The sequence below is a fragment of the Bufo gargarizans genome, chromosome 1 (genome assembly GCF_014858855.1).
Source record: "Bufo gargarizans isolate SCDJY-AF-19 chromosome 1, ASM1485885v1, whole genome shotgun sequence".
Taxonomy (NCBI): Eukaryota; Metazoa; Chordata; class Amphibia; order Anura; family Bufonidae; genus Bufo; species Bufo gargarizans.
Genome location: NC_058080.1, coordinates 682191172 through 682335350, shown reverse-complemented (window position 1 = coordinate 682335350; position 144179 = coordinate 682191172). Strand labels below are relative to the sequence as shown.

The 144179-nt window shown below is 45.8% G+C and overlaps 1 protein-coding gene across 1 annotated transcript; it reads left to right on the top strand.

Moving 5' to 3' along the window:
* The first annotated feature begins 32221 nt into the window (after positions 1-32221).
* Positions 32222-133126, top strand: ZSWIM6 (zinc finger SWIM-type containing 6). Its single transcript, XM_044276165.1, has 14 exons — positions 32222-32786; positions 72344-72700; positions 89998-90146; positions 92387-92537; positions 114414-114593; positions 115106-115282; positions 115465-115611; positions 119388-119534; positions 121525-121785; positions 122788-122923; positions 124078-124235; positions 124943-125106; positions 128160-128241; positions 130333-133126. Exons 1-14 carry the CDS (start codon positions 32249-32251, stop codon positions 131193-131195), a joined length of 3510 nt encoding a protein of 1169 aa, XP_044132100.1. The 5' UTR covers positions 32222-32248; the 3' UTR covers positions 131196-133126.
* Positions 133127-144179: the final 11053 nt, after the last annotated feature.

Genomic DNA, 144179 nt, shown 5'->3' with positions numbered 1-144179 from the left:
CTTAGATTTCTCTACTCTTCTCCCCTCAGATCTCAGCTACTATCTGCCCCAGTTTTATGGTCTATTACTTGACAATGATACTGTGTATTTGAAGAATAGTACATCATATGTTAGCCTGTTCTGAGGTGGAGATGAAATAACTATAGCTCTCAGTGAGATAGTATAAATAAATGAATTCACTATGATGAGACTATTTAATTTATAAGTATGATGTCAGGTGACTCAAGAACTCCACAGCTGAAGACCTGGGAATCCATCAGACTTTTTTGCTTTATGCAACTCAATGACAATTTATAATGTGTTCATCATTTACATCATGGATTTGTGTGCAGGTGTAATTGTAACTTACCTGGACCAGGATAGTTGGGGAAAGTGAACCCTCTATATCAGGAGTGGATTGACGTACAAAGTATATTGGGTGCAGTGCTTGGAGCAATGCTTCTAGGGGAGAATACCTCCATACATACAGATGGAACATGCATTCATGTTTCCCATCACATTTGTAAGAAGTTTGACGGAAGAGAAATTCTGTATGAAATTGATGCGCATACTGCAGTGGGCCACAGGGGAGGCAGAGAGGATAGGAGTGGTTGTAGCAATGATAGAGGTAGTAGTTACTCAGTCTGGTGCACTGCAGTGATGGGAGGGTACACCCTTTCTTCTCTCAGGGCACACTCTGTTTCTGAGGTTCTCTGCCTGCTGATAGCAGAGGTACCCTTGGTGCAGGGGAGGACTGGCAGCCTTAGTCCTGGGGGGCAAATCTAGTCAAGTGGCCCATTTTTAGCCCCGCCCATCATTAAAAGCCCCTCCTACATATAATAGGCCACTCCCAACACACACTTTACAGCTGACATTCTATAGTTGCGGCCTGTCTCTACACATCATACGGAGAGGGGAGGCCGTCCTGGCTGCACTGCCTGCTTATATAACAAGCTACAGCCAGGAAGCTCCTCCGCTCTCCTCCCTACCCTGATCCTGCTCAAGGCCTGTGGTTCCCCCCACCATCTGCCACCCGCCCGTGGCCTGCTGACCCCTTTCGTCATCCTCACCCAGTTCTGAATCCTCCTTCTGCAGATGTCAGGTGGAGGAGCCAGAGCATCTCTTCTCCTACATAGCGCCACATACCTCTTACATCCAGTGATGTCACCTTTGTTGTAGACGTTCTCTTTCCTCATCTTCTCCATTCAGACCAGACCGCCATGATGATTTTTCTGCCATCTCCCTTCTCTGCAGAGATTGAGAAACAGACATTAGTTTCCTGCCACCCCCAATACTATACTGCAGAAACAGTCCCCCTGGAAATACTACTACCACACAGATAGTGCCCCCAATACTGTACCCGCTATGCCCCCAATACTATACTGCAGAAACAGTCCCCCTGGAAATACTACTACCACACAGATAGTGCCCCAATACTGTACTCGCTATGCCCCCAATACTATACTGCAGAAACAGTCCGCCTGGAAATACTACTACCACACAGATAGTGCCCCCAATACTGTGCCCGCTGTGCCCCCAATACTATACTGCAGAAACAGTCCGCCTGGAAATACTACTACCACACAGATAGTGCCCCCTTAAACAATTATTGGCACACAGTGCTCTAAAAAATAACTGCGCCCAGACACTAATAGTATAAAGATAATGTCCCCCAAAAATAATTGTGCTAAGCTGATACTATGCCAGGGTGCCCCCAAAGTAACAGTGCTCCCCAAAATCCCACCAATAGAAATAATTCTCTGCCAGAGCACACTTAGTAGTAATAATGCCCCTATAGTGCCCTAGTAATCATGTTCTTCATAGCCCCTAGTAGTAGTAAAGCTCCCCATAATACCCCCTAGTAGTACTAATTTTCCCTATAATATGACAGTACATGAAATACCCCCGCTTAGTGCCCGCAGTTGAGCTAATGTCCCCAAAATGTATGCCAGTATAAAATACCCCTATATAGTGCCCCAGTAAATGCCCTCATACTGCTCCTCTCCCCCTTCCCCATAGTGTCCCATAATATGCCAGTAAAAAAATGCCCCTTAGTGCCCCCAGCAGATGCCCCTATAGTGCTCCTCTCCCCGACAATGTACCAGTAAAAAATGCCCCCTTAGTGCCACCAAATGCCATAGTGCCCCCCATAATGTTCCAATACAAAAGGCCCCTTTAGAGCCCCCAGTTACCCCCATAGTGCTCCTCTCCCCCATGGTGCCCCCCCATAATGTGCCAGTAAGAAATGCCCCCACAGTGCCAGCTCCTCCAATAGTGCCAGCCCTCCCCCATAGTGCCAGCCCTCCCCCATAGTGCCAGCTCCCCCTATAGTGCCAGCCCCCCCTATAGTCCCCCCATAGTGCCAGCTCCCCCTATAGTGCCCCCCCATAGTGCCAGCTCCCCCTATAGTCCCCCCCATAGTGCCAGCTCCCCCTATAGTGCCCCCCCATAGTGCCAGCTCCCCCTATAGTGCCCCCCCATAGTGCCAGCTCCCCCTATAGTGCCCCCATAGTGCCAGCTCCCCCTATAGTGCCCCCATAGTGCCAGCTCCCCTATAGTGCCAGCTCCCCCTATAGTGCCCCCCATAGTGCCAGCTACCCCTATAGTGCCCACCATAGTGCCAGCTCCCCCTATAGTGCCCCCCATAGTGCCAGCTCCCCCTATAGTGCCCCCCATAGTGCCAGCTCCCCCTATAGTGCCCCCCCATAGTGCCAGCTCCCCCTATAGTGCCCCCATAGTGCCAGCTCCCCCTATAGTGCCCCCCATAGTGCCAGCTCCCCCTATAGTGCCAGCTCCCCCTATAGTGCCCCCCATAGTGCCAGCTACCCCTATAGTGCCCCCCATAGTGCCAGCTCCCCCTATAGTGCCCCCCATAGTGCCAGCTCCCCCTATAGTGCCCCCCATAGTGCCAGCTCCCCCTATAGTGCCCCCCATAGTGCCAGCTCCCCCTATAGTGCCCCCCATAGTGCCAGCTCCCCCTATAGTGCCCCCCATAGTGCCAGATTTCCTCCTCATAGTGCCATATCTCCCCCCCTCATAGTGCCATATCTCCCCCCCATAGTGCCAGATCTCCCCCCCCCATAGTGCCAGATCTCCCCCCCCATAGTGCCAGATCTCCCCCCCCCATAGTGCCAGCCCCCCGCAAAGAAGAAAAAAAAAAAATACTTACCTCCATCAGCAGCGATGCCGGCCTGTGTCCCTGCTGTGTGTGTGTGCTGCCGGCTCAGGCGTCGCGATGATAATGACGTCATCGCGCTGCCTGAGCCGGCCTCTGATAGGCTGCAGGCATTAGTGCCTGCAGCCTATCAGAAGAACAGGGGAGGGACACGCCTCTCCCTCCCCTGCCCCACAGCACGGCCGCAATGACATCCAGGGCCGCGCCGCCTGTGGTGATCGGCGGTGCGGCCCTGAAGAATAAAAAAAAAATGTTTTTTTTTTTTAGACCGGCGGCCCAGCGGCCGTTTATTTAGGGCGGCCTGGGGGGCAATTGCCTCCCTGCCCCCCGGCCCAGCCCGCCCCTGCCTTGGTGTAAGCAGGTTTTCGGGTGCAAGACAGGAATTCTGTATGTTTTGGAGAGGTCTCAAACCACGATGGTGAGGCCACAGTTTGGCAACAGTTTAACAGGTCACAGGTCATATCTCACTTGTTACAGTATTGACAAAGACTGTGCATAGGGGGGGAGGGGGGTGCAGCTGACATAGAGATGCCCTCTGAGTCCCTTTTACAGATAACTTGTGCAATCTTCTCAACTCAGTCAAAGGGGTGCAATTCCTCTCTCTCTATGCATTTTCGAAGTATGCTTTGCATGGGCAGTTTTTATAACAGATGGCCTATCTGTGTTTTAAGTATGGCAGGGTATGTGAAATTTCTAATCCCATCAAACTGCAGTGAAGTCAATAGCCATAAATGTCTGCATTCTTTTTTTGTGGCTTGTATTTTCCAGAATTCTCCCTCTCTAATGGCCGCACTACAATCTGGAATATCTGTTCTCCTTTCCTCTCAGAGGCTGGTACTTGACTCAAGTCTTCACAGTCTACTGTATCTCAGTCTGCTGCTGTCTCTTCACTCAGGCACACTCTCTACTATTGCTAGCTGCTCTTGGGCTTCCTCCTTGCAGCTCACCCTGCTCTCTCACTCATAGCCTGCTTACAACTGAACTCACTTCCTGGCAGCCGGGGGATGGGGGGGACAGTATCTAAAGCCCCTACTAGACTGTACAATAATCTGTAAACTTTTTGGGAACAAGAGTTCATAGGAACGCTCGGTCCCAATTACTGGCTGGTATAATCGAGCAGTCGATGAACAAGCAGACGCTCATTCATTAGCTGATGGCCATTTTTCCTCAGGATAAAAGATACCTGACTGTAGCCAACACATCCCACATTCAGTTTGCGTCGGCCTGTGTAATCAGGAACGCTTCCTGACAATTGGCTGCTCCTCGGCAGGTGTAAATGCAGCTTAAGCCATTGCCAGACAACACTGGTATCAGCTTATCTCCTTGAGGCCTCATGCACATGACCGTATGTATTTTGCGGTCTGCAAAAAACGGTTCCGCAAAAAATACGGATGACGTCCGTGTGCATTCCGTATTTTGGGGAACGGAACAGCTGGCCCATAATAGAACAGTCCTACCCTTGTCCGTAATGGAACGGAAATACGGACATATGGAAATGAAATGCACACAGAGTAACTTAGTTTTTTTTTGAGGACCCTTTAAATGAATGGTTCCATATACGGTCAGCAAAAAGAACGGAACGGACACGGGTAAAGAAAATACGTTCGTGTGCATGAGGCCTGAGAAGAAAGAATGGGGCATGTTGAAATTCAACAAATACAACTCTTCTTTCGGGAAACCACTATTTACTCATTAGATGCTTGATAGGTTCTGTTAATCTAAGGCTACTGTCACACTAGCGTTTTGGCTTTCCGTTTGTGAGATCCGTTCAGGGCTCTCACCAGCGGTCCAAAACGGATCAGTTTTGCCCTAATGCATTCTGAGTGGAAAAGGATCCGCTCAGAATACATCAGTTTGCCTCCAATCAGTCACCATTCCGCTCTGGAGGCGGACACCAAAACGCTGCCTGCAGCGTTTTTTTGTCTGGGATGTGGTGCAGAGAAACACTGTTCCGTCCTGGCACACAATGTAAGTCAATAGGGAGGGATCCGTTTTCTCCGAAACAATAGAAAAAAAATCCGTCCCCCGTTGACTTTCAATGGTCTTCATGACGGATCCGTCATGGCTATAGAAAACATAATACAACCGTATCCGTTCATGACGGATGCATGCGGTTGTTGTATTATGGTAACGGAAGCGTTTTTGCAGATCCATGATGGATCCTCAAAAAACTCTAATGTGAAAGTAGCCTAATGTGTATGGCCATCCTAACGCCTCTTTCACACGGGCGTCCCGAATTTGCTCCGGATGCGTCGCGTGTGCATTGCGGGAAAACCGCGCGAGTAGGCATGCAATTGCAGTGAGTTTTGAGTGCGATTGCGTTCCGATGTTCAGTTTTTTCCGCGTGAGTGCAATGCGTTTTGCATGCGCGTGAGAAAAAACTGAATGTGGTACCCAGACCCGAACCCGGACTTTTTCACTGAAGTTCGGGTTTGGGTTAGGTGTTCTGTTCATTTTTTTTATTTTCGCTTATAACATGGTTATAAGGGAAAATAATAGCATTCTGAATACAGAATGCTTACTAAAATGTGGATTGAGGGGTTAAAAAACAAAAAAACATAAACTCACCTCATCCAATTGATCGCGCAGCTGGCATTGTCTTCTTGCTTCATCTTTTAGGACCTGCAAAAGGACCTTTGATGACGTAATCACGCTCACTATGTGGTGAGCGCAGTGATGTCAGCGCAGGTCCTGCTGAATGAAAATAGAAATCTTCTATCTTTATTCAGCAGGACCTGCGCTGACGTCACCGCGCTCACCACATAGCGAGCGCAGTTACGTCATCAAAGGTCATTTTGCAGGTCCTGAAAGAAAAATAAAGAAGACAATGCCAGCTGCACGATCAATTGGATGAGGTGAGTTTATTTTTTTATTTTTTAACCCCTCAATCCACATTTTAGTAAGCATTCTGTATTAAGAATGCTATTATTTTCCCTTATAACCATGTTATAAGGGAAAATAATACAGTGAATACACTTTATAGGGGTCCGGGGTTGTTCATAGGAAGCTCGTTAGCAATTATCTGGTGGTGTATAGATGCCGCAGATTACCCGATGAATGAGCGAACCGTTCATTCTTCAGGTAATATTATCATTGGCGCGGTCGTTTGTCGTCAGCAGATCCTGCCGTATCAGGCTCTGCTGCTGGCAAACAATGATTCTGTATGAGGACGATCGATAGCATCAGCGATCGCTCCTTCCCGTACTGTGGAGGAGATCTCTGCAGGTAAATGCAGCAAGCATTTCCTTCCCGCCAATCGTCTGCTAAACTGTCCTGTGTAAAGAGGCCTTCAGGAAAAGCCAGGACTTGCATGAATAATGTCAACAAATACACCAGTCCTGCGTTCATGGTGCAAATTGTTATATACTAATGTCTAATGTGTTTCAAATACATTATGCCATTTCTGACAACTCGCACAGTTATGAATCCTATGGCCTATTCTTGGTTAATGCTTCCTTTTTGTTTTTAGAATTGCTTCTTTAGTTTATAGCTGGTTTTGCTTCTTACACGGCTCATGATATTCCTGGCTGTCCTTGGATGCACTCTGCACCAGTGGCACAGTATCATGTCAGGTCAGGTTGTCACAAGGAGATGTTACAACACGGTAGGAAATCCTCTTGTGCAATCTTAATATATTGTAACATGCCAGAGAATCTGACAATCTTTGAACAACCCTGCTATTAAATGATAGCCGTTGGCCAAGCGAACATTTGGCTGGCATGTATCTTAAAGGGATTTTCTGGGAGTTAATACTGATAACCTAGCAATATCTGATGGGTGGGGGTCCGGTAAACACTACCTCCCCCCCCCCCCCCCTCTGATCAGCAGTTTGGTGTAGTAGTAGCTCCAGGACCAGAAATAGGCACTTGAACTAGACAGCTCCACCTACTTTTTAGTGGTTAGAGAGAGTTACTGCAGCACTGGGTGCTGAGGTGCAGTATGCCAGCAGGGTCAATACACAGTAGACGGAGCCTTCTGCTTCCAGCTCCATCCACTATTTAGTTTCTCGCTGCTCCTACATCAGTATCTACATGCTGGAAACCCCTTAAAGGGAGTCTGTCACCACATTTTAGCATGTTAGACCGTTAAAATAGGGTTATGTGATCCAGCCAGAACATAAAAACGGTACCTTTGTGGTAGAAAACGGACTTTTCAATTTGCAGAAAACGAACTTATAAGATTATCTTCTGAGCCCTCTCAAGTGCCCAGGGCGGTCTCTCAATCCTCGGAGCCCAGGCAGGCACCTCCTAAACGGCTGATAACTCCGCCCTCCGTGCGCCTCTGCCCGCCCGTTTACTCCCCTCCCCTGTCCCTTTCCACTGCGGCTGTGCGTTACAAATCGTAGCGGGCGCATGCGCAATGCGATGCCCGCTCCTGGCAGGGCATCGCAATACCTATTGCGCATGCGCCGGCTAATCCTGCAGATTTCGCGCCGTTTAGCCGGCGCATGCGCAATAGGTATTGCGATGCCCTGCCAGGAGCGGGCATCGCATTGCGCATGCGCCCGCTACGATTTGTAACGCACAGCCGCAGTGGAAAGGGACAGGGGAGGGGAGTAAACGGGCGGGCAGAGGCGCACGGAGGGCGGAGTTATCAGCCGTTTAGGAGGTGCCTGCCTGGGCTCCGAGGATTGAGAGACCGCCCTGGGCACTTGAGAGGGCTCAGAAGATAATCTTATAAGTTCGTTTTCTGCAAATTGAAAAGTCCGTTTTCTACCACAAAGGTACCGTTTTTATGTTCTGGCTGGATCACATAACCCTATTTTAACGGTCTAACATGCTAAAATGTGGTGACAGACTCCCTTTAAATCGCCTATGATGTCTCACCCTGCATACTTTCTTCCTTTTCCTTCATATTTTCATACTGACGATGAGTCTGCAGGATCAAATTTCTGAGTACCATAGATTGGCAATTAGGGGGTATTATCTCTCCTTAGGGAGAGAGCGCCTTAGGCTACTTTCACACTTGCACTAGCAGGATCCGGCAAGGGAACATCCTCCCGGATCCGCACTAACGCTAGCCCATGTGTGCCGCAGGATGTCCGCTCTGGCCCCATTCACTATACTGGGGACGGGGGGAGGTCTGGGCGCAGAACGGCAAACATGCAGAGAGGCAGCAGGACAAAAACTGCAACATGCTAGTGCAAGTGTGAAAGTAGCCTTAATTGGCATGAGGAGACATCTACGGTACCCCGCACCTTTAACAGTGACCTCCACAGCGGCCTGCCCCCTTAACAGTAACATCCACAGCACCCTCCACTTTAACAGTGACCTCCTTAGCAGCCACCCCTTTATTAGTGACCTCCACAGTACCCCCTCTTGTTAACAGTGATTTCCACAATAACCCACCCCCTTAACAGTGACCTCTACAGAGCTCTGTTTCCTTAAAATGTGACCTCCACAACACCCTTCCCCCTTAACAGTGACCTCTACACCACCCCGCCCCTTAACACTAACCTCCATAGCAGACCATCCCCTTAACTATGACCTCCACAGTTCCCTTTGTCCTTAAAGGGAACCTGTCACTATTTTCAAGCTCTGACTCATCTCAGGTTAATTTGCATATGTATCAAATCGTTTTTTTCGACACAATAAAAGCACACAGAGCTATGGGGACTGGGTATTGCGGATGTACTAGCGGTCATCTAGCAACCCATGTCCTCAGCTCTATACCCAAAATCCAGGTGACAGGTTCCCTTTAACAGAGACCTCCACAGTGCCCGCCCCTTTAACACTTTAACAGTGACCTCCACAGCATCCCGCCGCCTTATCAGTGACCTCAACAGAAGCCCGCCCTTTTAACAGTGACCTCAACAGCATCCCGCCCTTTAACAGTGACCTCCACAGCAGCCTGCCCCTTTAACAGTGACCTCCACAGAGGCTGCCCCTTCATTAGTGACCTCCACCAGGGGCCGTCGTTAGGTCAAAACATTCAGGGCTTGATCCCCGGATGTTTTGACCAGTGCCCTGAATGTTATGCTGGCAGCAGTGGCGTAACTACCAGGGAAGCGGCTGCTTCGGGGCCCGGGCTGTCAAGGGGTCCGGCGCCCGGCAGCCTGACACCAAGTGTCTTGATTATCTAATGCAGTTTTTCGTGCCAGCGCAGTCATTTCCACACAATCTCCTGCACAGCCTGGAGCCTGACTCCGCCCACTCATGTGACTGATCATATGCTCCTGACATCATGACAGGTCCTTTTGCCCACTAGGAACTATCATCTCCTGAGGTAGGACATGTGAATAGAGCATTTCTAGGTGCATGTTTTGGCTGTATTCTGCCCTGTACTGTACCCCCTATACTGCACTGTGTGTGCCTCTTGCCCTGTACTGTACCCCCATTCTGCACTGTGTATACCCCCTGCCCTGTACTGTACCCCCTATGCTATATTTTGCCCCCTGCCCGGTGCCCCCCATGCTGTATTCTGCCCCCTGCCCTATGCTGCACTGTGTGTGTGGCTCCTGACCTATACTGTGCCCCTTATGCTGCACTGTGTGTGCCTCCTGAAATGTACTGTATGTTATGTTATGTTACTAAGTCCTTGTTTAGCGCTCTAGAGGAACTCAATCCGATCGAAGCGCTTGTCGACGGCTATATTGGTGGGCCCCTACATCATGCTACACAAAAAGCCAGGTCTTAACCAACTTTCTAAATTCCAGGTAATTTGATGTTCTAATGTGTTCTGGGAGGGAGTTCCAGATCTTGGGGGCCAATACTGAGAAACGTCTGTCCCCCCCTTGTCTTGAGGCGGGTTCTTGGCACCGACAGAAGGGAGGCTGAGGTGGATCTCAGTTCTCTAGGAGGATGGTGACGTGTTATCTTTTTTTGCAGGTAGATGGGACCTGTTTTGTAGAGAGCTTTGTGTGTTAAGCAGCACAGCTTAAACTGCACTCTCTCTTTCACTGGGAGGCAGTGGAGTTCCCTGCGTGCTTTTGTGACAGAATCTGTCCAGTCTAGTTTCTTGATGAGCCGGATGGCTCTGTACCCACTGTACCCACTATAATGCACTGTGTGTGCCCCCTGCCTGTTACTGTACCCCCTATAATGTACTGTGTCCCCTATTCTGCACTGTGTGTGCCCCCTGCCCTGTATTGTGCCCGCTATGCTGTACTGTCCCCCCTGCCCTTTAGTGTGTCCCCTATGCTGCATTGTACCCCCTATGCTGCACTGTGCACCCCCCCCTTGCCCTGTACTGTACCCCCTATACTATATTGTGTCCCGTACATTGCAGCCTCCCTTCTCTGTCTCTAGTGCTTGCCACTTGGCACTATCATGGCACACTAAGGCCGGTTTCACATCACGTTTTGCCATTCGTCTAATGCAGGAGTAGGCAACCTACGGCACTCAAGCTGTTGTGAAATTACAACTCCCAGCATGCATTATTGCTCTGCTCTTCTCATAACTCCCATAGAAATTAATGGAACATGCTGGGAATTGTGGTTTTACAACAGCTGGAGTGCCGAAGGTTGCTGACCCCTGGTAATGTATACCTAAAATGTATATGTTAACAGGTGACTCAGACTGACACCATAAAAAAAATGATACGTTAATGTATACGTTTTTTTTTTAACAGACTTTGCAGGATACGCTTTTGTATCTCATTTTCCAACGTAAACATCAAACGGATGGCAAAAATGTGATGTGAACTCTCCCTTACATATGCACATATAGGATGCCAGGATAGTCATGGAGGGGGGGCCCCCCATACAAAATTTTGCTGTGGGGCCCAGCCAGTTCTAGCTACGCCCATGGCTGGCAGGGCCGGCCGCTCTGACTCTCCTGCGCTGCGCAGCCCTGCCATCCTGATCCGTATCCTGCAGTAACTGAACTTTAAAACAGCGCTCATGATCTCATTACTATCTTACACACTTCCACAGTGAGTGAGCGCCACCCGCACTGCCTGTTACTGGAGCTGAGTGTGTAAGATAGTAATGATATGAGCGCTGATTTAAAGTTCAGTTACTGCAGGATACGGATTACTGAGGGGATGATCTGTAGGGTTGCCCAGACGTCTAGGCCCTTCACAGTAGTTATTAACCCCTTTCAGCAGTCCTCTATTCACTGAAGGGGGGACCGCTGAAAGGGGTTAATAACTACTGTTAAACGTAAAAACTGATTTTTACCTTCATTTTTTCAATCCCTGTCGGCTGCGGAGTGGGCCTAACCAGATTGGGGGTGTAGTTTAGCGGGATCTGGTGGGACACCCTACCTGCCCCCTGAACTGTCACCTCCACAGTACTCCACTCCCTTAACAGTGTCATCCACAGCACCCTGCCCCTTTAAAGCTGACCTACAGCTGTGAAGAAAAATGGCTGGGTTGTTATGGAAACCTGGTGTAAAACTGCGTGTATGTGGAGACTAAGGACTTGTGAGTTTCTATTGGCTGATAAGGAACATGTGACCCTGCGTATGTGTCATGGTCTTACCTTCTCACTGTTCTCCTTCGTTTGACATGTGCTGGCGGCCATCTTGGTTTCTGGGTTTCTTGTAGCCTCCCACCCTGTGGCTCCTCCTTCCCACTGGGAGGAGCTGGATGCCTAGCTCATATATATAGAAGGTCTGTGGCTTCAGTTCCTTGCTTGGTCCTCCTGTGTGCACATGCTTCAAAGACTGCTGCTGCTTCTGGTTCCTGATCCTGGCCTCGTCTGACTACCCCGTTGGTTCCCGATCCTGGCTTCGTCTGACTACCCCGTTGGTTCCTGATCCTGGCTACGTCTGACTACCCTCCTGGTTCCTGACCTCCGTCTACGCAAGACCCTGCTTCAGTTTAGCCATCCGTTTGGACTTTAGCTACGGCTTGATTTTCAATAAAGCCTTCTTATTCCACCTATCTCTGTTGTACGTCTGGTTCATGGTTCCATGACATTAGGACCAAGCCATGAATTCTGACGGTACAGGGCCATCCTCGCTACCTACGCTGGTTGCCAGACTTGATCAGCAGGATCACCTGTTGGGTCGGTTCGCTGTGGCGTTACAAACCCTGCTTGAACGCACGGCTCATTTAGCTTCCGTTGCCGATGGGTCGGTTGTCGCTCCTGGGCCCGCTCCTACTGCCGCTCCGGTTGTTGCGCCAGAGTCTACCCCGACACCTGTTGCTGCACCTGCGGTGTTTCGGGGTATGACCGGTTCTGCCCCCCTTCCACAGCGCTTTGGGGGAGAGCCAACTCAGTGCCGAGGTTTCCTTAACCAGGTGGCCATTTATTTCGAGTTGCTGCCACATGCCTTTCCTACTGAGAGATCAAAGGTGGGCTTCTTGATCTCGCTGCTCTCGGACAAGGCCTTGGCCTGGGCCAGCCCTTTATGGGAGAACAACAATCCGGTGGTTGCCGAGTTTTCCGGTTTTGTTGCTTCTCTTCGGAAGGTATTCGATGTGCCGGCTCGTGCTGCCTCTGCTGCGAAGCTCCTTATGTCCATCAGACAGGGTTCACGATCCGTAGCTGAATACGCCATTGAGTTTCGTACCCTGGCAGCAGAGGTGGGCTGGAATAATGAGGCTCTGGTCGCTGCTTTCTCTCATGGTCTCTCGGATGCCTTGAAGGATGAGATTGCAGCCAAGGACCTACCAGTGGAGCTCGAGTCCCTTATTTCTTTCCTGATTTTGATTGACACCAGACTCAGGGAGAGACCTTCCTTTAAGGAGAGCCTGCGGAGGCCTTCTAACAGATTGGCGCCTACGTTTGCTGTCCCACCCGTGCCTCCCTCTCCTCCCACGCCTCCTGGGGATGACTGGTCTGGGGGTCAACCCATGCAGCTGGGGGTTGCTCGCCTGTCCGAGGGGGAGAGGGTACTCCGGAGACGCGAGGGCCGATGCATGTACTGTGGTCTCGGTGGGCATTTTCGGTTGGCATGCCCGAACCGTCCGGGAAACGCTCGCACCTGAGATCCTGTCGGGGGCAGATCTTGGGTGGAGTCTCCTCGTCCCCGGTTTCCCGTGTTGACAAACCACTGATTACTGTTGTCCTCTCCTGGGTCGGGGGCTCGGTGACGACCCAGGCGTTGGTGGACTCTGGTGCTGGTGGCTTGTTCATTGATAGTGTGTTCGCCGCCGCCAATTCCATTCCTCTGCAGCCTCGAGGTTCCCCACTGGCTCTTGAGGCGATAGACGGCAGACCCCTTCTGCCGCCACACGTGACTCAGGAGACCCTTCCAGTGGGGATGGCCATTGGTGCCGTTCACAGAGAGTCGGTCTGTCTCCAGGTTATTTCGTCTCCACACTACTCGGTGGTCTTGGGGTACCCCTGGCTCCAGAAACATAATCCGACTTTCGATTGGAGATCGGCCGAGATCCTCTCGTGGTCACCGCAGTGTGGGGCTAGTTGCATCCATGGGCCTGTCAAGTTGCTGTGTACTTCCTCGGACTCTCTGTTGCCTCCTGAATACGAGGAGTACCGGGATGTATTCGATAAGGTGCGTGCGGTTGCCCTACCTCCGCACCGCCCATACGATTGTGCCATAGAGTTACAATCTGGTGCCGTTCCTCCTCGTGGCAAAGTCTATCCACTGTCGGTAGCGGAGAATGAGGCCATGGAGGAGTACGTGAGGGAGGCGCTTTCACGCGGACACATTCGCAAATCCTCGTCCCCGGCAGGGGCTGGATTTTTCTTTGTGAAAAAGAAGGGCGGTGAGTTGAGGCCTTGCATCGACTACAGGGGTCTCAATCGCATCACGATCAAGAACGCTTACCCGATACCCTTGATTTCCGAGCTGTTCGATCGCCTCAAAGGGGCCACGGTCTTTACCAAACTCGACCTGAGGGCGGCATATAACCTGGTAAGGATCAAGGCGGGCGATGAGTGGAAGACCGCGTTTAACACCAGGACCGGTCATTATGAATCCTTGGTTATGCCCTTTGGGTTGTGCAATGCGCCCGCAGTCTTCCAGGAATTCATCAACGATGTTTTCCGTGACCTGTTGCAGCAGTGTGTGGTGGTCTATTTGGATGACATCTTGGTATATTCTGCATCCATGGAGGCCCACATTCTGGATGTCAGACGAGTGTTGCAACGCTTACGAGAGAACAAGCTGTTCGGTAAGCTTGAGAAATGCGAATTTCACCGATCCCAGGTAACCTTCTTAGGTTACATCATTTCCGCTGAGGGGTTCTCCATGGATCCTGAGAAGGTTTCGGCTGTCTTACAGTGGCCCCAGCCCAGTGGGCTTCGTGCCCTGCAGCGCTTTTTGGGCTTCGCCAATTATTATCGGAAGTTCATCAGGGACTTTTCCATGCTAGCCAAGCCTCTCACGGATCTGACCAGGAAGGGCAGTAATCCTCAGGTCTGGCCGCTCGAGGCCATCCGAGCTTTTGAGGCTCTAAAGTCCGCCTTTGTGTCGGCTCCGATTCTGTTGCATCCCAACCCTGGGTTGCCTTTTGTCCTCGAGGTGGACGCGTCTGAGACGGGAGTAGGCGCCCTCCTGTCTCAGCGTAGAACACCAGAGGGTCCTCTGCTTCCTTGTGGGTTTTACTCCCGGAAACTGTCTTCCGCGGAGTGCAACTATCAGATTGGTGACAGGGAGTTATTGGCCATCGTGCAGGCCCTTAAAGAATGGAGGCACTTGCTCGAGGGCTCGGTGGTTCCGGTTCTCATCCTGACGGACCACAAGAATCTGACCTACCTCTCTGAGGCCAAGAGATTGACACCACGTCAGGCCAGATGGGCTCTGTTCTTGTCACGTTTTAATTACGTGGTCTCCTACCTACCCGGCTCCAAGAACATCAGAGCGGATGCCTTATCACGGCAGTACTCCGAGCTGTCCGGGGAGGAGTCGATTCCGACTACGGTCATACCCCCGAATCAGATCCTGGCTGCTATCCGCACCAGCCTGACCTCTCCTCTGGGTGAGCAGATTTTGGCGGCTCAATCTGGTGCTCCCTCTGGGAGACCCAACGGCAGATGTTTTGTGCCTGAGGAGTTGCGCACTCGGTTGTTGCGAACCTACCATAACTCCAAGGCCGCGGGGCACCCTGGAAAGAATCAGCTGTCCTGGGCGGTTTCACGTCTGTTCTGGTGGCCTTCTCTACGTTCCGACATCGCCGCATATGTAGCGGCATGCTCCGTTTGTGCCCAGAGTAAGTCCCCTCGGCACCTTCCGTTGGGCCTTTTGCAACCCATAGCCACCGGGGAGCGTCCATGGTCACACCTGGGGATGGATTTCATTGTGGACCTTCCTGCATCCCGAGGCCATACGGTCATTCTCATGATTGTGGATCGGTTTTCCAAAATGTGCCACTGTGTTCCTCTCAAGAAGTTACCCTCTGCACAAGAGTTGGCCTCGATTTTTGCCAGGGAGGTCTTTCCGGTTGCACGGTTTGCCCAAGGAGATTGTGTCGGATCGGGGGAGTCAGTTTGTGTCCAGGTTCTGGCGCGCCTTTTGCTCCCAGTTGGGGATTCATCTCTCTTTCTCCTCGGCCTACCACCCTCAGTCCAATGGGGCCGCAGAACGATCCAATCAGGCCTTGGAGCAATTCCTTCGTTGCTATGTCTCCGATCACCAAGACAATTGGGTTGACCTCCTGCCTTGGGCTGAGTTTGCCAGGAACACGGCGGTGAACTCTTCCTCTGGGACGTCTCCCTTCATGGCCAATTATGGGTTCCAACCTGCCGTGTTACCGGAGGTATTCTCTCCCCAGGATACTCCGGCTGTGGAGGATCACCTTTCCGTCCTACGTACTTCTTGGGTACAGATCCAGAGGTCACTTGAGGTCTCTGCGCAACGCCAGAGACTCCAGGCTAATCGCAGACGAGCGCCCGCTCCTTCCTACCAGGTCGGAGACCGTGTATGGTTGTCCACCCGCAACCTCAACCTTCGAGTGCCCACTCCCAAGCTGGCGCCTCGCTTTGTTGGTCCCTTCCGAGTGCTTCACAGGGTAAACCCGGTAGCCTATGCCCTTGCGCTTCCTCCTGGCATGCGGATCTCCAACGTGTTTCATGTCTCCCTGTTGAAGCCATTGGTGTGTAATCGTTTCACTTCCTCGGTTCCTCGGCCCCGTCCGGTCCAAGTGGGCAATCGTGAGGAATATGAGGTGAGCAATATCCTGGACTCACGCCTGGTCCGCGGTCGGTTGCAGTTTTTGGTCCATTGGCGTGGTTATGGTCCAGAGGAGCGTTCCTGGGTTCCCTCCACAGATGTCCATGCTCCTGCGTTGCTCCGAGCCTTCCACGCACGCTTCCCTCTGAAACCGTTCCTTACTCCGCGGAGGAGGGGCCCTTGAGGGGGAGGTACTGTCATGGTCTTACCTTCTCACTGTTCTCCTTCGTTTGACATGTGCTGGCGGCCATCTTGGTTTCTGGGTTTCTTGTAGCCTCCCACCCTGTGGCTCCTCCTTCCCACTGGGAGGAGCTGGATGCCTAGCTCATATATATAGAAGGTCTGTGGCTTCAGTTCCTTGCTTGGTCCTCCTGTGTGCACATGCTTCAAAGACTGCTGCTGCTTCTGGTTCCTGATCCTGGCCTCGTCTGACTACCCCGTTGGTTCCCGATCCTGGCTTCGTCTGACTACCCCGTTGGTTCCTGATCCTGGCTACGTCTGACTACCCTCCTGGTTCCTGACCTCCGTCTACGCAAGACCCTGCTTCAGTTTAGCCATCCGTTTGGACTTTAGCTACGGCTTGATTTTCAATAAAGCCTTCTTATTCCACCTATCTCTGTTGTACGTCTGGTTCATGGTTCCATGACAGTATGGCAGTTGGGATATGAAGAGAAAGACCTGCAGGCTTCTATTGGCTAATGTAGGTCATGTGATGTGCCATATTTGCATTTTTTTTTTTTTTTTTATATCTCAAGAACGGTACGTGCTAGAGAGCTGAGACCCCCACAAGACTTCTTTCCAGGTAGCAAGTGATGTGTATACCAAGTTTCGTTGAAATCAATGGTTGCGTTTTTGAGTGATCACAGAACATACATACATACATATATACGTCCTTTTTTATATATTGTGGAGTTTCGCTCTGGTAGACAGGATTAGCAGACGCAGTATAGAGGCAACAACAAGTTCTTTGCATCAAACAGTTCAGTGTTTTATTCACACTTTAGGCACGTGACAAAGCAAAAAAGTCACCTTGCGGTGTTGGTGGTAATTCACACCATGTGGCATTTCTGCCTCAACGAGTCCTTGACATAGCAGCAGCACCAACCTATTTTCAGACCGAATAGGTAGCAAGCCTTAATCCAGACACAAGGCACCCAGATCTCAACACAGAGACCTGGCTTCTGAGCCCAGCTGCTTATTTAAGGACAGCCAAAACATGGACCGGCACTTAAAATCCGGTCCGATATTTGACCTCACCTGGCTGTAAATGAGCCCAGCAGCACATGCTGGGAGGAAAATACCTGTTTTCTGAGACCAAACCTCTCACTGTGTCACATACCCCCCCACCCCCCACCTTAGTTCAACCCTGAGGGGGTATACAGATGCCAGTGTACCCGGGACAGGGCATCCGTGTTTTCCTGTAACCGGCCTGCCCTGTGTTCCGCCGAAAAGTTTTGTAGTGAGAGAAACCTAAAAAACCTAGGTCTGAGCAGGTAGTGTAGCTGGCCAGCTAAGGCCTCTTTCACACTTGCGTTGTCCGGATCCGGCGTGTACTCCACTTGCCGGATTTACACGCCGGATCCGGAATAACGCAAGTGTACTGAAAGCATTTGAAGACGGATCCGTCTTCAAAATGCTTTCAGTGTTACTATGACACCCAGGACGCTATTAAAGTCCTGGTTGCCATAGTAGGAGCGGGGAGCGGGGGAGCGGTATACTTACAGTCCGTGCGGCTCCCGGGGCGCTCCAGAATGACGTCAGAGCGCCCCATGCGCATGGATCATGTGATCCATGCGATCACGTGATCCATGCGCTTGGGGCGCCCTGACGTCACTCTGGAGCGCCCCGGGAGCCGCACGGATGGTAAGTATGCTGCTCCCCGCTCCCCACTACACTTTACCATGGCTGCCAGGACTTTAGCGTCCCGGCAGCCATGGTAACCATTGAGAAAAAGCTAAACGTCGCATCCGGCAATGCGCCGAAACGACGTTTAGCTTAAGGCCGGATCCGGATGAATGCCTTTCAATGGGCATTCATTCCGGATCCGGCCTTGCGGCAAGTGTTCCGGATTTTTGGCCGGAGCAAAAAGCGCAGCATGCTGCGCTATTTGCTGCGGCCAAAAAACGTTCCGTACCGGAACGGAAGACATCCTGATGCATCCTGAAGGACGGACTGTCCATTCAGAATGCATTAGGATAATCCTGATCAGTATTCTTCCGGCATAGAGCCCCGACGACGGAACTCTATGCCGGAAGACAAGAACGCAAGTGTGAAAGAGCCCTAAGACCTGTCCTAGGTTGCTAACATAGCTTACATGCTTATACAGCTAGACCTGCCAATAACCTTAATACAGTTCCTGTGTTTGTGTTAAAGACAAAAGCAGAGTTAGGCTACTTTCACACTAGCGTTCGTCGGTCCGCTCGTGAGCTCCGTTTGAAGGGGCTCACGAGCGGACCCGAACGCAGCCGTCCAGCCCTGATGCAGTCTGAATGGAGCGGATCCGCTCAGACTGCATCAGTCTGGCGGCGTTCAGCCTCCGCTCCGCTCGCCTCCGCACGGACAGGCGGACAGCTGAAAGCTGCTTGCAGCGTTCGGGTGTCCGCCTGGCCGTGCGGAGGCGTGCGGATCCGTCCAGACTTACAATGTAAGTCAATGGGGACGGATCCGTTTGAAGATGCCACAATATGGCTCAATCTTCAGGCGGATCCGTCCCCCATTGACTTTACATTGAAAGTCTGGACGGATCCGTACGAGGCTATTTTCACACTTGGCTGTTATATGCTAAAATAATGCAGACGGATCCGTTCTGAACGGAGCCTCCGTCTGCATTATTATGATCGGATCCGTTCAGAACGGATCCGATCGAACGCTAGTGTGAAAGTAGCCTTATTTACAGTGACTTCATGTTTGGATGTCATATAATTGTTTTATATATTGTGTTCACAGAAGCAGAAAAGATAATATGCCTTTTAAGATTCATTATTTGGATGTGAGGTAAGCGCTCAAAAGACAAGGGGGCACTGCCTCCGATTGGAGAGGAAAAAGTTCAGTCTTCGGAAGCGTCAAAGCTTCTTTACTGTAAGAACTGTGAATCTGTGGAAAAGACTTCCTCAGGACGTGGTCACAGCAGGAACAGTAGAATTCTTAAAAGTTAAAAACATTAATGCTTATGAAAACGTGTAGAAATCTGAGTCTCAATTCCTTTTGGGATTTGCATCCCCACCTATCCTTTGGTTGAACTTGATGGACGCATGTCTTTTTTCGCCCCTTTTAACTATATGTATATGTAACTATATATATGTGACCCGGGCATTTCTGTCCTTGGCCTGGCTCATCCGCTTGAGAGGGGAGTGGTCAGTCACCAGGCGGAATTTTCTCCCCAATAAATAGCGGAGAGATTCTAGTGCCCACTTGATAGCCAGGCACTCTCTCTCCACTATTCTATTCCTGGTCTCGGCTGGGGTGAGCTTACGGCTGAGGAAGACAACGGAATATTCCTCCCCGTTGACTTCCTGAGACAGTACAGCACCGAGGCCTACTTCGGAGGCCTCGGTCTGTACTATAAATTTCCTTTTGAAGTCAGGCGTCACCAAAACCAGGGACCTGCACAGGGGTCGACTTTAAAGCAGAGAAAGCCTCTTTCGCCTGATCATCCCAGCGAACCATCGTTGACTTGTTTTCTTTAAATGGACCGCGCTGCACCAGGACAGAGCTGAAAAGTCCTCCCTTCCAGATCTCACAGGAATTTCCTGGACATGGGTAAGCAGTCAGTTCACTCGAATTCACCTCTCCTCCAGGCAACCTTATGAGAAATCAAGGTGCCGCCAATAGTGAAGTACAATCACAAGAGGTTTTAACTGCAAGGTTTTTATTATACTCACAAGATGGATAAGGTAACAAGCAGTGTACACAAATCATTCACCCGACCTGGGTTTCACATTAGGAAGCTTCGTCAGGGGTACCCGGTATGGTTTTAATCGGACTTTTGCCTGAGGCTCAGTGACAATGTCATGCTGGATTATGGAAGTGCGTCCAGGGAGGTCCGAGAACACACCTGTGTTCCGACTAACAAACTCCCTGACCTCCTGAGTCTGTTTAGAGAAGAGGCTGTCAGCAATTTTTACTGTGGCAGCCGCCTCTCTTGCATCAGACAGAGGGGCCAGTACCTCTTCTCCTAGAAAACACTGGCCGCTGTCTTCTGTACAGGTTTCCTGATCTTTCCACAGTTTTAGTAAATCCACATGGTAAACCTGCTTCGGCTTTCGCCGCCCTGGCTGGTGTACCTTGTAGTTTACATCTCCAATTTTCTTGAGTACCTCGTAGGGCCCCTGCCACCTAGCCAGGAACTTACTGTCTACGGTCAGCACCAGAACTAAAACCCGATCACCTGGGTTCCTTGGTCAGTCCAAGTGGCATAGTCTATAATGACTAAGATGTGTTGATGCGAGTAATGTCTCAAGGCCTATTTAAAGGGCCAACATTGACTTATAGGATAGCTGCCTTACATCTGGTGGCATCAGAGGCAAAGCTTGTTAAGAGCTAATTTGCATACCTTATTTCATAGATCTGCAAGGCATTGTTATATCAGATAGAACTTCCTATGACTACTTCAGTATGCATGTAACTGCATGTATTCAAATGGTGGTAACCAGGACAGAAGAGGAGATGGTTGCCAGTCAACACAAAGTACCATAGATTTCATGTCATTGCATAAATAGGCATATTTAGCTGGAACTTGGGAAACCCACACAGCAAATTTGCAGGAGCTTTAATTTTGACCGTACTGGCTCACACCTATCTTACCAGATACAGTAACTCAGAAAGAGCCGAGTATAATATTAGCATGGTTCTTAAGCATGGATATCTTACAGGGGTATATTTATGTAAGCTGCTTTTATTTTAGGGAGGGGGGATACTATTTAAAAACCTTTGTGTGTCTGTCCTTATCTGGTTCTGTGCATCCTTCCTTGGCTTAAACTTTTCTTGCTTCTTGGACAGGAAATCTGGGAATTCTAGAAAGCCTCTGAGACCTGACCATAGAGTCTTTAGCACACAAAAGCTTGAATTTCCTTACCAGTTTCAAGGAGACTGAACATAGCTTTATTACTGACTATCCTCCATTTTCCATGCTTGATCTCATGTAACATGTGAACTTTTAAATGTTGTATTTTATCTTATGAAAGTATGACATTCAGCAATGCCCATGCAGAGTCAGCATTAGGGTTGATTCACCCACATCATTTTATACCACAGACAAAAACACTTCAAAAGTTGCTGCGGACTTTAATGCAGATTTGCTGCTATTTCATCATTTGCAAAGCAAGTCCATGGGCAAATCTGTATCCAAATCTGCAGGTGAGACAGTCACACTTGCCAGTGGTATAAGATTACGCCATGTGTAAATCTACACTAAGAGCTAGGAAGCAACATCTGCTGAGCTTTGGAACTTGGTCGCATCATACAGGGAGTGCAGAATTATTAGGCAAGTTGTATTTTTGAGGATTCATTTTATTATTGAACAACAACCATGTTCTCAATGAACCCAAAAAACTCATTATTATCAAAGCTGAATATTTTTGGAAGCAGTTTTTAGTTTGTTTTTAGTTTTAGCTATTTTAGGGGGATATCTGTGTGTGCAGGTGACTATTACTGTGCATAATTGTTAGGCAACTTAACAAAAAACAAATATATACCCATTACAATTATTTATTTTTATCAGTGAAACCAATATAACATCTCAACATTCACAAATATACATTTCTGACATACAAAAACAAATCAGTGACCAATATAGCCACCTTTCTTTGCAAGGACACTCAAAAGCCTGCCATCCATGGATTCTGTCAGTGTTTTGATCTGTTCAACATCAACATTGCGTGCAGCAGCAACCACAGCCTCCCAGACACTGTTCAGAGAGGTGTACTGTTTTCCCTCCTTGTAAATCTCACATTTGATGATGGACCACAGGTTCTCAATGGGGTTCAGATCAGGTGAACAAGGAGGCCATGTCATTAGATTTTCTTCTTTTATACCCTTTCTTGCCAGCCACGCTGTGGAGTACTTGGACGCGTGTGATGGAGCATTGTCCTGCATGAAAATCATGTTTTTCTTGAAGGATGCAGACTTCTTCCTGTACCACTGCTTGAAGAAGGTGTCTTCCAGAAACTGGCAGTAGGACTGGGAGTTGAGCTTGACTTCATCCTCAACCCGAAAAGGCCCCACAAGCTCATCTTTGATGATACCAGCCCAAACCAGTACTCCACCTCCACCTTGCTGGCGTCTGAGTCGGACTGGAGCTCTCTGCCCTTTACCAATCCAGCCACGGGCCCATCCATCTGGCCCATCAAGACTCACTCTCATTTCATCAGTCCATAAAACCTTAGAAAAATCAGTCTTGAGATATTTCTTGGCCCAGTCTTGACGTTTCAGCTTGTGTGTCTTGTTCAGTGGTGGTCGTCTTTCAGCCTTTCTTACCTTGGCCATGTCTCTGAGTATTGCACACCTTGTCCTTTTGGGCACTCCAGTGATGTTGCAGCTCTAAAATATGGCCAAACTGGTGGCAAGTGGCATCTTGGCAGCTGCACGCTTGACTTTTCTCAGTTCATGGGCAGTTATTTTGCGCCTTGATTTTTCCACACGCTTCTTGCGACCCTGTTGACTATTTTGAATGAAACGCTTGATTGTTCAATGATCACGCTTCAGAAGCTTTGCAATTTTAAGAGTGCTGCATCCCTCTGCAAGATATCTCACTATTTTTGACTTTTCTGAGCCTGTCAAGTCCTTCTTTTGACCCATTTTGCCAAAGGAAAGGAAGTTGCCTAATAATTATGCACACCTGATATAGGGTGTTGATGTCATTAGACCACACCCCTTCTCATTACAGAGATGCACATCACCTAATATGCTTAATTGGTAGTAGGCTTTCGAGCCTATACAGCTTGGAGTAAGACAACATGCATAAAGAGGATGATGTGGTCAAAATACTCATTTGCCTAATAATTCTGCACTCCCTGTATGATGTTGCAGAAAGTTAACTTGCATGGATTAGGTCAGCAATCCATGTAAAATAGCTCTTGAGGAGCACCGTTTCTCCTTGTAGAGACATTAGGTCTTTGGACCCTTTTACACTGACGAAGGAGCAGGTCAATTGGCCCTGAATGTTCATACCAGTACTTGTTCCTAATAATTAGCCTGTGTAAATGTGCTGCTGATCACCTGACAAAAGGGCTAAATGCTTGCTTGTCCCATGATTGCATCTTTCATACAGCACGTAAAATCTGTATTTTTCAGAAACACACCACCTTCTGTCAATAGGGATGTGCTAGTGACAACACGCCAAGTAAATGGGGGATGAGTGATGGCAAAAGCAATCATTTATACCCTTTTCACTTAGCATCGGGCCATGTGAAAAGCACTTGTAGATAATTGGTGCTTGTTATTTGACCAGCATCAGTTTGCGTATAAGGACCCTTACTGGCCATGACGCCTGGGAAGAGGTCCGCAAATATGCTCGCCTCCAAAAGGAATAAATATGTATAATAGCTCCTACATTTATGCTGCCAAAGTCAACATAAGTCAATGTCCGACACATTAAAAAGCTTTGAAACATGATAAGGAATTCTGGCCAAACCAGAGTCTCATCCAAAAGGAAGAAACACCAATCTGTACACTGCTGTTTGAGGTTCATGCACCTCCTTAGTACAGAGCAGAGTAGGGGGGTACTGCTTCTCCTTGCAGTGATGCTATCTGGCATAAGGAGTCTTACACGCAATGGACTTTAGGAAACATTATGCAAAGTAGCTCTCCTTCAGAAGGATGAAACCCAAGTCTGTAAGGCCAGCTCTACATGCCTACCCTTGTAAGTCCAGGCCAGTACAGAGCCGTGAAACATTACTAGGGATTTTAGCCCTCCAAATGCAAAAGACGCCAAACTGAATACATGCAAATTGATGGTTGTGTGACATTGTCATTGATTTCACACATGACTTCAGCGTTATCACATCCAACAATGAATGGGTTACTGACTGTCCTGGTGCATGGACTCTTATTTGCCATAGTTTTGCTATGATCCTCCCAACAATCAGTGGACATATTGCTGTCTTTTTTCCCAGAAAAGCTGTGAGAAGATGATAACTTGCCAATCTATGCCGCTCCTTCATTCTCCCTGTTGGTCACAGATGCTGCTCTGCTCCCCTAACCTCTTGCTGCACTGCGGTCCCACTGGAGTTCCTTTCCTGGGAAGGCCACCGGAATGGTCCTCCACTCAGACTGCCTCTTGGTGGTTGTTTTTCCTCTGGATAGGTAATCAGTATCTGATTGCGGCACTACTGCAAGGGCTGGTGCCTTCTCAAACAGCTGATCAGCTTGGGTCCCGGGTGTCGGACTTCCACTGATCAGATACTGATGACCTATCCAGAGGAAAACCAACCATGAGGCATATCTCAGAAGACCCTTTTAAGGGAGAACAGATTAAATGTGGTTTGCAAAGTGCATTTTTTTTAAAAAAGACTTCCATAATCTCTGATCATGATGGATCCTGAGAAGTTCACTGCAGTTTTAGACCCTGTCCTACAGCCTGTGGGCTATATAATAGTTTCTGGGCTTCACCAATTAATATCAGCAGTTTATTGTGCACATTTGCACCTTTAGGCCCCTTTCACAAGAGCTAGTTTTCCGCGTGGGTGCAATGCGTGACGTGAATGCATAGCACCCGCACTGAATCCTGACCCATTCATTTCAAGGGGTCTGTGTACATGAGCTTTTTTTTTGTTTTTTTTTCACGCATCAGTTCTGTGTTGTGTGAAAAACGCAGCATGTTCTGTATTCAGCGTTTTTCACGCAGCCCTGGCCCCATAGAAGTGAATGGGGCTACAGGGAAAAACGCATTGCGTCCGGAAGCAAGTGCGGATGCAATGCGTTTTTCACTGATGGTTGGTAAGAGATGTTGTTTGTAAACCTTCAGTTTTTTATCACGTGCGTGAAAAACGCATCAAAACACATTGCACTTGCACGGAAAAAACTGAATGCAATTGCAGACAAAACTGACTGAACTTGCTTGCAAAATAGTGCGAGTTTCACTGAACGCATCCAGAGCCAGTCCGTCATGCTCGTGTGAAAGGGGCCTTACTGCACCAATTTCTGCTGTAATCTTAAACCACGATATTGCACCATCCTGATGTAACAAAGCAGTTCTTCCTGGAGGTGGATGTATCTTCTGTCAGAGCTGGAGCTGTCTTGACACAGAGGGATCCTTCCGGGAAGATTGTCCCCTGTGGATTTTTTTCTAAATCCTTCCCCCAGCAGAACGGAACTTCTCTATTGGGGACAAGGAACTGCTTGATATCAAGATGGCTTTGGAGGATTGGCAACATCTCTTTTGTCATCCTGGTGTTATCTACGCTGACCACAAGAATAACAAAGTGCCCAGCGATTTAATTCTCATCAGGCACAATGGTCTTTATTGTTCGCCCGATTTGACTTTGTTTTGCATTTCTGTCCTGTGGAGTAGAATGTTAAAGCGGATGTCCTGTCTCACTTCTTTGACCCCATTAATTGACGGGAGATGCCTCAGCACATTGTGGATCCTGCCCAAATTATCACAATGGAGTTAGTCCTGGTTAAGAACATTCCTAAGGGAAAAACATGAGTTCCTCTAGCCAGAAGAAGAAAAATGTATACCTTACATAAGTTTTGCCTGCATAACACCTTGAGGCTAATTTCTGGATATTATTGGGGGGCCAACCCTTTCCCAGGATGTTCAGGATTTTGTTGCTTCCTGCGCTAGGTGTGCGCAGACTAAGTCCACCACACAGAAGCCTGCAGATCTGTTCCTTTGCTTGCCAGTACCTGATGCCCAGTGCCAACATATTGGGACAGACTTCCTTCTTCTTCTGGACACACCTTAATAAGGATAGTTGTTGACCATTTTTCCAAAATGGCACACTTTATTCACTTGTCTGGTCTTCCCTGTGCGATGCAGCTGGCCAACCTGTTTGTTAAGCACATCTTCTGGCTACACGGCTTAACTCAGCATATTGTTTCGGACAGAGGAGTGCAGTCCAAAATTTTGGAAATCTTTATGCAGGCTGTTGAGTGTTAATTTGGATTTCTCCTCCACTTACCATCCCCAATCAAATAAACAGGTTGAGAGAACTAATCAAATTTAGAACTACCGTGACATTTTGTCTCCTCGAATCAAGACGACTAAGTGTCCTTGCTTTCTTGGGTGGAGTTCTGCCACAACAACCTCTTATGTAAATCTACTGGCAAGTTGCCATTTTTTATTGTGTATGATTAACAACCACGTATTACCCTTCCCAGTAGTGTGACCTGTGTTGTGACAGCCACAGATGCCACTATCAGGAATTTCTTCCAGATTTGGTGGGAGTCTAAAGTTTCTCTGACCCAAGCATTAGCTCCTGTGAAGAGATCGGATGATAAAAGATGAAGAGGTCCTCTCTCCTGGCGACAGGGTCTCGTTGTCCTCCAAAAATATTCTGCTAAAGGTACAATACTATAAATTTGCCCCTTGTTTCTTGGGTCACTTTGAATTACTGAGTCAAATCCACCCTGTTATACGCTCCTACTGCCACCATCTCTCTGCTTCACTAACTCCTTCTATTTATCTCACCTCAGACCTCTGTTGTTGAATCACTACTCTGGATCTTCTGTCTCTACTCATCACTGCTCTGGATCTTCTGTCTCTACTCCTGCTCCTGAGGAGGGGTTTGAAGTGAAGAGCATCTTGGATGTGTGAAAGTTGGAAAGAGAACATACTATTTGCTGGACTGGAAGGGTTTTGGTCCGGAGAAGAGATCTTTGGAACCTCCTTAAAACGTTAATGCACCTGCTGTTCTGAAGACGCTTTTGCAACGGTCCAGACCCAAGAATGGGCGGCGTGGGGGATACTGTTATCGCAGCATCCCATGTCTGTCGCTCCTCCACTCTCCCCAGCAGGCACAGGTGCTGCACTGCTCACCTGTCCTCTTTCTGTACAATGCTCTGGTCCTGCTGACAACCTTCTCCCATACAGTGGGCCAGCTGCTAGAATGCTCCTCCACTCTATACAGGCTGCAGTCTGCCGCTTAGTGGTTGGATGTCTTTTGCCCGTAAGGTGTGCGTGTGCTTGCTCTTGGGTTCCTAAAGGGTCAGCATGTGCACAACCTAGTTTTCCCTAGCCTATTACAGACCTTCCTAAGGTATATAAGGCATTCTCCCATATTGGAGGGTGCCTGAGCAATAGGTTCTACTCAGTAGTTTCCTCAGTAGTGTCACAGTCTCTTGTTCTTTTCCCATGTATTGTCTTCTGCCCGTGTTCTAGACTTTGACCCTCCACTACCTGACCTCTGCTTGCTCTCCATGCTGATCCGGAGATGCCTGCCCTGACTTTGGACTGTTTTCTGTACTTTCATAAACTCTGCCTGCCCTGACCTTGGCCTGTTTCTGGCTCTGATTTTCCTGTCCCTTTGGTGTTACACATTGGTGTCACTTGACCTCCAAGTGTCAACTGTCTACCTAACAGAGACTACTCCAAGAGGTAGTAGCCTGTTGGTTTCGCTGCAGTGAAGTCCAGATCCCTGTATAAGGGTTTAAGTGTGAAAACCAGATAACTGCCAGGATAATCCCCTTTTGGCGTAACCAGCTGATATACTCCCATCAGAATCAAGGCCTTCTTTATATACTCAGATGGAACTTTAATCTGAGAATATTTCTTTGTAACTACTGGAGCGCTCCAGTGAACAACTTTATCCAGATCTCGCCGGACATAGTCTTTGATACTCTGACTGCCGCATACCAGGTCACGCGATACTCTGTTGGAGTCCCGGACTGGAGGTACGTCACGAACCACGTGGGACGCAGCACACACTGTGATACAGACGGCCAAACCAGCAACACGCTATAGACCGCACCATCCCAGCGTCCACCACAGCACGCCATAGACCACATTGCTCTGGCGCCGAATACAATAAACCTTTAAACGTGGGATTATCTGCAGCATACACGTGAGTGACTGCTTGTTTTCACTCCAGCCGGCTCAAGGTAAGATTTGATACAATTCTCTTACCTGGAGTATCATATCTCAGTAACTACCATATACCGCCACTTAGGAGCCAACATATTTGTGCTGAATCCTTTGCACAAGCCACACACCTATTGGACTTTACATTTGCATGGGATCGTTTTGGACTTTTTAATGTGATTGAAAGGACAACTACTTTTATCTATCTATAAGATACCAATCACATTATACGAACTAACAAAGGTATCATTACATGCCAGTGCTGCTATCCATTAATTTTTAGCGTATATATGCTTTTATTGTATTGTGTATTTTATTGTATTATATTATGTTTATGAATTAAATTGTGATCACTTATATTTTATTATACCATTCACTGTATTTATTCCATATCACCACACATACAGAGTGCCAGTCCAATTTAATATATCCATTTTAATCCTAGCCAAATATGTTTGGCTGACACAGTGGTTTAACATCCACAGACTAACATAAAGTTTATATTTCACACTGCTGCTCCTGTCCAAACTGGATCTTTAGCATAATACAGTGGTACTCGACCTGCGGTACGTGTACACCTTGTTGTCAACAGGATGAGGGGGTATGCAGGACTACCAGCAATGTTTCCTTGTTGATTGCTAGGGCCTTTCAATATTTGAATGTATCGCCATCCTCAGGACCATAATACAGTTGAATGCTGCGGCAGGGCATGGGAGCGATGTCTCCCTGTCCCACCCTTCACTTTGATAGGCTTCATGCCTAGTGCCTGTAGTCTATCAGAGGCCAGCGCAGGTGGTGCGATGATGTCATTGTTGTCGCGCCACCTCAGCCGGGCCACAAAGAGCTCAGGATCTATGCCTGAAAAGGCCTATGTCCTGCACCGCATCTCTGACAGCGGCATTGAGGTATTTTTGTTATTTTCCTTTGGCAGCATGCTGTTAGGCAACATGAGGGAGGGGGCATTGTAATAACTGGGGACAATGGTTCTACTGGGGGCATTACATTTTTGTCTACTGGCACATATTATAAGGGGCACTCTGGGAGAGAATTATTACTGTTAGTGGGACTGTTGGGAGCTCTACTACTGTTGGGGCACCCTGGCACAGTATCAGTTTAGCATAATTATATTGGAGGCATTGTTACTGTCAAGGGCAGTATTTGCTAGGTGCAATTATTTTTGAGGGCACTGTGTGTCAATAATTATTGATGGAGGCACTTTCTGTGTGCTACTATTAGGCTAGGTCTACACGACGACATTTGTCGCGCGACATTTTGTTGCACTAATGTCGCGCAACAATTTTTATAATAGCAGTCTATGGTGTCGCACTGCGACATGCTGCGACTGCGACGCGACAGTCGCAGAAAATCCATTCAAGTTGGATTTTTCTGCGACTGTTGCGTCGCAGTCGCAGCATGTCGCATGTTGCAGTGCGACACCACAGACTGCCATTATAAAAACTGTCGCGCGACAATAGTGCAAAATGTTGCGCGACAAATGTTGCGCCCTTTTTGTCGCGCAACAAATGTCGTTGTGTAGACCTAGCCTTAGTTTAAGGGGGACTATCTGATTCTGCTGTATAGTATCGGGGAGCACAGCGGGCACAGTATTGGGGGGGGGGGGGTCACAGAATAGTTTGTTCAAAATGTGGGAGGATGATGGAAAAGTAGGATCCTGTGAGGTCAAACTGACAAACTCTGCAGGGACAAGACATGACTGAGAGAGGTCATCATGGTGGTCTGGTCTAAATGGAGACGATGAGGAAAGAGAACATCTATATCAGGAGAGACGTCACTGGATGTAAGAGGTATGGGGCACTGTATTCTCCTGTATGTTTGCTAGTGCAGAATGTCATTTAAGAAGTAATAGTCATCTATCATGGGTCCTAATGTGGTGACAGGAAGATTAGTACTGCATGCTGCGCTATTCTTTCTGTAAAATCTGAAGGAAATGCTGAAAGAGGCAACACCAACTGGCAACAGCCAGCAGTACCTTTACTGGAAGCTGCTGACAATTCATTCATAAACTTCTAGTAGGAATAACAGAGGGATGGCACAACCCAGAGCAATAAGAATAGATGCTCCAGAATGGTTATTACATGAGGAATGCGAGTAGTCACTAAAACGGTGTGAAAAGGTTGGGAACCACATGATACGGGTCACACAGTAAGGCCTCGTGCACACGACCGTATGTATTTTGCAGTCCGCAAAAAAATGATCTGCAAAAATTACGGATGACGTCCGTGTGCATTCGGAACGGAACAGCTGGCCCCTAATAGAACAGTAATGCGGACAATAATAGGACATGTTCTATTTTTTTGCTGAACGGAAATATGGACATACGGAAACGGAATGCACACGGAGTAACTTCAGTTTTTTTTTGGGGGGGGGGGGACCCGTTGAAATGAATGGTTCTTTATACTGTCCGCAAAAAAAACCCGGAACGGACATGGATAGAAAATACGTTTGTGTGCAAGCAGGGCCGGTGCAAGGATTTTTGCCAACACAAGCGAAGCTACATTTTGGCGCCCCCCACGCTTCTCCTCTCTGTGGTCCTGGTATCTTCTCTCTGCTTCAGACAATGGCTGGTTTAAGGACCATATTTTTCGCCCTCTAAGGCACACCTAGGTTTTAGAGGAGGATAATAAGAAAAAAATATTTTCCATTACACCTCAGGTCAGATCAGCAATAAGACCCCAATGTTAATCAGACCTCAGCTCACAGCCCCAATCAGACCCCAAATGTTAATCAGACCTCAGATCAGAACCCCATGTCAGACATCATCCCCCAGCCATCAGCCCCCAATGTCAGCCATCAGACCCCCATGTCACATTTCTCCCCCTCCATGTCACATTTTTCCGCCCTCTCCAGGGTGCGCCCTAAGGCGGCCGCTTGGTCTGCCTTATGGTAGCACCGGCCCTGTGTGCAAGAGACCTAATAGTGATACGGACTATGTTACTATCACTAGAGGAGGAACATCGAATACATTTCTGACTGATGGAAAGGTTTCTGTCAGAAATGACGTTTCCTCGCACTGTCACCATAAACCAGTATGACAAACTGGTCTCCTGCATCGGGCTGCAGTATGGGATGTGTTTTCCAGTTTGCTCCTCCGTGAGAGCTCGCCCAGTGTCACCTCTGACCACGTTGCATCATTTTTGTGTGCATTTTACATTACACGACAGGAAAACATTTATTACATAAACTGGACGGTATTTTGGGGGGACTTACAGCACATGGTAACTATCTGCCACAGTTACATGGTAGACACTGCTCACAGTGCAGATACTAGGCCTACCAAAGAACACCGTAACGTGGGCTCCTGCGGCACTTCAGGGGTAATGGCAGCCCCCGGCACGCACGGGGTTAAGCAGCGGCGGTCCTGACGGGGGGGTGTGGACCGCGCGCACTCCTCCCTGTGTCAGCGCACTCTCACACACTTCCTGACTCTGCCACATTTCTTTTGTTTTGAAAGGGGCCGTGACGTCACCCGCCGCCTCCAACACTGGGGCTCCTCGCCAGCCGAGGTCACAAGGTTCAGCCGGCCACACCCCAATCCCCCTCGGCCACGCCCACCTCTCCTTCCACATCCTCCTCATTTTCCCGTCAGGAGGTGCGATATCCCGGTCACGTCCGACATCAAAGGCCACGGAGAACTTCAAAGGACAGCCAGCCGACCCTCCTCCCCCATTACAGCGCCCGCCCTATGCCACGCCCACCACCGCTCTGATTCCCATACTTACCAGCCTTCACTCCTCTATTTATGTTTCCAAAGGGGGTTGATTTAAATAGCCACGCCCATTCTCAATGACGTCACGATGTTAGCTTTATTTTCAATTCTTGGTCGCTTACGTGCGCTGGCCTGGTGAAGGCGTGCCAAGTGTGAGAAAGGGGCGTGATTAGTATGTGAAGTGGGCGGGGCGTGCGCTCGTGAGGCGTGGCCTGCGCCTAGGAGGCGTGTTTTGTGCGCCGCTGTGTGAATGCCGAACTCGCCCTTCCTCCCCCCAGTTTATAACGTGCGGCCACTTCCGCTGGCTGCTCAGAAGCGGTGCGATCATGGCGGAGCGCGGTCAGCAGCCTCCCGCAAAACGGCTCTGCTGCAGACCAGGCTTCGGCTCGGCTTGCAGGCCGGGCCAGCGGGCGGCAGGTGGAGGGGCCCAGTGCGGGGCTAGCGGCTCGGCTCATGGTCTGTCCGGGAAGACACAGAACCCGGAATCGCTCCTGGACATCGCGGCCCGCAAGGTGGCAGAGAAGTGGCCCTTCCAGAGGGTGGAGGAGCGCTTCGAGAGGATCCCCGAGCCCGTGCAGCGCCGCATCGTCTACTGGTCCTTCCCCCGCAGCGAGAGGGAGATCTGCATGTACTCGTCCTTTAACACGGGGGGAGAGGACGGGGCCGCCCCCGGGGGGGTGAACACTGCCCCGGGGGGCACCGCGGCCACGGGGGCGGCCTCAGTAGCGGCTACGGCGGCTGTAGCTGCGGTGGCAGCGGCGGTGGCAGGCGCTGGAGGAGAGAGCAGCGACGAGAACAGACTCCCCTTCCGCCGGGGCATCGCTCTTCTGGAGGGCGGCTGCGTGGACAATGTCCTGCAAGTGGGTGAGTCCCGGCCGCCGGTGCTGTCCTGTGCCCCCCGGCCTCCGCTCACTACCGGGGAGGCGGAGAACAAAGGCAGGAATTTAAAGGGCAGCAGCAGCACAAGGAGGGGGTCTGACTGCAGGCACACAATGCGCTGCATACCCAAGTGCCTGCCGCCTGTGCGGGGGGCGCCACCGGGGCTTCCTTTGTTGTGGCCTCTCCTGTCACTGCCGGGTACAGCCTGGCGCTGGCAGCATGTGGGCATGTCAGTGCTGTGTGTGCCAGCCTAGGTACAGGCTGGTATCTGTGTGCTGTGCAGAGCCTGGTGTGTATCTGTGCCAGTCCTGGTATATAGGCATGGGTATTATCTGGGCACAGCCTGGTATATATCAAAGGAGAAATCCACCGCACACCAATTTATTTTCTTTTTCAGAAGGTTCTTTTAATCCTTAAGGGAAGCTCCTCCGGAGCACACATGTCCGACTGAGGCCACCGATCCCTTGATAAAGGTCGTTACCCGGCCGAAACGTTGGCGTTTCTGTTATGCCCGGTTACACCGACACTTTGGATGGAACAAAATGATGTAAAATAAAACGTTATGTATTAAAAGCGTCTTCTGAAAAAGAGAGAAATTGGTGTGCCGTGGGTTTCTCCTTTGAAATAGATTGACATGCGTCCTCTACGAGCACCCACTGCCAAGCTGGTATATAGACATGGGTACCTGTGCCAGTCCTGGGTAGAGCTTGGTATTGGTATATTGACATATCTGAGTACATGTACCAGTCCTGGGCATAGCCTGGTGTATGTGGCAGTCTTATGCATGGTTTGATTTGTTTGTGTCATTCTGTTGTATACTATGTGCCAGTCCTGGGCATATACTGGCATGTATGGCTCTATGGCAGTCCTATGCATAGGGTGGCATGTCATTCTGGTATTTATGGCTCTGTATTCCAGTCCTGGGCATAGCCTGTTATATGTGGCAGTCGTATGCATAGGGTGGCATGTGCCAGTCCTGGGCATAGTATATGGGTGTATGTCAGTCCCAGGGACCAGCGGGCACGCTTTATACATATAGCTGGCTCTTGTCACGTTCTTCCCGTCACTTTGTCTCCTTCCTTCCACCCCCCCCCCCTGCTCCATTGTTCCCTGTTATCAGCCATTTCGGAGGTGACTGACAGGAAATTCAGAAATCCTTCCTCCGGCCGTCTCCAGAGACGCTGACAGACATCTATGCGGACGCCGGCGCGGTCCCTTTAACTAGAGGTTGTCTTCTCCTTGTCTCAGGACTGTTCCTCACTAATTGCCCGGAGGTGTCTTCTAAGATTTGGGTGTCTGGGAGAAGAGAGGTCACGCCCCCCAGTGGGCTGTGCTGCCTTGACAGGATTGTGTGTGAAAGGCCCAGGGAGAGGGGGTGGCGAGGGCCGGATCGCACACCCCTGGGCTGTGCTGCATTGTGCCAGCCGAGCTGGGAATGGAGCTGTTTCTTGTCAGGACAAGGGAGTGGAGTGAAAACAATACCCACCTTTCATGTCCGCCCCCTCCTCCTCCTCGCTTTTATCCCCTTATTTGTATTGTTCCTGACCATAGCGTCTTTTATTACTGGCACAGCTTTTAGGGACCACTTTGCCCAGGTGTAGCTGTGCCCGCACCCGTTTTGTGTATGTGGGCACGGCTGGCGCTGGTCATTTTGTGCGATATAATGTTGACCTGACGCCTCAGCCCCTGGTGGCGCATCTCAAATAGGCTTCTTCTGGTTCCTTCTCGTTTTCGTGTTTGTGTCTTCTCAGTCTTCTGTCACCCCCTCGAAAGGAAGCCGAACAAAGGCGGCCATTCTCCTGCCTTTCAGTGCTTGTTAAATAGAGGAGACTTGACAAAGCTGGGCAGGCTGCAGATTTAAAGCTACAGTACCTATTTTTATTTTTTTGCAGGCTGGAGTATTTTCCTTCTGAGAAAACGAGCACAATAGCAATTGTATGACCAGTTGTGACGTTGACTTGCGCCACCCTCTGTATCTACCCTAGGTCTTTACTGTCTGTTGCCTGCCTGATGTCCTCCATGTGTCGGCACAATCTGGGCCGGCTGCCCTTTTCATCTGCCTAGAGGGCCTTCGTTGCTGCTCTTACATTTCTTTGGTGTGTTTTTCCCCTCTCTCCTCCTCTGGCACATTCTTGTAGTCGTGAGCTGTAGTTGTGGTTTCTGTCAGGAACCCACCTCTTTAGCTGGCATTGAAGAGGAGTTTTTGTCTGTGCTTGACTCTGCACGCAGGCGGTGGGGGGGATGACGGCCCAGCGCACAAGGAGGGGGTTTTGGCTGATTGCTTTTTAAGCCAGGAATTCATTGTAAAAATAAAGCCAAGGGGCAATACATAAAAAAAAAAATAAATAAATTGCATTCTCTCGTACAAGCCAAGGCTCTGCTCGCCGTCGGCGGTGGAGGAGAGGGCCCTTTGTGGAGACTACACACGGCAGACAGGGAATGGGCCCATGACCGGGGACAAGGGCGCTTGGTGTGCTTCTGGTGACACTTGGGCCTTGTGTCCCATACATAGAGACATAAAAGATGTATGCACAGATGTAGCAGTGCTCACCATGGGTTTCTCTTACTACATTATCTTGGCTAGTGATGTAATGTGGGACATGAGAGGATCTGTCTCCTCTCCTGACTTGTCTGTTTGAGTAACGACTTGCATTGTTGTACCATTCCTTTATTATTCCTACTAGAGGTTATGAATGAATTGCTAGCAGTTTGCAACGAAGGTCCAGATGGGGGTGTGTCCCTGCACTGTCTGACACTATCCAATCAGTGCTTCCAGTGTCCCTGTGCTGGGACACACCCCAACTGGTAGCACCCATCTGGACCTTCATTGCAATCCAACATTCTATCGGATTTCCCAGCGCGGCTGACCCATGGAGGTGATCATACTTACCTGGTCCCTGCCGCTGGGTCGATCTCCCATCACTCTCTGGCTGTGTCTGTCTCCTTGGTGTTCTGGTATCAAAAACCTGCTGGAGCGGTGACCTGCTCCTCATGACAAATGGTCACATGACGCAAGGGGAGCAGGTCACGTGACCCGCCAAGGGGATGAAGACACGGCCGGGGAGAGACGGAGACTGTTCCAGAAGCCAGGTAAGTATGATCACTACTGTGGGTCGGCCACTGGGAGGTCTGATAGAATGTTGGAGAACCCCTTTCGTAACTTCTAGTAGGAATAATAAAGGAATGGCACAACATGATGGGGATAGGTGCTCCAGAAATATTAGATGGCAGTTGCAAGAAGTTACTAAAACGGACATGTCGGAGATGACAGCTCCTTTTTAAACGCAGGCTCAGCTCTGCTAGGTTTGCATGTAGCTCAGTTAATGGCATCAGTGACCGTCCCCCTTTAAATCGCCATCAGTATTGCAGTTACAAGCATCGTGTGAGGACCGCCTGCGTCTATGGCAAATCTATTATCCATGCGCGTTCTCCGTTCATTGCTGGTTTTATTTGAGACTGTTTGTAAGCGACAGACTTGTTTGCTTAAAGGGTGGCTCTGCATCGTAGATTAGGTCCCCGGGACGGTTATCCGGGGGATCGCTGTGGCTATATACAGGGCCGGTGCAAGGATTTTTGCCAACACAAGCGAAGCTACATTTTGGCGCCCCCCTCCCCCCACGCTTCTCCTCTCTGTGGTCCTGGTATCTTCTCTCTGCTTCAGACAATGGCTGGTTTAAGGACCATATTTTTCGCCCTCTAAGACACACCAAGGTTTCCATTACACCTCAGGTCAGACCAGCAATCGGACCCCCAATGTTAATCAGACCTCAGCTCACAGCCCCAATCAGACCCCCAATGTTAATCAGACCTCAGATCAGAACCCCATGTCAGACATCATCCCCCAGCCATCAGCCCCCAATGTCAGCCATCAGACCCCCATGTCACATTTTTCCGCCCTCCCCCAAGGTGCGCCCTAAGGCGGCCGCTTGGTCTGCCTTATGGTAGCACCGGCCCTGGCTATATACACATGGTGGGGACAGTAAATACACAGATGACTCGGCGGTCGCACGTCTAGTCCTCAGTGTGACCGTGCGGATCAGGAAACGCCCTTGTCGGTGGATACGATTGGCTGGTGAGATTATGCAATGTGAATGCGCCCTTATACCTGCCATCTCACTGTACACTGTCACCCGGGGTAACTAGAGACTACTACTCCTAGCAGCCTGTGCTGGCTCTTGTAGTCTACCCTTAATTGCATCGCAGTCGCGTACGATTTTCAGACGTCTCTTTGCGATGTTGGTGGAGCCCCTCGCTCTTTGTGTGTGTTTTGCAGCAGTGTGATTTGCGGCTGCTCGTTATGCAGTGGATTCATGCCTGGCTGCACTCTGCTAAGCCAATTTCCTCCGCCGTCAACCCTTCAGTAATATCAGACGCTGCGCTTGCATCTGGTTGTCTGAATTAGTGGGGTTTAGGTCTGTGACAGGTGTCAGAGGATTTGTTTCCTGGGCCTCGCTCTCGGCGTCCGTGTGTTGTGCGCAAGCAAGCTGCGCGACGTCCTTGGAACGTTCTTAACATTGGCATTGGGTTTGTATGTAATTCTGATACCACGAGATGGGGGGGGGGGGGGGGGGTCAGCAACCTTCGTCACTCCACAGCTGTGGTGACACTACAACTCCCAGCATGCTCTATTCTCTTCTGTATGAGTTCTGAGTGTGCATGCTGGGAGTTGTGGTTTCTCAACGGCTGTGGAGTGCTGAAGGTTGCTGATTCCTGGCGAATTGGACGGACATTAAGAGCAAGGTACATGGTGCTCCTCAGAACGTCTGGTATCAGATTTGTCCAGGGCTAATAGGCGATACACCCGAAATCCACCTCCTGTCTTATCGGAGGCTCTGACTGCTGTTCTGTCCCACCCCCATGCTTTACACTGCAGGCTTTTGTATGCTGTGCACGCTGTATACAAATCGGCTTCTATTTCAGTAAGGACGGGATGACTGAAAACTATAATCATCTTGACCTCTAGTGAGAAAAGGATCTGGAACTAACTAGCACTTACATGTATTTACAGAGTCAGATGAGCCTCGGTATTGGGGGTAGGGGCTGGTAGTTACATATTAAAGGGGTTGTCAAGGTTAAAAAAAAAAAAGCAGAGACACTATTAGAATAATCCCAAACCCCGTCTGTTCCAGCGCTTGTATATACCGCGTGTGACCGCTGCAGCAGGGGTGCCGACACTTGGAAGATTTTTTTTTATATTTTAATTTTTTTTTATATTAGTGTAAATTAACTCTGACTATCCTGTTAAGAATACTTGACTGGATATTCGGACCATAAGTCCAGGGCACATCTCTATAGATTCCAAATGTACTGTGGGGTCCCAGTGCTTGGTCTCCCTCTGATCTGTGAAGTGGCCATCCTGTGCGCCCCCCATTGTATGTGTTTTAGCCTGGCTGGAGAGTGCTGCACTGCCCATTAGACTATGGGACACAGAAATGGTTGACACTTTTGACTCCCACACCCTTTGCAGCCCAAGGTTCTCCAGATACATTTAGGCTACTTTCACACTAGCGTTCATAGGTCCGTTCGTGAGCTCCGTTTGAAGGAGCTCACGAGCGGACCCGAACGCCTCCGTCCAGCCCTGATGCAGTCTGAATGGAGCGGATCCGCTCAGACTGCATCAGTCTGGCGGCGTTCAGCTTCCGCTCCGCTCGCCTCCGCACGGACAGCTGAACGCTGCTTGCAGCGTTCAGCTGTCCGCCTGGCCGTGCGGAGGCAAGCGGATCCGTTCAGACTTACAATGTAAGTCAATGGGAACGGATCCGCTTGAAGATGTCACCATATGGCTCAATCTTCAAGCGGATCCGTCCCCCCCATTGACTTTACATTGGAAGTCTGAACGGATCCGCGCAGGCTACTTTCACACTTAGAATTTTTTCTAAGTTATTAATGCAGACGGATCCGTACTGAACGGAGCCTCCGTCTGCATTAATATGATCGGATCCATTCAGAACGGATCCGATCGAACGCTAGTGTGAAAGTAGCCTTACAGTGTCCCTCCTATTGTACACACTTTATATGTGAGATTTATGTAGCTTTTTATGTCACTTGACCCTTGAAACCACATTTATCAGCGTTTAGAGTTGAATGCTGACAGCCTGAGCTTTGTGCCTTTGGTCCTCTGCCTCCTCTCTCAGCACACCTGGTTCTGTTACCACCAGATCCATCTGTCAGGATGATCGGAGGGTCTCAAGTGTTGACTGATGTGGAGGTGCAACATAGCTGCCAATCCTTCTATGTCCAGGAAAACTTATGGGCAAAGCCGCAAGTAACGCATGCAGATTTTGGTGCAGAAACGCACAGAAATCCGCATGGTATTTGTTTTGAAAACCCGCACCCGTTTGCTGGTACCCTAAGGCTTGATGCCCACGTGTGTGTATATCTGTCCACAAACAGCGGATCCGTGAATACAGATACAGAAAATACAGATGACTGTGCATTCCGTATTTTACGGAACGGCTGGCCCCTAATAGAACAGTTCTATCACGTGATGCGACATATGGAAACGGAATGCACACGGAGTAACTTCTGTTTTTTTTTTTTTTTCCTCCGGATCCATTGACATGAATGCTTCCGCATATACTCTGCAAAAAAAAAAAAAAAACATGTAAAGAAAATGTGCCATTACGGTACATGCACACAGCAGTGTAGTTTGTCAATTTTCATGCAAAAGTCCACTCATCTTACTTGCTGATTTTTGACGCGGGTTCGCCCCAGATCTTGCCCTTTGCAATTCAAAATATTACCAAAGCATTGACTTACTGGGGCCTTCAGCATCCACACCGCAGGTCAATTTCCACACTGCGCACGGGAGATTTAAAGGGGTTCTGCAGTTTGTTTAAACTGATCTATCCTCTGGATAGATCATCAGCATCTGATCAGCGGAGGTCCGACACCTGGGACCCCCGCCGATCAGCTGTTTGAGTGACGTCACGACTTGTTTCAGCTGGCCTGGGCGGGGCTAAGCTCTGCTCACTTGAATGGAGCTTAGCCCAGCCCAGGCCAGTTGATACAAGTCATGACATCACTAGGCCTGCGGTAAATAGTGAGAAGGCCGTGGCGCTCCTGGATCGCCGCTGCCTTCTCAAACAGCTGATCCCAGGTGTCGAACCCCTGCCGGTCAGATGCTGGTGATCTATCCAGAGGATGGATCATCAGTTTAACACCCCTTTAAAGTCTTGTCTACGTGGCAGGTACTGTATCATCCTTCGGATATTCAGCACGTAATACAGGCCGTGTGCATGAGGCCTTAACCGGGGAGGTTCTGGTGTCAGGTCCCTTTTTGACTTATTTGATCTTGCACGAAAACATATGCAAAACTCAAAGGGAAAAATTTCAGTTTTCCCCAACTGCAAAGCATCAGATCACATGCAAATAATAAAGTGCTGGACTTGGGCCTAGTGACTTTCAAAGGGAAATGAGCAGTCCTCCCTCGCTTTGGGCTAGCCCCTCGTCGTGCTTTATCTCCGTGTCTCCAGAGCTTAAAGGCACAGTGGCAGCTTTGCTTGCTGAGGGGGGAAAAGTCACGTAATGACTGCTATAGGATTTGTTTCACCCCCAAAAATCTATTAGAGCGGTGAAAAACGTATGTCTTCTGAGGTGATGAAAAGTTGGTTACATTCTGCAGGAGTTTATTGGAACTTGACAAATATTACCGCCATATGAGCTGATAATGAGCCGTCCATGGTGGCATCACATTTGTAATTCTGTACATTACCAGAAAACCCTGAATGAGTTGACTGTCTTGAAACGCGTTTGGTTGTGATTTCCACGAAATGTCACAGCTGTTGCGACAGTTTACTGTGCAACATGGGGCGACGGCCGAACTCATTTACTTTAGATAATGCTCAGTAGGGACTTGTTGAAATGTTGACAGACTCGGCCGTGTGTATTCAGTTGTTTCCATTCAGTTGCGTTTCCCAGGCTTCTCTAAGCCTTTTCCAGTGCACTTCCAGTGACCTTTTGCAAAAAAAAACAAAAAAAAAAAACTTGCTCCGCTCCATCACTGCTTTAATACGCTACCGTCCAAAAATACAGCGTCATCTTCAACCTTGAGGTCCTGCTATACGCTGGAGATGAATGCATTCCCCTAGCTGCGCATGACTTCAAGGCCTGGTGATTAATGGCCACATTGGTGTCTCTGGTACGGTTTTAAATACCGTACTTAAAGGGGTTGTCTCACTTCAGTAGGTGGCATTTATCATGTAGAGGAAGTTTAATACAAGGCACTTGCTAATATATTGTTATCCATATTGCTTCCTTTGCGGGCTGGATTCGTTTTTCCATCACATTGTAAACTGCTTGTTTCCATGGTTAAGACCACCCTGCAATTCATCAGTAGTGGTCGTGCTTGGTCACTATAGGAAAAAGTGTCAGCCTCTCTGGTGGCCAGGAGCTCACATAGACTAGTGGTTATTTTTTTTATTTTTTTTTCCTATATTGTGCAAGTACAACCACCGCTGCTGGATTACAGGGTGGTCGTAACCATGGAAACAAGCAATTTATAATGTGATGGAAAAATGAATCCAGGCAGCAATATGGACAATCACAATACATTAGTAAGTGGCTTGTATTAACTTTGTCTACATGACTGATGCCACTTACCGAAGTGAAACAGACCCTTTAAGTTCTTATATATATTTTTTATTTCCCATCACATACTCTGTTCCTTTCAAGGCTGTTAAAAAGGTCACTTTTTTGGTGACTTTTGTGCCTTTATGACTCAGGCCCCATGGTGTTATCGCCGCCCCAACCGCCAGTTTCACTTGTAAATAACAATGTCCCCTGTCACTATTCTTCTCACCGCTCATTCGGGTTACATGGTGAAGTCACGTGTGCGCAGCCGCCTCATTTCAGTACTTTTTACAGTGGGTGGTTTGTGCCGCCTTGTAATAAAAAGCCCAGTGTTCATAGTCTGCTCGTAGGAGGTGTTAAATATTAACAGATGAATAGGTAATACTTAAAGGTATGGAGAAATTAGAATTGACCGCGGTTGGCGTTTCATAATTCCGTGTATGTTCACACTCTGGTGTTATGGCACGGATTAGATGCCGAAGCCACCTCCCAGTTTTCAGTGGGAAGCCATGCCGCAGTTCATGTGGCCGAGGATTTCTAAGGTGCGTTTTTTTTTTTTCCAGACCAGGCAGACGCCTCAGGAAACCACAGTGGGGGCCTGCTCGTGGTTTAGCTTCATTCAGTAGGCCGGGCATTCAAGATGAAAACCACGGCAGAAACAGGCCATTTCTCCCATGGGATACGCAGCAGAATTTGACACCGTGTGAACGTAGCCTAAGGCACACTCTGTTTTGGGCTACATGCACACGAACATTGTTTGTGTCTGTTCTGTGTTTGTTTGTTTTTGCTTTTTTTGGATAGGATGCGGACCCATTAATTTCAATGGGTCCGCAAAAAATGCGGACAGCACACCATATGCTGTCCACATCAGTATGTCCGTTCCGTAGCCCCGCAAAAAAAAATAAAACATGTCCTATTCTTGTCCGTTTTAGTCAGTTACAATGGATCCGCCCCAAAAAACGAATGTGTTTTTTTTTTTTTTTTTTTTTGGGCAGATCCACAATTTGCGGACCACCAAACAGTCGTGTGCATGTAGCCTTAATGTGACTTTTCAACAAAGTCCATGTTGAAAAAAAACTGCGTGAACGTACCTTAACGCGTTCATAATGAGATTTTTCGATCCGAAATAAAATCGGGTTTTGCGTAGTCGATCCTGATGTCAATAGTATAGCTTTAAAAACTCGTTTTAAGCAAGCATTGTTCCTAGCAACCATAACTTCTTTTATACTGTTGCTAGGGAAAGACCTGCAGTGATGCACTCGGTTGTTATGGGCAACGCCTTGTTTGTCAGAGGTTTTGTAAAAAAATGAGGCCTTCTGCTTCCTTCCCATTGATATCCCTCATAGACCTGAACATTCTCCGGCACTAGATGGTCTGGAATTTCCATTACTTTGAAATTTGTATATTTTTTATTTTTTTTTGTACTATCAGAATTTGGGCAAAACTCAGTGGAACTGAGAATATTCTGTTGAAGATGGGGGAACTTCAATATGACGGGTTTATAATGTGTGACGCATATGGGTGAATAAATCCTGCACATCATATTGAAGACCCTTTGGAGCGTTGCTCCTGTCTTTATGTATGTGAGCCATGTTTGGCAGTTATTGCCAATAGTTTCTGTCATGCATGTTCACCCATGTCTGTGTTGTAACCTGTGAAACCTGTTGGATGCTTGGCTAAAGTCGGGCTTGTCTTGTTCTGACGCCCGCATGTCAGATGTTTTGTAAGGAGATGTTTATCTCCTGGAGTTATGAACTGAACACAACTTTTTCAGACATGTAAAAATTTGAACCAACTCTTTCAGGTGCGGGAGTGACAAACCTTAGTATTTCAGAGGGTTATGGACAAACTCCAGAAAGATGGCTGGTTGGCTCTATCGCTCTGCTGTCTAGAAGCTGCAGACATTTGAGGAGATTGGAGGAAGTCTTCCCTGGCGGCCAGTCATTCCAGCTCTCATTTATGGAAGTAATTTGGAATCTGGGTGAAATGGGTGGCTCCTCCATTCTTCCTTCAGGCCTTCTTTAGTTGTGTCTCCACCTTTTGGGTATTGGGCTCCTTCTCGCAACAGCCAAGCTCTGTATGCAGTTGATATGAATGGCCCTTTGTCTCGGTATGATGGTGGCAGAGCAGTTTCCTCTGGTATGTTTAGTTTTTACTAGGCAGCTATCATTGTGCTGTTGCCCAATTTGCAGTTGTAAAACAAAAAAAGGAACCATGGGAAGGGAAGAAATTGCACAAGAGTCCCCTTACAGCTGCTTGTCAATCTGTGAACATGGTGCTTCCTCTTGTGTTAATGTGCCTCACATCCCATTATCTGAGGGAAGCAGGATCCCATGTGAGTCCTGACTTCCTCAAAGTACCACATCCGGCCAGATTACGGGCTTTGGTGTGGCAAGATGTGTAGTGTTGCAGCAGCTTGGGACCTTCCTCTCAGAGGAACAAATGGTTAGGAAAGACATTTTGCTAATTTTGCATTGTGTGACAAGCGGAAAGCAAAGTACTCTGTCAGCCCAAAAGCTGGCCATACACTCTTTAGAAAGCTGTTGGCTATTCTTCTCATCCCCGCTCGGCTGAGCAAGGAAGAGGGAGTAAGCCACTGCCAGGCACTTCTGTGGAGGCTTAGGAACAAATGCAATGGGCATGTTGAAATTCAGCTTGGCGGACCCTTCTTCTTTTTCCCCAAATTTGCCATTCGGATACCACCATACTCAGATGGTTAGCCTCTCCTGCCAAAATCATTGGGTTTGGCCGAGATTCATTTAACATGTATGTCCATCTTAAAGAAAATGTATCCCAAAAATGTTTTCTGCCAGTTAAAAAACAGTAACACATCTCCAGCATCACAGCATTAAAAAACTTTATTTACGGCATGACAATTGACCCAAGGGTCAGGAGGGGACTTCAGTGACTTCTATGGGAGAGTTTTTGCGGCATGCTCTGTGACCTGTACTGAAGTCATTGTACAAGGAAAGAATAGAGAAGATCTGACAATCACCTATTGTGAAAGGTGGATCCTGTCTTATCTGTCATTCTAATCCTGCCTGTAATTATATAATCACTATGTATAGATAAGCAGATAACTGCAGTAAAGTGATCTGTACAGACCGAGAAGTGACGCCTATTAGGCTTATTGGCCAGTGGGAAAACTTCAGGAATTTGTGTTTTGTTTTAATGTAGATGGTGACATGAAAAATAAAAAAACATGACACATTTCCTTTTAAAAGGAAATGCATGTCTGTGGTAGCCCTAATACTGTCCTGTACAACGGTGTTCCTCAACTCCAGTGCTCAGGGCCACCTGACGGTCATGATTTGAGAACATGCATCAGGACTTTGGGATAGACACCTGCTCAATACTAAGGAAATCCTGAGAACTGGAGTTGAGGACCACTGATGTACGATATTGAGCCTTGAATTGGCATGAAGCACAAGGCCTTAGGTGGACTCTACACATTGGGTAACATCAGTTTTAACCTCCTCATCAACCCTTTCACATTTATGTTCTCTTGCAGCCCTCATTGACATTACCCCTCTGGAAAATATAAGTTTAAGGACTCCTGGAGGGCTGGATAAATCTTTTGAGAGTTCATGAGGCAGATGATGAATGTGGCATTACCCATAATATTCTTGCCTCTAAGTCTAGTGTGAAAATTGCCGTTGAGGAGTGACTTCAGTTATTCCATGTGGCAACCTTTCCATCATGGTAGGAAACTTTTACAATATGGGCCTAGCCTAGTTTATGATATGAGCCTGGACTTGTGCTGGGGATTCATTAGTTTATGAAGCAAAGAGTGAATGTCCCAGTTTGACCCTGTTTTCCTGCGGTAATGATCATTATCCCACCCATGGTCGTTTTGGTCAGTCTGTGACTGTGCACAGTATGTAATGATCACACCCAATCAGTAATTGCTGAATAGTCGGTGGCCTAAGGGAGGGTATCCTGAGCGTCATGTCTAGGGTATATGTCGGGGATCAGCAACCTTCGGCACTACAGCTGCAGTGAAACTACAACTCCCAGCAAGCAAACATGCTCGACTGCTCTCCTAACTCCCATAGAAGTGAATGAAGCATGCTGGGAGTTGTAGTTTCTGAACAGCTGGAGTGCCGGAGGTTGCTGATCCCTGGTATGTGTTACTTTTATATGTTGAGTGCACTTTACTTTTTTTTTTTTTTTTTTTTTTTTTTAAGGCAGATCCAGTTATCAGATCAAGATTACCTTTCTGTCCTTGTATTCTGCACTCTTGTTAAAATTGTATTCCTTAAGAGGTCACCTCAAGCTCCCCAGCACTTGGCACATGGCACGTCTGTATGATCCAGGAAACATTTATTGGCTGCTGGGATGTGAGACTTATTTGATGAATGGTGGCTTTTAGAGCTTTTTAATCCTTAAAGTAGCAGCACCCATTGCCTGAATGAATTAGTGCCAAGTGGTATATAACAGTGGGCTTTTTGTGCGCTTGGAGGAGAACGGTACTGCATAATGTATTTGTTAATAATTCACGAAGATCTCAGAGTAAACAATCATAATCAAAGCTCTTTTGTGCTTCATCCCTTATTTCCAAAGTAGAATTAATTCTGCACCCTGGAGGATCCAGAGCGTCCATCACATTTTCCTCCCAATATCCCCATGTACTTTGAATTTATTGCATTTGATTGTCATGGAAATTTGATGCCTCGAAAATGTGTGGTTGGGCTTTTCCTGCTCAGATGTTCCCTCATAGATGAAGGTTGCTTAGCCATTGAGAACTTCATATTTGATCTGAGATAAATCTGTGTTGGGCCCATTTATCTTGCGCATGAATGTTGAAAGAAGCGCGTTCTTGGACAGTAGTCTGTTTGGTTAACCAGCTTTTAGCATGCAATCTTAGGCTGGGTTCACACCTGAGCGTTTTACAGCGCGTTCCTACGCGCTGTAAAACGCTCAACAAGGAGAAACCAATGATTCCCTATGGGAATGGTTCACACTTGGGCGTTTTACAGCGCGTACGATCGCGCTGTAAAACGCCCGACGCTCCAAAAAGTACATGAGCGACTTTTGGGGCGTTTGTGGCCATAGGACACTGTAGTGAATCACACAAACGCGCGTCAAACGCGCGTTTACTATTACAAAAACGCGCATAAAAATGCGCGTGTAAAACGCGCGTTTGCGCAACGCTCAAGTGTGAACCCAGCCTTATTGCTAGTAGAGGCCTTGGTGTCTTGGACCAACCTCCAAGAGCATGTTGAAATGTGCTGACTGAGCATGGCGAATATTTCTTTTGTGATGGGTCAATGAGCTTGGGTCTACACTGGTTGTACCCATTACATATCGGCCCTAATAGAATATGTTGGCCTGTTGTAGTGTGGAAATGTTGTCAGTTTGTTCATGGTCTGCAATACCAGACCGGTATCTGCAAAAAGACATCACATTCGGTTCTTCAAAAGTGCTATTCCATGAACAGGTGAAGTGCATATTTACTTTTATGTTTGTGACCATTGACAGATTTCAAATGGTGTGTGCATTTTTTTTATAGGTGGGGAGGTACTGTAGGATTATCATTCTGTAGGTGGTGAGCATTGTGATCATTTTTGTTCTGTTTTGGTCAGACTCCGTGCAGAGAACTGTACGTAACACAAGCCGTATGTTGGTTTTACTAAAACCGCTTCTGTGTGGACTGATTTGTGTCTTTGATAACCACACATGGATATCTATAGATCCTGCTGGTAGAAGTATTTTTGATGAGTGGTGTTCACGGCCTCCTCCCTTCCTAAACCACCACAAGTAGATGAGACAGAAGCTTCTAAAAATGACTGCTATTGTAACCAGCACAATATGACAGCACATTTGAAGGGGGTTACTATTTTGGTTGATCTTCAGAGGCAAGTCGCACATATTGGGGCAGGTTTACTAATGTTAACTTACAGGGGTTTCCTAGACATGCACCACATTTATCACAGAGGCTCGGGCTGGATGTCTTTTGTCTAATGCTGACCATACACATGGGAGAAATGTTGACTGGCATGACAGGGTTTGAAAACTATTATTCACAACGACACTCTCAAATGTCATGTCATACTGGAAAACTTAGTCTGTTGGCAGAAACCTTTGTATGGCATGATCGACCAAATTTTGGTCATCCTTTTGTCATTGTGGTCAAGGTCCAGGTACTAGTTTAGTCTGGTATTTTGCTGATGGGGTCGTTCGTTCGAATGACTGATAAAATACGGCGGATCATTGTCTAAAATGTATAACCAGCTTAGCGTCAGGCCAACTATTAGATGGCTTAGTTTGAATTAGAATTTTAGGCAAGAAGTAACACACTGTTCCTTGTTAGGTCACATACCCCTTTCCAGCAAAGCTGTGCCCAGTTTCTGGTAATTCACACCCTCCAAAGTAGGCGCAGATAATTCTTCTAAACCTAGATGCAAATTGTGCCACGTTTTGGTACCGCTTGCCGCAAAAACTAAGTTGATTCTAATTAGTAATTGTGGAACTTTTGTTTGTTTTTTGTTTTTCTTCGGTATTGTGTGGGATCTCTAATGGACATCCCCCTGTCCTGTTGTGGGTAGGGTATAACTCTTAACTGGGATACCACTTTTAGGTTGAATTTACTCCATACTCAGTCTTGTGTACGAATACTGGTGCAAAAACAGCTCTTGGGCTGTGTTCACATGGTTCTTGCCATTAGAAGTCAGTGGGGTTCCAGTGTGAAACTATTCTGTTCTGGCTCAAAGGGAAGAAATGACTGTAGTTTTGACTTGTTACCCATAATGCTGCCTTTCTTCACCTGAAGCCTCTTGGTTGTGGATCTTTGTACTGAGGCCGGGCGATGGTGGAAGCACGTGTGCACAGCTGAGCGATCTAGAGTGAACAGTTGTAAATGCATAATGTGTACGGTGCCCTTCCCCCAACAAGGCTATGCTTGTTAAGATGTATGCCTGAGCTGGCTCATGACATAACAGAGGCTGGAATTATTCCCACTTGCCCATTGAGTTGGTAGAACATCTGTTCATGGATTTTTCTGTACCTGAGTCTCGTGGCAGAAAGCTCTGTTTATCTGTATTTTCTGTATTTTGACTGTTATGTAGACCCTATGGTCTTTTTGTTTGCGCCCCCCCATTGGTATAACATTAACGCCCGACAGCTGAGTGAATATCCAAAAGTTGGTCTGATGTGAGCTGCTGTGCACCTGTTGCTGTCTGACAACGGGAGCCATTTCATGTGCCAGGCCCATGTTTTCCCCATTACTTTTAGATGGCCTTCACACCTTGCTGGAACTAGAAGAAGCTTTAAGAAAATGGCCAGATGCTTATAGAAAGAGCAAGAAGGCCACAAACTGGTTGTGTTATCCATCCTCCATCCCCTTTTTTTATTTTATTTATTTTTTTGTATTTCAGTATCAGACACAGCCCATGGGCAACACCTTTTTTAAGGGCACATTCACACAACCAAGCTGTGTTTTGTGGTCCGCAAATAGCAAGGGACGGCGCTATATGGAAAATGCCTATCTGCGATTGCGGGCAAGAAGACATGCTCTATTTTTTGCGGGGCTACATAATAGAACTACGACAAAAGTGTGCTGTCCGTGTCTTTTGCTGCCCTATTGAAATGAATAGGTCCAAATCCGTTCTGCAATTCATAGTCGTGTGAATGAGCCCTAAAATAAATGTCGTCAGAAAATGGCTTATTGTTAACATCAAGCTGTACGTTAGTTTTATTTTCTGTATGTGTGTTTTCACTCTGGTAGATGGTGTAAGTGGACGCATTACAGAGGCAAAAGACAAGTACTTTACGCAAAACTAAGTGTTTATTCACACTTTAGCCAAATGCGTTACTTCGCAGTCTTGGTGTTTACTTCACACACAATGGAAAGTACATCTTGGTGTTACTTCACGCAAATTGGAAAGTTCATATAATACAAGTCACCTTGATGTCAATTTTGCCTCCAGCAGTCCACGGCAGGCTTTAGGAGGCATGTTTCCTCGGTCCTCCAACCTGGCACCAAGTCTCAGATCCCAACACAGATCCTGTTGCTGAGCCCAGCTGCCTATTTAAGGACAGCCAGGTGCTGCCAAAAACCCAGACTGGCAATTAAAATCCAGTCCGGTATTTGACCCCACCTGGCTGCGAATCAGCCCAGCAGCACATGATGGGAGGCAAAAACTTGTTTTCCCAGACAATTTCGCCTCACGGATATATCTATATATCATCTTTACATGTAATGCCTCTGTCGGTCCTCCTCCTCTGTCCCTAGGTTGCTCTTTGCCATGTGCAATGCTGTCCTTTTGGCTAGCACTAGTGTTCTTCTTCCCATGGTGGTTGATAGAAGCCACCGGATGAAGTATGGTTTGACTGATGGAAGCAGCGGGATGTTTTTTCCTTCTAGCACTTGCGTTGTTTCCATCGCTCCTGTTTCAGCTGTTGTTGCAGTTGTGTCACTGGCTTCTCTGCAGCGAGGCCCAGCAGTTTGGGGATTGTCCTCACTGTAGACACGTAGGTGGCCCATTCCATCTGTAAATGCTGTTAATACCAAGCCAGCCCGGGCAGCGGTGTGGGTGGAAGCACGGATCATTGCTGCTTATTGGTTTTGCAGATGTAGCATAGGGTGACAAACAAATGTTCCCAGAAGTCCTCGCCCACCTGCTGTTACACACACTGGCGGCATGGCCGCTGAGCCTGTGCTGTCCGTGTACTCTGGGGGGACATATTCTTGTAAATGGAGTATAGTTGGAGAGCATTAACTGGGCTGGGCACATTGGAAAAAAGTTTTTAGGACGTCCACTTTTCCACTCTGGTTTTATCCTTTTTATTTAGCATTTGCATAGTGTTCTATACAAGTAAATGGGAGCAGCGCTGACGTGGCCTGGCCACCACACCATGGATGGAGCAGTGTAGTTCTGGCAGCAGGACCTCCTGCTGATCACATATTGATGACCTGTTCTGTAATTAGTTTATCAATACAGAAGTTCCAGAGAATCTCATTAAGGCTACATTCACACTGGCGTTTCTGGGTCCGCTTGTGAGAGCCCTGAAACGGATCAGTTCAGCCCCAATGCATTCTGAAAGGATAAGGATCTGTTCATAATGCATCAGTTTGGTCTCCGTTCCGCTTTTGGTGTCTACTTCAAAACGCAGCTTGCAGCGTTTTTGGTGTCTGCCTGACGATGGGGAGCCAAACGGATCCGTCCTGACTTACAATGTAAGTGGATGGGGACGGATCCGTTTTTACTGACACAATATGGTGCAATTGAAAACTGATCCGTCCCCATTGCCTTTCAATGTAAGTCAGGACGGATCAGTTTTAACTTGGATTATTTTATTTTTTTTTAAAGAATAATGCAAAAGGATCCGTTCTGAAATGATACAAGCGTTTGCATTTTTGGTGCGGATCCGTCTGTGCAGACACAAGACGGATCCGCACTGAACGCAGGTGTGAGAGTAACCTTACTCCTTTTAGGACCAGACAATTTTCCATCTTTACGTTTTTGTTTTTTAGGGGCAGCCTTATAGTATACGCCTCTGATTTAAATTCTGCCATGTGAACAATACCCCAAGTATGTAAAGACTGGGTACAGTCTGCGGTTCCAGGCGTCTGAGAATACTCTTTACGCCATTTTCATCTGTTTGCATTCAGTTTCATCTTTAAGGAATTCACTTTGACTCTTGAAAGTGTTTCCATCCTCCCCCTTAGGTACTTTGCACATGATTGCTCATGTATAACCCAGAGGAGTCCTATTAACTGCAGCATGCTGGTCACTGTAAGGGTTAAACACATGCCTGTAGAAGCAGGATTTTCTGTGGATCAGATTTATGGAAATTGTGTGGTTCGCAGCTGTTGGAGCCGACCTCCAAGGCCCCAGAAGATAAATAACATATAAAATTGATCTTTGAAGTAAGGTTATTAATTTATGGGGGGGGGGGGGGGTGAGGTGTTACATCAAGCTGTGGTGTGCGTAATATATATATTTCTCTATACACACTTATATTTTCATTATAGTTGAAATCACTTAATATTTTTTAAGTCTTCTCACACAATTTTACTGAAATGGGTTTCTTCAGTTTAAGCATAGATCACCTTAGCACGGTAATTACCATGTGGCAGACTGCGTAGTGTTCTTTATACTGGGTTATTATTTTTTAAAGGGATTCTGTCACCTCATTTAGCTCTATAGAGCTGCGGACATGCACGGCTAGATCGCCGCTAGCATGTCCGCAATATACCTGTCCCATAGCGTGTGTGCTTTTATTGTGTTTAAAAAATGATTTTATAGATATGTAAATGACCCTGGTAAGGTGCCCAAGGGGCTGCACTAACCTTCTTGGAGCCCAGCATCGCCTGTATCCATGAATCTCCTCCTTGCTCACAGTTAGATCGCCGTAATCTCTGGATGCAGAGTTCCTTCCCTGAGGCTGATGCCAGCACAGGGAAGGAACACTATGGCGGCACTGCGCATGCGCGAGCTCATGGCGATATAACTGAGCAAGAAGGAGATTCGGAGGACGCAGGTGGTCCTGGGCTCCTAGAAGGTTAGTGCAGCCCCTTGGGCTCCTTACCAGGCTCATTTTACAGATCTATAAAATCAGATCTATTGCGGACATGCTAGTGGCGATCTAGCCGTGCATGTCCGCAGCTCTATAGGCTAAAAGGAGGTGACAGAATCCCTTTAAAGAGGCACTGATACCACAAAATGCAGTGCAGGCAGCAGGTTATGGAGCAGATTGATATATAGTTTATGGAAAAAGATTCGGTAAAACTTGTAACCTATTAATTTATATCTCTGCTTTTTCTGACTTAAAGGGGTTGTCTTATCTGAGACAATGGTGCCATATTTCTAGGATATGCCAGCAAAGTCACATACAGACGTGGACAAAATTGTTGGTACCCTTTGGTCAATGAAAGAAAAAGTCACAATGGTCACAGAAATAACTTTAATCTGACAAAAGTAATAATAAATTAAAATTCTATAAATGTTAACCAATGAAAGTCAGACATTGTTTTTCAACCATGCTTCAACAGAATTATGTAAAAAAATAAACTCATGAAACAGGCATGGACAAAAATGATGGTACCCCTAACTTAATATTTTGTTGCGCAACCTTTTGAGGCAATCACTGCAATCAAACGCTTCCTGTAACTGTCAATGAGACATCTGCACCTCTCAGCAGGTATTTTGGCCCACTCCTCATGAGCAAACTGCTCCAGTTGTGTCCGGTTTGAAGGGTGCCTTTTCCAGACTGCATGTTTCAGCTCCTTCCAAAGATGCTCAATAGGATTGAGGTCAGGGCTCATAGAAGGCCACTTTAGAATAGTCCAATTTTTTCCTCTTAGCCATTCTTGGGTGTTTTTAGCGGTGTGTTTTGGGTCATTGTCCTGTTGCAAGACCCATGACCTGCGACTGAGACCAAGCTTTCTGACACTGGCTAGTACATTTCTCTCTAGAATTCCTTGATAGTCTTGAGATTTCATTGTACCCTGCACAGATTCAAGACACCCTGTGCCAGACGCAGCAAAGCAGCCCCAGAACATAACAGAGCCTCCTCCATGTTTCACAGTAGGGACAGTGTTCTTTTCTTGATATGCTTCATTTTTTCGTCTGTGAACATACAGCTGATGTGCCTTGGCAAAAACTTCGATTTTTGTCTCATCTGTCCACAGGACATTCTCCCAGAAGCTTTGTGGCTTGTCAACATGTAGTTTGGCATATTCCAGTCTTGCTTTTTTATGATTCGTTTTCAACAATGGTGTCCTCCTTGGTCGTCTCCCATGTAGTCCACTTTGGCTCAAACAACGACGGATGGTGCGATCTGACACTGATGTTCCTTGAGCATGAAGTTCACCTTGAATCTCTTTAGAAGTCTTTCTAGGCTCTTTTGTTACCATTCGGATTATCCGTCTCTTAGATTTGTCATCAATTTTCCTCCTGCGGCCACGTCCAGGGAGGTTGGCTACAGTCCCATGGATCTTAAACTTATGAATAATATGTGCAACTGTACTCACAGGAACATCTAGTTGCTTGGAGATGGTCTTATAGCCTTTACCTTTAACATGCTTGTCTATAATTTTCTTTCTGATCTCTTGAGACAGCTCTTTCCTTTGCTTCCTCTGGTCCATGTCGAGTGTGGTACACACCATATCACCAAACAACACAGTGATTACCTGGAGCCATATATATAGGCCCAATGGCTGATTACAAGGTTGTAGACACCTGTGATGCTAATTAGTGGACACACCTTGAATTAACATGTCCCTTTGGTCACATTATGTTCTGTGTTTTCTAGGGGTACCATCATTTTTGTCCATGCCTGTTTCATGAGTTTATTTTTTTACATAATTCTGTTGAAGCATGGTTGAAAAACAATGTCTGACTTTCATTGGTTAACATTTATAGAATTTTAATTTATTATTACTTTTGTCAGATTAAAGTTATTTCTGTGACCATTGTGACTTTTTCTTTCATTGACCAAAGGGTACCAACAATTTTGTCCACGTCTGTAGGTGTGGGTCCTAGAAAGTGAAGGAGAGCAGCCATTCATTTCTACAGTCCTCGGCTATTTTCAGGAGTCCTAATTTGGCTGTCTCCAGCGGTCCCATAGAGGTGAATGGACTGGTGGCCGTGGGGAGCTGTCCTTTATTTTCAGAGGCCTGTTCTGGAGATGGCTGCGATAGGCCACCAGAGTCTCAGATGAAACAACACCTTTTAAAGGGGTTGTCCGGGTTCAGAGCTGAACCCGGACATGCCTCAATTTTCACCCTGGCAGGAGCATCGGAGCAGTTCATGCTCCGATGCTCTCCTTTGCCCTGCGCTAAATTGCGCAGGGCAAAGGCATTTTTAGGAGTTCCGGTGACGTACCGGGGCTCTCCATGGGGCTGACAGGAACCCGGTGACATCACTGGCACTGAGCGGGATTTAGCTCTGCCCTAGCCAGTAAAACGGCTAGGGCAGAGCTAAAGCCTGCCCCTCAGAGCCGGTGACCTCACCGAACACACTGCCGGGCGGAAGTTACCGCCCGGCAGTGTGTTATTGAAAACAAAAGAGCCCGTGCCCTGCACGATTTAGCGCAGGGCATGGGAGGGCATCGGAGCATGAGATGCTCTGATGCTAGGCTCAAAGGGGCTGCCGGGGTGAAAATAAGGGTATGTCCGGGTTCAGCTCTGAACCTGGACAACCCCTTTAAGTGACAGCTCTCAGAACATAGAGGTATCATCAGTGACTGACCGCTATTGATGTAGTCACACATGCAGACAATGCTATCAATCGCTGATAACACCTGCCCCTGTGTACTGAGAGCTGTTCACAAGGGTGGTCTTGAGTTACAAAAAGCAGAGAGATAAATGTATAAATTATAGGTGTTACAGAATGTTTTCCCACAAAACTACATATCTGCTCAGTTCCTCCTGCTCTAGAACATGCTGCCTGCAGATTGCACTGTCTTCTGGTGACCGGATCTCTTTAACCACTAAGGGAGTAAAGCTCTTCATCATACTATAGTGGAATGTGGAATGAGCACTTGGCCGAAGGCAATTTCTCCAGACTCCTCCATACACGTGTGGTTGGGCAGCCATGTTTTTCTAATCCTGGAAACTCCTTTTTAATGGCCTGTCCTGAGGACCACCTCCTTTTAATAAGTGGTGTAGGATGCATTGGTGGCCTCGGCTCTGTAGGCCTGGACCCCTAGCTGTCATGTTAATCTTCTGGCTATAAGCCCTGATCTGTATTATGAGGGGATTATCACACCTGTGGCAATTGACATGCGAGCTCCGCGGTGATACCATGGGTGATGGACTTACTTTTATCCCTTTAACCTTTGTGTATTTGGCCAGCATCTAATGAGATTTCTGTGGACCTTCCAATATACAAACTGCATAGTAGTACAGTACAAGTCTGCTCACGTCACGCTCCTTGTGTCGCTATGTGGAAAAAAACAGAAATGTGCTGTGATTGTGTTTGGCGCTGTGCCGAGTAGTGCGAGATCCACGGCTAACACCCATCCTATCTTTAGCCTTGGATCTGCTTTCCCCTGGCAGGGTAAGGACATAGGAGCTACGTGAGTTCAGGCTGCAGCGTGCTAGTCAGCGGCTGTATACTATGTGTGTATTGTGTGCGCTGTCACTTGTAAGTTATAGAGCAACTCTATGCCCGCTCATAGGGCATGGCCCTGTTCACACTGGTGTCTTGGCTTTTGTCCATAACTGGGCATTATCTGTTTTGAATCCTTTGACGAATCCAGGGTAGACCTTGAAATTCTGCTACAAATTCCGCTCTTCAGAAGCATGATGCGCTCTGTACAAATGTCTGACCTCTGCCCCCCCCCTTCCCCCACATCATGAGAATAGGGGTCCAGTGTTACCCCACCATTGAGTTGAGTGGCGGTTGTGCATGGCTGCTGTTGGCCTATTCAACAGAACGTTGCTGCTGGCGAGTGTGTAATGCAGTTCGGAGACTGCTGTCTTCCACCAAGGCCGCCCATTCTCATGATCCTTGGGTCCAGCTGTCGGACCCCCAGTTGTTTAGACACTGGTCGCTTATCTGGTGCAGAGTCCTTTTTAAGAGTATGGACACGCGTAGAGTTTGCGCTGCTCTTGGCTGCAAGCCATGGCGCCATTGTTTGGTGCAGTTTTCATGTGAATTGACCCTATTTTTATATTTGCAGCATGCATGTTTGTTCCCAATAATTGCCTGCTTATTACAGGAGGTGAGAGCTGTACTTTCATGCTGTTATCACCTCTGCTGCATGGGAACAAGCTTGTCCCCATATACTTTCATCATGGTTTCTGTGCAGCAGGTGATATCATTGGGGCAATTATTGGGAATGAGCATTCCTAGGAATGCCTCTCCAAAATTGCCCCTATCATTTGTCTGTGTAAACGTTATAAAGCTACCATTTACCGGTACGATTCCTTACCCAAAATGGTGCAGTGGTGCCTACGATATGTGGCCTAAAGTAAACTATGTCCTCAAATCCAAAAAGCGATAAATTGGCTGTATTGGAGGTAGTAAATTACTGCGTGCATGTATAGAATATAATTATTTCATTTTATAATTTATTTTTTTAATTGGAACTGGTTTTGGAAAATTTTAAGAAAACTGCTGCTCTTGAGTATTGTATAAATTATATATTTCCCTTTTTTTTTTTTCTTTTTTTTTTTTTTTTTTTTTTCCACCGTAGCAAATTTGTATACTGTGCTCTTAAGGCTTGACTGTTTTCCAGAGTAGAACATTGCCCTGTCCAGAGTTTTCCTCCGCCCCATCCCCCCCGCCCCGGCTCTCCTCTCTCCCTCCCAGCCGACTAGTTGCGGAGAAGGGGTTAAAGGTGGATTGGCTGAGGCATTATGCAAGCTGTTAAGTAAAAAGGAAGTGCATTACAAAATGCTGAGCTCAGTAGTCTGGCTCCCAGCCAAGCCTTTGCTTTCTTCACTACAGCTGAGGGCTTTCTAAGCTTCCCACAAGTGGGTTTGTCTGAACTGTTTAGGAATGCTGCCTCAGTCGCCAGCTGACGTCAGCGCCAGCAGTTCAGCTGAGGGCCAGGCCAGACTGACAGTGCGGCGGGGAGGTGCCTGCTGCAGCCGCCACTGCTGTTGTGGGTGGCTCTCCTGCCCTCCCTTCCTCATCTTATTTTTATTTTTTTACTTTTTTTTTTCTCTTCCAGTCGCTGGGTTGTGGTGTAGCCACGTGAATAACATGTTAGAGCTAGAGGACATGGTTAAATGAATGGCCCTTTTTTCAATGCGCAAATGTTGAGGACGTTGTCATGAGCAGAGAAGCTTGGCATGGAGATAACGTTTTTGGTGCGGCTGTAGTTTTACAGATGAAATGCGTTAGTGTGGTTCGCCTGTAAACACTGCAGCCATGCCAGATTCTGCAAGTTTTTTTTTTTTTTTTTTTTTTTTTTTTTTTCTTACAGCACTGAGCCATACAATTTGAATACGCTATAATTCATTACGGGAAACGCGCTCCGTATGGGAGCGGAGTTTCCCATTACGGACGCTGCTCATCTGGAGTGGATTCGCAACATCCTAATTTATGATGGGAGTTCCTTCCTGGTCGTAAGTCTGCGGAACCGTAGTCACATAGTGCCGTAACTACAGTTCAGTAGACATGGCCAGGAAGGATTCACATCATTACAATGCTGCAAATCTACTCCAGGCGAGCAGTGTCCGTAACGAGAAATGCAGCTTCCGCAGTGAGCACTCCCGTCTGAAGATCGACTGTTTCTCATGGTTCCAATGGGAATTTTGCCCTGCTGTTCATTTCAATGCTGCATCAAGAAGGGACATTTACCCTTTTTTAGGTGCAGTTTAGCCCCATTGATTAGGATAAACCAGGGATGCCCAACTTCCCACTATGCCCTGCTATAGCCTGTCTGAGCATGCTGGGAGTTATAGTTTTACAACAGCTGGAAGGCCGCAGGTTGGGAATCCCTGGGATAAACCATGGTCAGGTCCACGGCTTTCAGACTACAAATCTGCAACAGAAATCTGAGTCTGAGGATTCAGCAGCAAATAAAAGTTGAATTTTTGACATAAATTTTTAGTGTCTGAAGTTTGAACCTACTTTTTAGGGCAGGGATGCTCAACTTGTTGCCCTCCAGCTGTTGCAAAACTACAACTCTCAGCATACCATAATAGCTGTAGGCTATCCAGGCATGCTGGGAGTTGTAGTTTTGTAACAGCTGGAGGTCTCACAGGTTGGGCATGCCTGCTCTAGTGGGTTGTATGATTTGAAAAAGGGCCTATTTTTCCCAGAAACTGCACCATACTGGTCCCTGGTGTTCCGGGTATTGCTGCTCCGCCCCATTCACACAATTTATACCCGTGGACAAGAGCAGCCCTGTCAAACACTCTATGTACACTGTGCAACCATATTGCCAGGCTAGTGATAATGCAGGCTATTATAGGTGTAGGTATCATCGCCCCCCAGTGAACTGAGTGCTGTAGGAGAGGCTTTATGTTGTGTTTCTTGCCTTCCCTTTCATCTTTTAATAGGTTAATGACCAGCTAATGGTTTCTGGCAGGAGCATCTCGCTGGAAGACTGAGCCTCGTACCAGCTCACCACTTTGTAGACGTGTACAGAGGCGGCAGCTGCGGCTTTCATATTTAGCCTTTGGAGACAGCTGAAAGCATTTAAACTGCCTCTGTAATATTAAATGTGGGGATAGATATGTCGGCGTCGCCCGGCTCCTGTGTGCTTGCGGTGGTCTTCAATTTGCACCCATTTTTATTTTGCTAAAAAAGGAACGTGTGTGGGTTGCCCCCCCACCACCACCACCTTCTCGAAGGGCCTCAGATCTGATGTTGCTAAGAGCCGGGCTATGGAATTGCTCTTCACTCTAGTGGCTTAATTGGAAGAATCGGAGGAGAAGGGTGTTGTGTTTTTCCCTTCCTTCTGCACTTGGCCTTGTTTTGAATGCCGAGGCTTCTGGGAGTGGTTTTATGCTTTATAATCAAGAGGATACTGGATCTTTCACTTTCAGGCGTGTTGCCAGGGAGCACAGGAAGGAAGTCTGCACCCCAGATGTTCTTGCCGATACTGAGCCTCCTTAACAACCACTGCATCATAAGTATAGACACTTAAAAGCGAATGCTGGAGCTGATCAGACCTGGTATAATTAAGGCCGTCCTATTCAAAAACCCACAAAGAGCTGTTTAGTTGGTGTCTGCTCCCCCTTGCATAGTAATATTTTCCAGTATGCACTTCGTTTTCGTTTTTTTTTTTTTTTTTCAGCTAGTGGAACAAAAATTGCAGCTTGTGAAGAAAATAAAGTTTAAAGGACTTCAACAAATTACCATTGACCTCTACTGATGCCCAGCCTTAAAGATTTATGGATCTATCCTGAAGATCAGATCTGTGGGGGTCAACTCCTGGCACCCCCACTGTTCAATTGTCTACTCTGCACTGTGTCAATCAGCGGAGGTCAAATTCCGATATTGGCTCAAAAATTGAATCCTGATGCGACATTATTAGCAGAGGTGCAGTGACATCCGTCTGCTTTGGAGCCCCATACGCAGTAGGGTTCACTGGACACACGTCTGGTACCCCCCTGGTTCATTTTGGTGGTGAGCTGCTTCACTGTATCGTCCATGCTGCCCTCTTGCACCTTCATGACAGATTTTCCATGATCCCTTTTTACCTATGACCACAACAACAAGGGATATGTGTGCCGACAGTCTGTCGCAACCTTATATACCTACCCAAGCCAGCTCGTCACATGGGACTTCCTTCATGAGCTATACGCTAGACATCGAAAGTATGAAATGGTCATAATGTGACTAGACCATATATTTCAGACCCCTCAGGGCACCTCTCATTGTGACTAGTAGATGTGTCACCCGATACTGCAGTAGAATGACCACCTACATCCGCAAGTCAGTCCCAAACAGGTGGCCGGCCCTCGGAGGGGTTGAGAACATGTTTCATAAATAAGCTTGCTTAATGATTCTTTGATCCACATGTTTGTCGGCTAACTTAATTTTAGGTGCAGGCAGGGGGTACCCATGTGTAGGTCTCTTGTGTCCATAGGAATGGTGTGCAGCTGTGTCTGTAGAGGCCCCTGCCTCGAGCAAAGCATGCACACTCATTTTCTGTCATAGATAATTTCAATAGACCACACACCTTGTGTCTGCAAGGTCAAGCATGGTCACATTTAGGTAAAATGGAAACCAGCCGTATACTCAGGTGCAAACTATTGAGTATCTTTTTAATATATTATGTGATTAAATGAGGGTCTACTAGTAATATAACGCACCTGGTCTACTACCATTTGTGGGTAGGAGTATGGGGCAAGTTTGATTAAAATGAGTCATTTAGCCTGTGAGTGCACTCAATTCTAGTGTGAGAAATGATGGCTGAAATACAATGTAAGGAAGTTTGTCCTGAAATCTATTTGTGAATGCACGCTTTGTCTGGCTGCTAATTCCTGTATTTTCCCATGTTTCCGGCTTTAAAAGGCTGAGTCACTTCTCTGTAGACATTGCTGATGGCGCTTTTAAACCTTACCTTCAATGCTTGTGGTTCGGGGGGAGGGGGTTGCAGCAGGACGAGACTGATGACATTGCTCGAACTGATCCATCCACGTACTTCTCATCCTGTGTTCCTGTGGACATTTGCAAGGGATGATCAGATTATTTCACATGAGAGCCTAAAACCCAGGCCGAGATTGCCTGACCTAAACAGCGTAATACATTTTTTAACACCCTTTTACCCATTTGCTTCACTCTGAAAATATTCCTGTCTGATTCCAGTAAGAATCCTTTCCAGTCTGCTGATCTGATGGTCAAGGAATTTGCTCTTGGATAACTTGTCGAAATGAGTCTACATTTTGGGCCGTGGGCTTGGCACTGACCTGGAGGAATCTTTCAGAAGGAGCATGCACGTAATGGTTAATTTGGAGGCTCCTTAGATGGAGGTTTTGTGTGTAGATCTGAGCTTTTTAGTGTTTTGGCCACTACATATTGGTAGAATCTAGGTAGATGATTTTGGTAAGACCTTTACTTGACAATTTTATATTGTGCAGTCTTTACATTACCAATGGTAGACATCTTCTTCAGGCCCTTGTGTTTTGTGGTGCTAGATGCCTACAACCCTCAAGATAATGTATGACTGCAAGTCTTGGACGAAAACTCATTTAGCCCACAGCTATTCCTCCCGACTCCCCAACAGCTGCTAAATGTGTGTGGCTGGCGTAAGTCGGAAGCAAGTCAAACTGAGTAGATGATTATATATTCGCTGGTATTGGTCCATCATTGTCCTTTTGATGTGACTTGCACAAAGACAGCCTTTCAGATAATTTGAGAACTGTTGGTACGGTACTATGACTACCCAGTAGGGCCATCTGCATGTGTCCTTAAACTTGGCCAGCTTCCGAACCTTTGACAAACTATTGTATACTCTAGGAGCCATTTGGACCTCTTCAGAAGCCAGAGGAAGAACTTGGATCAGTGATTACTAACATTATAATTTTTTATTTGTATTTTTTCCTGATTCAACAGTAGAGCACTTTCACTCCAGGGAGCCTTTACTCCCTTTCTTGCCTAAAGAGACTTGCCGTAGGGCAGAGTGCCTCAATTTGCCATCCATGTTGCTGCTTCTGTTTCCAAGAGACCTGTTGCTTGTGGTTGTAATCAATGAAAGAATCGTATTGTCAAAAGATGAGTTGCAGTTATGGAGATGTTAATTATCTTATCGCTATTGAAGGCCCAGGTTTCCTGTGGTGTATATACTGCCTGAAGTCCTACATTGATTGTGGAGAGGTGTGCTCTTCCTGGTTGTATCACATTGTGGTTAGGAATTCTGAGGCATGACAATCGTGTGTACATACTTTCCTTGCTTGCAATATATTGATCTGTTGGGAGGATGCAGAAAGCCAGGCCTATGAAGGTCTGTGTTTAACGGAGTTCACAGATGAGTAGTGAGATGTTACCAGGGGCTTTTTCCACAATTGTTCTCCTTGGTGGACAAACTTTAGACGAGAACTTCAGTGTCGTAGAATTGTCACGTGCCTGTATAAGACGCCACTTTTTTAAAATTGCCATCTGTCTTGTATTAATCTACATCTGACCTGTGACAGAATTTCTTCTCAGCTATTAATTTATTTCCTATTCATCTAATCTTTTGTGTAATCAGGGGTGTGCTGCAGATAATCAATAGAACAGAATGGGGGAGGAAAGATGGCTGTAGCAGTCGTTCCCACATTCACTTTGCATTGGCACATGTAGTCAAACAAGCCCTGATGGATGTGTTGCCGTCCATCAGCGTTTAGACTGCCTGAACATAGGGCAGTCTGATACCACCCTTACTAGCTTTTGGAGTAGATGTTGGACTTCATAGACTGATAACCTATTGAGGTATCGCTGTTTGTGTACCTCCTCACATTGATTTTCTTTCTCTTGGCTCAGATGGTTTATTTTGCCTGTTCTGAGTCATTGGTAAGTGGTGTAGGCTGCAGACATCAGCTTCTTTTTAGAGAACTTGGCAGCAGGTCTCCCAACTCCATCTTAATTCCCTTGTTTGCAGGACGTAATTGGGTAAAGTTAGTTTTGTTGAGCTAGCTCAATCCAAAAAGGTCAATGTGTAGAGCATGGTGCCCAAACCTGGTCGAACCTTTTCTACTACAGGCAAATTCATACCCAGGAACAAGCCTATAGTGTCTTCAAGAACTTTGTACCGTAACCTTCATGCTTGCCAACTCTATGGTTAAAGTGGCTGTGTGCCGTAGTGCAATATTCTAGACATATGGCTAGCTCCGGATGACCCAGTAGAGGGCAGTTTTAGGGTCTCTTCTCTTCTCCCCCCTTCCCTCTCTCTGCTCTGAAAAACCACAGCATAGTCCAGTACCAGCAAAGTGTGTGAGATTAGACAAATCTCATGAGCACTTTGCCTTTTTTCAAGTGCAGAAGTTAACCTGCCATGCAGATTTTGAAATCTGCAGTATATCAATAGTTGAGATCTGTGGAAAATGCACTAAAAGCATGATAAATAGTGCAGATTTATGTGCGTCTTTCGTGCATTTTTGGTGCAGATTTTCTGCACCTCGCATTGATCCCTAAATCGGAGAATGCAGTAGACCTGTTGATCGCCTGCCTTACCCTATTTGACCTTTCGGAACTTGAATCTTTGAATGCGACGTACAACACTGTGGCTTTTCCTGAAAAAAAATAAAACATTGCAATTGTGGTCTGATATGCATCACTTTATCATTAGTGAGTTTCTTCTACTCTATTTTTACCCATAAGGAAATCCCCCCCCCCCTTTTTCTTTATGGCCTAAGGATGCAGGCTAAGATTCTGCAATTTTGTCTGCAGACGCGGGCTAATAAATGTTCCAAATTTCAGTGGGATCCATTTTAAAGCAATTCCAGACAAGAGTACATTACAGCTGAGCAAACAACCAAAGCGCAGCCCATCATTTTGCCCATTATGCAGTGGCATTAAATATACATATCGGGAAGGTAGCAGATGCTTTTGTTCAGGAATTGACATGTAAAGAAGCGGCTCTCTCAGCAGGGCCGTGCTCAATCTGCTACTCCTTCACATGTAATGAATAGCTAATTTCAGCAGAATGGTCCATAAGAGACCAAGAGGGAGGTTGCTGGAGTACAGGCCGGGAGCACTGCAGCAAGTAAAAACAGCGGGGTGTAGAGCGATGTGCTTCTTAATGGGGAGGCATTTCCACACTCGTAGGGGGTGAAAATCGTAAAGCGCCGCTCATCTGTTAGTTCGTATTCAAATGAGAGCTTTACACAAACAAGCAGGTGTTTAGATTGGTGAGCAGCTCGGAAACGGCCCGGCTGCCAAGACTGATGCGGGCATAGAAGGGAGAGTCTAGCTGTGTAATAGAAATGACGAGTCTCCTTGTGGATGCACTCTGTGCTTGATTGTTTTGCCCCTTTATTTCTTTTTTTATTTTTTTGGATGGAGTAGATATATTTGTTAGGCTCTGGGCCTGCTTTTCACATGAACCAAAGGCTGCCCTACTGAGAAGTCCTGTGATGAGGTTTCCTGACAGTTGCACATGGAGACCAGGTATGTGTTCAGTGTTGACTGGAACGAGAACAGAAAATGTTGTCATGAGATTCGTAGTAGTGCAGCCTCAGGCTTTTGGCCTGTAAGCATAGTTCTTTTTAGGTATGTCTTGCTTTCAGCTCAGTATTGTGTCAAATAAGTAATTTTCAGGTGACTTTTATGAAAACCACCCAGTCCATGGGGCCTGTTAGGACATACACATACTTGCCAACATTTCAGTTGGTAAAATCAGGGCCTATAAGCCTGCCCCCAGGAGTGCCCCCCAAACCTGCCCAGAAACACCCACTTATAGGCTGTGTTTGTTAACCCCACCCATTTCACGAAAAATCAGGGACGCTCTGTCTTGGCAAATTTGGGATAGTTGTCAGCTATGCATATGGACATCAGAGGAGTGCCCCCCTGCTCAGGGATCTTCCTCGCCAGAAATGGAGGAGTCTTTAAGAATTCCTCCCATTCTGGTGTATCCGAGCTGTCCTTCCTTGTATTATAAGGATGGCCACCGTGTAATACTATATTTTCCCTGCCATGTTTGCAAGCTGTTCTAATTGCCCTGGAGTCGCATTTTGAAAGGGGTTGTCTCGGAGATGGGCTCTATGATGTTTTCACGCCAAAAATGGGACAGTTATTCGGATTGGATGTTCTTGGTGTCAAGGCCTGAACCATTTTGTATTTTTCCTAAAGGTCACTAGAGGTGCTATCACTTCGTTTTTGGTTTTCTGCTCCCCTTCTCTCAACAGCAGTTCAGCAGCCACATTGACCATAGGAACCTGTAGATGAGACATTGACTTCTGTGGAAAATTGTGGTGGGCATGGTCTGTGACCTGGGCAGATGTCATGTTCACTGAGGGGGACGAGGCGAGCTGTGGCGGTCATGTATTAATGGTGTGTCCTGTGATTTATATCTAGGTGTCACCTGTTAGAAATTCTGCCTATAATAAGATGCCTTCTGAGTTATGATCTTTACAGAACAAAGTATCTGCCTAGTATAAGTCTCAGTGGTCAGAGTGAAAACTGCCAATTTTTATTTTTTAACTGTATATTTTTCAATGACAAATTTACATAATCGTTAGTAAAAAAATAACTTGATTTATTTTCGGATATGTTAATTTTACAATGAGGATTGGTATAGCATTTGGGGACTTGGCAGTGTCACCATCTCAGAGGCTTTGTCTTCTGTTTTAGGTCCTGGGAGATCTGTCGGTGGGTTCCCCATTTACAGGTGCTAAACTGAGTTTGTAACTCATTTGCAAACTAATGAGAGCAGCAAAGTCCTTTTTAGTTTAGGTTTAAGGTTGCTTTGTTTAATTAGTAAGCCCGTTAGGCCATCATAGCATAATAAAGGAATGCCATTGTGTAATCCAGGTCCCCCCGCTCTGTAGGGTGGGACTAGTCATGACAATAGTAGGTTTTCATTAGCATAACTGGTTAGGTGATGAACTAAGACTCTGACGTGTCCTCAGACTAAGGATTGTTTTGTGGTTTCTTTACTATGTTTTTACCTTTTTAACCATATTGTGTCCTGGATTCGAATAATTTAGTCACTACGTTTATCGGAGGACATCTGTTACTGCTGTAGGAAGCGTTGAGAACTTGTTGCTTTTAAATCTAGGCTTTGTGCAGTGTCCTATCTCTGCTGAACTGGAGGGTGCAAATTCAGCTCTGCAGGCTGCTGGACTCTTCTGTATGTCGGATATCATTTAGAAGGACGTGTTTTTTTTTTTTTTTTTTTTTTTTATTAAGTACTTGTAGGGTTGGATCCAGGACAAATATCAGTCGATGGTCCACTCTAGAAACTCGTGGCTCTTACACTTGAGTATTGTATGACTCCATACAGTTTGAGTTGCAGAACTTTAATTTTGGGGGGGGGGGGGGACATGCGGTTTCTACTTTGAATGGGGTTGTCCAGTAGGAAACATTTATTTTTAGGTAAGGGGAAAAATGATATGAAAACAAGAATTATTAACCTCACTGATCCACCACTACTGCTATTCCAATACACCCTGGGTCCCTGTTGGTCTCGTTCCTGGTCCCAGGTCCACCCTCTGGAAGTGATGCCTGCTCAGCCAATCGCTTGCTGAGGAATGTTGTTGCTTCTGCCTGTGATGGCTGAGCTCACATCTTCTTTCCTGTGTGTCGAGCTGCGACTGGGAAGTTAAGACAAAAGGTGACGTAAGCATTGAACCAGCAGCTGCGATAATTTTTATTTTTATTTTTTTTATATTCCCCCCCCCCCCCTTCCTTTTGATCTAAAATTTTATCCCAGACATTGAGCATCATACTTAATTTTCAATCTGGTTTCATCTGAATCCAGAGAAGATAACATAAACCATTTGCCATTTTTCATCTCTCAAACCTTTCTGTACGCTGTTTTTGTGGGTTTCTTTTTCCTCATAGATAGGCCTATAGTAACTGTTCGGTTTACTAGGCTGGTTTTCTATGCACATGAAGAAAATGGGATTTGGCCTCCATTCCTCCAGCAGAAATCTGCATTTCAAAGAGCATGCCCTGATGCTGTAATCTCATTGAGCTGGCTTCCCCCGAGAGGTCTCCGGCCCCCTGTGCAGAATAAATTAGGGAAATGCTTCAGCATCACAGGCCACATCTGACAGTGTTGTCATGGTGGTGTGTTTTCTTGATTTTAGTAGTTTTTCTTTTATTTTATGCAGTCTTGTGCTCAAATGTCCTCCATTATCATAATGATGGCATTTCCAAGGTCTGTATATCTTTTACCTTTTACCAGTACTCTTGTATTTGGAAACTTGGGTAGGTGCTTTTTACAAGAGGCTTATTTTTTGCAGACCCTACTCCAGTTTTGATATTGTCCATGTGCCAGTATGTGATATGTATGATGTCTTGATATCTGACACCCCCCCCCCTTTCCTTTCCCCCCTGGCCCTTAAGAACAGACTAATCTGATTTTGAGTCAAAAATAAGGTTAACGTCTCACAGCGGCAGCAAAAAATAGATTGTGTTTCAGGACTGAAGCCGTGTAATCCCGAGTTGTTGGATGAAACCTTAGCCTGTTAGCTGAGACCCTTGGAGGGGGAACTCTAAGGATCTCTACGGTTTCACCAGGAATCTCGGATGTCCTTTCCGATCCCTCGCTGCCTCCATCTGGGTATTCCTACCAAGTCATCCCTAAAGGAGTAACTAGTAACTTCCCCTCTTTAATGCTCCTGTCCTTTGGGAGGGTTTGAAGCCGCTTCATGTCTTTCTTGTAAGATGTTGTGACGGAAATGGGGAAATGGAGGGTTGTGCTTTGTGCACGCAGAAAGTCTGCTGTTCACTGCAGCTTTCATTACACGGGGAAGAATTTCCTGCTGTATAGAACGTTTGTTTTTTGACATACTGCCTTTTACGCTATTGGAATTTTTGCTAGTGTTTTTCTGCAACATTTTATTTAGGATTTTAGGGCCCTTTCACACTTGCGTTGGCCGGTTCCGGCATAGAGTTCCGTCGTCGGGGCTCTATGCCGGAACAATCCTGATCAGGATTATCCTAATGCATTCTGAATGGAGAGAAATCCGTTCAGGATGCATCAGGATGTCTTCCGTTCCGGAACGGAACGTTTTTTGGCCGGAGAAAATACCGCAGCATGCAGTACTTTTTGCTCCGGCCTAAAATCCTGAACACTTGCCGCAAGGCCGGATCCGGAATGAATGCCCATTGAAAGGCATTGATCCGGATCCGGCCTTAAGCTAAACGTTGTTTCGGCGCATTGCCGGATACGACATTTAGCTTTTTCTGAATGGTTACCATGGCTGCCGGGACGCTAAAGTCCTGGCAGCCATGGTAAAGTGTAGCAGGGAGCGGGGGAGCAGCATACTTACAGTCCGTGCGGCTCCCGGGGCGCTCCAGAGTGACGTCAGGGCGCCCCAGGCGCATGGATGACGTGATCGCATGTACACGTCATCCATGTGCCTGGGGCGCTCTGACGTCATTCTGGAGCGCCCCGGGAGACGCACGGACTGTAAGTATGCCGCTCCCCGCTACTACAATGGCAACCAGGACTTTAATAGCGTCCTGGCTGCCATAGTAACACTGAAAGCATTTTGAAGACGGATTCGTCTTCAAATGCTTTCCGTACACTTGCGTTTTTCCGGATCCGGCGTGTACCTCCGGCAAGTGGAGGACACGCCGGATCCGGACAACGCAAGTGTGAAAGGGCCCTAAGTTTTTTCTCTATTTTCTCCATGTCACTATCTATATTTAAAACATGTATACAATCCTGCAGTTTTCACACTGGCCACTAAGTTGTATAACAGGTTATGAATTCCCGTGCAAGTAACTTTTCAGTATTTATCATTATCACAAGGAGAATTACAATGACAAGTAACACCTCGATGTATAGTTAACACAGGAGCCATCATTCACAATGGGTAATATCACTGCTTATCAGCTCCCTCATGACCTCAGCACAGAGCAGGCCTAGAAAATTCTCCCTATAGAAGTCAGTGGAGTCTGCTCCTGTCCATTGTGTCTATGGCTACTCAAGACAGGAAGTCTTCACATATTGTAGGCCTAGTGGCCAGTGTGAATATTGTAGAAGTATACACCATAAAAATTTTTTTTTTTTTTAAAGGGGTTGTCCGGGTTCAGAGATGAACCCGGACATGCCTTCATTTTTACCCCGGCAGCCCCCCTGACATGAGCAATGGAGCAGTTTGTGACGTATCGGGGCTCTCCATGGGGCTGCCAGGAACCCTGGTGACATCACTGATGCTGATGGGCAGGATTTAGCTCTGCCCTAGCCAGTAAAACTGCTAGGGCAGCGCTAAAGCCCGCCCATCAGAGCCGGTGACATCACCCAACACACTGTGTGTGTTTGAAAACAAAAGCGCCCGTGCCCTGCACGATATAGCGCAGGAGATGCTCTGATGCTAGCCTCAAGGGGGCTGCCTGGGTGAAAATAAAGGTATGCCCGGGTCCCATTCCCCACCTTCAGATATGACGCCGATATAGGAAGAAACCGTATAGAAGGCACTAGTGGTAAGATGTGCCTGAAGGACATTTATCAATGTTTATGCAACTTTGTGGTGAACAAAAAGTTGCAAACTATAACTCATGCCATATTTGTGCAATAACTTACAACTTTATACTTCTCTCGCCACATTCTAAAATTGGCGCAGAAGTGGGGGTTGCTTAGCGGAGGCGGTGTCTTCCCACTGCCTGACAGATTTAGTATCATTTACACTAAGAACTGGTATTAAGTGATAGTTCAAATCTGTCTCTGCTCATAGCTGGTGTACATTTAAACGTATGGCGCATGGACTGTCAATTTATTAAGAGGCCCGTGGTTCGTAATAAATTTGATGTGTGCCACGCTCATGGACTTTATACCAAGACAGACGACTGTAATGTCCACCTTGGTATATCTGGCCCAGGAAAAAGTGTCTACACCACAGGTGGCCAAAAAAAACCCACTAATGGTGTGTGTGTGTTTTATAAAAAAAAAAAGTTGGTTCCCACATTTATGATAAAGTGAAGGAATAGAGTTGGAAAAACAATGTATTTGTGACTCCATCTCTGAGGGTAATATTGAGCAGCATACGTTGTGTAATCCCATCAGTGCCAATTATTGTCACCTTCTATAGGGGCTCTATAGTCTGCCTTTGCCTCGTGCTCCTGGGAGACTTGTGTTTTAGGGAATTCTTTGGCATATGAGATCCTTGTCATAAATCCTCACGCCACTACCTTTTTGTGTAACACTTCCCTGCAGCTGCAACTTTGGCTAAAGTAGTTTTGTGTGTAAATTTTTATTTTTTATTTATTTTTATTTTTTTCTGCAAATGGCAGCCTTGTGGTGTATTCATATCTCACCATATTGCAGGCATCACAACCATCATTTGTATATAATTTTTTTTTTTTTTTTTTTTTAAAGGGGCTTTCAAAAATTAATATGGGCAGTATACAATATTCAATATGCTTGTAGCGGTCACGTGGCGCTCATAATTCTTGTGACCGCTGCAGCCAATCACTGGCCTTAGTGGCTGCATGTCTTCTAAGCACACAACCATTCAGGCCACTGCTTGGCTGCAGAGGTGACCGATGCAGGGGACCAAAGCTGTTGACACTTTAAAAGTTTAGCATAATTTTATTTGTATATATTTTTATTTTTTTTTATCAATTTTGATCTGGCTCCCTGAAATGCCTTGACCTTTTTTTTTGTATGAGTGCTCACTCATTACTCTATTACTACATTTGCCTTTTAAGAGAGGGTGGGGTGATTCGCTCTATATGAGCTTGCCGCACCATACCTTAACTACTTGCTAGTGAGCCACCACAACCTGCCACCATTTTTTGACCACTTTTTTTGGTCTGGGACAGGCAGTGTTAGCTAAAATGGTCTCTGAAAATTTAAGAACAGTAAAGTGTTGGCAATAGGCAAGTCACAAAAAAAATCTTTAAAAACTTAAAGGGAACCTGTCACCGGGATTTTGGGTATAGAGCTGAGGACATGGGTTGCTAGATGGCAGCTAGCACATCCGCAATACCCAGTCCCCATAGCTCTGTGTGCTTTTATTGTGTCAAAAACCCGATTTGATACATATGCAAATTAACCTGAGATGAGTCCTGTCCCTGACTCATCTCACATACAGGACTCATCTCAGGGTAATTTGCATATGTATCAAATCGTGTTTTTTACACAATAAAAGCACACAGAGCTGTGGGGACTGGGTATTACGGATGAGCTAGCGGCCATCTAGCAACCCATGTCCTCAGCTCTATACACAAAATCCCAGTGACAGGTTCCCTTTAAGGTGTAGTGGCAGCCTAGCTGCTGGTTCGGGAAAATTCCGGGATCAGCGTCAGAAGTTGTCGGGGTCTTTAATATGGTCATGTATGTATTATAAGCATCCTGAATCATGCCAACGGCGATCGTGTAATTGATTAACCCTTTGTATGATATTCATTTCTTGCTTGTGCAAGGATTTTACATGACTGTTCATGTTGGTTGCACTGAGGGACGGCGCTGCCTCCTCACTCACTGACAGCATTTTGGGCCTTGGTGGTTGGAGCCTGTGTGTACGCTACTTCTGATGTCCATTTTGGCTGGTTTAGCTTGGCTCATCGCAGCCTGGAGCCATTAGCACTAGACACACTTCATATCTAACACAGTCATAACAACCTCTCATCAGGCCATGGCGGATGCTTGGCTGCCTTTTCAGTATGACGTTTAGTTTCTTTGCGTCTAATCTGCTCCACCATAGTGGGAAATGTATGAAACTGTCTTGGTTGCCCATAGCAACCAACCACAGCACCGCTTTCATCTCATAGTGTGCTGTTGACAAATGAAAGCTGCGCTGTGATTGGTTATTAGGGGGCAACAGTTTTAGATTTGTGTCGTGACTGATAGGGTTTGGTGCTCGCTTTTAGTGGAAATTTGGGTGATGGTGACGTGGATCCCGTATACAGCTTAAATCTCATCCACGCGCTGTGTCAAAATCCACGTATCTTGACCTTCAGTCAGGATTTTGCATCCGCAGCATGTCCATTTACGTCACGATGCAAAAAGGGAAATCCTGTGGCAAGTTCACCTCCCTGCTACAGGTGACGGTACCCTTAATATTAAGGGCTTGTTCACACGGCGTCTTGGTAAGCAACAAAATTCCAGCAGTCGCCATGTGATGTCCATCTCCCATTGTTTTTAGTGGGAACCCGTTCAGCTGCTTGTCCTTTCTTGGTGCGTGGTCAGCTGTGGCAGGTGTCTGTTCACTGATTAGCTCCATTTAATAGGCCTAAAAAGGATGAGTCGTGTGAACAGGCCCTTATGGTTGGAGGAGAGGGAAATGTATTTTTTTTTAAAATGTTTTAAAAAATTTTTGTGGCTGCTCACACCTGTCTAGTTCATTACTTGTGGTACTTGCATCCCTTGGGATAATAGACATGGGACCTAATGTATGCCACCAGTGTCGGATAGGAGTGTGTACCAATGTTAGAACCCGCTCCCGTGTCCAGAACGGGCTCCTCAAAGTGAAGGAGAGCACACAAAGTATGCACGGGTGCTTTGCATTCACTTCTATGGGACTTCTGAAAATAGCCAAGCATGCGCCATTGGCGGTTTTCTGAAGTCCCGTAGAAGGGTATGGAGGGCGCACAGCGCATACACAGCAATCTCTTACTTCACTGGTATGAGACTGCTGGAATTGGAGAGAGCGCTCTGCTATTTTCAGAATGCACATAGCGGTGAATGGAGGGTGCGGACCGCGGTTACATGGTGCACGCTTCTTCACTTTGTGGGGGCCAGTTGTGCATATGGGTGTGGATCCACATCCTAGCAATATGCTGCCAATGTCTTAAATGGGAAATGCCCCTTTAACAATCTTTGGTTTATAATATCACCAGTTGTTTGTTATTGCTCTCCCACCTCTTATTTTTTATTTTTTTCCACTGTCTAGCAGTAGTTATCTATACTATTTGGGTGCAGTTTTTCTGTTATAGTAACTTTTTGTTTTTCTCTCCCTCCTGAAGGTTTTCATTTGAGCGGCACAGTGACTGAGCCAGCGACGCAGTCTGAACCGGAATCCGTTTGCAATGTAGCCATCAGCTTCGACCGTTGCAAGATTACCTCAGTGACCTGCAGCTGTGGGAACAAGGACATCTTCTATTGCGCGCACGTGGTGGCGCTGTCTTTATACCGTATCCGTAAGCCAGATCAGGTCAAGCTTCATCTTCCTATTTCAGAGACCCTCTTTCAAATGAACAGAGACCAGCTGCAGAAATTTGTACAGTATTTGATTACAGTTCACCACACGGAGGTCTTGCCGACCGCTCAGAAACTAGCAGATGAAATTCTGTCCCAGAACTCTGAAATCAATCAAGTACATGGTAAGTGGGCCTTCATTTGGTAAGATTCCCCCCCACCAGCCCCCGCCTTTATTTTCAGGATCGTGGCACTTTGGATTATTACAGTTGCACATCACATCGCCATTACATGGTTGTTATGCCTGGATTTTCCGGATTAATACGTTTGCCGTCAAGGAGAAGTGACGTGTTTTTTTTTATTTATTTTTTATTGGCTTTTGGTCTGACAACATCCACGTTTTTGTCTTTTTAATTGTCTTTACTACTTTGTGATATCATTGGTGGGGCCATTTACTTTGACCTTTCCCAAAGTACGTTCCTTTTGAGGATCGGAGCGTTTCACTAAATTTTGACCATGCACTTTACAATTCCATTGGTGTCAATGAGAAGACACAGCCTCTAAGGAAAAATAAAAAAATAAAATTGATAGTGATGGGTACTTGCCCTGTGGACCCTCACCGATGGGGGCTTTTGGGGCCATCCCTTAAAGGGAGTCTGTCACCACATTTGAGCATATTAGACTGATCAAATAGCGTTATATGTGCCACCGAGAACTTAAAAACGGTACCTTTGTTGTATCTAATGGAGTTTTCTTTCAGCCAAAAATGAACTTTTAAGATTCTGTAAATGCGCCATCTCAAGTGCCCAGGGCGGCGTCTCAATCGTCCGAGCCCCAGGCAGCACCTCCTCAATGGCTCATAACCCCGCCCTCCGTGTGCCTCTGCCCGCCCGTTTACTCTCCTTTTCCACTGCGGCTGCGCGGTCAAATTCGTAGTGGGCGCAGTGGAAAAGGAGAGAGGAGTAGAGTAAATGGGTGGGCAGAGGCACACTGAGGGCGGGGTTATGAGCCGTTGAGGAGGTGCTGCCTGGGGCTCGGACGATTGAGACGCCGCCCTGGGCACTTGAGATGGCGCATTTACAGAATCTTAAAAGTTCATTTTTGGCTGAAAGAAAACTCCATTAGATACAACAAAGGTACCGTTTTTAAGTTCTCGGTGGCACATATAACGCTATTTGATCAGTCTAATCTGCTCAAATGTGGTGACAGACTCCCTTTAAATGTTGGGTTACCGCTGTAGGAAATTTTGGGCTCTTGAAGTGACTTGTGAAAGTATCTCAGTATCTTGTGAAAATAAATGGAATTATGGGTAAAGGGAAATGGTGGTGACATATTAGAGACAGAAAATACAGAGAAATTGGATTTTGGGTCAGCGTTTGATTTCTGTAGGTACAACAAGGTTAGAGTTTGTGTTAAGGTTTGGGTGGTACAGTGGTCATGGTGTCTGTTGCACTCTATTTCCTTATAGCCTCTTTCAGACAAGCGTGTCCTGTGCAGAAATAACAGTCCGCGTGTGAGCTTGATTTGCCGTTACAGACACTGCTCTTTTCGCAGGAGTGCGCGGCATTATGATTTATAATGCGGTGTGTCTCTGCATGACCTTCTACAGAAATGGGGTGCATTCACACGACCGTATAAATCGATCCGCATCAGTTCCACAAATTTGTGAAACGGGTGCAGACCCATTCATTTCAAAGGGGCCCGCAAAAGATGCGGACAGCACACCGTGTGCTGTCTGCATCCGTTGTTCTGTTCCGTGGCCCCGCAAAAAAAGAGCATGTCCTGTTCTTGTGTTACCGAGGACAAGCTTAGGCATTCTCCTATATAGCGCTGGTCATGTGCGGACCGCAAAACTCCTTAGTCGTGTGAATGCACACTTATACTGATATAACGCTGTCAGTATAAGGTCATGCAGAGAAACACAGCATTATAAACTAGTATAATGCCATGTGTTTCTTCGAAACGAGCACTGGCCATAACGGGGAATCGCGCTCGCACACTGAGCATGATTTCCCCACAGGACACGCTCTTCTGAAAGTGGCCTATGATGGTAAGAAACCTCTGGCGCCACTTGTAAGAATTCAGTCCAGATCTAATGGATACTTGCTAATGCGGTGTGTTCCTCTATTGTTGCTCCTAGAAATTTATGAATAAATTGACAGTTGGATATTACTGGTTGGGATTGTGTCCACACAGTCTTCTACTATGTCAGACCATCTCTGCAGTCACAGTACCATACCATAGCTGGCCATACTCCTTAGATCTGTCAGCTGAACGCACGGAGTTCGGCAGGCTTGGCTGACCATCTGATGTGTGGGGCCTCCTGACTCTCCTCTGACGGGTGATGAATAATCAGGCATGTTTGATTGGCACACCTGACTCCTTTGTTTTCGGAGGAGACAAGTTGCTGCCTTAGGCCTCTTAAACACCAGCGTGGCGGATTAGGTCCGGGTGCGTTCTGTGAAACTCACCATTTTGCAAGCAAGTTCAGTCGGTTTTGTCTGCGATTGTGTTCAGTTTTTTTCCACGGGAGTGCAATGCGTTTTTCACGCGCGTGATAGAAAACTGAAGGTTTACAAACAACATCTTTTAGCAACCATCAGTGAAACGCATCGCATCCACAGAACATGCGGTGTTGTTCATGCAATGCAGAACTGATGCTTGGAAAAAAAACGCTCATGAGCACAGACCCATTGAAATGAATGGGTCAGGATTCAGTGCGGGTGCTATGCGTTCATGTCACACATTGCACCCGCGCAGAAAACTCACTTGTGTGAAAGGGGGCCTTAGGAGTCCTTCTCCCTTCTCCCCTCTCCCCACTACATGCGTGTGCTCAGCTGACTGTCACTGTGTATGGCTAGCTTGTCACTGTGCTTTCATAGTATCTGGCTGTGCAGGGACACACTACTTTGAAAAGGAGCAATGGCAACGGCTACTTGTCAATTTAGTCATAAAATGATCCTAGTAATAACTGAGGAACAGTACGGAGAGTTAAGAAATATTTTCCAGAATTAATGTATTATCAGCCAGAATTATTACAGAAAAACATCCTAATTTTGTCATCTGCTTAAGGGTCCATTCACACGTCCGTTGTTTCTTTCCTGATCTGTTCCGTTTTTTGCGGAACAGATCTGGACCCATTCCTTTTCAATGGGTCCTGAAAAAAACGGACATTGTGCTGTCCGATTTTATTTTATTTTTTTCTTCAGGACCCATTGAAAATAGGTCCAGATCTGTTCCGCAAAAAACGGAACAGATCAGGAAAGAAACAACGGACGTGTGAATGGACCCTAAACGTGCGCATTGTGCCAAACGCAGGCACTCTTCCTGGTGGTGACACTAGGCTTTCGTGGTGGGCTTATATCCATCTTTCCACCAGCAGTCTCACCCGGGGACAGCTCCTATGTCACTAGGAGCTGAGGAATAGGTCAAAGGTGCTCAGAGTAAGGCTCCATTCACACATCCGGAATTCCATTCCGCATTTTGCGGAACGGAATTGCGGACCCATACATTTCTATGGGGCCGTCCGACGTGCGGCCCCGATCCAGAATTGCGGACCCGCAATTCCGATCCTGAAAAAAATAGAACATGTCCTATTCTTGTCCGCAATAGCGGACAAGAATAGGCATATCCTCTTAGAGCCGGCAATGTGCAGTCCGAAAAATGCGGAACGCACATTGCCGCTGTCCCTGTTTTGCGGATCCGCAAAACGCACACTGATGTGTGAATGGACCCTAAGGCCTCATGCACACGGCCGTTGTTTTGGTCTGCATCCGAGCCGCTGATGCAAACCCATTCACTTCAATGGGGCCGCAAAAGATGCAGACAGCACTCTGTGTGCTGTCCACATCCATTGCTCTGTTCCGTGGCACCGCTGAAAAAAAAATATATAACCTGTCCTATTCTTGTCCGCACTTTACGGACAAGAATAGGCATTTATATTAAAGGCTGTCTGTGCCCGTTCCGCAAATTGCGGATGGGCACCATCTGTGTTTTGCAGACCGCAAAACACCACTGTCGTGTGCGTGAGGCCTAATACAGATGGAAACACTGTGCAGAGCCAGACTGAAGGAGTGGAAATGACATGGAGTCGGGCACACGGCTGCTCAATCAGTGGCTACATATCTAGAAGGGTGGCTGCACACGGTGCCGATTTTCTATGCAGAAAGTCTGCACAAAAAGCCACATAAATATAAAATATTTGTCCCAGAAATATGAAAACTGCAATAGAGGTTTGATGATAAATTGTCTGACCACAATGGGAGTACTTTTGTTTGTTAGGCTACTTTCACATCAGAGGATGTCAAAACCGGAGGAAAATGCTTCCGTTTTTTTGTCCCCATTCATTGTCAATATAGAACAAAACTGAACAAACCGGAACGGGTAGCTCCAGAATGCGTTCCGTTCTGGTTTGTTGCGTTCCCATGCCGGACATAAAACCTCTGTAAGTAGCGCTTTTGTGTGCGGTATGGGGAAACTGAACATTATTTTTTATTTTATTTTTTTATATTCGGAGCCCATTCACTTAGTGGTCTTAGTGCCGACCTGTTCTGAACGGATGCAGCTGGTTGTATTATTCAAATGGGGATGTGTGTTTCAGCGGTTTTGAGATCCGGCATGGGATCTTAAACCGGACAGCAAAAACGCATGTGTGAAAGTAGCCTTACCTAGACTGGACCAGCTAGTGTGTCCCCTTCTCTAACTTTTAGGTACCCCAAGAGTCTTCTGGGCTGCAGTGTAGATCTACAATGCTTTGATATGTCCTCCTAAAGCACTCTCCAGCACTGTTTTTGCCTTTGGTCTCCATGGCATCTTGTGAACCTCTGTCTAGAGGTGATCATAATTGTAATACATACAGGATTCCCCCCCCCACCAATTTCTTCACAAACTTTAATACTCTTGGCGACTGAGCGTTTCCAAAAGGCAAGCTCATCAGAGGTAAAACGGACGTGGCACGGAGACAACAGAGGGGCACAGACTCCAAACTAGTAAAATGGATTCTTGGAGACAGCCTCACCGCAGGGACGGAGACATTCCTCTGTTAACGCCAGCACTGTGTGGGTGTTCGATAGGATGACCTAGAATGTGACTCGTTATGTCATGAATGTGTTCCCAAGAGGTCGAGCCAGACATGGCTGCATAGGTCAGCTATGGTATTCCGTGTAGCCTTGGCTTGCCTGCTGGCTGCTTATTTTATGATTCCTTTTTAAAAAAAGTTTTATAGATCTCAACTAAATAATTTCCATAAGCATTAAAATCTGGGAAATTTGGTTTTTTTTTAGCTTATTTCTCCTGATTTGAGATACATCTAGGGTTTTTTGTTTTAGGGGGCCAGTTTGATACGAATAACTGAGAGCTGTACAATGTTCTGTCATCTCTACATTGGCTTCTATATCAGACTCTAATAAGTTATTATCCGACTCTGGACCAATCGGCTCATCTCTCATGGTGCGCAGGTTTTGGTGTGTCTTGACCCAGATAGACAGGAAAGAAACGCAATATGGGGCCAGCAGGTCAACTGTTCCCCTACTGCAGATGTTGGATATTGACATGGCCGATCCTTTTGTTTTTGGGGAGATAAACCTCCACTAGAGTTGTCTTACAGTGACTTGGTCTCCACACATGCTATTTTGAGCATGCATGTGTAAGGGGGGGGAGGTCAGGAGAGACCGGCGGCTTTGTGGCAATGAGCGTTCGGCAGACAACGATATTGTATGGCTAGCTTTATTGTGGAACGCTTCTGGTGACAGAAAATGGTAGCATTCTGAATTAAAGGGCTATTCCTATTTCTAGGGTCTGCCATCACTTTATTAATAGGTGTCTGCCTTCTGGTACCCCTAGGGATTCTGAGAACGAAGAGACCACAGCACTGATTCAATAGTGTGGCCCTTCTACAGATATTCATGAACTGTGGGGGGGTGCCACTGAGCACTGGAGACTTGTATAATTGCTGCTGCCCCTTTTATTCTCAGGATCGGTGGGGAATCATTGAGTTGGAACCCCCACCACTCAGTGATTGGTGTATCCTAGTAATGTGCTAGTACAATTCCCCCTTTAAGATTTGGATGTGAACGGAGAAGAAATCATATAATCAGTGCCACAAGCGAAGTGTTTTACTTGCATGTCCTCAGTCCCAGGCATTGAATGGAGCAGCATGGAGTCCATTTAAACTTCTCCTTAGACCTCATGCACATGACTATCTCTGTATTTCGGTCCGTGAACCACATATCTACAAAATACACCTTCCGTTTGCGTTGTGCATTTTTTCTCACTCCCATCAATGGTCATGACCAATCTTGGCCACAGTACAGACCAGAATAGTACATGTTTTATAATTTGCAGCCACATGGATCCGCAAAAATTCCGCCTGTGTGCATGGCCCTATAGAAATGAGTGGGTCAGTCTGCAAACGCCAAAAACAATGACTGGCACACGGATGTAGAATATCGTATGCATGAGGTCTAACTGCAGTTCTGTAATAAGCGATGGAGGATTAGGGACACATCCCCTGAATACACGCCAATTTGTAGTTCCTGCATGTTATAGCCTGCCCATAGTTACCCATCAGATTATATCACTTGGGTTTTTCATTGCACCTGTTTAATTTGTCATAATGATAAATTCTGTAGACTATTTTGCCTCCTTTAGCTACGCCGTCTGAAATCCAGCAGTGCTTGTGTGTGAATTGTGCCCTTCAATAATAGGGGGGTATGAGGCCGTTTCACACCAAGCCTCCATGTTGTTGGATTGTCATTAGAAGTTGGTCCTATGCAGGTGAGAGAACGTTAGGAGACCATAAAACGAGAGGTGTGCAGCAGAACAATGCTTTCCTTCACCCTGCTTATTTGTAAGAAAACTCGAGGGGGATTTCTGCTCCTCACACTTTGGGATGTGAGTTTTCTGTCAATGCTCTCATTCACCTCGCTTGAGGTTTTGCTTATGTGCCGCTTCAGACTTGGTTCTTGGATGGTGAAAGAGCATTTCAAATGAAGGGTCATTCAGCCATATGTTTCTGGGAAGGCTGAGTGAGGGCCACATTGGGGTTCTACAGCACGTCGGCCAGCTCATCTGCACATTAAGATCAGAGGATGTCATTGCAGTAATTGGCAGATTTTTCCATTCAAGAATCCAGGAACCTTGGGTGTTGGGCACTGGAAGACTCACAGTTCACTGGTAATGGTAATCGCCATCATGGTTTTTGTTTCTCCAACTCTGTTGTTCCTGACCACCTGGTTGTGCAGGAGACTGCAGCACCGCTCCATTCTCTTAAATGACGATGAGATGTGCTACAGTTGCACCGCACAATGAGTTTCCAGATGTCGTGTTGGGGAAGACTGTTAAACTGCCGATACACATTATTCCCAATAACTGCCCGAGATGGCCATCTCCCACATATCCCTCCCTGTTCCCCATAAACACACACCTTCAATAAGGCTTAAAGGGGTTCTGCAGTTCTCTTAACGTGGTGATCTATCCACTGGATAGATCTGCTTCTGATCGCGGGGGTCTAACATCCGGGACCTCCGCCGATCAGCTGTTTGAGAAGGCAGTGGCGCTGGCAGTAGTAACTAAAAATCCTCATCTTTAGCATATCGCCACGTGCAAACAAAGATGCGCTTGCTGCTTGCAAGCAATTAAACTATGTGGGCATGAGCAATTGTAGTGATCATTCATCCCCGTAGCGATCATTGCTGTATTATAATGCTGCTAAACGAGTGGGCAATACTTGGGAATGAACTTCCTCATTCCTAATGACTGCCTGCTCTACCAGCCCGTGTAATGGAGCCCTCAGAGCAATGCTAGTTGAGTTCTGTGTCCTATCATTTAGATAATGTTTTATGTGATCTAGGACAGCTTTGAAGAATGTAATTGGAAGCTTTATGGCGAGAGGCCTCTTGTACTTGGGCCCTATGGCCTCATACTCCACGGTCATGTTGCACAATGGTTTACCCTAGGCTGTGGGACATAAAGGCCCGGGACAAGGTAACATTTGTTTGCTTTTCACACTGGTATCCTTAATGGAGTCCGCAGCCAAGCGTAATCTTATCGCAGCCATAAAGGCAAACATGTTAACTTTCTCAATAAACAAATCCACATTTAATCTAAAAGACCCTAGCAAAGCTTTGTCCTGCTGAAACACGTTCTCTTTGAAGTTCTTCCCGGTCTGTTGAGAGGTCTGCTCCTCATCCTTCAATTTACATTCTCTCTGATGGAAGTTTCTTTTCTAGCCATTAGCAAGGAAGTAGGACCTTACGACTGGCTCACATCATGAAACGCGTGTGGTCATGACCACTTTGTGTATGTGGAGCAAACCTATTCCTATAGTACAGGGAGCAGCAATCTCCAGAACACCAGCTGTTCTGAAACTACAACTCCCAGAATCCTCCGTTCACTTCTGTGGGAGCAATAAGAACAGCCATGTAAGCGTGCATGTTAAGAGTTGTAGTTTCACAGCAGCCGCAGTGCCGAAGGTTGTTGATCCCTGCTGTAGTACATTGTACATTAGTCTGTAGTTGACCAAAATGGTCAGTCTATCAAAATGATGGTTCGTTGGATGAAATTTATCAATGGAGTAATTTTAGCTGACCCATAATACTGTCATAGTCTGGAAGGAAGCTGTCTTGGTGTAGAATTTTCCTTAGATGGGTGCTAGTGACACTATCAGGAAAGAGGGGTTTGGTCCTCAGCTGGCGCCATCAAACGTGATGGTCCTTATGAACTGAAATATGTGGCTGTACAGAGGATCATTTGTACAACCAACCTACTTCTGGTAATGTGTATGGCTACCTTTTTAAGGTGCAAATGCACATTAGACTAACTTTCATAAAATTCGACTGTCTCAACCTTGACAGATGTTCTTCAGGTGGCATGATGCCACCATTGTCTGGTAGGAAGTCGGCCATGTTTAAATCTTCTGATAGATAAAAGGCCTTTCGTTCTTTGTCCACAAATTATTTTCTTGAAAGGTCACTAGTTCTTCACCCAGTATTAAAAATATATGGCCACTGTGAGTGACTATACTGGCTAATGTGCACCAAAATGTTTGACTGCGTTTGCAAAGTGATTGTACGACTATTGTGTGGAATCACCATGGGTTGATGGTTGAACACTCTGAAAGTGACCATACACGCTAGATTGGAGTAATCTTCATCTGATTTAGCAGTAACCCCTTTGGCAATTCTCAAAGAAGCCTTCCTAGAAATGCTCCTTCCCGATAATTGCCTTGTGCGAAGGTACCATTGATGACCTGATGAGTAAGCAAGTGCTCATTCATTGGTTGAAAGCATTATTGATGTGGACACCAAAATCCTTGTTTCTGGGCAGAAGATGATCCTGAATAAATGGGCATTGCTGCCCAGAAAAAAATGTTCTCTATGGGACAAGCGCTAGCCCATAAAGAGGAGGAGATTGCTGCATGCAAATGCAGCTGCGACCTTCGCTCATGGTCCGGCAATTATTGGGAATAATTTGTTCCTGATACCTGCATTCTGAGTCAGACAATTTTAAAGGGGCTGTGCCACTAATATAAATGTATCCAGACCAACCTATATTGCTTTTATATCATTTTCCCCAAATACAATTTGTCAAAATTGCCTTGGTCTAAAGTTATTAGCCCACCTTTGTGCCCTGCGGCAAAACTGTTCTGATATTCAGTTGCTGTAGGTTATACATCCTGCGTAGTAATGTAGGACGCGCCATTGGTAAGACAAAGAGGCATGGTTAGTTTTACGTAATCTGCTGTCAGGACATGTCTCACTGCCTTAGGCCTGTTGCACACAAACGTATTTTCATTCCGTTTCGGAAGGTACTCGGTATGCATTCCGTTTCTGTATTTCCGTTCTGCCAAAAAATAAAAAATAGAACGTGTCCTGTTGTCCGGATTACGGACAAGGATAGTACTGTTCTATTAGGGGCCAGCTGTTCTGTTCTGCACAATACTGAATGCACACTGATGTCATCTGTATTTTTTGCGGACCGCAAAATACATATGATCGTGTGCAAGAGGCCTTAAAGGGGTTCTGCACTTTGTTTAAACTGATCTATCCTCTGGCGGGGATCCGACACCCGGGACCCCCGCCAATCAGCTATTTGAGAAGCAGCGGCGCTCCATTCAAGTGAACAGAGTAACTTAGCCCTGCCCAGTTGATACTAGTCATGAAGTAACTGGGCCAGCGGTAAACGGTGAGAAGGCTGCTGCGCTGCTGGAGCGCCACTGCCTTCTCAAACAGCTGATCGGCGGCGGGGGTCCCGGGTGTCGGATCCCCGCCGATCAGATGCTGATCTATCCAGAGGATAGATCATCAGTTTAAACAAAGTGCAGAACCCCTTTAAGGAACGATGGGACAACAGACGCATGACAAAGAACAACATGAGTCCAACATGGGGATAAGAGAACTGCAAATGAAGTACATTTGGAAAATCTAAACAAAACCATGCAAGGAGTAATGGGAGCTGGAGTAACTGCTGAAAAATTAACTTTACAGTGAAAAGCGGTTTGTCTTTGCTTGGCTGTTTGCATGGCATGACCCGTCCTGTAATTTGCTAACGTTTTTGTGTTTCTACCCTCTAATCTGCCAAGCATATAGGGGACAGTATTAATGTATAAGCAGGCAGATCTCAATGATTTTGTTATGTACATTTACGGATGGTTTTTCATTCTTGGTGGGAATAGTCTAGTCTTTTATGCAGGTGCATAGTTAAATTTTTAGTTTTATTTTTAATTCTTTTTATGCCCTCAGTTGACTTGATTGTAGATTTTAAAAAAAGAAAATTTTCACCCAAGCTGTGTATTACATTCACCGATGAATGAGTAGGGAGCTAATAAGTCTGAAAGAATGTCTTGACATAAAGAGGAGCTGCTTGTTTGGCTGAACAGTCGCCCTTTGTTAGGCCGTTGCTCCAGGCCTGTGAGCTCAGAGCTCAGGTATGTGGTGAGAGAGCAGTAGGCACAGGTGTGTGGGGTAGCAATGCCATAAAATCATGTAGTAAAGCCCAGTGCTCCACCAGAGCAAGATTGACCCGAGAGACATGGTCTGTGAGCGCACAAGATGACGAGGATACAAAAGTTTACAGGAAATACTGGAACGTTCCCGCAACTCCATGAGTCAGCGTTGGCTTTAGATGTCAGATGTGATGTTCAGTCTAGATTCCCTCCACAGAACCACTTTCATACTTGGAGGGTGTTATATGTGAAGTAGGAGCCCTTAAATGGTGGACGTTGTTTATAGATGGCTGGGCCATAACTATTAGGTTTGTTGCAGAGCAGGGCAACTACTTCCACAGGATCCGTCAACAGCTTAATTATTAATGGAAACCTGTCAGGAGATTGTTGCCTGAACCATGATGAGAGTCAAGAAGAGGGGGAAAATGGCCTCCTGGGAGGATTCCTGCCAGCTTCTCGTCTTCCTATATATTAGGGCTGCAGTAAACGAATATTTTTGTAATCGAGTATTCTATCGATTATATTTCTCGATTCATCGAGTAATCTAATAAGAAAAAGCTACTTAAAATAACGTACGTAATTAGGTATGTATAAAGTTATTGGTTTGAAGGGGTTAATAACTTTATACATGCCTAATGCCAAGGTGCTTCCATTAACCCCTCCAAACCAATAACTTTATACATGCCCATTGGGTTTGGAGGGGTTAATGGAAGCACCTTGGCATTAGGCATGTATAAAGTTATTGGTTTGAAGAGGTTAATGGAAGCACCTTGGAGGTGCCTTCATTAACCCCTCTCTAAACCAATAACTTTATACAAACCAAGGTGGTGCCTGCAGCCTCCATTAACCACTCTCTCTCCATCTGCCTGCCCCCAGCCTCTGATCTGCCTCCCCCCCCCCTCCAGCCTCTGATCTGCCTCCCCCCCCCCCCCTCCAGCCTCTGATCTGCCTCCCCCCTCGGGTAACGCAACCCCCCCCCCCTCCCTCCCCCCCCCCATATCATTGGTGGCAGTTTGCAGTTCCGATCGGAGCCCCAGCAGTGTAATGCTGGGGCTCCGATCGGTCACCATGGCAGCCAGGAGTCACGCTACTGAAGTCCTGGCTGTCATGGTATGTTAGTGAGCAGAGAGCAGCGCATTATACTCACGTGCGCTGTGGCCGGCGGTCGCTCCTTCTCATAGGTCTGTGCGGCGCATTGCTAATGCTGTAAGCATTAGCAATCCGCCGCACAGACAGAAGGAGCGACCGGCGGCCACAGCGCACGTGAGTATAATGCGCTGCTCTCTGCTCACTAACATACCATGACAGCCAGGACTTCAGTAGCGTCCTGGCTGCCATGGTAACCGATCGGAGCCCCAGCATTACACTGCTGGGGCTCCGATCGGAACTGCAAACTGCCACCAATGATATGGGGGGGGGGACCCTGTGGGATATGGCCGGCAGATTCATTGGTAGTGCAGTGGCCACAGTCCCTCCCCTCCTCCTCCTACGTCCTAGATTGGTGTTCAGCGGCAGCCGCGCACAGTGGGGAGGGAGAGACTCCCTCCTCCTCCCTCCTCCTCCTCCCTCAGCTGTGCCGGCCGCTCAGTCCTGCCTCTCTGGCCTCCGGAGGACACGGAAGCGGTGAGTGAGACGCTTAATTTCACTCCCGCTCCGTGATCACGTGATTTAAACGATTCCTCGATGCAGGGAAACTGCATCGATGAATTTTTTGACTCGATTTAATCGAGTTATTCGAATAATCGTTTCAGCCCTACTATATATACATAAATAGGAATAGGCCTGGCGATGGCGTTGGGTGGGGATAAGCTGGCAGGAGGCTGCTCCATGACTCCTCTTCCTGGCTCTGAACTGTTTTTTTATTTTTTTATTTTTTAATTTTTTTCCCGGTAACAATCAGAGCAACTCACAATTGCCTGTAATACGGGATCCTCCTGATATCTTGTGCTACTTATGGTTCAGATAGTATGAATTTACTAACGGGTTCTCTTTAATTTGCCCATAGATATTTAATTTTACTTGCCGTTTCTCTTCCGCACCATTTTGCAGATCGGTGTTTGTCCCACCTTCTGTCAGGAAAGTTTAGACCCATATGAACTTTTTGCAATGAATATATTTAGTAGTCATTTGGTGCTAAAAGTGGGCCACCGTAGCGGGCGTGTACTATCGGCAGGCGTCCTGTACCAGATCCTTCCCGTACTACTGCAGTGTCCTATTTATTGCAGTGCAGGAACATGGGCAGAATGTACATTAGCGATTCCACAGCCTACGTTGTGATGTCTGTGCCAAGCCGATATGCCCTGTGCCCTCCAGTGTACCACTCGTATTACTAGATTTCTATATCTGGATTTAATTATTTTCTTAGGACTGGTCTAGGGTTAGGAAATGGGACTCGTGACTCTGTGTGGGCTTAAAGGGGTTGTACAGTATGTACTTATTGATCCTCGGGGTAGGTTATCAATGTCAGATCAGCGGGGGTATGACTCTCAGCATTCTCGCTGATCCGCTGCTTGAAGAGGTAGTGCCGCTCATGCAAGTGCTGCTTACGCTTCAAAAGTCCTAGGGCATAGTCTCCTTTGTGGCAGCAGCGCGGTGCAATTACTTCTGCCCATCCCAAGCAGTTATCATTACACTGCGCTACTGTTCTAAAGGAGACGACGGGCGATTTTGAATCGGAGGCAGCACTGGCATGGCCCTCTCTGGGGTTTTCTTAAAACATCATATGCTGATACTGGAAAAACGCTGCAATAAATCTGCAGTGTGTGTGCCACCTGTGAGGATACCCTCAAGGATTGAATTTACTTAATTGTCGTATCCTGAAGACCTGGTCTTCCCAGGGGCTTAGATATGCCCATTGGCTTAGCATGGGCACAGAGCAGTCTTTCTGTGGCATCTCGTGTGGTGCCGATGCCCCTGACCTGTTGAGGGCCGCCAGTGTCTTCCTATGAGCAAGATCTGCTGAGAACATGGACAGAAGACGGTAAACTGCATCTGTTATCGGTCAGAATCTCCAAGGGCTAATAACTTTTACATTAATTTAGGAAGGGTAACGTGCATTTTTTATAGAAGTGTAGGGGTGCATCAAGTTATTGGGGGCTACCACTTCTGTGAGAACATGACGTTTGGTCAATGGGTCCAAATTTTGTGCTTTGTTTTTAGACCCGACGGCAAAGGGTTAAATTATATTACTGTGAGCACTTACGTGGGTCAGTCAGTAGAAGCGCGTTGTAAGACTAATCTGGTCCTGAAAACAAATTATTTTTCGGCAGCGAGGGTAGATCAGGTCCCCAGTTATGAAACATTTAAGAATCTGTGCAAGACGATATTGGGAACATACGCTGACAACAGCTGCCTCAGCCAGCGGAGAGCCGATCTGTCCTCCTGAGTGTTATCTGCAACCTTTTGAAGAGGAGTCGGGGAAGGAGACCCGTCATTTGAACCCTTTACAGAAGATGAATCGCTGAGAGCTTCAGGAACAGGGCGTCTCAAGGCTCCTTGTTTGTACAGCCCTGCAAGGGTCGGTCTGTAGCGCGGTCTTAATCGACACGTTCCAGGTTGTCGTTTTTTTAGAAAGTGCGGTTGTTTCCCATCTCTGTAGTAAAGGCAGCGCGCACGGTCGCTACTGTTTCACGAGTCGAAGTGCAACCCCAATTCCTAAGAAGCTGGGACACGGTGTAAAATGTAAAGAAGAACAGAACGCAATGATCTGCAAATCTCCTAGGCCTGTATTTCATTCACAGTGGATCAGAGCACAGATCAGATGCTGGAAGTGAGACCTTTTACCATGTCCTTTAGATCTTGATGGCCGCAAAATAATGTCCGGAGCTTTGCAAGTCCTTGCATTCTGTTTGGATATATTTTACGCAGTGTCACAGCTTTTTTGGAATTAGCTTTTTAACATGGGAAGTGACTTCGCTCTCCCCATGTTGTCTACAGCTCCCATGCACACCTACAGGTGAAACTCGAAAAATTTGAACATTGTGCAAAAGTCCATTTATTTCAGTAATGCAAATTAAAAGGAATTGCGTTAATGCAGCTTAAAATTAGAATTTTGTGAAAAGGTTCAATATTCTAGGCTCAGTGTTACACTCTAGTCAGCTAATTAATCCATACCCCTGAGCAAAGGGTACCTCAAAATTGTGACATTGGGGTTTCATAAGCTGTAAGCCATAATCATCCAAATTATAACTAATATAAAGGCCTGAAATATCTCGCTTTTGCATGTAATGAGTCCATCTCATGTATTGGTTTCACCTTTTTAAAGGGTTTCTACCACATCGTTTTGACAAATTTAGCTGTCAGACACTAGCGATCCGCTAGTGTCTGCTCTACCAAACAATGCTATTATAATGCCTTTGTGTGCAGCCGTTTGCCAAAAAAAAAAAACTTTTATTGATATGCTAATGAGCCTCTAGGTGCTATGGGGGCATCTTTTCCGCACCTAGAGGCTCAGTCTACCTTCACAAAATGCCGCCCAGCGCGTCCCTCCAGCCCCCCCATCTCCTCTGGAATGCGATCCTACCTCTGAGTCAGCAGACTAATTCTCGTGCCTGCGCCGTGCGCGTCTGTCTTCGGCGCAGTGCATGTCTGACCACTCCCTGCACAGACATTTCCACGGCGCCGAAGACAGACGCGCACAGCGCAGGCGCGAGAATTCGTCTGCTGACTCAGAGGTAGGATCGCATTCCAGAGGAGATGGGCGGGCTGGAGGGACGCGCTGGGCGGAATTTTGTGAAGGTAGACTGAGCCTCTAGGTGCTGAAAAGACGCCCCCATAGCACCTAGAGGCTCATAAAAGCATTGTTTGGTAGAGCAGACACTAGCGGGTCGCTAGTGTCTGACAGCTAAATTTGTCAAAACAATGTGGTAAAACCCCTTTAAGTTGCATTACTGAAATAAATGAACTTTGCACGATATTCATATTTTTTGAGTTTCATCTGCATCATGGTTTTGGTAGGGGACTAGGATTTGTAGACCAAGATCTGCAGTGGAACTGTAGACCTAAAACTGTAGGGTGTGAGTAATGAAGACTTGCACGGTTTGGAGCCAAAAATGACTGACAGATGGGCGTTGCCTTTATAGTAGTCAATAGCCTCATGTCCTGATGGTCTGGGGTTCAATCATTTCCTCTAAATGACATAGTAGTCGATTTTTAGAGGTTGTCTCACTTCAGCAAAAGGCATTTATGTAGGGAAAGTTAATACAAACCACTTACTAATGTATTGTGATTGTCCATATTGCTTCCTTCGCTGGCTAAATTCATATTTCCATCACATTATACACTGCTCATTTCCATGGTTACGATAACCCTGTAATCCTGCAGCGGTGGACGTGCTTATACACTATAGGAAAAAGTGCCAGCCTTTCTGGTGGCCAGGACTGTGGAAGAACACGGCCTAGAGCTTTTTCCTATAGTGTGCAAACACGACCACCGCTGATGGATTGTAGTGTGGTCGTAACCCCTGTATATGAGCCTATAATGTGGTAAAAAAATAAATAAATGAAGTTGGCAAAGGAGACAATATGGACAATCACGATACATTAGTAAGAGCCTTGTATAACTTAATCTACATGATAAATGCCATTTTCTGAAGTGAGAAAAGCCTGGAATAAAGGGGGTCTGTAACCCTCCAATGTAATGAAACACTTGACCCCTTGCTGTATGGCTGGCTATAAGAATCATGGGCACAGACAATTGAGAATATTGCAGGCTTCTCCCAGATGAGGAATGCTCAACCTGCGGCCCTCCAGCTGTTGCAAAACTACAACTTCCAGCATGCGTAATGGATGTAGGCTGTCCATGCATGCTGGGAGTTGTAGTTTTGCAACAGCTGAAGGGCTGCAGGTTGGGCATCCCTGTCCTAGGTTGTGTGTCTCGGGTTTAGTGCTGCAGAGTATGTTGGCACGACATAAGTAATAGAAAAATCATGTAAATGTTAACATCTGTCTGGTTTTGTGCACTTATTTTAATTGCTGAATGTGTGTATAACGGCAACACTGATCATTAGTGTCCGGTGCCATGACGGATTCCTCTAGTGCCCAGATCCTCTCGGTAGAAGACCTCGTGCACATGGCTGTATGTATTTTGCAGTCCGCCAGTTGCAGATCCACAAAAATCTGCATTATTTGCAGAACCCATGACTTCAACGGGTCCGTGATCTGCATTTTGCGGCCAAGTATAGGATGTGTCCTACCCTTTGAACGGACATACGGATGCAGAAAGCACACTCATCATCCGTTTGCTAACCCTTTGTCCATTCCTCCAAAAGATGTGATAGCCACAAAATGCAGACCACGGACCTATTGAAGTTGCTGGGTCCACGAAAACAAAAAATGCAGTCGGTACCTGGACCACATCTGTATTCTGCGGATACACAATTTGCAGCCCCTGGAATGGGTATAGTGTGTATGAGGCCTAAAAATGAATTTGGTATGATCAGAATGTGGAAGGTGGCGGTTTCCTGCCCGATCTCCCTGTACAAAGCAGACGCAGTGTCCGTGTCCTGTGCATTAACACACCGCTGTCTTTCCCTGTGAATAGGTGCTCCAGACCCGACAGCCGGCGCCAGTATAGACGATGAGAATTGCTGGCATTTGGATGAAGAACAGGTCCAGGAACAGGTCAAGCTCTTCCTCTCCCAGGGTGGTTACCATGGATCAGGAAAGCAACTCAACTTGCTTTTTGCCAAGGTATGGCTTTTTTTTCAGTGTTCCTGGTGGCGGACTCCTCATGGGGATGTATTAAAGGGGTATTCCAGAGGATAGGGAATAACAGATGGGGTCCTGCTGCTGGGACACCCAGTAATCACGAGAACTGAGGCCCCTGTACCCTTTGCAGCTCCTGAAATGAACGGAACGGCTGGTCATCCATGTGTGCGGCCGCTCCATTCACCTCTGGGAATTCTGGGGGTAGTGGAGCACTGTACTCGTCTATCTCCTAAACTCCCATAGAAATTAATAGAGCAACTACACGAATGTGCAACCAGCCGCTCCTTTCGGTTTTATCGCTTCCCAGAAGCTATCTCCTCCTGGATTTGCACACTTATAATCCAGAACCTGCCAGGCCCCATTCATTGCCGGAGTAAAGGAATTTTTACTGTAACTGCGTCAGTCTCAGAGCTTCTACATTCAATGCAGTTCATCCGCATGTGGATATACAGGAGATAATCGGACGGGCTCTGCTGAGTCCAGCCTTGTATCTGTGCTTTCAGCAATCCCTTTGGGTTTGTGCAGTGCTAAATGAGAAATGGGAGTCTGCTTGGAGAGGGCTGCCTGGAAAAACCTGCTCCCTGGAGTCACCGCAGGGCAGTCAAGTATCTTACAAGGTCGCCCCCTTAAGGCCAAATCTATGTCTGCAGCTGTCCACATATCAGCACATGAATGGCTTATTGATGTGTAGATGTCGGGCGGAGAGACGCGCTTTAGTTTGTATCATCCTGGGCTGAACACATATAATATTTACTAGAATTTTGGAGCTGAGGAGAGTATTAGATTAAGACTATCTGCTTTGACACCTACACATGAATATAAAAAAGATGTATTCATACGCAATCCTTTCTTTCTTTGTACTGTTAAAGGTCTGTTATTTCATAGTCCAAAAGACTATACTTTTAGCTACCTTTGGTCTCCTTTATGTTGGTGTATTATAAATGTTTTTATTATGGGGGACGGAATAGCCTAGTTTACCAGTGTGTCCTCCGAAGGGAACATGCTGACGACAATGGGTTATTGGTGATTTTGTTTGCGCCGTATGTTAATTGTATGTATGTATGTATGTATGTATGTATGTATTTTTTGAGCACCTGTCACCTCTCCTGAAATGTTTTGTTTTATTAAAGCTACTTTCACAATAACGCTTCCGTTACAATAATACAACCGCATGCATCCGTCATGAATGGATCCGGTTGTATTAGGTCTTCTATAGCCATGACGGATCCGTCTTGAACTCCACTGAAAGTCAATGGGAGACGGATCGGTTTTCTATTGTGTGAGAAAACTGATCCGTCCCCATTGACTTACATTGTGTGTCAGGACGGATCCGTTTGGCTCAGTTTCGTCGAGCGGACAGCGAAACGCTGCAAGCAGCATTCTGGTGTCCGCCTCCAGAGTGCAATGGAGACTGATCGGAGGCAAACTGATGTATTCTGAGCGGATCCTTTTCCAATCAGAATGCATTAGGGCAAAACTGATCCGGTTTGGATCACTGGTGAGAGCCCTGAACGGATATCAAACGGAAAGCCAAAACGCAAGTGTGAAAGTAGCCTTAGTGTTTTTTGCTCATCTGTCATGGATCTGCAAAAACGCTTCAGTTACAATAATACAACCGCATGCATCCGGGTCGCAGGAGCGATATTTTCCAAAAATGGGCAGGGTGGCAGCATCAGTGGGGGGTACCCCGCAAGTAAAAAGGTATCTATCTAGAATAAATAAAAACCCTGAAAGGTCCTCTTTAATGGGTCCTTAACAAAAACGTAAGTTACTCTGTGAGCATTCCGTTACCGTATGTCCGTATTACCGTTCCCCAAAAAATAGAACATGTCCTATTACCCACATTACAGACATGGATAGGACTGTCCTATTAGGGTCCAGCTGTTCCGTTCTGTAAAATACATAATGCACACGGACATCATCTGTGTTTTTTGCGGATCTGTATTGGGGACTGCAAAATGCCTACGGTCGTGTGCAGGAGGGCTTGTGTAGAGTGGTTTTCAATGTGCACAAAATCCCTGATAAATGTGCAGGTTTCTGTGAGGTTTTTCTGCACACAAATCTGAACAATGTGCACGTACCCTTATACTCTCCCTGAAGTGCATGATTTTTTATTTTTATATATATATAAAGTTTAACCAAAAGCAAAAATGTTAAATGACCGCCTCTGTACCATACAGTTCTGCCATAATGCTGCTCTACACTTTCCTTCCTGTTGGCAGGTACGGGAGATGTTAAAAATGAGGGACTCCAATGGAGCACGTATGCTGACCTTAATAACGGAGCAGTTCATGGCGGATCCCCGTCTTTCCCTGTGGAGACAACAAGGCACTGCGATGACTGACAAGTACAGGCAGCTCTGGGATGAGCTAGGTATTGCTTCCATTATTCTTTGTCTATTGTGCTCCTCGGTGTGTCCTGTCCATGTCACTGTTGGGTGGTGACCTCTGGACTTGATGCCCTGTGTATTTTGTGCTGTGAACCAACCTTCAGCCCATCTGACCCGTTGGAACGACTTGGATGTTCTTGGGTTTTAGTGGTGCTACTATTGTGGTGTGTGTGTATTTGTGCCTATTTTATCCCAGCGTGACGTGGCCAGCGGGTCCGTTTTTCTTGTCCTGGCATTGGTGTGGATGATGTAGCATAAAGCTCTTGTGAAGATTGTCGTCTTGTCAGCTCTTGCCTTTTATTCCTGTGGCGTGATCCGTGGCCCCGCTTGGCCGCAGCTCGCCTCCTCTCTGTGTATATATTTGGCTTGATGTTTAATTCCTGTTTTGTAGCTTAAATCCCTTGTATGTGTTTACTATTCTAATGAACACGCTCGCAGCCAACTTGGCAGAGGTTGAGGGAGTTATTTGGCATAGATGCAGGAACTGTGTGTTCACTTTACCCCCCCCCCCCCCTGTGATGGGGACGAATGAACCATGGGAATGGCCTGTGGTCCTGGCGCAGAGAGGATCCGTGAGCGGCTTTCTCCCGCTGTTACCGCTAGCAGAGAACTGGCTGTACTCATGCACTTTGCAGAGGACCTCTTTTTATGCCTTTGTTAATAAGTGACAGACTGTCCAGAGAATGGATGAAAGGCTGCACGGAAGTCTGCGACAGGTTGTCGGCGATGGATCCGCATCCTCTTATTTCTGGGGTAAAGGTGCATCCTTGGCTTTGAATACCCGGTACTGCCACGTTTTTGTGTGGGGGGGCTCATATTTCTGCTTTTCTCAGAATTGGATAGTTTTAACGGAAAACAGAATCTGTAAGACGCAAGTCAAAACGGAAGCCTTTAAAGGGGTTGTCAGTTATATAAACATATGCCCATGTGCCTTATAACCTATCTAATAGCACTTTTTTTTTTTGTCATTTACATTTTATTTCTATAGTACCGGGATTCTATATGTGACCCGCAACGTCATCCACCAGGCTCCCTGTGCTGACGTTTCGTGTACAGGCTTATCCCTGCCTGAGGGAGGGGCCTGGCTCTGTACACAAAACGTCAGAGCCTGGCCCCCTCTCTCCCTGTATCTGGCTGCCGGACGGCTCCTGTGAGGGATTGCGCGTGCGTGATCCTTACCAGTGACGGCAGCCCTGTGAAAACACCAGAGCCCTGATCCACTGGTGTGCCCTCCCTCTGCGTCTGCCCCCCCCGATATAATGTACACCATCTATATAAATGTATATAGTGATATAGATCGTAAATATATTTCTCCAGATAGAGATAAAAATATATTATATTGCAGCCTCCATTCCGCTCTGGAGGCTGACACCAAAACGCTGCTTGCAGTCTTTTGATGTCCGCCTGACGATGCGGAGCCAAACTGATTTGTCCTGACTTACAATGTACAGTACAGACCAAAAGTTTGGACACACCTTCTCATTCAAAGAGTTTTCTTTATTTTCGGGACTATAAAAACTAGATTCACACTGAAGGCATCAAAACTATGAATTTAACACATGTGGAATTATATACATAACAAAAAAGTGTGAAACAACTGAAAATGTCATATTCTAGGTTCTTCAAAGTAACCACCTTTTGCTTTGATTACTGCTTTGCACACTCTTGGCATACGGTAAATTTGACACTTTACAGTTACATCCCTCCTTGTTAAAGTGTCCCTGCAGTCTGACACTGACATTCTCCAATCAGTGCTGCTACCATCTGGTAATGCCAAGTGGTCAATTTATTCATAACATTCTAGAAGGAATAACAGAGGGAACAGCCCAACACGCTGTTACAAGATGTTCCAGGATGATTTAAGGAAGAAGTATTTACTGAACTACACAGATCTGGATTGCTGAGGGATCCTCTCCAGCTTGATCACAGATGAGATTTACCAAATGAAAGCTTTAACTTTTTCCAGTTTAGATCTTTAAATGGCAGAACTTTAAAGGGAATGTCTATGAATGGAAAAGGCGGGGGGGGGAGGAGATGTTAAAAAAACAAATAAAAAAATCTAAGGGCTCTTTCACACCTGCGTTCTTTTCTTCCGGCATAGAGTTCCGTCGTCGGGGCTCTATGCCGGAAGAATCCTGATCAGGATTATCCTAATGCATTCTGAATGGAGTGAAATCCATTCAGGATGTCTTCAGTTCCAGAACGGAACGTTTTTTGGCCGGAGAAAATACCGCAGCATGCTGTGCTTTTTGCTCCGGCCAAAAAAAACTGAAGACTTGCCACAAGGCCGGATCCGGAATGAAAGCCCATTGATCCGGATCCGGCCTTAAGCTAAACGTCGTTTCGGCGCATTGCCGGATCCGACGTTTAGCTTTTTTAGAGTGGTTACCGTGGCTGCCGGGACGCTAAAGTCCTGGCAGCCATGGTAAAGTGTAGCGGGGAGCAGCATACTTACCATCCGTGCGGCTCCCGGGGCGCTCCAGAGTGACGTCAGGGCGCCCCACGCGCATGGATGACGTGATCGCATGGCACGTCATCCATGCGCCTGGGGCGCTCTGACGTCACTCTGGAGCGCCCCGGGAGCCGCACGGATGGTAAGTATGCCGCTCCCCGCTCCTACTATGGCAACCAGGACTTTAATAGCGTCCTGGGTGCCATAGTAACACTAAAAGCATTTTGAAGACTGATCCGTCTTCAAATGCTTTCAGTACACTTGCGTTTTTCCGGATCCGGCGTGTAATTCCGGCAAGTGGAGTACACGCCGGATCCGGACAACGCAAGTGTGAAAGAGGCCTAAAATCAAATAAATCAAAATCTCCTTTTTAAGCTTCCTGCATTCCAGTGCCACAGCTCCTTTGCCATGAGACCGTTGCAGCCAGTTACTGCCGTCACGTGCAGGATCGGCACATCGCTGCTCAGCCACCTCTAGGAAAACCCTGTTAATTATATTTCCTTAGCTTTACATAACCTGAACTGGATAGTGCCCTAGTCCTCTCCTAATTCTTTATTAAAGTTTGAACGCTGCCCCTCCTAAGCAGACAGCCAGTTGACATATTGTCCACCTGAGATACCAGAGACAGTCCAGTGCTGCATTTTATGAATTTGCTTACTCCTGGACAGCTGTGTGTTTTTTTTTTTTGTTTTTTTTTAAGGGGTTGTTCTGGTCTTAAAGATGGCATGCTTTCGTCCAAAAAAAACAGTGCCACACTTGTCCACAGGCTGTATGTGGTATGACAACGCTGCCCCATGCACTTCAATGGAGCTGAGCAGCAATGCCTGACATAACCTATGGATAGGTGTGGGGTTGTCAGAATAAAGCAGCCATCTTTTTCTAATACAAATACAGGACAAACCCTTTAAGAGAAATTGCTGTCACCAAGTAAAATGAGGCTTTTTTTTTTGTGTGTGTATGTATATATATATATATATATATATATATATATATATATATATATATATATATATATATATATATATATATATATATATATATATATATATATATATATATATATATATATATATTGAAATCCGATCAGTGTGTGTTTGGTTCGTCTCCTCCTGGGATGGAATGGTATACAATGGTGGATATTTTCTTTACACTGCCGTCCTGAGGGGGATGCTTTGTGTAGACTTAATAATCTTGCTGCAAAATGGGGGAGAATACACCAGAACATCTGAGACCACTCCGGTGTAATTCCTGGATGCCCCTCTTCCTCCCGAGACCACGCTCCGATGCAACGGGTGCAACCTGCCAATTATGACAACCGCCTGTTCCTACAGAGGCAATGGTTGGTTAATGCACCAGAGAGCGGTCGTAGTGAATGGTATATAGTATCACTGCGGTAGAACACAGGGCTGAATTCAGCTTCATCGCGTCTGGTCGAGGGGACTCGGTGTCACAGCAGCAAACCTCTGTCCCAGCAGTGGCCGCGGAGGGCTGTGATCTTACCGCAGCTTTTTAGAGGGGGTTCTCTAATTCCCGATCTCCACAGTGCATGGTTGTGATCGCCTTTTGAGATTGTAGACCGCTATTTGCTATCGCACGTTATCGTTGCTATGGGGTTATGCGTCGCAAAGCAAATTTTAAGGTTACACAAAGCTGGGGAGTACGTTTGCAGATGAAGATATAGCTAGTTCCTTTGCCTGGAGCGGTTATCCTTCAATGTCAGGGTCTTCTGGAGACTCTCTTCACATGTTACGCTAAATTGCTGGTTAGTGTGTTTTTTTTTTTTTTTTTTTTTTTTTGTTTTTACATTTTTATTTATTTTTTTATTATACAATGTGCTGTGCTTGGTGAGCACAGAGAAGGATGTGGAGCTACTGTGTGCACCGATGCCTTCTCAAACAGCTGATCACTAGGGGTCTCGGGAGTCTGACTTCCACTGATCAGATACTAATGACCTATCCAGAGGAAGGGTCATAAGTAAAAACTTTCAGAAAAACCCTTTAAAGGGGGTTTCTGGAATCGGAATATTGTTGGCCTTAGTTGATGCCATCAATATAAGAGCAGTAGGAGTTCTGACTCTGCACCCCATCAGTCAGCTGATTTAAGGGACCATGATGCTCCTGCTAGTGCTGCCACCTAGCCATTGTTTTCATTGATCCGACTACTACGTAATGCCGGTTTGTGGGCTTGCACCTGGGAGGAAGCTGCTGTATCCTGCATCACTGCTACAAAGTAGTCAGAATACAGGTAGACCTTCCATGAGAGCTAGCAAGACAGCCCCTTTAAACGCAGGTTGCTGAGGATCGGACCCCTTCTGATTGGGTATTGATGGCCTATCCTGTTAATAAGCCATGAATATTCTTATACCAGAAAACCGTTTCACGATATTGACAGTCGGGCATCCTGGGACTTGTAGTTCTGTAGCTTATCTGTGTCTTGCATAGTTCAGAGGAGATAAATGTCCATTCCATTATCTTCCTGTGTCGTCTCTTACCCAATAATTTCCTCTAGTGCTTCTTATATGGAATGCAAAGAATTAGACAACTTTTGCTTGAAACATGCAGCAATTTACTGTGTGTGTGTGTGAGGGTATGTCCACATTGGAGATAATGGAGCAGGGGGTTTTAAGAAATCTCATCCATGTGCTGTGGAAGAAATCTGCAGGGTGGGTTTTAAAGGGTTAGTGGTAACGTTGCCCGTGCGTCACGTGATCCATGGGGGACAAGTCACTGCTGTGGCCAGTCACTGGTTGCAGTGGTCACATGAACCCAATCAAACAGTACGTTTACCAGCAGGTACTGAAGGAGCCAGAACCTGTAGGTGGGAAAGTTGTGCTTCCCTCTAAGTCTGGCTGAAAGGCCCCTGAAGGTGGACAACCCACCCCCCCCCCCCCCCCCTTTTTTTTTTTTTTTTTTTTTAACTCTGTATAATGTCGGTTTATACTGCTTATTTCACTGGGGAAATGCACAGCACATCTGCAGTAAAGTCCATGATAGATCCACATGAATTTTGAACTATGCATTGTTTTGTTCCTCTATTATCCCTCCTGTGTGCATAAACCGACAACTGTGTTCCCAGTTGAGGCAATGTTTTGGCTCATTCTGATGCCGTCGGCCCTGATTGGACAGTGTAGACTGTATAGGGCAAAGGGAACAGTAATACCCAGTTGTCAGTTTTTATTTTTTTTTTATAGTTGTAGATTTCTGAGAGGAATAACAGTAGAACGCACGTTTTATGTGCTCCAGATTTACTTTCATGAGGAAAATTTTACTAAAACCGAGGAGCTCTGACCGGAGCGGTTTAAAAGCAACTTGCTTCTTGGTCCATGATTTCCGAGGCCATATGTCCACAACAGCTATACCTTCCAGAAAGTTCCAGTCAGATGTCCAGAATCTGCACGTTCCCCTCCTGCTCGCGGAGCCTGTGGGTGCCAATCACACAATGTCCTGGTGCCTGGCTGTAGAGGCGGCAGCTTGTGGGAGAGATGTCCAGAACGAGACAGGCCTGTGGAGGTAATCCAGCACACTGTGACAGGAAGCTGCACGGGGAGGATATTTGTCCCCTCGGTCTGCGCGCTGCCTTCTGTCAGGACTGAAGAAACCAAGAACAATCAGCCAATGTCCCCCTCCCCCTCATCTAAATAGGCAAGGAAATTGCAGTTTCATTTCGGCGGAGAAACAATCGCTGTCAGACTATTCGTAGCCGCTCATGTCTGTTTTATTTTACATACTTACCATAAATCTATCGTTTCTCTGCCGTTGCAAATTGGAGCTGATGCCTGGAAATTATAGCCTTTTACGTAGCGTGTTGTGATACATGTGTATAAATGGGGAGCTGATCTAGTCACGTCATACAAGTAGATGTGTAATGTAAAGAGGAGGCATTATGTAGAAAAGCATTGTCCTATTTAAATGCTGGCTGGAATACCCCTTTCATGGTGTGGGGTCCCATCTACTGGAAGTGTTAGCTTTGTGGTGGCTATTGGGGCACCCACTGATCATCAGTTCTAGGGGATTCCAGTTTCTTGTCTTGTCCCACCAGCAGGTCTATGGAGTGGTGGTTAAAGTGGTATTTTAGGGACAGTGAAAGTGACAGCTGCAGTATTTGTCACCAAGCTTTCCTAAAAAGGGACCCTTCAGAAATGACTAAAATGACTTTAAAGGGAATCGGTGAGCAGATTTGTACCTATGACACTGGCTGACCTGTTACATGTGCCCTTGGCAGCTGAAGACATCTGTGTTGGTCCCATGTCCATATGTGTCTACATTGCTGAGAAAAATGATGTTTTATATATGTAAATGAGCCTCTAGGAGCCACCGGGGGCGTTGCCATTACTCCTAGAGGCTCTGCTCTCTGCAGCTGTCACATGCTCTGCACATTGACGGGGTCAGGTGTGATGTTTTCAGTGCCTGGCCCTGTCAATCAAGGTGGAGAGGTCCTGGTGGTCGCAGAGAGCAGTAACAGTAGGTGCTAACAGCGTTGCGGCCTTCTCTCAGCACTTCAATGGGGCTCAGCAGCACCTAGGTCATGTGACCGATGAACATGTCATTGGCCTAGGCATTGTAACCCTTACAGTTCTGGAATGTATTGGATAGCACTAACATAATGCTGTCAGTGATATCCAATAAATTCCAGAATTGTAAGGGTTGCATAACATCATAAATCATTATAATGCTATGCGACCCTAGAACTGTAAAGAAGGCAAATGACAAAAAGAAAGCATTTAAATAACTAAAACAGGAGGGTTGCAAGGAGACATTGAAAAAAAAAAAAAAAAAAAAATAGAATAAGTAAATGACAAATAAAAGCTAGAGATGAATTGTGAAAGAGCAAAACTAACCCTAAAATGTTCAATTATATAAATGGTAAGAAGTTTTAATAGAAGGTGTCTGCCCTCTACAGAGTAATGAGGGGGGAATTGCAGAGAGCGATGAGGGGAAAGCAAAGCTACGGTATTTAAATTTTTTTTTTTTTTTTCTCCACTGTATTCACGGAAGAAAATAAACGGTCAGATGAAATGCAGAATGTAAAGGTAAATTCCCCACTAAAAGTGCCCTGTCTGACCCGGGAAGAAGTACAGCGGCGTCTTACAAAGATTAAAATGCACAAATTGCCGAGTCCTGATGACATACACTCCCGTATACTAAGAGAATTAAGTAATGTCATAGCCAGACCGTTGTTTCGTATATTTAAAGAACTCCATACTAGGGATTGACCGATATTGATATTTTTTTTTTAGGGCCGATAATTTGAACTTTCAGGCCGATAGCCGATAATTTATACCGATATTCTGGGTATTTAGATTTTAGGAAAAAAAAATACAAATGCCTACACAAATCAGCTGAAAATTAATATTTATCGTTAATGTGTAGTGTTTTTGAGATAGAGATAGAGATAGAGATAGAGATAGAGATAGAGATAGAGATAGAGATAGAGATAGAGATAGAGATAGAGATAGAGATAGAGATAGAGATAGAGATAGAGATAGAGATAGAGATAGAGATAGAGATAGAGATAGAGATAGAGATAGAGATAGAGATAGAGATAGAGATAGAGATAGAGATAGAGATAGAGATAGAGATAGAGATAGAGATAGAGATAGAGATAGAGATAGAGATAGAGATAGAGATAGAGATAGAGATAGAGATAGAGATAGAGATAGAGATAGAGATAGAGATAGAGATAGAGATAGAGATAGAGATAGAGATAGAGATAGAGATAGAGATAGAGATAGAGATAGAGATAGAGATAGAGATAGAGATAGAGATAGAGATAGAGATAGAGATAGAGATAGAGATAGAGATAGAGATAGAGATAGAGATAGAGATAGAGATAGAGATAGAGATAGAGATAGAGATAGAGATAGAGATAGAGATAGAGATAGATAGAGATAGAGATAGAGATAGAGATAGAGATAGAGATAGAGATAGAGATAGAGATAGAGATAGAGATAGAGATAGAGATAGAGATAGAGATAGAGATAGAGATAGAGATAGAGATAGAGATAGAGATAGAGATAGAGATAGAGATAGAGATAGAGATAGAGATAGAGATAGAGATAGAGATAGAGATAGAGATAGAGATAGAGATAGAGATAGAGATAGAGATAGAGATAGAGATAGAGATAGAGATAGAGATAGAGATAGAGATAGAGATAGAGATAGAGATAGAGATAGAGATAGAGATAGAGATAGAGATAGAGATAGAGATAGAGATAGAGATAGAGATAGAGATAGAGATAGAGATAGAGATAGAGATAGAGATAGAGATAGAGATAGAGATAGAGATAGAGATAGAGATAGAGATAGAGATAGAGATAGAGATAGAGATAGAGATAGAGATAGAGATAGAGATAGAGATAGAGACGGCCGCGACGGTCGCGTAGAGATGAGCGATAGAGCTAGCGATCGAGATAGGATAGCGATGCGATAGCGATCGAGATGAGTGGATCGGTAGATAGAGATAGAGATAGAGATAGATAGGATGAGATCGCTGAGATAGCGCTCGGTAGAGATGAGCTAGGTAGAGTAGAGATGCGATAGAGCTAGCAGATAGAGATAGAGATGAGATAGAGATAGAGATAGAGATAGAGATAGAGATAGATAGAGATAGAGATAGAGATAGAGATAGAGATCCCAGGATTACACTGCTGGGGCTCCGATTGGAGGAGAAGGGGATCCTGTGGCCACTGCCACCATGATTGCACTGCACCACCAATGGTTTTCAATGCTGGGGGTGCACTGTGTCACCAATGATTAATACTGGGGGGCTTTGGGGGGGGGGCGGGCACACTGCGCCACCAATGAAGATATTTCATATACTCATGAATTCATATACAGGAGGCGGGAGCTGGCTGCAGAATGACATAGCCGGCTCCCGACCTCCTATAAGCGGTAGCTGCGATCCGTGGCACCTGAGGGGTTAACTACCGCGGATCGCAGCTATTGCTCAGAGGTCGGGAGCCGGCTATGCCATTCTGCAGCCAGCTCCCGCCTCCTGTTCAATTTGAATAAATTAGAGATTTCTCTTCATTGGTGGCGCAGTGGCCACAGTTCCTCTCCTCTTGTCCCCTGTCCTTTCATTGGTGGCAGCAGCAGCACAGGGGGAGGGAGACACTGCTTCCTTCTCCCCTGTGCTGCTGAGGGAACACGGAGAGAGCTGAGAGCAGCGCGATCTGTGTTCCCCCTACGCTATCAGAATATCGGCCAAATAGATACAGATAGCGGTCAAAATCCTGAATATCGGCCAATAATGGTCGATCCCTACTCCATACTGACAGGGACTCTTCCAACAGGATTGGCGCATAGCAAATGTTGTGCCTATATTCAAAAGGATGTGTGGATGGAGCCTAAAAAGATAACTTGTACGCTCACAATATATTGCACACTTTTTTTTACTTTTAGTTTTGATTATTGATAAATGTGACTTGTGCCCTCGCATTAGGTCTGTGTTCATATCCGAGCTCCACCAGATGGCAGGCATCAAGACGGGGGGCTGACTCTTGTCAGCAAATGGGATCTGCAAGTTAATTGGTGTTTTCTGCTCGCTCCTGGCTGTGAAATGAAATTGGAAGCCCTTTAGCAACATGGAGAACATAGGACCTGAATACAGATGTCACTAGTCACCGGTGGTGCTCGCTGCGAGACAATGGCAGGCTGACTCCAACAGTGGTCCATTATGGATCATTTAAATATGGGGATCATATTTAAGTTAAAAGCCCCATTTACCTCTGCTGCAATTTAAATGTCCACTTAGCAAAAGATAAGTGACAAATTAAACGACGCAAAAGATAAGTGACAAATTAAACGACGCACACAGTCACTTTTTTTTTTTAACTTGTAATGTAAAACAACCTCGGACCCTTCTCGTGTGCCACCCCATCTCATTATACTTGTCAACGCTAAAGTGAGATGTAAGTGGCACCAAAATCAGAGGACGGGTCGTCACCTGGTGGTTAAATAAAACTGAAATTGTTGCTATAAAACCCTTAAAGGGTAGTCGAGGGCTATGTCTATCTGACCTATCCAGGAGCATATTAAAGGAGGTTCCTATCATAGACCTAGTCCATGACTGATCTTCTACTTATGCCATGAGTGTGATCTGTGCTAACGTGACCAATGCCACCCTCCCAACAGATCTATGTATTTTATCCTCCATGTCCATAGCAGAAAATGCTGACTGTGCAGGACTGGCTCTTTCAGGTTCTACAATTGATCCTAAAGGTGTTGTCCAGTTTTGAGTTAATAGAGGGTTCCTAGGTTCAGGATTATCTTTTGGCCAAAAAGTAGAGAGCTGGGTCTGGAGGACTAGGTTCCTTCATTACAGTGACAACTGACGCTTGTATGGAGAGGCTCCTCCTCTTCAAACAGCTGATCATTGGGGGTGCCAGGAGTCAGACCCCCGCCGATCTGATATTGATGACCTCTCCTGAGGATAGCAGAAAAAACAGGTTACGGCAGCATCTCCGGTGTATCCTTTATTGAAGCCATGAGTGCGGTACTGTTGTGGCTGATGCATTCCGGTATTGGTCGGTGAGGTCCGTTGGTGCTGCTCTACACCTTTTTTTTGTCTTTACACACTCCTGAGGATGGGTAATCTGTATTAATGGATGGACAACTTTAATGAATTTGAATGGGCTTTGTGTAATGCTTAAAGGGTCACAGTTTTCAGAACTTTTGATAGGTCATAATGACACATCAAAGGTTTTGATTGCTGGGGGTCTGAGTGCTGAGACCCCCCACCGGTGGCTAGAACGAGGAGAGAGAAGTGTTCGCATAGTGTACTCCTCGATGCGGGAGAGACATAAAGACCGGGTTTATAGACTTTCTATTGAGTCCGGCTTCTGCATCGAGGAGAGTGCGAGCTATGTGAGGTCGGGTTCTCATTGGCGTTATTGAATTCTGCTATAGGTTCCGTTTTTGTTTCCGTTATACATGACTGGAACAAACTGAACTGTTATGTGCCCCCATAGACATGTATTAGGATTGAGCAAAACAGAATGCATTCCATCCTAGAATTCCGTAATAGTGGAGCGTATAATGGAATCTAATAACGCCAATGTGAACCCGGCCTGAGCTCTTTTTTTATTCTAGTGATCGGTGGAGGTCCCAGCACTCAGATCCCCACCGATCAAAACCTTTGTGTGATATATGGAAAGTTTTCTGAAGACTCGGTGACCCTTTTTAATTTCCCTGCAGCACTACCACAGGAGAAATCAAACACTTTACTGCCAGTTTCCCAACAGATTACAGATGATCGCTAGGGTTCCCAGCGGCGGTATCCAATTGTCAAGGGGCCATTTAAAAATCCCGTTAATGCAGACCCCCGGTCAGTGACAGATGTTAGGTATATGGTAGAAATGTTTGTAGGAAAAGTTGGATATGAGGCCCAGCGTTTCTCCAGATTGTCCTCTTCTGTATAGGTTTCTGCGCTTATCAAGTGGGATTTCATAATTTCTGTGATTTCCATACAGATCACCCTGTTGCTTTTATTTTCTTTAACTTAAAAATGATTTGCTTATCCATTCAGAACTATTTGGTCCGTGATCAAATTCAAAACTTGAAAACTGTCAGAAATTGACCACAGAGCATCAGTGCTATCCATTAGAAAATTACCCATTTTTGTTTACGTCAAGTTTTTATAGTAAACCTATTTTTAAAGCATTTTTGACAGCCTCCTATATAATTTTCCATGCCACAGTTTTTTTTTTTTTAAATCCTAAAGCTCTACAGTTTTTGCATTGGCCACTAAGTCTAATAAATGCCTCTTCTTGGCCTGTACAGATGACTTTTCAGCAGTCATTTCATTATCATTAGGCTACACACGGATGGCGTTCGTGTGCGTGCCGCAATTTGCGAAACGGCACAGACGGCCTTTAATATAACTGCCTATTGTTCTCAAAGCGCTGACAAGAATAAGACAGGACAGGTTATATATATTTTTTGCGGACCACGGAACGGTGCAGATGCGAACAGCACACGGAGTCTGTTTGCATCTTCTGCGGCCCCATTGGAGTGAATGGGTCCGCATCCAAGCCGCCTAAATTGCGGAAAATAGGTGACACATTTCCTTCAACTTCTGAATAGTTTCATGAATGGAGCCATTTGGTGTGTTTTTGAAAGAATTTTAAGCTGTCAGTACTTTTATTTAGATATGAGGGTTGTACTGTACTATTTGTACTGTATCTGCAGGCAGCATGTTATAAAGTAGGATGAGCTGAGCAGCTTGATAGTCTTGATAGAGCTGCCCACTGGACTCTTAGGCTGAGTTCACTTGAGCGTGTCCGGATAAGGTCTGGATGTGTTGCGGCAAACCCGCGCGAGTAGGTACCCAATTGTAGTCAGTTTTGACTGCCATTGCGTTCCGTTCAGTTTTTATCGCGCGGGTGCAATGTGTTTTGCACACGCGTGATAAAAAAAACGACTGTGGTAGTTTGGGTTCATGGTTGTGTAGATGTTGTTTTCCCTTATAACATGGTTATAAGGGAAAATAATAGCATTCTTTAATACAGAATGCATAGTAGGTGGTCAATTGAAGGTTAAAAAATAATTAACTCGCCTTCTCCTCTTTATCGCGTAGCTGCCGGTCTCTTCTTACTACTTTAATCATGAGCTGCCGGCTAAAGGACCTGTGGTGACGTCAGATCACATGGTCCATCACCACGGTGATGGATCATGTGATTGGACCATGTGATCTGACGGCACCACAGGTCCTTTAGCCGGCAGCTCATGATTAAAGTAGTAAGAAGAGACCAGCAGCTACGCGATCAAGAGGAGAAGGTGACTTAATAATTTTTTATTTTTTAACCCTCAATTGACCACCTACTTTGCATTCTGTATTAAAGAATGCTATTTTCCCTTATAACCATGTTATAAGGGAAAATAATACAGTGAATAGACTGTCACCTAGCAACCATGCGTGAAAATCGCACCGCATCCGCGCTTGATTGCGGATGCTTGCTATTTTCACTCAGCCCCATTCACTCACAATATAGAGTATGCTGCGATTTCCACGCAACGCATAAGTGATGCGTGAAAATCACAGCTTATGTGCACAGCCCCATAGAAATGAATGGGTTCAGATTCAGTGCGGGTGCGATGCGTTTACCTCCTGCATTGCACCCGCGCGGAAATCTTGCCTGTGTGAACTCTGCCTTAAAGGGGTATTTCCATCTTGGACATAGAGGTTGCTAGGATATGGGACCCACACCTATACTTGTAACTGAGCCCACAAAGTGCTGGAGGGTACATCGCGCATGTGTCGAAAATAACCGATCGCTGGCTTGGCCATTTCCGTAAGTCCCATAGAAGTGAATAGAAAATTTGGTGCTCTTATAGGAATGAATGGCGGATGGATACGCAAGGCGCCCCTTGCACTTGAAGGGCTCTGTTCTAAGTATAGTTGTGAGTCCCAAAGGTGGGACCTGCACCTATCGGACATTGGGGGCTCCCCCTGCTCTAGAACATGCTGTCTGCCCATTGGACAGTGTTGAACGTGACCGGTTCCCTTTAATAGTTTTAAATTAAATTCTTGTATATTTTTAGCTTTACTGTCTGAGAGGGGGAAGCATGTCCTTTCCTGAGCTCTGGTACCGTTTCCTGTTCTCCCATCCCCCTCTGCTCACATAGTGTGCAGTCTTCAGGACAGCATGGCCTCCCCCCTCTTTGCCATCAAAAATCTATTGCATTAATCAGCCAGCCAGTGCAAAATGCATGGGGAGTGATTATACTATCATGCACAATACAATCAGCATGAAGCACTTGTCAAGACCAATACATCAAAGTTTAATTCAGTAATAGAATGAATTGGAGCAAAATGAAACATTCTATTCTTGGAAGAATCGCGGCCTCTAGAACAGCCGGCATCCAGGAGCAACGAGGCCCTGAACCGGCGTCCACGCAAAGGTAACGATTATGGATGCAGAAGGTGACTTGTTCGCGGTTTCTGTATTCTGTAATTTACAATTTGCTTGGCTGTTAGAATCTATTCAGCCGATGGGTCTGTGGGCATGTTTTCTGTAATGTAAAGACGTGACTGAAGACAACTCCACCCCGGGTATGGCTCAGAATCACGATGGGTCCTGATGTAGAATCCACTTTGTGTGATTGGTTACCCAACGACTTCAACACAGCAGAGGTCAAAAGATTTCTTTCCAGAGCCATAATACATATGAACGTCCCCCACCCCCACCCTTCCACTAAAAGAAGCAATTACTCCGACCCTTCTAGATGGTATACAGTTATAGCCCTTAAAATAAGGTGTAAATTACGTGGGGTCTTGTGTGCTTGTAGGATTGACTTCTGGCTATAAGTTATGGTTGATTCATTCCTGCATGGTTTATTGTACATGGGAGAGTGAACCGTGAAGCAACTGAGAAGATTGAGGTTTGGTGCACACTGGACTCTAATTGACACCCAAGAAAATTTGATTTCTGGAGGGGATCTTATTTTAGCTGCATCTTTAGGTTTATAGAACTTCACCCCTTTTTAATGTGTCTGATAAGTAAGCTACTTATGAATGTTTGTTTTAATGGTTCAGATCTAACCAGGTCAACAACCATTATACAGCCTGTATCTTCTCCCAAGGTCTGTTTCATCAAAGGACATAAAGCTTGGCCCTACACAAGAGACTAGAGGTTTTCTGAGATTCAGATGTTCATGACCCATCCTCAAGGTAGCCCAAAAATATCAGATCAGAGAGCGTCCAATACACAGGACTCCCTCTGTTAAGCAGTTTCAGGGGGCCACAGCCTCTTTCTAGGCCACTGATGTCATGTTTTTGTGGCCTAGCCACAGCTCAATCCCACACAAGTGAATGGGGTTGAGCTACGATACCAAACAGATGCTATCCAATGGACATCACTGTGCTTGGTAAGCTGTGAGGAGGCCGCAGCACTCACTGGAACACTGTGGTGTCTTCACACGGCTGATCAGCCCCCCCCCCCCCCCCCCTGCCGATTTCAAAATACTCCTATAAAGTTGCCAGAAATGGACTTTTAAGCCAATTGTTTGAAAAACGTCTGCGGACATTTTTTGACCTGACCAATTTTATTTTTTTGACAGCCATGTCAGAAAATGTAGTCTGATTTCGGCTGAACCTGCAGGTGTATAGCATGATGAGCCAAATTAGGTCAATTATTTGCCAATGTGCTCAAGGTCCAGTTGTTTAATCTGGCGTGTGGCCAGTGGAATCATACCTACAAATGGTGTCTCGGCTAATCGCGCTCATGTTTATGGCTGGCTTCCTAAGAAGGCATTTCTGTGCCTTCAAGTCTGGTCCTGAAGTGCCAGCCTCATGGATCCCTATGTTGTCAGCTCTGGGTATTAGACCATTGGTCAGACTGTGGGCTTGCGCTTGTGTGCAGATTACTTATATTATAGTTGGTACATCCAGGGCATGTAATCCCCACCCATGGGAGCACCCACTTATGGGTATGGCTTACATAACTTCCAACCATTTTCACCTTAAATTGCCCAAGTTTGTTGGGACCGTTCCTATTGGCAACCATGACTCTAAATAGGCAGGTCTACACCCAATGCCCGGTACTACCTGGTAATGCCGTGGCTACATGGTGTGTCCTAGAAATTGAATGGCAAAAAGGGAGTGGAATATAAGATTATATTTCATGTCTATCGCTGTGGATTATGTCGTTACTACATCACGCAGAAGTAATTAAACTTCAATGCCAGCTCCTCAGCATTGCCTGTCCTCCTCCTTTCCTGCTCAGATGCAGAATCTCTCAGGTCTGTAAAGACTAAAGATTTTTGTGGTGACTGGCCAAAGTGTCCGTTCATTTTTCCTACTTATTACATCCTCCAAACCAATATCCAGAAGAATTTTTTGGCCTTAGGAAGGCCATCGGCTGTCTTGTGAGATTGCTCACCGGGTTTGAATAAAACATTGCTATTTTTATCTGTTGTCTCTTGCATTGGGTTCCCTAGAATTGTAAGTGCCTATTAAAATGTAATTGGGGGAATATGTGATTGGCAGTGGCATATCCACCACATATGTTTTGAGAGTCAGTGTAGGGTAAAGTCTTTTATTAGATGCTTTCCCGAGAGAGTTGAGTGATGAGTTGGATACAGCAGAACAGAAGGAGCGCATGTGGCGGAGGAATGTGACTGCCATCAAATCCTCCTCATATCGACCAATTCTCTTATCTTGAATATTTTTTTTCTTTTGCATGACTTCTTTGAGAATGGTATAAATGATAACTCTTCACCCGCCTCCCACTCCACGGATGCCTTGAAATCCTTATGGCCCACCCTCAATCTTTTGTGCAACAAAGAGGCTTATGTGAGGGTCCTAGAACAGATTATCACTCTGTAAATGTAAATTGCTATAAATCTGCCTTCAGAACAATGCCTGTCTGCTGCAGTTTTGAAATGGTTAACAGGGCCAGTGTCTTGGTATGTAGTCTACGAATGCATGCAACAGATCTGAGAGGCTACTAGCTAGGGTGTCAGTACTTTGGTAGCGCCCCACCATATTGCATGCTCAGATTTGGTCTTGGCTGATTGCCTGCCCGAAAGATGTTAGAGATGTCTGTAGCCTTGCTCCCGATCAGTGTCTGGTTTACTTTTTTAGGTTTTGGATGTGATCCAAAAGGTTCTGTAGGAATGCAATGTCTTGTATAGGTTAAGGGCCTGTTCAGTTGTCATTTTGGCCATATGTTCTGCGTCTACACTTGGGCTCTCCCGTTACATACTCTGGATGTATCTGTAGACTCTCTGACTCGGGTATGCCAAGAGCATTGTACTTTAGCACTTGTAGTCTCATATACAATGAGCATGCACACAGCCGCTCCATTCGATCAGTCTGGAGAACCCAGGGACCCTTTTTTTTTATTTTTATTTTTTTTATTACCCCACAGATAATGTGGAATGAACTCATTTTAAAGCGGGTTGCCCAGGATTTGGATATTGATGGCGTATCTTCACGATAGACCATCAATATCCGGTTGGCAGGGGTCAGATACTCCACAACCCCATCGATCAGCTATTACCTTGTCTGGTGCCAGAACTGCACAGCTCTGTCCATTGTGTGGTGGACGGAGCTATATAGTTCCAGAGCTGCACGGTAACAACTTGGTGTTGGACCCTGCAGATTTGATATTGATAACTTGTCTTGTGGATAGGCAATCAATTTCAAAACCCCTATACATTGTGTATGTGTCCTATGCTATTGAGTAGAGATGAGCAAATTTCATGTTATGAAATTCATTCACGCTTTGGTGGTAAAAGCAGAATTGCGTTAAGGATTCCGTTAACACAGACCGTAACGCAATTCTATGACTGCTTTTAGAGGCGTTCCATTATTCATTCCGTCATAATAGAAGTCTATGGCCTGCTAAACAGATCCCCTGCATAACGGAAAGGGGACGGATCTGTTTTGCAGCCCATACACTTCTATTTTGACGGAATGCCTCTAAAGGCATTCCATTATGCATTCAGTCATAGAACTGCGTTCTGGTCCGTGGTAACGCAATCCATAACGCAATTCTGCTTTTACTACCAAACAAAGCATGAACATATTTTCAAAATCTGAAATTTGCTCATCTCTACTATTGAGTACTGAGGACCCTCAAGTTACAATATTAATTGGTTCCAGGATGACCATTGTATGTTAAAACCATTGTAACTTGAGTAATTGGTTCCAAAGGCCCAAAATGTCATCCAAGATGAGAAAAAATGAAGATTTAAGAAAAATAGGCAGATAACTAAGACGGATAAAGCAAGTCCTTACATATAACAGTCAGGAATAGCTGCTAAATAGCAACTCATACAGCTATTTTACCAGAGAAGTGACCTTGATTGGTTAGATCTGAGTCTGATGCAGTGTATCTCGAGTCTAGTTTCAACTTACGATGGTCAGAAATGACCATTGTATGTTGAAAATATTGTATCCTGAGGCCATTGTATCTTGAGGGATCACTATGTTTTGCAATGGGAGTCCTTGGAGGTGATGTATGCCTATACAGTTGGATATGTTGCAGCCTTCCGTCAGATACAATGGAAGATCCCCTTGGCATATACATCCTAAAGCAGCCTCTAGGTAGATACACTTAGCTGTTGGCTGAACCAGTTCCTCCATACCCCTCCGGTTTGGTCGAGCATGCCTGTTCTCAATGGGGAGAGATAATCCATGGCCCAGTACTTCTGGTACAGCTCACCTCCCTTGAACAAAGGATCAGACATGTTGAGATTCAACATTCTTGACTGTTCTTTTCCTGAACCTCTGTCGGGAGCCAGTGCACCGCCATAGGATCAGCCCGTCTGAAATCTGTGTGTTAAGCAGGCTTGGCTGTTGTGTGCGGGCACCTTTTACCTCCCCTCCGGGTACTGAAGTATACCTCTCATTGTGTTCTTCATCTCTAGCTTTCCCAGTCCAGGTCCTTGGGGAACGCGGGTGTAATTATTACCATGGACAGTTCAATCAGAGCTGATTCCTTATCTGAATCTACAGCGGCTATTCCTGGTGCCACCCATCCCCCGCCTCTATTTACTTGTCAGGCCTGGGTCTCCAATCCTTCAGTGTGATTCCATGCATGACCTCTAGAGGTAATTGCATGATGTTGTCACGGGTTGCAGGCAGCACTCACACGGACAGGCCTTCAATTCAACCTTGCGTTCTGAGTCCATGGCTCTCGTGGGGTTAACCGTAGCTCCTGGCTGTTGACCGTCGACCATCTAGAATAGCAGGGTTGCCGTGTCCTTGCCCAGATTGCCTGGCACGGCACTTTCTCGCAGAATCTCCTGCTCCAGCAGATTGTTCAAGTGACTGAGCAAATGTCCTCAAGTGTGCAAAAACGCATCCTCTAATGAGCCGATGAAGTGTGGCTGGATAGCACTTTTCAGACGTTCTTCACGCCCCTGTCGGGGTTCACGTCGGCGAAGAGACAGCTGATTAAAAAATCTGTCCACGTGAAAATTGGCTTGTTTCAGACCTCACCGCATTCAGGCGCACCCGTTACGCTGTGTCAGGGATGCAGATTGTGAGCCCATGGTACGTGTGAAATGTCAGCACAAATTACATTTCTCCTGAAGCCCTTCAAAGGGGGGAAAAAGAGAATGTTAAACAAATTTCTCGCTTAACCTAATTACAGAAATAATGGCAATGAAAAGGCGTCTGGTCCCATTAAAAAGCCGCCGATGAATGATGGGAGAAGTGACTTGTGCTCCGTAAATGAGACGCTGAATAATAATGTGTCTTTTGTTTGCTTCAGGTGTGTCTGCATTCATTTATTCACGCGCAGACGGCTCCCTGCAATGTTTTGGTGTGCGGGGCCTGTACAATGCACTTCTTGTAACATTTGGTTGCAAATTTAACTCCCCTCCTCAATGAGGACAGAGCGGCAGTCCTGGGGGCTCACACGTACCATGGGCTCACAATCTGCATCCCTGACACAGCGTAACGGGTGCGCCTGAATGCGGTGAGGTCTGAAACAAGCCAATTTTCACATGAACTAGCGGCAGGACGGATCCGACAGGCTGTCCCCTGCCACTAGTGTGAAAGTACCCTAACCCTGGGTTCACACCTGAGCGTTTGAGACGCGCGTTTTACGCACGTATGTCGCATGTTTTATGCGCATTTTTTGCAATAGTAAACGCGCGTTTGTGTGATTGACTGACTGCAGTGTTGTCCAATGAGTCTATGGCCAAAACGCAGTGACAAACGCCCCCAAAAAAGCTCAAGAACTTGTTTATGCGTCGGACGTTTTACAGCGCGTTCAAACGCGCTGTAAAACGCTCAAGTGTGAACCCAGGGTAACAGATGACCAGTGGGGGTGTTGGACCCAGACCAGTCTCATACTGAAGATCTATCCTGAGGATCAGAAAATACCCTTTAACGGGGACCTGCCACCACAACTTGTTTAAACCTCTGCTGCTTCTGTACTTAAAGGGCGTCTGTCAGCAGATTTGTACCTATGACACTGGCTGACCTGTTACATGTGCGCTTGGCAGCTGAAGACATCTGTGTTGGTCCCATGTTCATATGTGCCGCATTGCTGAGAAAAATGATTATTTAGTATTTGCAAATAAACCTCTAGGAGCAACAGGGGCGTTGCCATTACACCTAGAGGCTCTGCTCTCTCTGCAACTGCTGCGCCCTCTGCACTTTGACAGGGCCAGGGAATGAAACATTTTAACTGCCCGTCCCTGTCAAAGTGTAGAGCCTCTAGGTGTAATGACAACGCCCACGTTGCTCCTAGAGGCTCATTTGCATACTTAAACATCATTATTCTCAGCACTGCGGGCACATATGGACATGGAACCAACACAGATGCCTTCAGCTGCCAAGTGCAGATGTAACAGGTCAGCCAGTTTCATAGGAACAAATCTGCTGACAGACGTCCTTTAAGACCGCCCCATGTACAGCTATCAGGATTCTGTGTGTATACAGATATAGCTATTAGTCACTGATGGCACATTCCCTGTGTACAACTGAAGTCAGAAAGAGCAGAGATTTAAATGTGTAAGTTGTAATGAATCCTTTGCCACAGAACTGTATCTGCTCAGCTCCTCCTGCTCTATAACCTGCAGATTGCAGGTCCTCTTTCAGAGATAACATTTTGGCTGTCTGCAGTCATCACTCACAGGAGCTTACGACATACTATATACATTATACACTCCTCAATAAGCTCCTGTGCTCCCCCTGGTGGTGGCTGCAGGCAGACAGAATGTTGGCTTTTAAATCTGTAGACGGGACTATAGAAGTATTGTCAGAGGAACAGAACCCGATCCTATTAGAGAAAATCTTGTCAGTTTATTTTATCTCACAATACATAGGTCTGGAAGGAGGGTCCACCCAAACATGGACTAGAAAGATGAAGAAAAAATCCACATTTTCTTCTAGACAACCCCGATCATTATATGTAGGGTATTGCTAATTTCAATTGGACCACTGAAAATAAATCTGTGTACATATGTGATTTTAGTGGGCGTGCTGTTTGTATGCCTCTGTGATTTTAGTGGGCGTGCTGTGTGGTTTTTGTTGTTGGGGTGCTGTTTGTATGCCTCTGTGATTTTAGAGGATTAGGCTTTGACTTTTTTTCCTATTTTTATAATAAAAGCATGCGAACCTCAACCACAGCTGTCCTTTGCAGTTTGGCCCGGTCACCAAGGGGGCTGAACAGCGGACTGCTCCCAGTATTAAATACATAATATAATAGCCCACCCTTGAGGGTTGTTGGCTTTGGAGGCATCTGCCATTTGCTTTGCCTGGTATACACGTGGTTCTGTGAATATTTTCTATCCGCATCTGTGGCCATTTTCGGCAGTGAACGCGTTGTGTAGAGGCTTCTTAGGTAAATTTTATGGTGAACATCACATTTCCTCATCTCAGTTTTTGAGGGCATTACAGGTGGGCATCCTGATATGACTATTGATGCCATGCTCTGTTTCCTTGCTAGGTGCCCTATGGATGTGCATAGTCTTAAATCCCCACTGCAAGCCGGAGCAGAAGGCCAGTTGGCTGAAGCAGCTGAAGAAGTGGAACAGCGTGGACGTCTGTCCCTGGGAAGATGGCAACCACGGAAATGAGCTGCCGAATTTAACCAATGCATTGCCTCAGGCTGGAAATGCCAACCAAGGTGAGAAAGCGGACCTCCCCGGTGAAGGTGCTTATAACCCTGTATGCATGCACATAGCAGAGCTGAACGTATTGGGTTATTGCTCAGGCTGCATTGTGGTACGTTTTACCGGCAGTCCCATGTAAAAACTCGGCAAAAGCGTGATATGGATCCCATTGATCCTAAACCTGTTCTTCCCCATTAAAGGGAACCTGTCACCATGAAAAGGCACTGCAGTCTGCAGGAGGAGCTGAGCAGATGGATATGGTTTCATTAAAACTTGTAATTTATACCTTTTTTAAACCTTTGCTCTTTTTTGGCAGTCATGTGGGCGGAGCTACTCGCAGACCGCTATCAGTCATGGATAGGACCGCCCACACGTCTCCTAAGCAAAGTTTCACGGAATCTCTTCCCATAATCTATATATCAATCTGCTTCGCTGCTGCCTGCGGATTCCCTTTGACATACTGACATGTATTGTTTTTGGTAGGTTTCTGCACCCGATCGCTTAATCTGGCATTTCTCCTCCACAGATTTATCACACCGCCCTCATCGAACAGTGTTCACACGAGCCATCGAGGCTTGCGATCTCCACTGGCAGGACAGCCACTTACAGCACATTATCAGCAGTGACCTTTATACCAACTACTGTTACCATGACGACACTGAAACCTCCCTCTTTGACTCTCGTGGGTGGCCCCTCTGGCACGGTAAGTCGCCCGCTGGCAAAGGCTGCGCTGTGACCGGCCGCTTTGTAAACTCTGGAGCGGTGGTAGGCGCGAGAAATGTTTGGCCATAAGAGGATTTTTGTTCTCATAATGTGGCCTGTAGGGCAAAGAAAATATGCCGAAATGACTGGGCCGAGCAATCACTGTCCCTTCTGTCTCTGTAGAGCACGTCCCCACAGCGTGTGCGCGGGTGGACGCGCTGAGGTCACATGGCTACCCTCGGGAGGCCCTCCGACTAGCGATAGCCATTGTCAACACCCTCAGAAGACAGCAGCAGAAAAGAATGGATATGTTCCGGCTGCAGAAGAAAGGTATGCATCCAGTGAACCATACTGCCGAATATTTCTGAGCCAGTCTGTATCCAGAGGAACACGCGGAAACCCTGGCAGCATTACATGTGTCTGCCGCATTCATTACATGGACAATATACCCTTTATATCCCCCCTATTGACATTTCTGTAAGGGCTCAGCGCACTGAATAGGTTATTCTTTACCTCCTGTAAATGAGCATATTCCTCCTTTAATTGTACGGTTTACAGAAATGAAGGCTGCCAAGTGACAGGATGGAAACCAGTGCTAATGGAGGGAAGCGAGGAGTCCCTCCCAGCATTCTCTTCCAGGGAACTGCATAATGGCAACTGGGACCACGGATTTGTATTGCCTGGGTTATATAAAGGGGGTTGTCCAGGATCATGGAAACCTTACAGCGCCTCCCCTGTCCATGGGTTATGTCTGGTATTGCAGCCCAGCTCCATTGAAGTGAATACAGTTGCGCAGCATTGCCATACACAAGCCATAGATCCCGGTGTGACGCTGCTTTTTCTAATCCTGGTCAACCCCTTTAATCATGATCCAAATTTGAAGGGGTTATCCCATCATGAATGTAAAAAAAAATATGAAAATCTGACATTATATAGTACATGACTATCTCTAACAAAGCTAGAACCAGCCCTGTTCTCACATGGATCCAGAGATCTCTACATTCACTGCTCCTATTGCCCTGCTACATTAATTTCAAGCTGGCATCTCGGAGGACGTGTCCTTCTACTGCTGGTGGCAGTTGAAGGATGGAACGGAGCATGTGCTTCCATCTCGGTGAGCAGGACAAGGAAACTAGAAAGAGCAAACAGCAGGTGGCGCTATACAAATAGACCAGTGAATAGGGTTGTTTCAGGTATCGAACTTTTGATACCCAATCGATACTTTTATGCCAGTATCGATTCGGTATCATGTGTTTTTTTTTATTATTTTTTTCTTCGATACTAGACCCTCCTATGGTGCTAGTCACGCGCGCAAACAGTTGAGAAGGAGGCAGTCCCTCCCTCCTATGACGCGGCCGCGCTGAGCCCTATGAAGTGAGCGGGCTCTGAAGCTGCTTGCACCCCTGCCACCAATGAATGTGCCACTATTAGGCTACTTTCACACTTGCAGCAGAGGAATCCTGCAGGCAGTTTAGTCACTGGAACTGCCTGCCGGATCTAGCAAAACGTATGCCAACTGATTGCATTTTAAGACTGATCAGGATCCTGATCAATCGTACAAATGCATTGCAAGAAAGGATCCTTCTGTCAGTTTGTCATACGGATAAACGGATCAGTTTTTTTTTTTTTTTTTTTTTTTGATTTGTCGTTCCTATGTTTAAAAAAATAAAAATAAAAAATTAAAATGCTTCATTGGTGGCAGTGGCAGCTTGTGATCGGAGCCCCAGCAGTGTAATCCTGGGGCTCTGATCAGTTACCATGGCAGCCAGGACATGATTATGCACAGGGCAGCAGGGAGTGTGAAGTCCTATTAACCCTAATAGAGATCGATTATGGTGAATATGACAATGGATTAAAAGATCTAGCCCCTAAGAGCAATGGTTATTAAACAAAAAAGTCACCTTGCCCACCCTAAAAAATAAATAAAAAGGATAGGACTGTTCAATTGCACGCAGCTTTTTTTTGGTGTTTTTATTTTTTTCGCTTGGTATTGAGTATCGCAATACTTTTTTATGGCATCGAAACCGTATCAAAATTTGGGTATTGATACAACCCTACCAGTGAATAGCTCAGTGGCCATACTAAATTATGAATTACATACAATATAAAAAGTATTCAGATCCAGGTGCTGGTTTTAAAGTTAAAGGGAAACGGTCACCACGATTTTGGGTATAGAGCTGAGGACATGGGTTGCTAGATGGCCGCTAGCAAATCCGCAATACCCAGTCCCCACAGCTCTGTGTGCGTTTATGGTGTAAAAAACCCGATTTGATACATATGCAAATTAACCTGCGATGAGTCAGAGCTTGAAAATATGACCCTTCTCTGGTCACACAAGTAAGATATGACTTATGTTAATTTGCATATGTATCAAATCAGTTTTTTTAAACAATAAAAGCACACAGAGCTATGGGGACTGGATATTGCGGATGTGCTATATCCAAAATCCCAGTGACAGGTTCCCTTTAAAGCCTTTTTTCTGTTAAAGTAATGCCAGTTCAATAGCTAAAAGGGGACTTGTGACATCTGTTACAGTAAATACTAGCAAAGGGACAGCTTTTCAGAGTATTCTTTTTATGTTGTGGCATTCCTTTTGTTATTCCTCCTGGAAATAAGTTTACATTTGTGTGTTAATAGTCACAGCCGCATACTGTTCAGACAGTGTTAAGGGCACGTGTCTTTGACGAGGCGGGTAATAACACCTAGTTGTCAATTTATACTTCTGCTTCCAGGAGGCGTAACAGAGGAATGGAACTATCTAGTTCTAAGAAGAAACCGTGTGTGTTTTTTTTTTATTTTTTTTTATTTATATTATTGCACTTTCAAAAAAAGTTTGATATAGCACAGTGACGTATCAAAGACTTTGATCGGTGGGGGGTCCGAGTGACAGGGACCCCTGCTGACTGCCAAAATGAGGAGGTAGAAGCGTCAGCCGAGCGCTGGCTTTCTTGCTGCTGAAATTGAGCTCAATAGAAAATATGTCTTAAGCAGCGAGGAGACGCTGAGCCCTTCTTCCACCTCGTTTTAGTGAGCGGCAGGGGTCTCCGCACTTGGGCCCTCACCTATCAAAACCTTTGTGTTCACGGACAAATCAAAAGTTTTTTTGAAAGTGCAGTTACTCTTTAAAGAGAAGGAATTATCCTTCATCGCTAAAGTAACAGCGGCCTTTTTGCTGTTACCCATGGATGGAGGTGAATGGCGTTGTAGGATAAGGCGGTGTTGGGCACGCCACGAGCCCTAAAAGGGTTAATCTCTTCCAATTTAAAGTCATAATTCAATTGCTTGGAGATGACGGCCTCTCTGCAGACTATATAAATAATACAGGACCCACCACTCTGCGGAAATATTTCTTCTTTTGACTCTGAGCCCCAGACGCTGCTTTGAACACTACAAATGTGCGCACTGTGTGTCCACTTCAGATGAAGGCGGAACAGCTTAATAAAGAAAAGCACCAAGTCTAATATTTCCTTAAATGTGTGTACGTCTTGGAAATGCCATAAGTGGCCCCATAATGGGACTTTATTAAGTCCATAAATATTCAGATGCTCCAGAAGGAGATGTTTAATTCATGGCCATTGATAATGACCTGCAGCGGCTTTGCTGGAGTTTTGCCAATATTACAGCCCCCGATTCATTCATATATTATATATTGCACACACATAGCCATATAAATTATAAAGGCTGGGATCTTTTTTTTTTTTTTTCCACTGACTTTCCCCACTACAAGTTCCAAGCTGTCACCCAGTCATTGTGGTGAAATGCGGCAACGCATGCCCTGGATAGCTGGTCAGCACCATCAGTGTTCTTTGGGATGCTCTATTGCAGAGATGGCCAACCTGCGGCTCTCCAGCTTTTGTAAAACTACAACTCCCACCATGCCCTGCTGTAGGTAGTGTGGGCATGCTGGGAGTTGTAGTTTTGCAACAGTTGGAGAGCCTCAGGTTGGCCATCCCTGCCCTATTGGTTAAAGGTATAAGGTAATTTTGAGAAACCCCCTTTAAGAGTACCTAGAGCTGACTCGGGCCCAGGACCTCTGCTTTGACACTGGTTAACTCTATGATTCTCGTTATTGACTTTTATTTTTTCTTTTCTACCTTTGTAAACAGAACTTGTACATAAAGGTGTCACTTCCATCACCAATCTGGAAGGCTGGGTAGGGCATCCTTTGGATCCAATTGGTACGCTCTTCAGCAGTCTTATGGAGGCCTGCAGAGTGGACGATGAAGGGTTTCATGGCTTTCCAGACTTTGCAGGTAAGGAAACCATTCTAATCTATGGATTTCAGCAACATGAAAGTTGGTGACCATATACATTAGACTAACTGGCTCATTTCCACGCGGCTGGGGATGTTCTGATTTTCCCCTGATAACTGTTGTTGGTTTGGTTGTGCCAGATCCTTGAGAGAGAAAAGCCATAAGATGTGTCTGGCAGTGACTCTGCTTTTTGAAAACGCATGCACTCTTGGTTTTGGTGTTTTGGTATCAAGAAGGCTTTGGTTGATGTCCTCTTAGCTTGTCCACATGCCACAACAGACTCCACATGAGGCTAGGAGTGAACCACCCATACCATAATAAGATGCTCTACTATTGCTGGTTGAAGTGTAAATGACACTTCAAGAAATATCTGTAGAACCTGGAGGACCAGATGCACCTATAGACACTAGATCTATGTCTGTAGGTGACACTGGGTCAAAACATGGCTTATTTTTCTTTTTCTTATTTTCTTCCCAGTACCCTTGCCACACCTGTCCATGGGTATTTATCTCAATTATCAAGTTGAGCTAGAATATCGCACATTAACCTGTGAACAGGCTTGGCATGGGTTTTGGAGTAAACAGTCATCATTTTTTTAAATCCTTTACAACCCTATTAAACCACACCTGACCTTTCAACAAACTTTGCATAAATGAATAGCAAATTGTGTGTACATGGCTATTTCTACCATTCTTAGCTGTTTTCTCAACTGTATGCTGTATCTTTAGTTTGCATTTCTCCCAGATCTGGTGGGTGTAGACTAGCTCCCGGTGGGTGGAGAATTTCTGGTTCCAAACCTTCTCACACTTAGAAGCAGCCCCAGGATCATGGAGGACATGACAGAAGTACTGATCTCTAAGGATGTGACTAAAACACCTGGGATGAGGAAAACTGTCTATACAGTGTCTCTCCTGTCGCTCAGTTCCTTTCCATAGACTTGTACTGAATTGTGATCAGATCCTTCGGTGAGCTTCTCTGTCCTGGATAGCTTCAAGAGAATTTTCAAAGAGAAAAGCATTTAGCAAGCAGGGAGGGGGGAGAGAGGAAAATGGCTGATAACAGAAGAACTAGTCATTTCTCTGAGATATATTGCAAAGTTTTGTTTGGTTATACAACTTTGCATAAAGTGACCATTTAGGGAGTGGGTTATTTTTATTGCCGGAGCCTGCTATGATCTACTTTGCATATCTTTTGCCAATTGAAGTCTGCATTGAATGGAAGCCATGTATGGTCTCAAACTGCAGGACTTTATGGTAAATTACTGTGGTGGCACGGCCACCATGATGTGCCCATACAAATGGATGTGGCTATAGCAATTTATCACCTGGACACTGCCCTCTATCACTCGCTCCCCATCCCCCCCCCCCCCCCCCCGCCCTATTACTAACCTCAACCAGTAAGTTGTTATCTTTCAGCAGAGGAGAGATTTGATAAAATGGTTAATGTTTTATAAGTGGATTCCAGGCTGATGAAATAATTCTGACATAAATGAATGTCATTGCTCAGCGCTCGGGGTACGCCATGCCAGCATTTCAATAAGTGACTCCTGGATACCCACTGCTGGTATTGAATGATTGATGGCATTCCAGCCGCAGGTTTTATTAACTTCTAAGTAGGTATTATTGGGCTTTGTCACAAGGACTTGTGGGGCCTTTGTCGTATATGGCGCGGCGTCACTACAAAATGACATTTATTATTTCTTCCTAGAACTAAATGTCAAAATCTAAATCTTTTGGCCGTGTGCCATAATCTAATACATGAAGGCTAGCCTCTCCTTTGTGTAGCCATTATCTATGCAGAGTAATGTACTCAATCTGCATCCAGGAGCTTCAGTAACACAAATGAGGTATATGTGGCACTCCAAGGCCCACCAAAGCTGGATGCTGGTGAATAAATGAGGGGGTGGGGGGTATGGTCCTTCGGTCACATTGAAGCAGTTTGATCCTGCAAATATCTTGCTCAGTGCCAATGTTTGTTTTTAATACCACAGATGGCTTTGGGCATTGTAAATCTCTGGAATACCAACACCTGTCTCCCCACAAGTTCCTTGAAGAAGGCGAGTCTTACCTAACACTGGCGGTGGAGGTAGCACTGATAGGACTGGGGCAGCAGCGAATAATGCCAGATGGCTTGTATGCACAGGAGAAGGTCTGCCGCAACGAAGAGCAACTCATCGCTAAACTGCAAGAGATCGAGCTGGATGATACGCTGGTGAAGATCTTCAGAAAACAAGCAGTCTTCCTGTTAGAAGGTGAGGAGCGGAGATCTAAAACATTATTTGACCACAATATTTTCACAGCAGTCATTGCAAAGGGGGTGGATGGGATGTATTCAGACTAGAGATGAGCGCATTTCATATTTAGAAATTTTGTTCACGCTGCGTTTGGTGGTAAAAGCCGAATTGCGTTTTGGATTCCGTTACCAAAGACCATACCGCAATTCTATGACGGAATGCTTTGAGGCATTCCGTTACTCATTCAGTCATAATAGAAGTCTATGGGCTGCAAAACGGATCCATCCCGAGAGGACTCCCCTGCTTAACGGAAACGGGATGGATCTGTTATGCAGGCCATAGATTTCTATTATGACGGAATGCCTCTAAAGGCATTCAGTCATAGAATTGCGTTATGGTCCGTGGTAACGGAATCCATAACGCAATTCTGCTTTTACCACCAAACGAAGCGCAAATTAATTTCATAGCCTGAAATTCACTCCTCTCTAATTCAGACATCACCCTCTGCCATTCTGTATGGTAATGGCCCAGGCAGTGTCTTTTTGTTGCATCTGCCTAATACACATTAGGTTTAAAGTGGCAGATTCCACCAATTTAATGTGTATATGGGGACCTACTGAGGAAGTTCACTTCCCATCATGTCGGCTTCTCTCCATTGACAAATATTTGTGAGATGGTCGTCTTTGTCTTATGTACGTAAATCACCTTAAGGCCCCTTGCAGATGATCGTTTGTCACGCTGCAAGTACTCGGCACAGCTCCCGGCCTGACCCCCAGAATTTCTATATACCTATGGCTTTATATTCCACTAACTGGTCTAGTAAATGGGGCATTTGTGACGTTTCCAGCGCAATCGTCATCAGTAAGCGAATAAGTGGTTTTCTGTTAGGAAATGAAGGCACCTCTTGCAGGGTTCTTGATGTGAGCCGAGCTGCAGCAGATGTGACCTAGTATTTTGTGGCTGTGTTATTATGCAGCGCTATGTGAGCGCACTGACGTAATGTATGCTTTCTTGGCACAGCTGGGCCGTACAGTGGTTTGGGTGAAATCATCCATCGAGAGAGTATTCCAATGCACACATTTGCCAAGTATCTTTTCACCTCCCTCCTACCTCACGATGCTGAACTGGCATACAAGATTGCACTGCGAGCAATGAGGTAAGTGTGACTCTGTTCTGGGTTCCTGGCTTTAACCCCTTTTAATCCTCCTGTTAATTAGGTTATGTATTTTAGAGTTGCATCCTTGCAACCACATTAAGGGAGTCAAACTTGGGTCACCACAGGGTTTTGTGAGAATCTGGGTTCAGGGTCTGGACATTGCAGCCATAATTCAAGCACTAAAGCGCTGGCTGCACAGGTGTCCGCATCTTCTGGCGCTCTGGCTGTTGTGAAACTACAGCTCTCAGCAATGTTCCATTCACTTCTATGGGAGTTCAGAGAAAAGCTAGTAAGTTCTGAAGATAAAGGGGGTAATCCAATGTAAAAAAAAGCTGCCACCCACGTAGCTCCCCGCTCAGTGGCCGCTGCATCTCCATTGCGCGGATCAATACATCCGGCAACGGGTGGTGTGCATTGATGCTAGCCAAAAGCTGGCTTCGGGGATGAGCCTCCCTAGCATCGCGGTTGATGCTAGGGAGGCTCGTCCCTGTTGCTGGCTGGCCCCCGAATCAACCAACCCCACCCCTGTCGCCAGATGTTTTGATCTGCACGGCGGCCATGCGGGGGAGCAGGAGCTATGTGGGTGCCGGGCAGTGGGGTAAGTATAATCTATATGAGGTGCCCGGGCATTGGGGAGCATGTTTTACATGTTGGATAACCCATTTAAAGGCTACCTGTCATTTCAGAAAAAACTGTCATAGTGAGTGTGACATGTCAGACGCTTTGATCGGTCAGGGTCCTTGTGCTGAGGCCCCACGATCACTAGAGGGAAAGGGCAGAAGTTCCGACCCAGAGAGCGGAGGGTCCTGTGTTCAGACTAATAGACTTTCTATGAGCCCAAACACTGCTCCCTATGCTCTCCAAAAAGAGGTCATCAGCGTTGCCTCGGAGTGGGGTTGTGGGGACAAACTGTTGCACACCTAATTAGCAGGATTTTCTGACAACTGAATGCCGTATTAATGGGTTTGATGGAGACCTGTTTCACTCTTCTTTTGGATGCCTATCTAGAACTGAAGTTCTTGACACGTTCCCTGTAAATGAGTTTGTTTAATGTGGCGTTGAGTACATTCCTGTGTGCACATGAAAAACGAGTCAAGCGACTACCGAGGCCTGGTTTAATTATTGATCCAATATTGTTTTTCTTTCCTATACAGGTTGCTTGTGTTGGAATCCACGGCTCCCACCGGAGACATGTCCCGGCCGCACCACATCGCCTCAGTTGTTCCTAACCGTTATCCCCGTTGGTTCACCCTGAGTCATATTGAGTCACAACAGTGTGAGCTGGCATCTACGATGCTGACCGCAGCCAAAGGTACGTCAAGAGCAAACTCTTCTGCGCCAGCTCTTTGTGAGATCAACAAAACTAGTGTTCTTTCATAAGGAAGTAGAAGAATGGTGCTTCCTGGTGAAGCCAACAGTACGCCTATTGTAAATGCATACGCTTCTGGATATCATGGTGGAGTTGGGTCGCTATGGGGCCTGCTCGGCTACCTGAGAAGTATTTTGTGTATAAATGTGCCATGGTGTGCAGCAGGCATATTTCATGTGAATGCATTCAGATGGCTGGGAGGACACACTGCCAGTATAGGCACAAGCATAGCCCACCCCTCTATTTACCAATTATGGGCCTCATTTATCTAAATAGATTGGTTGTCAGAGCTTCACTTTCTTTTCTAAAACCAAATAAATGTTGCACTGTGGTTTTTCTCCCTTCCATAGATTTTTTTTATTTTTGTTTTTTACTGCAAAAATTCACATGTGGTCTCAGTTTGCCCCAAAATTGCTCTACCTCCTGCTCGTTGTCCAGTAAGGTGACGCGAGTTCTACATGTCTTGGAAACAACTAAAGCAGCTCTTCAATCTACACAGAATTTATTTTATTTTTTTATTCGACTCTACAAGGCCATACAGTTTCAGAACAGGGTTTTTCTTCACTGATTCTCAATGTTTCTGGAATAAGTAATTTCATGTGGACCTAGATGCTGATAAAACTGTCCTTTTTCTCTTCTTCCACCTGCAGGTGATGTTAGGAGACTGGAAACAGTGTTAGAATCCATCCAGAAAAATATTCACTCCTCATCGCACATATTTAAACTAGCACAAGATGCATTTAAAATAGCAACGTTAATGGACAGCTTACCAGATATAACGCTGCTGAAAGTATCCTTGGAGCTGGGCCTTCAGGTTGGTGAAATTCTTGAATAGTTCTACCAAGCATTACCGTTCAGCAGCCACGTGTTAAAAAACTGCCTTTACCTCACTGAGATTTCAGACATTTTTGAACATTTCAAAAAAATACACGTTGAACTAGCTGTTATCAGTGGGGAGAGGGGAGGAAGCCGCTGCCAGACACCCCATGTGGCAGCGTATCTCATGAAGAACAGACTTGAGCATGTCCAAAAAAAAAACTGAACTGTCAACTGGTTTAGAATATAAACTACGTGTTGCGATGATGTAAATCACGCATTCTTGAAACAGTGTAATTTCGCCAGGGGGAACTAATGCAGATTCCCTTATACCTGGGAGAATTTAGACCAATTTGGGACCATTCCTACATTTCAAAACTTCAGCACTGACGACCTATCCTGATGATAGTTAATCGGTATCTGATCGGTGAGAATCCTAGACCTTGGATCCCTGCAGATCAGCTGTGAGCGCCGCAGCCTTCTCCATGGTTACCAAGCACAGCGCCGTACATAGTATCACACTCGGACCCATTCACTTCTACAATGCTGAGCTACGCCTAGGCCACGTGACCGATAAACGTGTCATCATTGGCCTAGGAAAAGCTGAGAGAAGGCCGAGGCGCAACAGCGAGCGCTACTGCCTTCTCAAACAGCTGATTGCCGGGGGTCCTGGGTGTCAGACCCCCACGCATCAGATGCTGATGCCCTATCCTGAGAATAGGTCATCAGTAGAGGTGATCGAAGCGACTTTGGATGCTAAATCCAAAGCCGATTCGCAAAAAAAAATATCATTAACACTGTACGGAGATTTGTCCCTGTACGGTATTAGAATGTATGGGCTCCGATGAGCCCAAGTAAGTTATTCACAAAGTTGCGCGAGACTTCATCGAATAATTCCGGTAATTGATTATTACAGTGAAAAACCACTTCAAAACTTGGAACAGAACTCTGCTTCAGTTCGGAGTGGTACCTTGGAACCGAAGCCAATTTTGGTTCCAAAGTTTTTCATTGTAAATCAATTATCGAAGATATTCAACGAAGTCTCGAGCGGCTACGTGAATAACTTCAGCTTATCGGAGCCCATACATTCTAATACTGTACAGAGAATAATCTCTGTACAGTTTTATAACGAATTGTTTTAGCGACAGGACTTCGGATTCACCATCCGAAGACACTTCACTTATATCTAGTCATCAGTTCTAAAGTCTCAAACACGTTTAGGGATTTTCCAACGGGTCTTTATTAAATATTGCCAGCAGTTTTCACTTCTCTGCAGGCTGTTCTTTCTGCTCCTCACTGAAATCCACCAGAGAGCTGCTCTGAGGATAGTGCGGTATTCCTTACAGCTCATAAACGCTCATTTAAGCTAAATTCTTATGAAACTGATAATGCTTTATCTTAAATGAGCTGGAGAGAGAAATTGTACCGATCCTGCCATCGGAGTATGGATTTCAGTGAGAAGCAGCGAAGGCTGCAGAAGACACTGAGAATCTTTGCCATCCAGCATCACTTGCTGTCCCGGTGACTACAATGTGCCGAAAAATATTGCTGTGCCGATGGATGCTAAGAGCTCAGTTGAGCTCAGGGGGGTGTCCTTGAGGGCACGTCGGGCATTTCCAGCGACAACTACCAGATTTATTTTTTTTTCCCCCCCGACTGCCTTGGAAATGATTGTGCACGGATATAGCTAGTTAGTATGTAGTAGTAAAGCAGTGCATTGATGGTTGCACAGTAATAAGGTTATTTCTATACATGCAGTAAAATGATGCTGAATGATTGTGCTGTAATTCCCATAAAATGAAGTAAATTTTCGCTCTTTGTCTACAGCAAGAAAACTGCAATCTTGAGGCTGTTCTCTCGTATAGTTTGCTCAATATTTTGTAATCTGCACTTCAGTATAAAACACGGCAGCATTGAGCAGAGGGGTGATGTATAGGTTAAGCTTGATATTGATTCCTCATAATGGTTATCTATGGGCCCTCTAATAGCCGTGCCAAACAGCGTGTGAAATCAATTTCTATATTCCCGAGTGGTTAATGGCAAACATTCAAAATAGGCATTTTGTATAAACTGCAAAGCAAAACTCATTTCCCCTGGTACACCCAGTATGTACAGACAGAGCCGTGCATCAGCTTTTTAACAGTGCTGCGAAAAAGTGAATGGGAGCGATCAAGTCCCAAGATCCATCATTTGTGGTAGAAACCAGCATCTCAATGTGGGTCCTGGCAGTGATTAGGGTAATTTTCAGCTTGCCTAGGAAATACGTCGCTGTAATTGAGGCCTGCGCTATATTTTGCCACCTTCCATTGTTGGTATGCTAATCGGTTAATTACGGATGGATATCTAAGAGCTTTATTAGTAAGGCTCATCAGAGGAGATGGACTGCCATTTTTACTGTCTCTCTCATCTTCATGTCCTTTGAGGGCTCATGCTTGTGACCATTAGATGTTTTGTGGTCCGCAAATTGTGGGTCCGCAAGACACTGATAACGGCTGGCCCCTAATAGAACAGTCCTATCCTTGTCTGATAATGCGGACAATAATAGGACATGCTTAATTTTTTTTTGTGGAACGGACATGAAATGCACTTATATTATTTTTTATTTTTTTTTGTAGCCCCATTGAAGTGAATGGTTCCACACACAGGCCGCAAAAAACGGAACGGCCCTAATTCTGATGGTTGCAGGGCTAGGAGTGCTAGTAATCCCATATTTGACATGTATACCAAATTGCACCAGTATTAAAATAAAATCTCTTAAAGGGGCTGTATAGTTTGGCCACTGGTTGTCCAGCAGCTGGAACCTTTTAGCGGTCAGCTCTGATCAGTTGGAAAATCTAGGACCACCATGGGTAAAATAAAGGATTGTGCAGTTCCCATTGAAATCGGTGTGTTCTGTGTAATCCAGATACTCATTGTAGCTATGGATATTAGGTGCAGGACCAACTATTTGATACATTTTAGAATTCCTGAATGTTTGAAAATGGCTTTTCTCAATGCTGAGAAATATACACTGGCCTCCAATCTTAATTAATCTTGTATTTTTTTTTTTAGGTAATGCGTATGACGTTATCCACTTTAAATTGGCGGCGGCGGGAAATGGTCCGATGGCTGGTAACATGTGCAACTGAAGTAGGTAAGTACCTGTATGCGGCTCCTATGGGTTTGTAATATCATTGGTCTCCTTAGGAGATTCGTCTCGGCTCTATAGAAAAATCACATATGAGGATGACCGATTTCACCCTACTATATCTGTACATGTTTTTTCTTTCTGCCGTTGCAGTATGAAAAAAAAAATGTGGACATCAAAGTAATAAGGCTTAAAGGGGTTTTCCAGGAGTAAAATATTGATGACTTCTCCTCAGAATAAGTCATTATAAGATCAGTGGGGAGTCCGACCCCAGCACCCCTACCGTCAGCTGTTTGAAAATGCTGCAGCGCTCAGTTGATCACTGCAGCCTTTCCCTTAGGCCATATGACCAATGACCTCACTAGCCTATATGCTTCTCGGTTCCATTCAAGTGAATGGGCCTGAGCTCCAATACCAAGCACGGCCGCTATACAATGCACAGCCCTGTGCTTCGTGTGATAGGAGGAGGCCACAGGCCTTTTTGAGTGCAGCAGACCTTTTTACACAGCTGATTGGCAGGGTTGACGGTAATCGGATCTCAACCAATCTGATATTGCTGTTGTAGTGCATCTGGTCAACATTTTGGTCATGGTTAATTAGGATAAAGATTTGGGGGTGGGGGGGATGGTTTAGAAAAGAATTTGAAATCTGACGCAAGCGGCTGATTTGTGATCTTTAAAGGTGGTGTTCGGGTGTTTAAAATTGATGACCTAGCCTCAGGGTAGGTAATCAATATCTGATCTGTGGGGGGTCTGACTCCCGACACACCACTGCTGATCAGCTGTCTGAAGGAGCCACGGCCTTTTCCTAGGCCAATGACAAAGTTTATCCGTCACAAGGCCAAGGTGCAGCTCAGTCTCATTCAATACAGAAGCACAGCCACTATACAAAGGCCATAGAGTTCACCCGAGTGCCCTGGCCTCCTCAAACAGCTGATTGGCATAGGGTATGGACTACCTTTCCTGAGGATAGGTCATCAATATTAAACACCCAGACAATCACTTTGAGAAAAGACCTTTGTATTTGCTGCTTATCCACATTTTTATGGGAGATATAAGATCGGAACTTGGCGTTCCTTTTTGTAGTGGATTCATTCTATCCTGGGTAAAATGATTAGGCTGTTTTATCATAAATGTTAAAATTAAGTTTAAAAAGTTAATACTATTAGGCTGTGTTCACATGGGCGTCGCGGGAAAAAATGCGGGTGTGTTGTGGGAACATGCACGATTTTATTTTTTTTTCTCCGAGAGTGCAAAGCGTTTTAATGCGTTTTACACGCATGTGAGAAAAATGGGCATGTTTGGTAACCAGACCCGAACCTGGAGTTCAGGTTTGGGTTCAGTATTCGGTAAATTTTATTATTTTCCCTTTATAACATGGTTATAAGGGAAAATAATAGCATTCCTTAATACAGAATGCTTAGTAGAAGGTCAATTGAGGGTTAAAAAAATAAATAATAAATTAACTCCCCACCGGAGCTGCCGGTCTCCTGTTCTTTTTTCAGGACCTGTCAAATGACCTGTGGTGATGTCACTAAGCTCATCACATGGTCCATAACCATGGTGATGCATCATGTGATGAGCACAGTGATGTCACCACAGGTCCTTTGACTGACAGAACGGCAGCTACACAATCAATTAGAGGTGAGTTAATATTTTATTTTTTTTAACCCTCAATTGACCTTCTACTAAGCATTCTGTATTAAAGAATGCTATTTGCCCTTATAAACCATGTTATAAGGGAAAATAATACAGTGAATACACTTTCATCTTAACAACCATGCGTGAAAATCGTGCCGCATCCGCACTTGCTTGCGATTTTCACGCAGCCCCATTCACTTCTATGGGGCCTGCGTTGCCTGAAAAACGCACAATATAGAACATGCTGCGATTTTCACGCAACGCACAAGTGATGCGTTAAAATCACCGCTCATGTGCTCTGCCCCTTAGAAATGAATGGGTCCGGATTCAGTGCGGGTGCAATGCGTTCGCCTCACGAATTGCATCCGCACAGAAATCTCGCCCGTGTGAACCCAGCCTTAAATATAAATGAGAAGACATTTCTTCATTCTCTTCCCCCTTTGTCTTTTGTATACAGGTGTTTATGCACTCGACAGCATCATGCAGAGCTGGTTCACCCTCTTCACGCCAACGGAGGCCACCAGCATCGTTGCCACCACAGTGATGTCTAACAGCACCATTGTCCGTTTGCATCTGGACTGCCATCAACAGGAAAAGCTGGCCGGCAGTGCTAGGACGCTTGCGCTCCAGTGTGCTATGAAGGACCCTCAAAACTGTGCCCTGTCAGCACTTACCTTATGTGAAAAGGATCACATAGCTTTTGAGACTGCATACCAAATTGTCCTGGATGCTGCTGCGACTGGCATGAGCTACACCCAGCTTTTTACGATAGCACGGTACATGGAACACCGTGGTTACCCCATGAGGGCGTACAAACTGGCGACCTTGGCCATGACGCATCTTAACCTGAGTTACAACCAGGATACACACCCTGCCATTAATGACGTTTTGTGGGCATGTGCGCTCAGCCACTCTCTTGGGAAAAACGAGTTAGCGGCGATAATACCTCTTGTGGTCACAAGTGTCAAATGTGCAACAGTACTTTCAGACATTTTGCGCAGGTGCACTTTGACCACCCCTGGGATGGTGGGACTTCATGGACGGAGGAACTCTGGCAAGCTTATGTCACTGGACAAATCCCCTTTGAGACAGCTCTTGGATGCCACGATTGGGGCCTATATAAACACAACACATTCGCGGCTCACACACATCAGTCCTCGACACTACAGTGAATTTATAGAGTTTCTTAGCAAGGCCCGAGAGACCTTCTTAATGGCTCACGACGGACACATTCAGTTTACACAGTTCATTGACAACCTAAAACAAATCTACAAAGGAAAAAAGAAACTGATGATGCTGGTCCGTGAGCGCTTTGGTTGACCACGAGTGAATGGGGTGGGGGTGGGGGGGGGGGAGAGAGAAGGTTTGTTTTTACTTGAGCCTGCATTTTTATCCTTTTTAACTTAAGAAAAAAAAATTGTCAAAATTACACAAAAAAAGAGCCACACCGGTATTATGTGTATAGGTAAACTGAGTTTGCAAAACTAAATTGTCATGTTGTGAAAGTTTGTTTTTTTTTATATTCTTTTTTTTTTTTTTTTCCATTTTAAAATATTTTTTATTTCAATTATCTGTGTGTATGAGAGGTTTAAGGTTTGGTTTACACTGAGTATATGTTGTCGAGTGGCAAAAGCCCACATAGCTCTCCTGTTTCTGTATTCGTTCGCAGCCTCAAAGAAAAACGCAAACGGCTTTAAGAGAGACAGAAAATCTTGAAGAAAAAAAAAAATACCAAACATAAAAAAAAAAATCCTTAAACCCTTCGTCCCGTGACAAGTACCTCGAATGGATCCAGCTTTACTCCTCTATCATTCTTACATTTCAACATACTTAACCACAGAATCCCCAAAAATACAACAATACTAGTAGATATGAGAAAATACGAGAAAAAAAACGAAATATTAAATTAAGGCTGACTTTGCAACGCAGTTCATCTAAAAGCATGGCACCACAAGCATGTGGAAACTTAGCGACTGTCAACATACATTCTCAGGGATTATCACGATAAAAAGAATGAGAGCATTTATTGTACTGTATATATATATTATAGTATATGTCTGAATATTGAAAACAAAGTATAACATTAACTAATTTATAAAGAATATTCTATGTAATGCAAAATACTTGAAGCTGCAGTAGCTTGGTTTGAAACAGACTAAACACGGGAGGAAAACATATCCAAGTGAGACATGGGCCTCGCTTCAGTGTTGGCTTCGGTGGTGATCATTACATGCTGGGCATCTATGCAGAGCCACCTTGATTCACTGCATGGCTGGGCTGATTCTGGTTGGAAAATACACTTTTTTATTTTTCTTCTTCTTTTAGGTTTATTTTTTATTTTATTTTTTTACTCTGGATTTATAAATTCCTAGGAATATTTTACCTTACTATGCGCCTGGTCGGTTGATTTACAAAGAACGATATAGCCAGAGCCGCGAGCCTTAGCATCCGTCGTAGAATCTGCCACAAAAAGGGATTTAGGGCGCAGAGAGATCTTCCAAGAGACACTTCAACACACAAATGCATTCAAAAATAGATGTTCATCCATGACGTCTTGGCAGCGAGCTAACAATAAGCTAACCTGTTGTGCACCATTATTATACACGTGTCTGCATAGGTATTTTGACTTTGTGCAGGACAGAAAGTTGTGTAGGTATGACTGTTCAAACGTGTTCAGATTATTTTTTATTTTTTGGGCCTCTAGATTTATTCAGACAAAAACAGCCTTCTATCTTGCCTTGTCTTAATGCTTTAAAATAACCAAACTGGAGATCTAACTACCAAACTTGTTCATTATAATTAAAAAAACTAAAAAAAAACTTAAAAAAATACAATTTATTGGTTCCAATATCGTGTCTTTAATTTTAGCCGAATGGTTCCGTATCCTTGTGCTTTCTGAATCCGTTTTTTATTTGAATTTTTTTTGTTTTGTTTTTGGTGCAAAAGTTGTCTAGTGTCTCTGGTTCCCTTCATTAGAGAACATGCTTTAGGTATGTTTGTAAGTATTTTTGTTTAGGAAAAAAAAAACTTTCATGCTCTTCATTTTATTTATTATACTAGATAAAAAGGTTGTACTTCATCACCCCATGTAAACATGCTCATGAAGTTGAAAGTAATTAAGATTTGATACACTGATATCAATTTATTTATGTAACTAAATCACTGTTTTATAAACTTGTTAATGATCAACAATTTCTTTTTTTTTTTTTTTTCTTTTTTGTTTTGATTAAAATTAGTTTTTTGAAAGTGGATTCTGTTTCCTTTTTGGTGACCTGAGACTGTGTACTGGTCTTTAAAGGCACACTTATTACTGAGGTTGGCACAATGCTCGCCAAGTGATCTTGGCTTCTTCATCAACAAAGTTGTCGGAAAGTCTTCATGTTGTTGGGATATTAATGTTCTTTAAAACGTAGGCAATGTAAGAGTTTACCATCTGTACAAAAAAAAAGACTTCTTCAACCTGGAAATAAAATCTTAACGGGGGAACCTGTCCTCTAGATCAGCGGTCCCCAACCCAGGACCGGGCCGCGGAGGATTGTTAGCCAGGCCGCGGCGATCATGGCAGTCTTTAACTCTGTACTAATGAAGCGCTTCCATTATGGAAGCGCTTCATTAGTACAGAAGGACCAGGAAGCGGTGAAGGATCTGTACTCACCACTTCCTGGTCCACGGTTCGGCTATCGGCTGTGCAGGGCTGCGCACACCGTCAGGTCTCTCTGTGACCTCACGCTGTGCGCCGCTATACACAGCCGACAGCAGAATGAAGAGGATCGCGATGGTGACCAGGAGCAGGAGAGGTAAGAGGTTTTTTTTTTTTTTTTTTTTTTATTTGCGCTAGGGGCTGACATATGGGGCTGATGGCTGACCTGGGGGACATGGGGCTGATGGCTAATGGGGGGGGGGGCTTATGGCTGACATGAGGGGCTAATGGGGGCTTATGGCTGACATGAGGGGCTAATGGGGGCTTATGGCTGACATGAGGGGCTAATGGGGGCTTATGGCTGACATGAGGGGCTAATGGGGGCTTATGGCTGACATGAAGGGCTAATGGGGGGGGGCTTATGACTGACATGAGGGGCTAATGGGGGGGGCTTATGGCTGACATGAGGGGCTAATGGGGGGGCTTATGGCTGACATGAGGGGCTAATGGGGGCTTATGGCTGACATGAGGGGCTAATGGGGGGCTTATGGCTGACATGAGGGGCTAATGGGGGGGCTTATGGCTGACGAGGGGCTAATGGGGGGCTTATGGCTGACGAGGGGCTAATGGGGGGCTTATGGCTGAGGGGCTAATGGGGGCTTATGGCTGACATGAGGGGGTAATGGGGGGGGGCTTATGGCTGACATGAGGGGCTAATGGGGGGCTTATGGCTGACGAGGGGCTAATGGGGGGGCTTATGGCTGACATGAGGGGCTAATGGGGGGGCTTATGGCTGACATGAGGGGCTAATAGGGGGGCTTATGGCTGACATTGGGGGCTGATAGATAGCTAAAGGTTTAGGGGTTGATCTGAGCCATTGGGGGGTCTGATCTGAGGTGTAATGAATTATTTTTTTTTTTCTCTTATTGTTCTCCTCTAAAACTAGGTGCATCTTATAGGGTGAAAAATATGGTACAGTGCAGCAGAGACCATAGTCAGTTTATATAGTCATTATATAGTGTTATATATTTTAATATGCACCTTGTGTTTTATGTGTGTGAATCAGTCAGCCCCGCCCCCTTTCTCCCCCCACCCGGTCCCTGGGAAAATTGTCTTGCATGAAACCGGTCCTTGGTGCAAAAAAAGGTTGGGGACCACTGCTCTAGATAGCTCGTCAATATCAGATCAGTGGGGGTCCAACACCTGGGACACTAGCCAATCAACTCTTAGAGGCCAGCGCCACTGCCTCTTCCTAAGCCAGGGATCAGCAACCTTCAGCACTACAGCTGTTGAACTACAACTCCCAGCATGCACACTTGGCTGTTCTTGTAACGCCCATAGAAGTGAAAGGATTCTGGGAGTTGTAGCTTCAGAACAGCTGGAGGTTGCTGATCCTTGTGGGTCATGTGGACTACCGTAGTTGCAGCTGAGGCCTGTTCAAGTCAATGGGGCTGAGTTGCAATACAGAGCACAGCCGCTCTACTATGTACAGCGCTGTGGTGAGTGTCGCAGCTCCCTGTAACAGCTGATCGGTGAGGGTGCCGGGACTCTGATCCCCACCAATGTGATGATGACCTGCCCTGCCCTGAGGATAAGTCATGATCAGTTCCTAGATAGCCCCTTTAAGGCCTCTTTCACACAGGCGTCAGTTTTTTTTTGCCCGGATAAGAGGCGGGTGCGTTGCAGGAAAATGCGCGATTTGCACGCGCGTGAGAAAAATCGCGCATGTTTGGTACCCGAACTTCTTCACAGAAGTTCGGGCTTGGGATTGATGTTCTGAAGATTGTATTATTTTCCCTTATAACATGGTTATAAGGGAAAATAATAGCATTCTGAATACAGAATGCATAGTATAATAATGCTGGAGGGGTTAAAAAAAAAAAACGTTAACTCACCTTATCCTCTTGATCGCGTAGTTCCCGGTCTCTTCTTTACTAGCTGTGGGCTAAATGACCTGTGGTGACGTCAGATCACATGCTCCAATTACATGGTCCATCACCGTGGTGATGGAGCATGTGATCTGATGTCATTAAAGGTCCTTTACCTGTATTTAATGCTCACCACAGGTCCTGCTCAACAAAGGATACAGAAGGAGATGCCGGGCTTCGCGATCAAGTGGACTAAGGTGAGTTAAATTATTTTAACCCCTCCAGCGCTATTTTACTATGCATTCTGTATTCAGAATGCTATTATTTCCCTTATAACCATGTTATAAGGGAAAATAATAATGATCAGGTCTCCATCCCGATCGTTGCCTAGCAACCGTGCGTGAAAGTCGCACCGCATCCGCACTTGCTTGCGGATGCTATGCGATTTGTAACGCACCCCATTCACTTCTATGGGGCCTGCGTTGCGTGAAAGTCGCACAATATAGAGCATGCTGAGATTTTCACTCAACGCACAAGTGATGCGTGAAAATCACTGCTCATGTGCACAGCCCCATAGAAATGAATGGGTCAGGATTCAGTGCGGGTGCAATACGTTCACCGCTTGTATTGCACCCGCACGGAAAACTCGCCCGTGTGAAAGGGGCCTAAGAAGCCCAAGGAATGATGCCAATTACTACTAGAGTTTGAACAGTTTTTTTTTTTTTTTTTTTTTAATGCATAGGGGCACGGATACTGATCATTTTTAATAATCCATTGTTGGTGAAATCGTACATTTCTATTAGAAAAATAACTCTAAAGTTGTGCATTAGCAATGCTCCCTGTTTACTTAAACAGGACCTTCACCAAAAATGCAATCAGAAAGCAGTATGTTTATAGAGCAGGGGAAGCTGAGCAGACTTATTATTTTATTTTTATTGGGAAAAGATTCAGTAAAACTTTGTTTACATTTATATCTGCAGTCCTGTGAATACTTATCGGTACAGGAAGGAGGGGTTATTAGTGATGACTCTTTGACAGCATTGTGTATAAATGTATAGAAAAGTTATCACTGATAACCCCTCCCTCCTGTACCAATAGTTATGCGTTGGTGACAGGTCCTCTTTAACTGTAGAGACGCGCTCCACACTGACTGCAGCTGCCCTCACTGCCTCTCCCCCTGTATAAATATGAGACAGTGAGAGCAGCAGCGGTCTGTGGGGACCGCATCTCTACAGTTACCGGAGCGTTGCGAATGCACAAAATGGTCAACTTTGTGCATTTCGATCAGAAAAATAGCTATAATTTCAGTAACTAAAGATTATAAAAATTGTCAGCATCACTGACTTTCAAGGTTAACAGAGGTCATTAAAGTTTTTTTAATAAAGAAATTACATTTTGTTAACTTTGGCCTCAAAACGAGCTCTGTGTACTCTGGTCTTGTACAGCCTCCCTGCTGCTCTTATTGCAATGTCACATATGGAGGCACAAGATTGGTGACCTGAACCATAGGGAAATCTCCCTCCCCCCCCCCCCCCCCCCCCCCCTTATGGATCCAAAGTAGTAAGATCACACTACATATGCCGTCACATAGCAGGAATAGACAATGGGGAGTATAATGGGTTAAGCAGGTTTATCGTGCAATAGGTAGCATGCCTTTTACGCTGGGTTCTGACCTGAGCGTTCGCGATGGAGCGCTCTGTATGCTCGATTCTATGTACGGGAACGCGCGACAAGACTCCCCAAAGAAGCTCATGTACTTCTTGGGGCGTCGGATGTTTTACAGCACGATCGTACGCGCTGTAAAACGCCCAGGTGAGAACCATTCCCATAGGGAATCATTGGTTCTTGCCTGTTGAGCGTTTTACAGCGCGTAGGAACGCGCTGTAAAACGCTCAGGTCTGAACCCAGCCTTAAGGTTGAAGCCATGATGGTGCTTTTTCAGGTGTGATTGTTGTATTTCTTGGGTTCCTTTCACTTCTGTACAGAGCGGATGTTTGAGTGGAGCCAGAGGAGGCTTATGAAGGGGAAGTGACTGTAAATGAAGAATAATGCTGTTGCTGGAGAGGTTTGCTTACATTGTCTAAACTGCACTTGTATTAATGTGAAGTCCCAGCCTGGTCTGCTGACCTCATTGTCTTCTGTATGTGATGGCAACTTGTATTGTTCATTTCTGGATTGGAAGTGGCCTTATCAGATGGTCGTAATAGTAACTTTTCATTGTTCTTAAACACTATGTAGCTATGACATGGCTGAAGTGCTTGAACATTGATCCCATTTTAGTCTCTGGGCTCCGGTAGTGAATGGCAGTATCTGGCAGGCTGTCTGAGGTTACTGGGTATGTGAACGTAGCCTTAGAAGTCAATAGGGCTGAGCGCGATGCCAAGCACAGCCGCTATACAATGTCCGGCACTGTGCTTGGCGAGCAGGGAGAAGGCTGCAGCGCTCACAAAAGAGCCGCTGCCTTCTCAGACAGCTGATCAGTGAAGGTCCCAGTTATCGGACCCCCACGATCAGTATTTAAATCTCATACACCCTATTCTCTGATGTATCCAAGGGCTAATGCACCCGAACATGTGCCACCCGATCCGTGTCCCCAACACACAGGCACCGTCCGTGTGGCTGGCGCAGATGGATGCTGACCCATTCAACTTGAATGGGTCCGTGATCTGTCCGCACCGCCCCCAAAAAAAAAATAGAACACGTTTGTATTATTTTTTTTTTTCCCTTCCATGGGGTTCTGTTCCGCATTGCACCGTCCAGATTGCGAACACATTCAATTGAATGGGGCAACATCTATGATGCAGTACACAGACGGCTGGTGCCTGTATATTGCTGGCAGCAATACTGGCCCGGCTGGCACACTTATGTGCATGAGCTCTTGGATACATCAGAGAATTAAAAGGGTGTCTGAGATTTAAATACTGATCGTGGGGGTCCGATACCCGGGGACCTTCACTGATCAGCTGTTTGAGAAGGCAGCGGCTCTCCTGTGAGCGCTGCAGCCTTCTCCCTGCTCGCCAAGCGCAGCGCCGTACATTGCATAGCGGCTGTGCTTGGTATTGTGCTCAGCCCTATTCACTTCTATGGGGCTGAGCTGAGCATAGGCCATGTGACCGATGAACGCGGCGTCACATTCCTAGGAAAAGCCGATAGAGGGCCACGGTGCTACTACAATGAATGCTGCTGCTGCCTTCTCAAACAGCGGCGCATCTGACCCCCAGTGATTGGATACTGATGACGTATCCAGTATTTGTCTTGAAAAACCCCTACAACTTTCATGAACGCTTTAGTATGTTGACAATCCTATGAGGAAAGGCCTGTTACATCACCCTAAGGGGTTGGTTTGTATAATTATGGATGACTTATGAAAATTGACTGCGCACCCCTTTGTAGATCATCCTGTTTTCTTGACCGTGACGTTGATGGCAGGCCTCCATTTTTAGTATTGTATACAGGAGGTCCGGGGAGTGTGTGCGCCCTTGTCCAGGGTAGTCAAACCATGCTATTACATTCCTGGGCTATTGACCATTTTAATGAGCATTGTATCATTGCCAGTGAAGTAACTGCCATAGTATAGGAAGCATCTATGTCTGCATATTGTGAACAATCCCAAAATTATGGAGAAGATGCCAAAGAAAAATACAGATTTATTCAGCAGAAGTGATTCTTAGACAAATATATATTTTTTTCTAATGCTCAACAGTTTGTAGTCTATAACTAAGGACTAATGCCATTTGCCAAACATGAGTGCAAGACGGATCATCTATTATTAGATTTGCTTTAGTTCAGTATAACATTGGAATAAGCAGAAAAAACTTTAGAAGCTTTTTATTATAGCTTTTAGTTCACTAATAAATGTCTACTGCATGCAATTAGATTGTCTTCCATGGTTCTAATTGTGCATTTGATCAGGATAATATAGGTCATATTCTTTGCTGCTCAGGTTACTCCCAGACATCACCAAATCTTCAAGCAAAATCTATGTTCAGCTTTGGAAGTCTAGAATATGCTGCCCGATTTTATGAAAAGAGCCTCTGCTGCTCCATTCAGTTAGTTTGTAGACCATGCATACGGAATATTGCCCTGTGTGGATAGGATATGATGTCAACTTTAAAGCTAATTTATCATATTCTCAAAAACTAACTAGACCGGTGGTGAAGCTTAATAAAATAGAGATGAAAGCAGCACTCCAATTACAAGGCGTGCTGTCTTCAGCTCCCATTTTAGTGATACCAAGAGACCGTGGACCAAAGTATCTCAACTAGCCAGAGCCAAAATTATTTTTCCATTATCCTGTGCTCTTGTCTTCTGCTTGTCAAGATGTACTCGTGTCTTGGAATAATAAGCATGGAGTAGGTTTCCACAATTTCCAACCCCCCAGGTGGGTTCTGTTTTTGTTCCCCCCCCCCCCCCCCCCCTCCTTTTCTTGACTGAAATTGAGGCAAACTGCCACAGGCAAATGTTGGTGTAATGTATGTGCCATGTGATTTGCCACTTGGAAGCTTTAAACATTGACTTGTGGGGTACCACAAGGGGTCAGTATTGGGCCCTATTCTCCAATATATTTATTAATGATCTTGTAGAAGGCTTGCACAGTAAAATATGAATTTTTGCAGATGACACTAAACTGTAAAGTAATTAACACTGAAGAGGACAGTATACTACTACAGATGGATCTGGATAGATTGGAGGGTTGGGCAGATAAGTGGCAGATGAGGTTTAACATTGACAAATGTAAGGTTATGCACATGGGAAGGAATAATGCAAGTCACCTGTACATACTAAATGGTAAAACACTCAGTAACACCGACATGGAAAAGGACCTAGGAATTTTAATAAACAGCAAACTAAGCAGTAAAAAACAGTGTCAGGCAGCTGCTGCTAAGGCCAGTAACATAATGGGTTGCATCAAAAGGGGCATAGATTCCTGTGATAAGAACATAGTCCTGCCACTTTACAAATCACTAGTCAGACCACACATGGAGTACTGTGTACAGTTCTGGGCTCCTGTGAACAAGGCAGACATAGCAGAGCTGGAGAGGGTCCAGAGGAGGGCAACTAAAGTAATAACTGGAATGGGGCAACTACAGTACCCTGAAAGATTATCAAAATTAGGGTTATTTAAGACGACTGAGGGGAGATCTAATTAATATGTATAAATATATCAGGGGTCAGTACAGAGATCTCTCCCATCATCTATTTATCCCCAGGACTGTGACGAGGGGACATCCTCTGCGTCTGGAGGAAAGAAGGTTTGTACACAAACATAGATGAGGATTCTTTACGGTAAGAGCAGTGAGACTATGGAACTCTCTGCCTGAGGAGGTGGTGATGGGGAGTACAATAAAGGAATTCAAGAGGGGCCTGGATGTATTTCTGGAGCGTAATAATATTACAGGTTATAGCTACTAGAGAGAGGTCGTTGATCCAGAGAGTTATTCTGATTGGAGTCGGGAAGGAATTTTTTTTCCTTTAAAGTGGGGAAAATTGGCTTCTACCTCATGAGTTTTTTTTTTTTTGTTTTTTTTTTTTTTTGTTTTTTTGTGGCCTTCCTCTGGATCAACTTGCAGAATGACAGGCCGAACTGGATGGATGTCTTTTTTCAGCCTTATAAACTGTTACTCACTGAAATATCATTGGTATTCTCTTCCCACCTGCACTCTTGACAGGTCGTGTATATGTCTAGCCAAGTGACAGCCCAAGGTTTGGACTAGTACTGATTTTAAGAGGATCAGTTTTTGGGGAGTCCTGATTCTATCACACCACCTAAAAGGTTGTCAACCGGGGCAATGATAAAAACAAGTTTCTAGGCAGAGTTAAAGGGAAACCCCTACAGCAGGTTATCTTTTGCTGCACTGAGATGTTCTGTCTACGTATGCCGCTAGGTAATTCTTCGTATTGGTATAGCTCAGTTCGCACTGGGATCCTGGGTTCAAATCTGATGGAATGACAACATCTCCATGGAAGTTGTATGGGTTTCCTGCCACCCTCAGTAAAACAAGGTCTCCTATAAAATCGGCTGTATATGTGTGAGATAAGTTAGATGATTAGCTCCTTTGTGGGCAGGGACTGATGTGAGTAGGCCACGGCCTTAGTGCAGAACATGTTGGCGCTATATGAGCAATGTGCGTAAAATAATGGATAAATCATAGTGCTTGTAATGCTGTATGATAGGACTACATAATAACTTTATAATAATTCCTGGATCTAATAATTGGACCTTGATCTTCAAATATTCCAGTAGGCCAAGGGTTTAAGGAAAGTGTATGATGATACTCACATGTCTGTGGCTTCTGAATAAATGGTTGCAATAAAAACGATAATAAATCAAAGAGCACAGGAATCCGAATGTCCCGAGGATAGATGTGCTAAAATCCGCACCAGATATAATTGGGTAATCCGGCCTTATGATTTACTGGAGAGCATTAAAATGAGACTTCTAATAATATCTAATGATAGGAATGAGAGAATACATCACTGTCTGTACTGACAAAACATCCATCTTCTACGTTGATTGGGAGTTTTGTAAATTGCCATTTAAAAGGAAATCACCAAAATAAAATTTTACAACAAAGTAGTGTATGCTGAGCAAAGCGTTCGTCTTCAAAGTAGAAAATCTGCCAAAAAGAAAAATCACTACAAGTTCTTGAGATGTTCTCAGGGCAATTGCTATAGAGGATGCAGCTGTAGCAATTGCATCAGGAAGGCGAGAACAACAGGTCCCTGTACCCCTTACGAGGACACCTGTACTAGAAATGGAAAAAGATAGTTTGGGGGGTGAAGGAGGGACAAATTCACAGAAGGCTTCAGGTTACAGTACATGTCTAGGTGTCCTTCCATTTTTCACTGAAGTTGTTTCTTAGTCATATCTGTTGATCAGAGATCTGGATGGCTAGTAATTTAGCAACCGGTATCACTCTCATAGGGGCTGTCCTCAAACTTTCCAAAGTTCTGATGAGCTTACAGACCTGTAAGGCTGCTTGATACCATTTTGGCAGCATTAGAAATGAGTGATCCCATTCACCGGCTGCAAACAGAGATGGTGTGGAACTGAAATATGAACTATAATAGATTTTGAACTTTATACAATTCAACATGGTTTTTAAGATTTCTGCTTGCTGTTATTTAATTCAAATCTGTCTGAAGTATTTCCAGTGGATAAAAATGTGATGGACACACAGGAGCACAGCTCATTACAAGACGTATCTCCAATAGCATCCGTGTGTCCATCACACGACCAGGACAGACTTTTAGGCCTCATGCACGCGATCGTATGTTTATTCTGCATCCAATCATTTCAATGGGGCTGCAAAAGATGCGGTCAGGACACCGCGTGCTGTCCTCATCCGTACGTCCGTTCCATGTCCCCGCGAAAAAACATAGAACGTGGTTCTGTGATATGGAGAGTGCAAATGGTCATGTGCAGGAGGCCTTACAGTATGCTGTTTTCTATTGACCGTCAGCAAGCAGAGATCTCGAACCCCGTGAGGAATTAATATAAAAAGTTTATTGGGAAATTGCATGATATTTATGATATAATAAATGGCCTTTCTTTTCCGAAACGGGCATATCCCTTTACACCACGATTGATAAATTCCGCAACAGAAAATCCGTTCCTTTCACCTTAATGTGCTTGCTGCCCCATTCAAATGAATGGAACCAATTCTCAGTTTAATTTTCTGCCACAAAATCGGCCACGTGTGAAGGCGCCCTTAAATTTTAAAATAATTTCACAAACCATACACAGTATGAATATGGTGCATGTTCTGCCGCTGAATTCAGACTCTTCAGCAAAGCGGCAGGAAAGAGTGTTCAACACTTTTTTTTTTTTTAAGACCACAGAGTATTACAAAGTGGCTTAGGGGTCAAGTGAATGCTTTGACATTAATTGCTGCCGCCAGTCCCCTCCAGAAGAGTAAGTGTTTGTCTAATGCTGCGGGGAGGAAAGTCTGCAGTCCCAGCAGGAACTGACCGATCACCACTGAGCAATTACTATGCCGGAAGATTTAGGAATAAATTCCTGTTTCATCAAGATAATGTAAGCTACGTTCATCTCAGCAGAGAGTTATAGTCGGCGCAAGATATTCCTGATAATTAGAGAATGTACGACGACGTGACCTATAAACGCAACAGTGAAGAAAAGGCGAATTCTTAGTTTAAATATAATTCATCAAAGTCTAAAATTAAACAAATTCAAGGGCGGACTGGGAACTTAAAGGGGCCCTGGATAAAAACTAGCGTTGAGCGAATTTCCTCTTGCTTCGTAGTAGCGAATAGATTTTCCCTGAATGGCGGTAAAAAAAATATATTAAAAAATCATGAGACCCATTTAGGTTTTTATTAGTGATGAGCAAATTCGATTCGACTGCTTTGCCGAATTTTGCAAAAAAAAATCGTCGCTCCCCGTCGTTGTATCCCTTAGATGCTGCGTTCATAGCTGATTGCGGCGTCTGACAGTAATAATACAATGTAAAGTCTTTTTTTTAAATTTATTAAACCATACTTACCTCATACTTACCAGCAGAACAAAATATCACAATGTAGCACGAAATACCGCAACCGTGCCACAGTATGAAAGTGTATCATTATCCTGAGGACGGTGATACAGTTGAGTTCAGGAGGATACCTGTGGCTGCATTGGCCAGGTGCAGAAGTGAACTGATGCTCCTACATTAATTAATGCTGAGAGCATCAGATCTTTATGTACCTGGCTGGAGGCCATGAGGAGGGCTTGGGTGGCACCCTGGGCATCGGCTAAACACATTTATGGGTTATCTCATTTAACCACAATGATGC

Coding starts and splice junctions, on each gene's coding strand:
- ZSWIM6 (XM_044276165.1), top strand. CDS start 32,249: ATGGCGGAGCGCGGTCAGCAGCCTCCCGCAAAACGGCTCTGCTGCAGA. Junction 119,535..121,524: donor TGGCTTTCCAGACTTTGCAG/GTAAGGAAACCA, acceptor TTAATACCACAG/ATGGCTTTGGGCATTGTAAA. Junction 122,924..124,077: donor ATTGCACTGCGAGCAATGAG/GTAAGTGTGACT, acceptor TTTCCTATACAG/GTTGCTTGTGTTGGAATCCA.